At 34.7% G+C, this 120443-nt stretch overlaps 3 protein-coding genes across 7 annotated transcripts in view; all 3 read right to left on the bottom strand.

Moving 5' to 3' along the window:
• Nucleotides 1-16369, bottom strand: part of LOC136029966 (uncharacterized) — a 102475-nt gene extending 86106 nt beyond the window's left edge. For both annotated transcript variants that reach the window (XM_065708527.1, XM_065708528.1), the window contains exons 1-2: nucleotides 16268-16369; nucleotides 1884-2259 (exon numbers count right to left, since the gene is read on the bottom strand). In XM_065708527.1, the coding sequence (XP_065564599.1) occupies nucleotides 1884-2258 (375 nt within the window). In that variant the 5' untranslated portion in view covers nucleotide 2259; nucleotides 16268-16369. The remainder of the gene's footprint in view (nucleotides 1-1883; nucleotides 2260-16267) is intronic.
• A 27298-nt stretch (nucleotides 16370-43667) lies between these two features.
• LOC136029965 (serine/threonine-protein kinase 40-like) lies at nucleotides 43668-119091 on the bottom strand. Of its 4 annotated transcripts, none has more exons than XM_065708523.1 (12): nucleotides 119002-119091; nucleotides 112451-112571; nucleotides 109705-109839; nucleotides 101565-101768; nucleotides 96459-96642; nucleotides 94802-94931; nucleotides 80103-80262; nucleotides 78145-78252; nucleotides 63419-63694; nucleotides 60558-60669; nucleotides 56736-56920; nucleotides 43668-54158 (listed from the first exon to the last, which is right to left on the bottom strand). In XM_065708523.1, the coding sequence occupies exons 1-12, from the start codon at nucleotides 119013-119015 to the stop codon at nucleotides 54036-54038; spliced, it is 1752 nt and encodes a 583-aa protein (XP_065564595.1). In that variant the 5' UTR covers nucleotides 119016-119091; the 3' UTR covers nucleotides 43668-54035. The 4 variants fall into 4 exon arrangements, with proteins under 4 accessions (XP_065564595.1, XP_065564596.1, XP_065564597.1 ...); XM_065708524.1 differs by having other exon boundaries at nucleotides 118921-119030; XM_065708525.1 differs by lacking the exons at nucleotides 109705-109839; nucleotides 112451-112571; nucleotides 119002-119091 and adding an exon at nucleotides 107759-107936.
• On the bottom strand, nucleotides 45013-45447 carry LOC136030608 (uncharacterized). Its single transcript, XM_065709676.1, has one exon. The coding sequence runs from the start codon at nucleotides 45445-45447 to the stop codon at nucleotides 45013-45015; it is 435 nt and encodes a 144-aa protein (XP_065565748.1).
• Nucleotides 119092-120443: the final 1352 nt, after the last annotated feature.

The following is a 120443-nucleotide window of genomic DNA, read 5'->3' as shown; positions in this document are numbered from 1 at the left end:
CCTCTGGATACGGCCTTGGATACAGTTCCCACTATTCTAAGGCATTGGTTATGTAGCTTTATTGTCGCGATACACCTCAAGATTCTTGAACATAGTGTGACGTAAAAAGCAAGAGAAAAACATATTATGGTCGAATAAAGAAAAGAATGAGGTATAAACTAACTAATACCTAGGCAGGAGGCACAAGCCCCCTGCCCCCCCCCCCTCCCCAGTTGCCGTCTTTGGAACTTGTAGGCAACTGCAACATCGCAGAGAGACTAAACAGTAAATTACTCGACAGATAAGTTATCTAATACTTAAATTTACATTTCTGCACACAGAGGGTATTAAGTGGGGGAGGGGGTAAATAAACGTCGTCTTTTGATGAAACAAGAAGAAATACTAGAAATCATAGAGAAATCATACTAGAATTTTAGAATCTTAAAAAAAAATTCAGAACAACAGAAAATGGATTTTCTAATGTTGATTTCAAAACAGAGTGAGTAGATTTGAAGTTCTTCAGTGGCTGCTCTGGCCTCTATTAGGTCTATCTTTATTGACACTACTCAAAAAAATTTTAGGCTAGATTGAAAAAAATTATAAACAAAATTTGAATACAAATATTACAAAAAACATTAAAATTAATTAAATTCGGTCTACTTACTTTTATTTTCAAGGAATAGAGATGAAGATAATTGTATAAATGAAAATTCCATACTGAATTTGCTTATAATTACCGCCAATTACGCCCTCTATTTTAACAAAAACAAAGTTTCAAAAATTACAAAATTATTATAGCCGTTAGATCATCTATTTGAAATTTTACGCCTCTAAAATTTCCACCCCGGGGCAAGTGCCCTTCCGCCCCCTAAAACCACCCGTAAAGTTGCTTTGTTTCTTCTTTTTTATGATATTTGGATTAGTGCTTTAGGCATTGGGTTTTTTTTTTCACAAAACAAACCTTTTGTATTTATTATGCCATTTACGAATAAATTATGTTTATCTTTGTTTTGCTTCTTAGTATAGGACACCTTCTATGTAGTTGTGCTTTTATACGTCGGTACTTGCATGATAAACCCCAATCGCTCAAAATGTTCATTCATTGACGCATTGCAGAACAGATTTTTTTCACTAGTTTCTTTCACTTAGCGTGAGATGAGACAAAGAGAAGTGACAGAATAGATGGAAAATATATATAATTTGGGCTACATATTTGCACATTAGGTGTGGGGGGGGAGGGTAAAGTATTTGGACAGTGTGAAGTTAGAAAACAATTCTTACTACATAAAATGCAGAATAATTGTACCTAAAACATTAGGTATGCAGACCCACTATTTTTTACCCCCACCACTAATGTGCAAGTATATAGCCCAAATTTGTTTCTAAAGTAACATGTTTTTATCGTACTTAGGTATATTCCATTAGGATTGAGCGTCAGAAAAGCATAATAGAAGAACATTAGGTAGGGAGTATGTCATTCAAGTACCTATACGTCTACCACAAGTAACGACAAAAAACTCAAAAAGTCCTCATCGCATATAACATGCTGTTTTTGTTTACTTTTGCCAGTTCCAATTAATCCTTTCTTCTGCTATCATTTCAACGGCAATGTAAAATTGACTATACATATAAGGGCACTATGGGAGGGGGCTTCGAACTTCCTTCTCCGTCTCCCAAAATAAAATTGATACTTTGTCTTTTCTTTTCCTTTTGTTTTCTTACAATGTGCCTATTTTTTGCGCGTTTTTTCAAAGTTGCTTACCCTCTACCCCAAAACGAAGTACTGTACACGAGCTGGCTACTTGCAAAATTTTCAAGGACAAAGAAAACCAATAAAAATACCATAGTAAAGCGACAACGAAATAAATTAAAGCATATGTAAAACAAAAATTTATTGTACTTACAAGCGAAATAATTTCTTCCGGCCTCAATTCTGTGAGCCTTCTGGCTAATCTCCCAGTTGGATTATTTATCAAGGACGAAGTTGGCATCACTTCAGTCGTAAATTCATCAGAGGGTGGACAACGATATCCCCCTGGCATAAGTGGAGGACGAGACTGTCTGGGCAGACGAACATCAGATGACATTAAGGGCTGAATATACTGGAATCGGACTGGTGGGCGTGGCAGAAAAGATGGTCCTTCTAGGAGGGACGGTGGTCCTCCTAGAATGGATGGTGACCCTCCTAGGAAGGATGGTGGCCCTGGTGGAAATAGTGGTCTCCTTTGAAGACCACCATAATAGCCTGGATATCGGGCAGGTCCAAATCCTGGATGCATTCTGAAAGAACAAGTTCTTTTACTTTGATAGGGGTGTGAGTTTCTTCTAGATTTAATTCTTGTGTTGGTATATCCGGGTTCATTTCTAGAAGTGATTGCGTAACACATACATGCAAACACACAAAAAAAACACTACATGCAATGTTCGGTCTTTTTAAGACAAAATTCTATATGAAAATGCATTAGTAAGGTCGGTGCCCAACAAATCTATATTCAAACAACAATACCCCTTTTGGGCATTCTTTACAGAGGGAAGCATTCTAAAGTTTGATATTTTCACACCTTTTCAAATCTAATACACGATGGGTGTGAGAAACGATTCTAAATTGTTTACCCCTCCCCCTGCGTTTAAGCCCTCAGAACTCCCCCTCCCGCGGAAAATACCCCCGGAAAACAACTCCCGGAAACAACTGCCCTTGGAAAATAAGGCTTCCCAAATTTGAGAATTTTATTTGAGTTTTCTTCTTTTTTTTTATTTTCCGTAGGAAGACGGAATTTTGGTATTTGTATATTATGCGCCACCCACTCAAGTTTACGCTGTGTAAAACTCGAGAACAAACCGGTTCCTTCGTTAGTTTCTTTGTTACTTTTGAAACAAATTTGGGCTACATATTTGCACATTAGGAGGGAGGGGTAAAGTATAGCAGGTATCTTTGAAAGTATCCCCCTCCCCGGAAAGCCCCCCCCCCCCCCCCCCGGATAATACCCCCCTGGAAAATAAGGCTTTCCAAATTTGAAAATTTTATTTGAGTTTTTTTCGTAAGGGGAAGGAATTTTGGTACTAGTGTATTATACGCCACTCACTCAAGTTTGCGCTGTGTAAAACTCGAGAACAAACCTGTTTCGTCGTTAGTTTCTTTCATCTTAGCGCGAGACAATACAAAGACAAGTGACAGAATAGATGGTAAATATATAATTTGGGCTATATGTTCGCAGATACGGGGGGGGGTAGAGTATTTGCACAGTTTGAATTCAGAAAACACTTCTTATTTCATAATATGCAGAATAATTGTACCTGACAAATTTTGCATGCAGACTCGCAATACTTTACTCCCCCCCCTCCCAATATGCAATTATACAGCCCAAATTTATTTCTAAAGTAGCGAAGAAACTAACAAAGAGCCGGCATGTTCTCGAGTTTTACAGATCGTAAACTTGAGTGAGTGGCGTATAATACACAACACGGGAATTTTCATTGAGGGAGCCGGAATTCCCGTTTTTATTTAAAAACGATCAGAAATCAACATCAAAGTTGTTAATTTCGTCAAAACTTAAAACGAACAAACATCAAAACTTAAAACACACAGAAATTATTGCGTGTATGAAATGAGTTGTCACTTCCACAGGACCTAGCTCTTTACGCTAAAGTTTTGACTATTTGTCCTAATTCTTTAAGAACGATTCCTGAAACACAATGGCCGTTTAGTTTTGAGAACAATAAGCTTTGTCCTAAAATTCTATAAAAAAAATAGTGCAAAGAGCGAGGTCTTGAGGAGGAGGCAACCCCTTTCATATACTTAATAATTTCTGTTCGTTTTAAGGTTTGAAGTTGCTCATTACTTTCAGTTGAAAAACTTGTTGTTTTTATTTAATTACTTACAGATAGTATTTGTTAATGGGAAACATACGGAACAAGTTTTTTAAAGAAAAGTAGAGAGCCTCATTAAACCAAAAACGAGCAGAAATAAAGTAAAATAATCTTTTAAAGTAAAAAGTATAGAGTCTAACAAAAAAAAAAAAAATATGAAATAATTTTTCTATGAGAAAGACCATGTCAATAAAAAAATGAACAGAAATTGATTTAAAAAGAAATTCCACAAAACAAGTGTGTCAGAGAATAGTAAAGAACCTCATTAAGCCAAAAATGAGTAGAAATAAATTCAAATAATTTTCAAAGCGTAAAACAACCACAAATCACCATCGATAAACGAATTAAACCCAAAACGAACAGAAATTACAATAAATGACCGATTCAACCTTAAAACGAGCAAAAATTAACATGAAAGTTAAGTTTTTTTCCATAAAAAAACTATAGCGTAAAGAGTGAGGTTTCGAGGAGAAGGCAACCCCTTTCACACGCGTAATAATTTCTGTTCGTTTTAAGGTTTTGATGTTGCTTTTTACTTTCAAAATACTTTCATGCTTCTAATTTAAATTTAATTTCTGAACGTTTTTAAACAATGCCGGGAAATCTGGCTCTCTCTCCACGAAACATTCCGGTATTCGTGTATTATACGCCACTCATTCAAGTTTACGACGTGTAAAATTCCCGAACAAACCGGTTTCTTCGTTACTTTAGAAACACATTTAGACTTTATAATTGCAAATCAGGAGGGGGGAGGGTAAAGTATAGCAAGCCTGCATGCAAAATGTGTTATGTACAATTATTCTGCATATTATCACATAAGAACTGTTTTCTGACTTCAAACCGTCCAAATACTTTACCCCCTCCCCCCTTGTGTGCAAATATATGGCCCAAATTACATACTTCCCATCTATTCCGTCACTTAACTTTGTCTTTTCTCACGCTAAGCTGAAAGAAAATAACAAAGAAACCAGTTTACTCTCGAATTTTACACAGCGTAAACTTGATTGAGTGGCGTATAACACACAAGCACCAAAGTTCCTTCCCCCTACGAAAAAAAACTCAAATGAAATTCTCAAACCTGGAAAGCCTTATTTTCCACGGCGGAGAGTATTTTCCTGGGGGGTTAAGACCGGAGGGTAAACTCCGGCCACGGTGGGAAACAATTTCGCCACCTTTCTGAATGCACGTTTCACTAGTCATTTTAATTCAAGTCAGGGAAATACCAGGGGTATCCAAAAGTGATTATCCTCCTTGAAATCCAAGCCCTGAGATGCCTCTGTTTTCCAAGCCTAATAACTAAAAGGAGAACTAAATGCTAACTCTTCAAGATCAGAGAACTGTATAGGATCCATCACGCAGCCAACTTATCAGGCTTGTCAATAAGTCTGCAATTAGCTCCATGTTCATGATTTACGAGCCTATTTCATCGTAAATAGTGACCTTCATCACATATTGTCCATCAGCATACCCAGAATATTCTATAATAGACCTTAATTTAACTTTTTCCTTAACCCATCGACTTTTTGTGCTTGTTTGTTACATAAATCTATTACTTGTGAGCCATTTTTGACACTTGCGAATATTCAAGACAGTGCAGTAATACAACAAAATTCCCCCCTCTTAAGTCACTTAAGAACTTACGTTCAATCAGATTAGACACATTTTTATCTTACAGAAGATTAAAAACTGTGTTATCATAGAGGAGAATTCTTAGGAGTGCTTTTACAATCAGAATGCAGTTGCTTTCCGACATGGTTGCCAACTGTCACATTTCTTTGCTTTTGTTGCACTTTTTCGATCATTGTTGCACTGTAATACGTACGACACAGAAAACCACACTTTTCCATGAAAAGCCAGAGAAGTTCGTCAAAAATGCTAACAGCGACCTTTCTCTGTCGTAGTGTGACTAGAATACAGCGTCACCTCTAATTTGTTGACTGTATGCCAATTTAAGCAATTTGATCAACTGCTAAAGAATAAATAACTCTCGTCGAAAAGAAAAGAACATTAACTTTTGAAATTTGGATCAATTAGTACTCAGTGAATTTGATCCAATTTGATCATGTGCTCAGTCATTGAACTAATCAAGAACCAAAACAAAAATAAAATAAACAAGAAAGGTTGGCGAAGCTTTTTTTAAGCCTCAGCATCAAAATTCTAGTAGGTAATAGGCTAAGTACTAGCGTTAGGCGTTAGCTTGCGGGGAGTGGTGTTCTTTTTGCCAGGCTAAACTATCGACAAAGAGGGGACGCTTGTGGTAAATATGCAGTTTTCAACATAAATTAGTTAGAATGAATTTGAATACATCACTTGATGCCGTTTTTTATGTTTTTTTTTTTTACTTCAATAATTATTCTTTGAGGAAATTACAGTTTGAGTCCTTATATGGACTAAGAGGGTTCAAAATAGCGCATGAAAACCATAAGTTTAAAAACATGTTTCTAAAAAATCTGTCTAAGGAGAAAAAATTGCCATTTCGGTAAATTTGTAGTTTACAATATAATTTAGCAATGCTGAAAATGAATATATCATTTGATACCTTTTTTTATCAAACAATTCGAGGTAACGAACTGTAAGTAGAAAGCGACGCTGTTCAATAGTAGCCGAAACTCAAAACACGGAATGTTGGTATTAATAGATAGACTATATAAAAAGAATCGGCTTATCACGCTAATTCGAAATATATAAGATCAATTAACCTTAGTGTTACCCCTCAAATGCTACGAGCCTGGGAAAATTTGCCTGATTTTCGAAATGGGAGGAAGTACCCCCTAAAAGTCAAAGAACCTTAATGAAAACCACATAACCAGATTCAGTGTATCCGAGAGCCCTACAGTAGAGGTTTCAACTTCCTATCTGCAAAAATGTGGAGTTTAGTAATTTTTCCCAGAAGAAAGATAACAAATGCGTATTGTTTGTTTTTTTCCCAGGGGTGAACGTATCGAACCAATGGTCCTTTAACATCGAAAAAGGGGTCATTTGAACAGAAAGTTCTAGCACCCTTTTTAAGTGACCAAACAGTTGAAGGGCAGCTAGGCCCCCTCCCATACCCCTTTTTCCCCAAAATCGTCCGATCAAAATTTTGAGATAGCCATTTCGTTCAGTATAGTTGAAAGATTCTAAAATTACGCCTTTAGTGATAAAATGGCCCCCACAGTCCCTGGGGGAAGGTCCTTAAGTTATAAAGGGTGCTCATTATTTGCGTATAGTGTTTTTTATTTGGAAGTATGAACACACTGTTCGGGTTGGGAAGGGTGGTGAACTATCTGCTGGGGGGATTTTCTGTGGGCAAGGAAGTTTCCGCGGGCTGAACTTTAAGTGTAAAGGCAGTTGTTCCGGGTGAATTTCATAGGAAATTATATTGTATAGAGGATCTTATTGTGGGGAGAGGGGATTTTACCATGCTAAATTTCCACGGTAAATTTCCCAAGGTGTCAGTACGCGGCTCCGACACATTGGAACTTCCCCCTTCCCCACCTTTCGACAACCACCTCCACCCTCAGCTGCACCACTGACTGAATATCATGGCTTTAAACAGTTGAATTTTTCACCCATGCAAGTGAACATAAAAGAAATGCATAATTTATTGTTTCCTATTTAGTTGTTTTGGAAGAAACTGTCAGTTTTGAACTCACCATATATGTCGAACATTGTTGCCTCAGGTGTGTTTTGACAAGTATTGAAAACAAATATACTTTGATTTCAATTGACCCCCCCCCCCTCTGCTGCTCTGCACCATGATCAGGCTGAGCGATATTCCCCAATAACTAGAGAAAACAACTATCTAAGGAAAGCTGACGCCACCTTCTGGATGAATTGTGCAAAGAAAAAAAAAAAAACAGACAAGAAAATTTAATATGTTCAGAACTCTGAATTTCAAATAAGCCAGTAAATCGTTTTGTTTAACATTTATCTTACTTTGCTGTGATAACTCAACCCCAGAACCCCCCCCCCCAAAAAAAAAAAACTAAAAAAGATTTGAAAATAATTACATACTGAAATCATAAACAGAAATAACCCTACAAATTGACTACACCATATTTTCTACCTATATTGCCTGTCTACCAAGAAATATACTCCTTCACCCTTCTCCCGCGGATGACACGACCCGTACAGCCCCAGACCATAAATCATTTATTAAGACTAATAGATGACCAAAATTTATTGGGAAACAAATTAACACGCATCCGTGATCTGCCTTCTGGCAAAAAATACAAAATTCCATGTTTTTGTAGATATGAGCTTGAAACTTCTACACTAGGGTTCTCTGATATGCTGAATCTGATGGTGTGATTTTCGTTAAGCTTCTATGACTTTTAGGGGTTTTTTTCCCCTGTTTTCTAAAATAAGGCAAATTTTCTCAGGCTCGTTACTTTTGATGGGTAAGATTAGACTTGATGAAACTTATATATTTAAAATCAGCTTTAAAATGCGATTCTTTTGATGTAGCTATTGGTATCAAAATTCCATTTTTTAGAGTTTTGGTTCTATTGAGCCGGGTCGCTCCTTACTACAGTTCGTTACCTCGAACTGTTTGATTTATTGCTGCGATAAAAAATTCAACTACAAAAAAAAATGGTAGAAAAAATATATGTACAAATACAATTGAATTTGATTCAATGTTCAAATTCTTATGCTGATTAGAAGATTTTGGTCAATCTATAATAGCAAGGAGATCATAAAAGAATAAAACTGCGCAGGATAAAGATATTAAAAAGAAAAAAAGCTCTTACATTCATAAGCAATCTTTTTATCATCAGATGTGAGGGAGACATATGGCAAAAAAGAGATAAACAGTGCCTTGCTCAAATGGGATTTAGATTATGGCCCAAATTGTAATTAGCCAGATATTACTCTTGAGGAGATGGATGTGGCAAAAAGGACTTATGCAGCTGAAAAATTGAGCTTGGATAAGGCTGCACAGGATCAAGTTTACTGAGTGACAAATGACAACTGGATCTACGAAAGGGCAACCGGTATTTAGCTACCCCCAAAAAATACCCCGACGGAAAATACCCATCGGAAAATACACCCCCGGAAAATACGACCCCCAAAGCTGATTGGTCTCCAATCCCTTTAGACCTAAAAAAGGAACTAGAACTCTCAATTCCTGTTCTAATGAGAACATTCCAAAGTTTATGCGAATATGAGGTGGAGGTATGGATGAGGAACGGTCAGTCCTTCTCCTATACTGAGTAAATTCAGCTCATTTTGGGGTTTAATGTTACTCTTTAGTCTTTACGTAGAATTACGTAAACAGCGTAGACCAGAAATATTCCCAGAAATCATAAGTGAGTCAATATCAATTTTGCATTTTGATGCATTCAGACGAATAAACGTAAGGTTTCGAATAATGGAATTTAAGTATCACGAAGGGTACACCAGGATTTTATGCCTAGTTGGGTCATGGCCTAAAATTGGTTGTTCTCTAATGATTTGAGCAGGGTTTTAACCTAAAAGGATTTTATTTTCAGATTTTTTAATTGGCTTTATTTGGCATTTCGACCAACCGTTGAACAGAAATAAGAACGAAAATAATGATCACAAGCACACAAAATCATACACTTTTATATAGCCTTGGGATTAACCTAACCCCATTAAGGGAAAGGGTTGAGACACGACTGAGGCAACAGAAGTTATTATTTTCGAAAAAGCACCGAATAGGGAATATATTGGGTAAAATTCTAGTTAAGCTACTTTTGATATCTTGGAAAGGGGTTAGATTAAGAAAATGAAACTTTCAGAAATGAATCCAGGGCCAAAAACATACTATGGGAAGGTATTCCCAACCTTCTAAGTTAGTTCTCTTCTGACAATAAACAACAAAGAGAGATAAAATTCAATGAAATGACATCAAACGAAACTACAGCCAGTGGAGAGAAAAAATGAAAAACGAAGACAAAGCGATGTTTAAACAACGCGTAACGCAATGTTACGTGTTGTTTTAGTTTTTCATCTTTTCTCTCTAATGGCCGCAGTCTCGTTTGGCGTCTTTTCATTGAGTTTTATCTCTCTTTGTTGTTTATTGTCATGGCTGGCCAGTTCGGCTTAAGAACTTTCATTAGACCTCTTCTGATTTCTAAGTCTTAGAAATTTGCATACTTACAGGGCCGAATCGACTAGGTCCGGGGCCTGATTGGAATTTATTTTCGAGCCCCCTCTATATATTAAATTTTGAAGCAAATTCAAATCCAGCAATTAAAAAAATAATTTATATGCTGCTAAAAATAATTATATATATAAATATATATATGTGTGTCTTTTCAAAGATATTTGATTATTAAAGAAAGTCTGAGTTCTAACCATGATATCTACTAGGCTTCAAAGTCTTGGTTTTCTCTTTTGAGGTTTTTAAAGTGGTTAAAATATATACAAATGTTTTTGCAACTTGGCACTTGGCACGCGAAGGGCTTGTATAGATAGATTCTCCTTCTCGCTTGTCTTATAACAGCAGACAATTTGCTGCCTTTTAATACTAAGTCTTTTCAAAGATATGTGATTTTTAAAGCAAGTCCGGTTTCTAACAACAATTTCTACTAAGCTTCAAAATTTGTGCTTTCTTTTTTAAGGTTTTGCAATTATTGTAGCCTAATCCCTTATTACAATATATAAAAATATTTTCGCAATTACTAGTTTCTGGCTCTTTCTGCAATTTAATGTCTTATCATACAACAGTCTGTTCAAAGATATTTGATTATTGAAGCTATTTTTTCCAAAAATAAGGCTCTTAACGAATTTTCTCGGCCTTTTGACCTATCCAGATCGTTTTTTATGCGAGAATATCCCAATATACCAATTTTTCTAGAAAAATACGGAGCTGTTTTCGAAAAAAATTAAACAATTATTGCTCATATATATATATATATATATATATATATATATATATATATATATATATATATATATATATATATATATATATATATATATATATATATATATATATATATATATTATATACATATAATAGTAAAACAAGAACTAATAGCTCATATGGCACTTGTGACGAGGCCGGAAGAGCCACGGGCTCATATTGTACGAGCTCTAGCAAAATTCTAAGAATCAATAGATTGATTTAAAAGGAAAATCAGAGGCTTTATGCCGGTCGGGATTTAAAATAAGAGCTCTGAGTCACGTGGTCCTTCTAAATATCAAAATTCGTTAAGATCCGATAACCCACTCGTAAGTTATAAAAACTTCATTTTTTCAAATTTTTCCTCTCCCTTCAGCCCCCACAGATTGTCGAATCAGGGAAAACGACTTTATTAAGTCTTAAGTCAATTACGTATCTACAACATTTGCTTATTCTAACCAACAAGCTTCATCCCGATTCCTAGTGTTTTCCAAGATTTCTAATTTCCCCCTCCAACTCTCCCAATATCAACAAACCTGGTCGGGATTTGAAATAAGAGCTCTGAGACATGAGTTACTTCTAAATATCAAATTTCATTAGGATCCGGTCACCCGTTCTTAAGTTAAAATACCTCAATTTTTCTAATTTTTCCAAATTAACACCCCCCAGCTCCTCCAAAGAGAACGGATCCGTTCCAATTATGTCAATCACGTATCTAGAACTTGTGCTTATTCTTACCATCAAGTTTCATCCCAATCTCTCCACTCGAAGCGTTTTCCAAGATTTTTGTTTCCCCCTCCAACCCTCTATGTCCTCTGGATCCAATTCGAGTCAAAAATGGAGCATCTGAGACATAAGATCCTTCTGTATATCAAGTTTCATTAAGATCCGATCACCTATTCGTGAGATAAGGATACCCCAATTTTCTCGTTTTCCAAGAATTCCGGTTTCCCCCTCCAAACCCCCCCCCCCCAATGTTAGCGGATCTGGTCGGAATTTAAAATAAGAGCTCCAAAGCACAAGATCCTTCTAAATATCAAATTTCATTAAGATCTGATCACCCGTTCGTACGTTACAAATACCTCATTTTTTCTAATTTTCCCGAATTATCCCCCCCCCCCAACTCCACCAAAGAGAGCGGATCCGATCCGGTTATGTCAGTCACGTATCTTTGACTTGTTTTTATTCTTCCCACCTGGCACGTACGCAGGAGGGGCCTTCGGGCCCGCCCCCCCCCCCAAAAAAAATTGTGAAATGTTTGATTTCCCCATGGTTTCTGGCAAAAATAAGACATTTATTAAGAATCTAGATACATGTGTGAAGCCTTTTTTGGGCATGCAATTATCCGGTCAAGTCACTGCCCAATTATTAATCCATTTTCTGTCAACTTTTTACCCTCTTTGAAGTAATTGGCAATTGTACTGTTATTTTTTTTTTTTTTTTTTTTTGTAAAGAGAGTTTGCTTTCCACAACAAAATAGAATTATCCTTGATATTAGGGCGTTTATCCCCCCTTTTCAGGATAAAGTACAGCTTTTAATGGATCAATTTTGGAAACTATCATTTTTCATTAAAATCTACGTTTTTGCAGTAAAAGAACTACCCCCCACAGCACCCATATTGCACAGTTAACCCTAAAATTTTCCTTTCAGTGGGATATAATGGATTAATCACTGGTTCTAAATCGCTACGAACATAACCTGAGCCCAAAACGTACTTTTGAGGCTTCAGTCTTTTCCCCTCCATCCGCTACAATACTACAGATTAAAGTTAATCTGTATTTTCCGATATACATGCTTTTTGCATTACTAAATAAAAAATTGCTACTTTTTATCTGCTGTTTCGAAGGTTTTTGCCCCCCCCCCCGAAAAAAATTCCTGCGTACGTGCCTACTTCCCACCCAGTTTCATCCTGATCTCTCCGCTTTAAGTATTTTCTAAGATTTCCGGTTCCCCAGCAACTGCCCCCCTCCAATGACACTGTATCCGGTTGGGATTTAAAATAAGAGATCTGAGTTACGAGGTCCTTCTAAATATGAAGGTTTATGAAGATCCGATCACTCCTCCTTACTCCTTCGTAAGTTAAACATACGTAATTTTTTTTTAATTTTTCAGAATTAACCCTCCCCTGAACTCCCCCAAATAGAGCGGATCGTTCCGATTATGTCAATCATCTATCTAGGACTTCTGCTTATTTTTCCCATTAAGCTTCATCCCGATCCCTCCACTCTAAGCGTTTTCCAAGATTATAGGCCCCCCTCCAAACTCCCTGCAATGTCACCAGATCCAGTCGGGATATAAAATAAGAGCTTTGAGACACGATATCCTTCTAAATATCAAATTTAATTGAGATCCGATCACGCGTTCGTAAGTTAAAAATACTTCATTTTTGCTATTTTTTCCGAATTAACCGGCCGCCCACCCCCAACCCTAGACGGTCAAATCGGGAAAACGACTATTTCTAATTTAATTTGGACCGCTCCCTGATAGCCTGCCAAATATCATCGTCCTAGCTTACCTGGAAGTGCCTAAAGTAGCAAAACCGGAACAGACCGACAGACCGACAGAATTTGCGATTGCTGTATGTCACTTGGTTAATACCAAGTGCCATAAAAACACCTGCATAGTTTACGGCGTCTTTTAGGTTTTTACTGGGTTTTATTCCACAATTTGTTGGCATCGAAGATGGTGATGGTGCTGTTCTTCTAGCATAATATTTTTTCGTTGCCACACACCCGAGAAGTGAAGTTAGGTCAGTTCTAATGAAATATACCAAAATATAATGAAAATGTAATATTTTAGAAACAAATTTGGGCTATAGCTGCCGACATTGACATACCGAAGAAAAAGGGGTGATATGATGTTAACAAAAAAATCCTTTCTAAAAACACCTTCCCGGTCTCTTTGCACAGCCCTTGCATTCTGGCACTAGAGGACATTCAATGAAGCTCCCCATGCAGCATTCCACGAGTAGACAGAGAGGTCATTTCTTCAACCAAAAAGTCATCGATCTGTGGAATCAACCGTCTGAGGGAAAAGTTTCTGCAACTTCAACCGACACGTTCAAGTCCCATGTTGATAAGGAATGGCTCTGCCAGGAGTTCCTTTACAATTGGCAAGCTGCAGAGTCCTCCACAAGAGTCTAGATCAACAACCACAACCTACACCAAACGAATTTTTTTCATCACTGGAGCATCACAAGGATGGAAAATCCTTATATCGCTCCAAGCTGCGATTTAAGGTAATTTAAGGTATATATTTGCACATTAGGAGGGGGTAGAGTATAACGGTTTTATACGCAGTGTGTTAGCTAAAATTATTCTGCATATTGTGAATGAAAAATTGTTTTCTAACTTCACGCTGTCCAAATACTTTTTCCCCACCCCACCCCCCAAATCTGCAAATACATAGCCCAAAGTATATAAGTGCAATTTTTTCTGGCATCAGATACTTGTTTTCCGCATAGCGTAAGCTAACTGTCTCTTAATACAGACAGGTGAAACCGGTTTGTTCTCGAGTGTATACCATTTTGTACACAATTACCTTTTCTTCTTCGACACTTTCATTTTTGACTCGTTCTGATTCTCATTGCCCTTTAGCAGCACATCATTTTTGACTCTCTTGATACTTGCTTTATCGTGTCTGGTAACCCTACAATTCTTTGTTCTTCACTTTCATCTTTGACAAGTTCTGATTCCTGCTGTTGCTTGTAATTCTCGCAGCTGATTATCTTCTAACTGCATATTTCTTTGTTTTCGTGGTCGTATATCTTCAAACCGCACATTTCTCTGTTCTTCATTTTCATTTTGATTCGTTCTGTTCCTCATTGTCTTGTAACCGCATATTCTTTTTCGTCACTTTCGTTTTTGAGTCGTTGTAATTCTGGCTGCCACTTATCTTTGAACTGCATATTTCTATGTTCTTCAATTTTCTCTTTGACTACTTTAATTATCGGTTTCACTAATATTTTAACTACATATCTCTTTGATCCTTATTTTCGTTTATCATTGTTTCAGACATTTTTTCAATGCCTTTTACTTTAGTTGCTTGGATTGGTCTTGTCACTTTTGATGGTCTAGGGTGTTCATTATCACCCGTCGTATATTTTACATTTCTCAGGTCAATCTCTTGATCTTGTCTCATTTGATGGTCCAGTTTGTTTGCTTTGAGCTTACGGTTTTGTCCTCTTTTGTTCCTTTTTGTACTCATTTTATGCTAACGTTAATTTACGTTTGGGCCCCCTAGATAAAATGAAACTGCTGAAATTACCTTTGAAATTTACATCACCAAATATGAATTTACATATTTTAAAATTTTTATCCTGCAAGTGTTTCTAAAACAGTTTTAAAATCTATTTTCCTTGGGTTTTCACTTTCAGTCAATATGATTGCTAAACTATTTAGTCTGTGCTGATTTATTGTTGATATCACATAAATTCTTTTATTGGTTTTAGCCTGGAAAATGATCTCTCTCCAGAAGCAACACTTACTGGGATTATTAAGAACATTTCAGTTTCGAAAACATATTGTTCATTTTGATGGCAGCGCGGGGCCCTTTCAAACACGGGGCCCCATTGGGCCCAATCGCTCTTTTTTCGGCCCTGCTTACTTGACAGGTTGACCTATTGAAAATCTGAGAAAACAGCATCTTACCTTAATTTTCAGTTATCACTTTCTTTTTCTCTGGTTTAGTTCTAGAAATGCAATTCCTGTTATTTGAGTATAATTTTAAGCCTAAGGGAGGTAAAATTAGCTAAAGTAGAATTTTACTACCTCCACTCCTTCTCCCTCTTGAGGCCCCTGACCTTTGATGACCTTTAAAAAATATGTGTGTTATAAAAGTGAACCCTCACAAAAGAGATCTTCTGCTTAAATGAAGCATAACAAAATTATTTTCAGCTTCACAACCTTGCTCAATCCTATTTTATAGGGTTTTAAAGATATTCAAATACATTTTCTGAATTTTAAATAGGGTCTAAAAAATAAGTTGATATGGCTTAAAAATCTACTCAAATAACAGGAGTTGCACTTTCAGAATTAAAGCCAGAGAAAAAAAAATATAACTGAAATTAGGCCTGTCAAATGAAAACCTGTCATATTGGCAAATTTCAGGGCCCTCTAGAGGGAGGAGTGGAGGTAGGTACTTCAAATACTTTCCCAGGACATACTTTAGCCTGTAGACCCATCCCTGGGAGCATCATTTCCTTAACCTAACGCCTTTCCAAGATAGCTAAAAGTAGCTAAAGTAGTATTTTACCCATGGGCCTACTTTATTCTGTAGACCCTTCCCTGAAAGTGTTATCTTCATAACCTAACCCCTTTCCAAAAATTGAAAAGTAGCAAAACTAGAATTTTATTCTATATTGGTAGGCCATAAGCTATTTTTCTTAGCATAATTTAGGTCTGAGAATATTTCTAATTTTCATTCACCAATTTTAGCTAGCCTACTTTCCTAGTCAGCAAAAAAACCATCCTCTACAGTTTTAATAGAAAAGATTACACATTATCCCCAAGAAACTCCTTGCCCAGACAGTAGCTTAAATTTTTTTTTACAGAAACTAGCCTACTCACCTCTGAACAGATTCCGTAGAAAATTCAGCAATAGGCCTATGTCTAAAAATAAGTCTAGCAACTGCAACTATGTCCTTTCATTTCTACTTCCAATTCATGACTAACACAACACCTGAAGCTATAAGCTCTCAAGACGCAGGAAAGATTATTTGTTTGAAGGAATACCTTATTGCGTCATCATTGCAGTTTGGTCAACTGAATACGTCTTACCTGGAAAGAAGAAATATATTTCGCTCAATTTATTTAATTTGGTGGAATTTATTTTGGTTGGGATATAGGCCTAGATTAGCAGAGGTGGTTTTAGGGGCGACACAGACACAGGGGGCACTTGCTCCGGGTGCAAAAATTTTAGGGTGCAAAATTTCTAATAAATATTCTAACAGTTAAGGTACTTATATATTATGCCAAACACAGTCGAGAAGTTTTCTAAATGTAAAATCTCAGGAAACCGGTCTCATAGCGACAAACACATATGACGGGTGACAGAATGCATTGGACTTGTATAATTTGGGCTATAAATTTGCACATTGGGGGCTGGAGGTAGGATTAGGTTAAGTTGGGTTAGGTTACTTTACCCCCCCCCCGTGATGTACAAATATATAGCTCAAATTATATTATTATAAACTAAATTATTATATTCTCATCATGTTTTGGTATATTTCGTTATGATTAAACTAACTTCACTTCATGAGTGTGTTTGGTATAGTACATAAGTACCTATAGTGATTTTGAAATTTCATTTTTATTACAATAATGTAGAGGCCATAGCTGGCAATAAATAATCAAATGGAATCCGATTTTTCGTTTTCCATATCTTTTCCAATATAAAGTGAAAAAAAAGTCTTGTTTAAATAAATTAAAAATTTTGCTAGTAAATGAAAACTTTTTTGAAATTTGGCCTGGAAATTTTCGGGTGACAGGGAGGGGGTCGCTAATCAAGATTTTGTTCCAGGCGCAAGAGAGGCTTGAACCGCCACTGAGATTAGGGGCTATTGAAAAGGAAACATGTTAAGAAAACAATTCTTATTTCATAATATGTAGATTAATTGTAGCTAACATGTTTTGCATGCAGACCCACTATAATTTACCCCTACCCCCTCTAATGGGCAAATATATAGCCTAAATTATTTACTTCCAAGGCATTATGCCAACTATCACTTTCGTCTTTCCGGTTCTTATTTCGTCACGGTAGATTCAATTTACAGGGTACATAGGTTGAAACAAGAGGGATACATGAGAAATATCTAATTTCTGCTATATATTTGCACATTAAGGGGGGAGTTTGGCCAAGCTACATACAAGGTGTGCTAGCTCCAACTATTCTGCATAATGTGAGGTAAGAATTGTTTTCAAAACATGTTTTTCTCATTAGCCACCCCCCCCCCAATCTAGACCTATATTTTGAGCGGTGAGATTTTTATTTCACAAATGACAACATTACAAGGTTTACAAATAAGAGTGCTGAATACCCTCCTCTCCAAACCTTTTATACGGCTTGAGGGCAATTTTAGCTTATAGAAAACGATATGGATTTTGAATAGCATAGTTTTTATCTGCAAAAAAAAAATCAACAAAATTACCATAATAATCAACAGTACTGGGAAGAACTAATGATAGTAGGTTGATTGTTTAATCTACAATGATGTTAATTCCTAGACGTTTTGGCAATTTTCATTTCTGAATCAAAAGGAGAAGACAATATTTACAATATATTTTGTTTTCAGAAAAGTGCAAATGACTGTCTTGCCTTTAGAAGACTTCAGGGGTGGTGTACTCCTGGGAGTGGTAATTTATATTTTATTTAAGTTTTACTTGACATCAGGTCGTGTCCAGGGGTAGGGTTTAAGGGGTTTGACCCCACCTCCCCGAAATATTTTTTCTACTTATAAACACTTAACAAAAAATAAATGTAAACATATTTTTGATGCGTTTGTAATTTTCTTTTGGGTAGCCCCCTGAGAATTTTTTTTTATAATTTAGATTTTGGAAAAAAAATGTCAAAATGTCAAAATGTTCTATCAGCAGTAATTTTATGTAATAGATTTTTAATAGCAGCTGTATCATAGAATTTTGGGTGTAAGGGGGAGATGCATGCCCACGGCCCATGGCCCATTTGGGATTTGAAGAATCGATACAACCCACTTTTCTTTATAATTTTTCCTCTTACGTTTTTTTGATCTCGAATGCATGCCCAGTAAGCTGCTAGTCAATCAAAGATGAGAGAAATTGGAGTCAATTTGGGGCGCAACGAATTATTGCAATTTTGACAGCTCTTGTCTTAATTGAGATCCTATTGTCTTTATCTGCATACCACGTGAATTTAAGTCAATCTGAAATAAAAGGACTCAGTAGCTCAGATTCAGATGTCACATACCGATACCACCAATCTTCAAAATACTTTTTTTCAATGTGCCCTGTCTATATTTCCTATGTCACAAATGACCTTGCCTTGTGAACCGTTACAAGCCTACAGTTACAAAATACATGATTTCTTCTGACTTACCTCTACTCCTCCCCCAAATCAAAATCCCATTTGTCCACTTAGCCTTCGTACACCCGCTAAAATGCTTATTCGATCCCCAAAGCTGCTCCCGAGATAAGGTAGATATGCTATTTTGATAACCTGGGTATAAATGATTTCTTTCGGTCTTTACCGCTACTCCTCTGCCTTCTGCCCTGAATAGAAGATTAAACGCCCACTTTTCCGTATGATCCAGATAAACCATTTGAACCAAATGACAACACATAGATTAGATACCAAAATCTTTAGCTCATTCTTCTCTGCCTTCTACCCTAAAATGGAGATTCAACGCCCACTTTCCCGTATGTTGCAGTTAAACTATGTTGACCAAATGACAACACAGAGCGTCCTTGATTTACCTCGCTACTCATCTGTGGACTAAACAGGTCCCATGGAGGCTTATAGCGTAACTACGTTAAAAAAGATTGGGAGAGATCTTTCATTTATGTTCCCTTCCCTCTGTAGCCTCTCCCAAGTCAAAATGTGAGGTCACTTGGCCCCATAACACCCACTAAAAGTTTCGACTTAATATCCCAAGCCATTTTCGAGATACTGAAGATGCGCTCACACCAAATAAGTCCCATTCACCATGCGATTTTACTAATAGCGAGCCTTACCTAGCCCTAATTTGTGCCCATCAGAAATGTTAATAGGATTTTCCTTCCAATCATAGCATTTTATGATAAATCCGATTGGCTCAAATTAGTGCTAGCTAAGTCTCAGTATTAGTATAATGTCATAGTGAATTGGCCAATAGTGTCTTTTGTATACTTCACTACTATACGTGCACCAATTCGAATTTCCATAGGTGATTATAGTGTAAAACGTTTAGAAGCACCAGAGACCCAACATTTGAGGCCTCCCCCCACCCCAAACACAAAGTTGGAGATGCCCTTACCCCTCCTCCGCAGACACACATCACCTAAAAGCTTCAAATGCATTCCCTGAAGTGTCTCCGACATGTTACAGATATGTTATTTTGAAGAAATGGATATGTGTAATGTCTTTAGACTTACCTCTACTCTTACCAAGTCAAAACATAAGGTCTTCTTGACCCTCAAAAATCTTCTGAGGTTTCTCACCCCCAGCCGTTTCTCACCTAAAATCTCAAGCCGTTCTTGAGGTATTGCTAATAACCTGGTTTGCTAACCTGGGTGCATACAGGCTCTATTGATTTGTAATGCTACTTCATCATGCGTAGATTCTAGTCCAATAGGAGTGTGAAGGGCCCTTTTTTTGGCAGACTTGTGACAAAACGTATTTAGCTTTTCTTCTTCCCCCAAGTTCAAATATGAGGTTCAAATGTCGCTCCCCTCCAAAAAAATCTCTGAAAGTTTCTTCTTGATCTCCTAAGCTCTTCCAAAGATATTGTAGCTACAATATTTTGATATCTTAATACAAGTCTTTTTAACACATAATGTATCTTAATTTACCTCGTTACATGACAGTGAATAGATTCTAACTCCCAAAGCGACTTCAAGAGCAAAACGGTCTAGGTTGACCAGAATTTAAAAAAAACCTGCCCAAAATAAAGTCCCCCTGCCTCCCCTTCCCTCTCCAGCAGTATCTGATAGTTTTTAATCCATCCCCCGGTCAGTTACCGAGATATTACAGACATGACAACCTGGATGCACATAGAGATTTTGATTTACCTTTACCTCTCCCCGAGTCAAAATTCGACGTCCACTTACCTCTGTCCCTCAATACTAGCTGAAAGCTTTAATTTGATACACCAGACCATACCCAAGACCTCAGAGATAGGACATATCGATAATCCGGCAACACAGAATGTCTTTTGAGTTACCTCTTTACTTGACGGTACATAGATAACAAGTCTTATAGGAACTTTTAGATGGATCAGAGAGAAAACTTTTTAGTCCCTTCCCCTCCACTGGAGCGAACTTTGGAGTCGTCTTGCCCCCCTCTCTTTCTTTAGGAAATTTCAATTTTTTCCTCCCTAAGCCGTTCCAAAGCAGTTCTCTGAGTTACTTTGTTTAGGTGCATCGAAGACACAACGTTTTTAGAAGCATTTCCTCCCCCCATCAACAAAATTTAGGTCTCCTTGCCTCCCCCAAACTACCTGAAGGTTTCAACTCCATTCCGTACGGTGTTTCTGAGATGTTGCACATATGCTATTTTGATGGCTGGGATAGGTGTTACCTTAGATTTACCTCAATCCCCTCCCCAAGGCAATATATTAGGTCTTCTTGACCCTCCCTAACATCTCTTGGCAGTTTCAACTCTACTTTTCAAACCGTTCTTGAGATATTGCTTATACCCTTCTTTATTAGCCTGGACACACATAGTGTCTTTTGATTTACATTGCTTCTTCGCCGTAAGTAGATTCTAGTGCAGAAGGAGCAAAAAGTCCCATAACTTCTAGGCATATTTGAAAAAAAAATACATTTAATGCTTCTTTGTCCGTTGCAAGCATAAATTCAAGAGCCAAAAGGTCCCCCTCCCTAACAAAAATAACCCCTAAAAGTATCAATTTGATCTCCTAAGCCGTTCCCAAGATATTGCTGGGCTATTTCGATAACTTGGCAGCAGATTGTGACTGTTGATTTATTTCGTTACTGAACAGTGAATAGATCCTAATTTCCAAAGCGGCTTCAAAAGCAGAAACAGATAAAAAAATATTTGGCCTATCACCAGCCAAACACGAAAGTTTAAGTCTCTTCTTCTCCCCCGAGTAAAAATTCGATGTCCACTTACACCCCCCTTATCAACACTTGCTGAAAGATTCAGTTTGTTACATCAAGCCATTCCTGAGACAGCGTAGACTTACAACATTTTTACAACCTGACAATCCACAGTGTGAGTTACCTCTTTACTTAAAGCTAGCTAGAAAATTAGTCTTATGGGAACATATAGTGCAAACACTTTAGACGGATCGAAGAGAAAAACTGTTTAGTCCCTCTACCCCCTTGGCACGAACTTTAAAGTCCTCTTGCCCCATTTTCCGCCTTCCTTTCCCCAACAGTTCCTGAAAGTTTCAATTCCTTTTCTCAAGCCCTTCCTAAGATATTACACAATTTGTTATTTCGATGAGCTGGATACGCATAGCATCTTTCAAATTAAGTCTGTTCCCTCTACTAAGTAACAAGTTAAGGTCCATTTGAACCCCTGCCCTCTCTGAAATTTCCGGTTCGATCCTCCAAGCAATTCCCGAGATACTGCACATAATTTGAAAGGCCAGGTAAGCATAACATATTTTGATTCAGCGAGATCCACGTGTCGTTTCTGGATTATATCCTTTGAAAAAATTATCTTAGCCTAGCGAGCAATCCCTACCAACACCAAGGATGGCTGGCTTTTTAAGGAAACACTCTAGCATTACCTGGCCTATAGTAAAGGACCCTAAGTTTTCAATGCATAATTTCTTTTTGTTTTACCCAGAGCCCCTTCAGATGGATGGGGTGGCTGTAGAAAGTTCGGTTTTAGTGCCCCTTTCAAGAATTAAAAGTGATTAGAAGGCAACCAGATTCCCCCTCCACTTTTTAGCTACAACACACATCCAATAATCCCTAAAACACATCCAATAGAAACTTTGAAATAACCCTTTTGTTTAAAATAGTTTAAGTGTCAAATCACTATGCCTTAGGGCATTACATAACCCCCACATTTCCTGGGGCATTAGTTGGTCAGTCAAGCAAGTTGCTCATTGTTTACATATATTTTTTTTAGGAAAAGAGGAGGGGGCATTTTTGATCCAGGGTCTCCAAAACAATTATGACATTGAGTTGAAACATTCAGGAAATGTTGAGGGGGGTATTGAAAAAAAAATCAAAGTAAAATAAGTAAGTGTTGATTGTCAAAAGGGCGTATCAGCAATATGTCAGGAACGGCTGAGGGTTTTAAGCTGAAATTTTTAGGGCATGTTGAAAGGGATGTTGAAATGTGATTTGAGGGTACCGTAGCCCCGCCCCTTCGCCCTTCTAAGATACTCAAATCAACCACGATTAGAATTTTGAGATATCATTTTGTTCAGAATGGTCAAAAGGCCTCCGGGCATGGCAGAACACATCTCAACACCCAGGGTAAAGGTTACCCTGCAATTTGCAGGGTAATACATGCAATTTGGTCATTGCTAACATATATGGTTTAATATGGGGAAATGAGGAATGTTTGATCCAGGATGGTTCCGAAAAGCTATGGATATTAAGGTGAAACTTAAGTAAATGTTAAAAGGTGTGTTAAGCTAAAACAAAAGACACTATATGAATCCGGGTTATCAAAAGGGGTCTCTGCAACAATGGCGTAATTTCGTCAAAATCCTTGGGGGTGGGTGGGGGTTTGCAAAGTTGAAGCCAATTTTCCTCAATCAAGTGAAAATTACAGTGAAAACTGAAAAATAATCCATGTATTACCATAAAGGCAAAGATATACTGAACAAAGCTGACCTGTTTCTCTGGATACTTGAATTATGCAGGCTTCTCTTAGTTTTGACAATATTTTTTGCAGGAACTAAATTTCAGCTGGAGGGGCAAGCTGAGGTTTTGGGGACAATCCTGGGTCTCTAGGGGGCAGTAGCCCCCCATGCCTTACAACAAATTACGCCCCTGTTCTGTAATATCTTAGGAATGGCAAAAGGTATTAACTTGCTGCGACTACTTGCGACTACAACTACAACTACTGGTGACTATGATTGTGACTGCTTGCGATAGGGATTACTTGTTACTGTGAATGTGACTATTTTCGTCTGAAACCACAGTTGCTTACGAATTTGACTAAAACTACTTGTGACTATTGCTAGACTGCTTGCAACAGTGACTATTTGCGACCACTTGCGGTTGTAACTGTTTGTGACTGAAACTGTGGCTACTTGCGACTGCAGCTACCTACAATTGTTACTACATGAAAGTGTGATGGGGACTACTTGCGAGCGGAACTGCTTATGACTGTTACTAATTCTGACTGCGACTGTGGTTACTTGCGATTGCGGCTACTTAAGGCTGTGACTGCTTGAAATCGCAAATGCTAAGGAGATTATTTGGTATTGTGACTATTTGCAACTGCAACTGTAACTAATTACGACTGTGACTACGACTACTAGTACTACATAGATTGCAATATTGCCGTAAATACTACTGCTACCGCTACTACTATTATGGAACTAAATCATAAGAGTTTAAGTGCATCCAGGTTGTCAAAAGGGCTTCTCTGCAATATCTCGGGAAAGGCTAAATTTATTAAGTTAAAAATTTCAGGGAATGTTGAACTAGAAAAAAAAACTTTATGTGCATAGAGCTGCTCAAAAGGGCGTATCAGTAATATATCAGGAACTTCTGAGGACATTAACTTCGAACTTTCAGAGAATGTTGAAGGAGGTGGTACATTATATCGAAAGACAGTAAGTGAATCCAAGTCTTCGAAAGGTCGTATCTAGATTGTTCTCAGGAACAGCTATGGGTATTAAGTTGCAACTTTGAGGGACTGCTAAAAGGGATGAAGTTAAACCAAAAGACACTATATATATCGAGGTTGTGAAATCAGCATATCTATCGACTATGACTGTTTGCGACTGTAAGCATTCATGACTGTGATTTCTTGTAACTACAGCTACTTGTAACTGCAATTGCGACTATCTGCATCTGCGACCACGACTACGACTACTTGCAACTACTTGTAACCGCGACTATATATGACTGCGATGGGGACTGCTTGCTCCTGCGACTATTTGTGATGGTGACTGCAACTACTTTCAAATGAAACTACGACAACTACTACTACACCGATTGCGACTCTGACTGTGACTGCCACTACTACTACTGCTATTGAACTAAATCCAAAGAGATTACGTATATCGAGGTAATCCAAAGGGCTTATCTGTAATATCTCATAAATGGCTAAGACCATTAAATTGAAAATTGCAGGGAGTGTTCAGTGAGATGCTAAACTAAATCAAAACACTCTATTTGCATCTGGGTTGTAAAAATGGCATATTTTTACTGTCTCAAGAATAGTAAAGGGCATTAAGTTGAAAATCTCATTGAGTTTTGAGGGGGATGTTTGACTTATAAGTTGAAAGTTCCGGAAATATGATAGACTAAATCAAAAGAAACTAAGTGCATCCGGATTGTTAAAATAGCATGTCTGCAATATCTCAGGAGCAGTTAAAGGTATTAAGTTTGGAACTTTAAGAGAATAATAAGGGAGATATTGAGCTTAATCGAAAGACACTACGTGCATCCCAATTGTCAAAAGAACTTATCAGCAATACTTCAGGAGCAATGATGCAAACTTCTAGGTAATGATCAGTGGGATGTTCATGACCGCTGGGAGGGGGACTGGAAGGGGTCCATGGCCCCTCTAGAGCTTCGGCACTATAAAGTAATTATAAGGAAACTAAAGGAAACAGAGAAGATTAGGAAAAAAAAACAAGGAAAAAAATATGCGTTGCCCCATTGTTGGCTGCCTGCAAATAGATTTGACTGAGTGATACCTTTCAAGTTTTCCACAAACATTTTTTCTATATGATATGGTTGGAGTAACAAAAGGAAATCAAATTCTTCATGGTAACGAATTATAAGTAACTAACAATACCTATCAATGAAGAAAGTATAAGAGCCTAATATACATTTGTTTATAAGTAATTAGTGCAGTTATTCGTATAATAATGAAAAACACAAGGAAAACAACTAAATAAGGGGTTATTTCAGTAAAATATACCGTCAGCTTTTGATTGCAATGCAAGAGTACCCATGCGCTGATATATGAAGGTACTGTAATCAAAAATGTTTCCCCTGAACGGAATGCTGGGAATTTCTGTATTTTCCTCCTGAAAAGATAAGTTTTTTCTGTTTTATTGCCATTTACTTTTTTCCAGGAGTAATTGTATTTATCTAGTTGTCGATTTGAAAAAGATTAAATATTTTACAGTTATGAAAAATAAAAGTTTCAAATATTTTTTGTATTCAATATTAAATTAAAAATATTGGATTAAAAACTTTTATTTGGTTTTCTTAATCTTAGTTTTAATTTTTTACTTTGAACCAACTACTTTGACAATGCGTTACTTTTTACATACACTGATTTTACAGGAATGACAAATTTTGGTGTTTGATAGCCAAGTTCAAAACTGTCGATATTGTAAAAAAAAAATATATCAAACAGTTCGCGGTAACGAACTGTAGTAAGGAGCGACCCGGCTAAATAGTAACAAAACTCTAAAAAATGGAATTTTGATACCAATACCTACATCAAAAGAATCGCATTTTAATGCTGATTTTAAATATATAAGTTTCATCAAGTTTAGTCTTACCCATCAAAAGTTACTAGCCTGAGAAAATTTGCGTTATTTTAGAAAATAGGGGGAAACGCCCCCTAGAAGTCATAGAATCTTAACGAAAATCACACCATCAGATTCAGCGTATCAGAGAACCCTACTGTAGAAGTTTCAAGCCCCTATCTACAAAAATGTGGAATTTTGTATTTTTTGCCAGAAGGCAGATCACGGATGCGTGTTTATTTGTTTTTTTGTTTTTTTTCTTTTTCCCAGGGGTGATCGTATCGACCCAGTTGTCCTAGAATGTTGCAAGAGGGCTCATTCTAACGGAAATGAAAAGTTCTAGTGCCCTTTTTAAGTGACCAAAAAAATTGGAGGGCACCTAGGCCCCCTCCCACGCTAATTATTTTACCAAAGTCAACGGATCAAAATTCTGAGATAGCCATTTTATTCAGCGTAGTCGAAAAACCTTATAACTATGTCTTTAGGGACGACTTACTCCCCCACAGTCCCCATGGGAGGGGCAACAAGTTACAAACTTTGACCAATGCTTACATATAGTAATGGTTATTGGGAAGTGTACAGGCGTTTTCAGGAGGATTTTTTTGGTTGGGGGAGGGGTTGAGAAGAAGGGGATATGCTGGGGGAACTTTCCATCGATAATTTGTAATGGGGGATGAAAATCTCCATGAAGGGAGCGCAGGATTTACTAGCATTATTTAAAAACACAATGAAAAAATAAATATGAAAAAGTACTTTCACCTGGAAGTAAGGAACAGCATTAAAACTTAAAACAAACAGAAATTATTACCCATTTGAGGGGCTCACCTCCTCCTAATACCTCGCTCTTTACGTTAAAGTATTTTTAGTAATTTCAACTATTTATTCTACGGCTTTTGTGATTCTGGGGTCATTCTTAATGAATTGGGACAAAATTTAAGCTTTTATTGTAAAGAGCGAGGATCTGACAAGGGGGCGAACCCCCTCATATATGTAATAAAAATATGAGAATACAAAAGTTCTTTACGTAAGCTAATTTATAAGTTACGTAAATCTCTTACTAATAAAAATATTCGTAAAAAATTAAAAGTTCTAGTTGCCTTTTTAATTAACCAAAAAATCGGAGGGCAACTAGGCTTCCTCCCCCGCTCTTTTTTTCTCAAAATCATTCGATCAAAATTATGAGAAAGCCATTTAGCCAAAAAAAAAAAAAAAATGCAAATTTCGTTTTAATTATTCCTCTGCGGAGAGCCAAAATCAAAACATGCATTGATTCAAAAACGTTCAGAAATTAAATAAAAAAAAAACAAGTTTTTTTAACTGAAAGTAAGGAGCGACATTAAAACATAAAACGAACAGAAATTCCTTCGTATATGAAAGAGGCTGCTTCCTCATCAACGCCCCGCTCTTTACGCTAAAGTTTTTTACTGTTTTAAAAAGAAGAATTGATAGACAGAGTCAAACTTTAGCCTAAAGAGCGGGGCGTTGATGAGGAAGCAGCCTCTTTCATATACGAAGGAATTTCAGTTCGTTTTAAGTTTTAATGTCGCTCCTTACTTTCAGTTAAAAAAACTTGTTTTTTTTTATTTAATCCGGTAACGCTTCGGGATTGCTCAACAGAGCTGAATGCTGGGAGTTTAGATCTTAGTTTTTGTAAGTAGGCTATTGTTTTGTATATTTTTTTACAATTACTTACTTTTTTCACTTTTATATACTTTTACTTTAATTGACATACTTTTCCCGTTCCCTTTAGAAAATAATTGTCTCTAAGCTCCATTAAATAAAAAAAAAAAACAAGTTTTTGCAACTGAAGTAAGGATGAATATTAAAACTTAAGATGAAAAGGAATTATTACGCATATGGGGGGGTGCCTCCTCCTCAACACCTCGCTCTACACGTTACAATTTTTGGAACTTTACAAAAAGTTACGAATTGTTCTAATTAAGCGACCCTTGTGTTTTAAGAGTAATTCTTAAAAAAATGAGACAAAATTTAAACTTTAGCGTAAAGAGAGAGGAGTTGAGGAGGGGGCAATCCCGCCCTCAAATATATAATAATTTCTGATCGTTTTAAGTTTCAATGTTGTTCCTTAATTTCAGTTAGAAAAACTTTTCTTACTTAATTTCTGATCGTGCATTAAATAGCGCAAGGGTATCTGGCTACACCTCCACGGAAAAATCCCCTTCCCCAAAGAAATGTCCTCCGAACAATTGAATCCTGGCGAAATTTACCCCGGACAATTACCTTTGACATTTCCACGCGTAAAATTGAATCGGTAAAGAGAAAGCGAGACACAAAGAAATTTTATTACAGGCATGGCAAATTCACTCAGTATAAAATTTCCCCTGAAAAGTTTACCCCCTGGAAACTTCCCTCTCCAAAGAAACCACCCTCTCCCCGTGCCAAATTCTCCCTGCAGAAAATCCATCATCCCCTCCCCACTCGAAAAATGTATGCATACTTCACAATAACAAATACTATATGTAAATAATGGACAAATTTTATAGCTTACAAGCCTTTCTCCAGAGGCTGTAGTGGATATTTTATCTCAAAAGACGCTGTTATTGGGCCTTTCAACTGTGCTAAACAAAATAATTATCTCAAAATTTTGATCGGATGATTTTGAGTTAAAAGTGGCGTGGGAGAGGGTCTAGTACCCTCCAATTTCTTGGTCATTAAAAAGGGCACTAGAACTTTTCATTTCGGTTATAATGAGTCCTCTCTCGACGTTTTAGGCCTACTGAGTCAATGCGATCACCCCTGGCGAAAAAAAACAACAACAATGCAACACGTACCCGTTCTCTTTCTTCTGGCAAAAACAACAGAATTCCACATTTTTCCAGATATGAGCTTGAAAACTCTACACTAGGGTTCTTTGATACGCTGAAATCTGATGGTATGATTTTCTTTAAAATTAAGTGACTTCTAGGGAGTCTTTCCCTTTTTATCGTGAAAATCAGGCAATAGTAATGTATCAATAACCTTAAGAGGAGCTCTATCCCTTCAAATCCCAGTCCCGACACCCTTTTTCAATAACTTCTTTAATACGCAGGTGCATATTAGGTAATAGGCAATGTATTCTAAAAGTTGTAGGTGTTAATTAATTAATAGGGAGGTTTTTCTAAACGATGCAGGTGTTAATTACTTAAAAAGGCCGTGAGCACAAGGAAAACCTTCAGGGTCTGCTAGCGGGGTACCTTCAAGACGCCGGGCCCCTAGAAAACAATTCCAAGGGGTCCCTAGCAACCAATTCAACCGGAGCCCTAGTAACCTTTTCTAAAGAGGGAGGGGATATCTAGAAGTCAATTTCAACGGGGCCCCTAGCATCCAGTTACGTCGGGGCCCTAGCATCCAATTTCACCGGGCCCTTAACCTTACCTAATCTCCGGAGGGCCCTAGCAACATATTCCAACAGGGGGGGGGGGGTAGCAGTCAATTCTAACAGGGCCAAAGCATCCAATTAACCAGGGCCCTAGGATTCAATTTCATTTGGACCCTAGCAACCAAATCCAAAGTGGGGTCCGCTAGTCAAGTGGGGAACCCCCCGGTTGTAACTGAGAACGACGCATTCTCACATAAATTGTTTCTTCAGGGCACGTGAGGAATCCTCGCTTGTAACTGAAGAAGGCGCAGACGTGGAAATTTACGTAATGACGATGCACGCGTGGGATATTGCAGAGTGCTTTAAAAGATTTTTCTTTCAAAGCGTTTTTTCTTTCTTTCAAGATTTTTTCCTAGATTTTATTAACTTTCAAGACGCTTTTTTAAGGGAATCTTAAAATTCCAAAGATCTTTGTTGCCCTTTGGGAATCAAAATAGATTTTACGTCAACGGAATGGAGCGCTGGGCAGCTGGAACAAGAAGTATTTTATTTTGATTCAGGAAATACCTTCCACGTGAAAACCTATTCCACTGATGATGAGTTCCCTGCCCAGTTTCTAGAATGATTAAATGGATAGAATTTTTCCAACCTCTTCCATATGAGGACGCACAAACATCCCAATCCTATTATTTTTTGCTCTATTAGATACACCTGCATGCTACATTTCACTAAGACGTAAGTATTATGCTTTATACAACAGAAGCCTCATAACTTAGAAATTAATAATATTAAAAAAATATTGACTTCACAATATTATTTCTAACTAGTAAATGAAACACGCAAAAAAAGAAAAAAAGACACACTTCTTGCATTCGATTATTTTTGAGAGTCTTAATGAAAATGCCAAGTTTCCTTGAACCAAGACTATGTATATTTATGCCACCGTGGCAATATTTAGCTGGCAGACCCCTTGCAGTCAATTCCAAGGAGGGAGGGAGATGATTATTAGAAGTAAGTCCAAGTCATATTAAGAGATATTTCTGAGAGGTTTTAATGAAAATACCTCGTTTCTTCGAGCAAAGACTATGCATTCCTGGTGGACAAGCGGCACATTTGAATGGTATTTTTCTCCCTATTTCGCGTAATCTCGTTAGAGGCAAATTTAACCCCGATTAGGAGATATTTTTGAGAGCTTTTAATGAGAATGCCTCGCTTCTTTGACTCAGTGTTATATTTCAGTCCCCCTTCGTCTACATTGTTTTGATACCTCCTAGCTTAACTTTAAGCTGTAGAACATGTTAGTCCAATGAAATAACACGTCACTGAGACAAACTTCTGATGAAACACAGCACCCTCTGGCACCTTCGTCATTCTAAATGGATTTTTCAGATATTTTCATCATAAGACTATGCTTTAAATCCAATTTTTCGTGTTTTAGCAATCCACCCTCTAGAGTGATGTCCCTTATGGCAGTTCACGCCACCATGACAAATTACAGAAGGCACACGATACCCTCTGGTGCATATTATCACACATATTGTATTTTTTCGGGTATTTTCCTGCAAAAATAACTTTGTAAACTAAAATTAATATTTGTTTTTATTTGAAAAGCGGAAACTTGTCTTTTCGTTCTTAGATTGTGATGTTCGAAGACAATTCCCAGCGTGTGACACTTAACGGTTGACAGACGGCACCCTCTAGCAAGCATTTACACACACATGACATTTTTCAAACATTTATATGGAAAAATAACCGTTTACTCTAGAATCAATCACTTAAACATACTGAAATATCCCCAATAGCGTTTTTTCTGATTACTTTTGGCAATTGAGGCCAGTATGGTAAAATGTACCAGCCCGTTAACACCTTATATCGCACATTATCGTATCTAAAGGTTTTTCAACCTTTTTCACACAAAACTAATTCTATCAACTAAAAACGACAATTATTATTTCTTTGGAATCCTGGAACTTGCCATTTTAATGTTATATTGCGATGCTCCATGGCAATTGCCAGACTGAGGCAGTCAATGGCTGACAAAAAGGACCTTCTGGCGCCCTAGCCATTCCAAAGTCTGTTTTAGATATTTTCGTGATAAAAATCATGTTTTACATCCCTCAGATCGTGTTTTTGCAAGCCAACCCACAACGTGATACCCCCATAGCAATACACTCCACGGTGGCATTTTACGCTGGCAAATTCACTCTTTTTCCCATAAAAATAACTTTATAAACTAAAAAGATCTTTGTTTTTATTTTATAAGCGGAAACCTGCCATTACATTGTTTGATTGCAATGTTCCATGGCAATTCCCAGCTTGTGAAACTCAACGGCTGACACACAGCATCCTCTAGCAAGCATTATCGCAAATACGGCATTTTCGGACATTTCCCTACAAAAATAATCGTTTTCACTAGAAATCATAACTTAAAGTTAATGGAAAACTCCCAATAGCATGGCTTGTGATGACTCGTGGCAATTGAGACAAGCGTGGCACAATGTACCAGCCCGATGACACCCTCTGTCGCACATTTTTAAATTTAGGGGCTCTTCAACCTTTTTCAAACAAAAATAACTTTAGAAACTAAAAATGACCATTGTTATTTATTAAACAGTATTTAGTCAGCATTTAAATGTTAGATTGCGATATTATATGGCAATTCCCAGGTTGTGGCACTCGATGGCTGACACACAGCACCCTCTGGCACCATCATCATTCCAAAGGCATTAATTCAGATATTTCCATGATATAAATCATTTTTTTAAATCCAACGGTCAGGTTCTCACAATTCAGCCCCAATACGATCCCCCCAATGGCGATTCACGCAAAAATAGCAAACTAAAGCTGACACACGGCCACCCTCTAGCAAGCATTATCACATAGATGGTACTTTCGGGCATTTTTCTGCAAAAAATAACCGCTTACACAAGAATGGGTCGCTTAAATCTAATTAAAATCCCCAGTAGGGTTTCTTCTTATTACTAATGGATATTGAGGCCAGCTTGGCACACTGTGCCAGCCCAATGACACCCTCTAGTGTGCATTATCACACCTGAGGTTGTTTCACCCTTTCCCCCACAAAAGTAACTTTATATTTAAAGTGACTATTTTTATGTGAACAGCGGAAGCTTCCCATTTGATTATTAGATTGCGGTGTTCCATGGCAATTCACTCCACAGTGGCAGTATGTTTCAGGCCCATGCTATCCCTGTGATACATAATAGAATTCCTAAGGTATTTTTTTTAGATATTTTCTTGATACAAATTAAGATTAAAATCCATTGCTTAGTGTACGCAAGCCATCCCTCTTGATACCCCTTGTCAATTCACGCCACCTTTGCAATATGTGCATGCCCCGTGGCATCCCTGTGTTACACATTATCATTCCTATGACATTCTTAACCTTTTGCTGATTTCAGGATTTTGTAAGCGACTTTCCCCAAGGTAATCAATGGTTAGTCATTGACAATAATAATAATAATAATAATTTATGTGCGACCCACTTGAAACAGTGAAGTATAAAAACAAACACACAGAAAAAAACAACTCCAGATAACACATTAAATTACTGTAGAAAACATTTTAGAAGATCATGAAAATGGTTAATAGTAAAATGTATCGAGTCGGATAGTTTCTGGTGAAGCACTTTAAGTTTATTCAATAAATCTAGAGCCCCGAAATTTGTTACCATATCACTGTTCTTGTACCAGGGAGGAAGATACAACAAAAAGCGGAGAAAACGAAAATAAGTTGACTTGACAGCCTTTAAATCTTTTCTTTTTAAAACAGGATACAATCCAGAAAATATATTTTGCCAAAGCAGAAACAAAGTTTCAGGAGGCTTGCTTAATTGTTGAGTTTTTTCTATTGATTTGCGATGCTCAATAAATCTTTCAAGAAATTGTTGATGAGTTTTACCAATGTAAAACCTTCCACAAGAAAAATGAATCTTATACACTCCACTTATTAAATTTCCCCGGGTTAAATCCTTCCCAGAATTAAGGTCTCACCGATTGCAGATATGTATCAATTTTATATTTACCCAAAATTCGGTGAGGCTTCTCTCCCAAACCAGGTACATATGGCAAAGAAATGAAACTTATAGATACATACAATTCTGAAGACTCTGAAACTCCAATAACCCTTCTATTATGTTTAATACTTCTATTTTCTATTATTTTATCAAAGGATTTAATTGGGTTACTACAATTAGAATAAAATATTCTTTAATTATAATAGTTTGGAATCCAGAAATTCCTGAGAACAAATCCTGAAAGCTCTATTCACTAGTGAAATCACAAACCTTCGTTTAACCGAAACAGGGGCCCTTGAGGGGGACACGGGGCCCTGGGAGAGCACATGGGGACCATGTACTCTTTAAGTGTCTTAAATTGACACGTAATGTGAACATGGTTTTCGGATTTTTTATGTGGCCGTCCCCGTGTTACTCTATGCTTGGTTGTCGACAGTAGTTGGTTTATTTCATGTTTTCGATCAATTTTAATTGTGCACTGGAACGATAAGCACATACGTCTTATTTTAAAAAGTTAAGATGAAAACAAAATAGAGTTGTCGTAGTATTGAATGCTGACAAGGACAAATATTTGAACTGCAAAACAAGCACTAATGGTGACATCATTGGAAATGTTTGGGAGTGTTGTCATGGTAGTGAGGGATTAAGTTTCTTTGGAGTACTGAAAGAATTCAAGTGTCGTAGCGGTGGATACACCAGAGTAAAATTTCCAGAGATGATAGTACTTAAAGATAATGCATGCCAAAAACTAATACTTGACGATGAGGGCCAGTTTCTTGCTAGCGCTAGTGGTAACACGTTATCTGTTGATAAATCATATCATCATCTTTCTGGTAATAACGTTCAACAGAACGTAAAAAGAAGAAGAAAATTGCACTCTTCTACCAACGTCATAAACCATCTCCTATCTGTGTTCGAACTGTTACATATTTATTGCTATTATTGCCCCTTTTACTGCTAAAAGGGCATTGACAGTAACATCACCGGGAAATCAAAGATAATTCAATGAAAAGCAAAGCATTGCTGAACGTTAATAGTGTCATTGGTAGTTTACCAATAGATACCATCATTGAACAGAATAATAGTAGTGAAGAAAAAGTGAAGATGGAATACTTTAAGAAAGTATGTGCACATGATAGTTATTGTAGCATTGAATGCCAACAAAGACAAATATTTAAACTACGAAACAAGAACAGATGCTGACATCATTGGGAATATTAGCGCATACGTCTTATTTTAAAATTTTAAAATGAAATATTTCAAGAAAGTGTGTCTACATGATAGAGTTGTCGTAGCATTGAATGCTGACAATGACAAATATTTGAACTGTGAAACAAGCACTAATGATGACATCATTGGAAATGCATGTGAGTTTTGTCATGATAGTGAGAGATTAAATTTCTTTGAACTACCGAAAAAATGGACATTACTGACGGTCGATATACTAGAATAAACTTTCCAGAGATGGTACAGCTTAAAGATAATGCATGTCTAAAAGTGACAGATTACAACGAGAGTCAACTTCTTGCTCACAACTAATTACAGGTAACACGTTACATATTGATAAATCCTGTCGCCATTTTTCGGGTCTCTGGCAAGATAAAATGGGTATTGGCAGATAATATCACCGAGAAAATTAAAGACAATTCAATGAAAAGTGAAACATCGGTGAATTTTAATAATATCATTTGTAGTTTATCATTAGATATCATCACTGAACAGAATAATAGCAATGATGAAATGTTTGATGAGCTTGTAGGTGAAACCATGTTAAAAGTCGTATATGGCCCCGAAATGAAATAGGTGCTATGTTTTTGGAACAGATTCGAAACATTAAATTTTCTATGATGATATTCTACATGCCATTATTTCAACAAAAATATTTCATTGGATTACTTTATTATGTTTTCTGTTATTTTTAGGATGCACTAGCGACTCCAATTATTAGAATGTTTATTCAGAAGTCGGAGACGCAAGAACAACTGAAAGGGGATTTGAATCAGTTTTATCAGTAAAAGTGCCAAGAGCTTCGAAAAAGAAAGCGGTGATTAATCGATTTTTATCTGTAAAAGTACCAAGGACAGCGAAAATAAAACGGGCTTCGCCAATAAACTTGAAAAAGAAAGGGGATTTTAATTAATTTCATCTGTAACAGTACCAAGAACAATGAAACGGAAACAGGGTTACAGGGTTTGAGTTGGTTTTATTGGTAAGACTACCAAACATCCTGAAAATGGAATGGGGATTTTAATCGATTTGATCTGTAACAGTACCAAGAACAGTGAAAATGAAACGGGATTTGAATAACTTTGACCAGCAAAAGTATCAAGAACAGAGACAACGAAACGAGATTTGAATCTATATCACCACTAAAAGTATCAACAACAGAGACACTGAAATGAGTATTTGAATCATTTTGATCAGTTAAAGCACCAAAAACAACGAAAATGAAATGGGGTTGAAACAGATTGATCAAGAAAAGTAGCAAGAAGAATGAAAATGAAAAGGTGGTTTGAATTGACTTGACCAGTAAAAGTACCAAGAAACATGAAAATAAAAAGGGTATTTTAATCAGTTTGATCTGTAAAAGTATCAAGAAAAGAGACAATGAAATGAGATTTGAATTGATTTGACCGCTAAAAGTATCAACAACAGGGACAGTAAAATGATTATTTGAATCAATTTGGCGAGTAATAATATCTAGAACAGTGAAAATGAAACGGGGTTTGAACTCCTTTTACTGGTAAAAATACAAAAACCCTGAATATGAAAAGGGTATTTAATCGATTTGATCTGAAAAATACCAAGAACAATGAAAATAAAACGGGATTTGAACAGGTTTGACCTGTAAGAGTATAATGAACAGAGACAATGAAATAAGATTTGAACCGATTTGACCTGTAAGAGTACCAAAAACAGAGACACTGAAACGAGTATTTGAATCAATTCGATCAGTCAACGTACCAAAAACGATGAAAATAAAATGGGGTTGAAACTTATTGATCATTAAAAGTAGCAAGCAAAATGAAATTGAAAGGAGGATGTGAATCGCCTTGACCAGTAAAGGTACCAAGAACAGAGACACTGAAATGAGATTCTAATTGATTTGACTGCTAAAAGTATCAACAACACAGACAATGAAATTAGTATTTCAATCAATTTGACCAGTAAAAGTACCAAGAGCTTTGAAAATGAAAGGGGGTTTTAATCGGATTGATCTTTAATAGTACTAAGAACAGTGAAAATGAAAAGGGTTTGAATTGTTTTTATTGGTAAAACTACAAAGAACCCTGAAAATGAAAAGGGTTTTTAATCGATTTGGTCTGTAAAAGTACCAAGAAGAATGAAAATGAAGCGGGATTTGAAAAGGTTTTACCTATAAAAGTATGAACAACAGAGACAGTGACATTAGTATTTGAATCAATTTGATGAGTTAACATGCCAAGATCAATGAAAATGGAATGGGGTTGAAACAGACTAATAATTAAAAGTAGCAAGAAGAATGAAACTGAAAAAAAAATATATGAATCGATTTGACCAGTAATAGTATCAAGAACCATAAAAATAAAAAGGGGGTTTTAATCAGTTTGTAAAAGTATCAAGAACAATAACCTTGAAATGAGATTTGAATTGATTTGACCGCTAAAATTATCAACAACAGAGACAGTGAAACGAGTACTTGAATCATTTGACCAGTAAAAGTACCAAGAATTGTGAAAATGAAAAGGGGTATAATCGGTTTTGATCGGTAAAAGTACAAAAACAGTGAAAATGAACGGGATTCAAACCGGATATCCTTGTTTGTGTAGGCTTTGAAAGGAAATTAAAAAACAACCGCTTCCTTGCTTAGGTACGCCTGTGGTCCGGAATGGTGTAGTTAACCTATGGTATAAACGATACATTTTATGGGATCGACAAGTTGGATCTATCTTAATTTCCCGGCTGACCTCTGTTTTTTTTACTTAGAATACCTTGGAATATCGTAAGTGTCTTAGTCTTTTATTTTTTGTAACTGTAATATTGTATTCATTTTCTACCGTGGGACCCCCAAAGCAATACCCCCATAGCAATTCACGCCACAATGGCAAATTATGGCTGACACAAGGCCCCCTCTATCCATAGTTATTACACATACGGAATTTTTCGCACATTTTCCTGGAAAAATAACTTATTACAATATAATCAATTGCCTAAACTGAATGAAAAACCCCCAATAGCGTTTCTCCTGATGACTCATTTCATTTGCGGCCAGATTGGCACAATATACCAGCCCGAAGACACCCTCTGGTGTGCATTATCGCACTTAAGGCTTTTACAACCTTTTTCCCACAGAAATGTTTTATTTGAACAGCAGAAACTTACCATTTCATTATTAGATTGTGATGTTTCATTGCAAATCACACCATCGTGGCATTATCTGGCAGGCCCATGGCATCCTTGTGATGTATATTGTCATTCCTAGGGCATATTTTGGATATTTTCTTGATAAAATTACGATTAAAATCCTTTGCTTCCTGTTTTCGCAAGTTAACTTCTCACGATATACCTTGTCAATTTACGCCATCGTGGCAGTATTTGCCTGTCCCGTGGCATCCCAGTGTTACATATTATCATTTCTATGACATTCTTAACCTTTCGGTGATTCCAGGATTTCTTATGCGGCTGTTCCCGAGGAAATCTATGGTTTTTCATCGACAATAAGTTTTTTATTGTACGTTTTTGAGCAGCATCCTTTGTATATTGAAAGCATGAACACTCACATCTTATTTTAAAAGGTGAAGATGAAGCATTGCAAGAAAGTATGCGCACTTGATAAAGTTATCGTTGCATTTAATGCTCACAAGGTGAGATATTTGAACTGTGAAACTAGAATTAATAGTGATCTTTTGGTAATGTATCCGTGAGATGTCATGACAGTAAGATGTTAAACTGCTTTGGAATACCGAAAAAATTCATCATAGATGATGGTGGATATACGCGAGTAACATTTCCAGAGGTGATAGCACATAAAGAGAATGCAACTCTGGCACTTTTAGTTGATGACGTAGGCCAACTTCTTGCTACTGCTGGTGGTAGATTATACACTACCCACTGATAAATCCTATCGCCATCTTTCTGGCAGTAGCATTTAAAAGAAGACAAAAGTAAGACAAGCCTACAACAAGCCTGCTACAGCACCAACGTTATAACACATATCTTATTCAGGTGCCGAAACTGCAACTTATGAAAAATAATGTCGTAATAGGCGATGAGATCCCAAGTAAAATAAAAGAAGCATTGACAGACAATATCATCAAGGAATGTAAAGATTAATTCATGAAACACATAGCACTGGCAAACGTTACTGCTACCGTAAGGGAAACTATGAAGATGGAAATTCAAGAAAGTGTGTGTTAATGATAAATTTATGGTATTATGGTATTATTGAATGCCCATAAACGGAAATATTTGAACTGAAACAAGCATTAATGGGGATATTATTGGTAATGTTTGCTTGAACTGTCATGACGGTGAGGAGTTCAATTCCTTTGGAGTTCCCAAGGATTTCTACCATCAAAATGGTAAATATGCGAGAGTAACATTTCCAGAGACGATATTGCTCAAAGAGAATACAAGTCTAAAACTTTTAATTGATGATGAAGCTCAACTTCTTGCTACTGTTGCTGGTAACACATTACCTCTTCGACGTCATAATGCATATCTTACCAACAGCCGAAATTGCAATCTATGTAAAAATAACGTCTTAATAGACGGTGAAAGTGCAAGTAAAATATAATGGGTATTGAGAGACAATAGCACTAAGGAGTACAAAGATGAATTGATAAAAACAAAGCACATTCATTTACTAATAGCATGATGCGTTTACCAGCAAATACAACTCATGAGCCCAAAAATATCACTGATGAAATGTATGGTGAGGTTTTCAAAAGTTGTTTTTAATCCAAAATGGAAGAATTGTCATCTCAAGAGAAAACATAATGATGTATATTACGAGATAGATCCAAGAGATAGATATTACGAGATAGCAATCACATTTTATGATGATATTCCACATGCCATTATTTCAATACAAATACTTTATTACATTACTTTTTTATATTCACACTATTTTTAGGGTGCGCTAAAAAATCCAACATTTTTAATGTTAAAGAGTCATTAATTTATACCAAAGAGTCAGAGACTTAAAAAAAGATTTCAGAGACATAGGTACTCCTACCGAGCTCATAGGGAGTCTGGTATAGGTTAGCAGGTTTTTTTTTACCTTAGTCAGCAAGAGAGGAACTAATTTTTTTCCAAAATTCACACAGACACACACGCAGACATATAGGTTAGATTGAGCACCGTCAACATAACCTAGCGTGCGCAGGTTACCTCGGTTAGGTTAGACTAGCTGACTATCATGTAGGAAAAAGACTGATAGAGGCCACGACTATTTCTACTGATAGAGGTTCTTCTCACTGGGCGAGGGAGGCTATAGAAAAAAGAAATGTTTGTTCATCTTTCAATAAACAGCGATTTGGGAAATTTAAAAATCGACCCAATTTATAATATCGTTTTGAAAAATGAACCAATGGTTAATAATGGAGTTAAGATTTTACAAAATCACCAGGGGACGAGATTACCTACCAGACCATTAAGAATTACTTCAATAGCTAACAATAGAATTATTTCGCAACAAAATTATTAACTTCATTTCCACTTTTATACTTTTTTTCTTAGTTGCTTTGGCGTTTTCACCGAAGTAACTCTATTAGCTTCTGTGACCTATGTGAATCAGTTGCGACAATTGTATTTTATTAATATTGGTGGCAGTCTTTATTTGTTTCAGTTTATTTTAGTTTTTTAGTTATCCTTTTTGTAATTTAATGGTCCCGATCACACTGGTTTTCACTTAGCGGGTTTGAGCATGATTTTGGAAGCTTGGGAAACAAACAGGACAAGCGTATTCTAGTACAGGCAGAACATAATTCATGAAGGCCAATTTCATGGACTTTCTACTGAATCTTTTCATTTTAACAAGCGGTTGCAGGGCAGCGTAGCCTTTGCGGACTATCTCATTTACATGGCTATATTTCAGAAAAAGTATAGCATAGATATAGTAAGGTCTTCCATTTCTAAGAAGACTTCAGAAAACACCACTCTCAGCCATACATAACAGACAGATGTCAAATGACAACGTCACTTGGTTGTCTTCTTTAAAAAAAGAATATAGTTGGAAAGAGAAAACGAGAAATTACTTTCATATAGTTATTGGTAAAAAAAAAGTTTTTGGTAATTTTACAAATTTCTACTAAGTTCTTGGTAATTTCATTAGTTTATGTTTTCTTGGTAATTAGTATAGTTCTTGGTAATTTCATTAGTTTACGTCATTGTCATATTTTAGTAAACTGATTCCCGAATTCCTCATGGAGTCGTTCAAATGAGGGGGCTGAGGGTGACCGGGGCAGTGACCCTAGGCACCGTTGCTGAGGGGGGGGGGGTAGTTTTCCTTGATCAAAATTTTCAATTTGATTCGTCTTTTTTGCTTAGATTTCAGTCGGGAGGGGGGCTTTGATTCCTCGTACATAATGGAAAGGAAAGTCAAATAGCCCCACGTTCTTTCAACTTGATTGGTTATCCTGTGTAGAAGTTTAAGCCAGTGAATTGAAAAGAAAATTGAATCCCACCTGATTGATTCTGCTGTTTAAAAAAACAAATCCAAAATTTATATTATTTTAAAAATATAAATCCAAAATTCTTTCTGCCAGTAAAAAGAACGAAAAGGCTTTTTCGTTCTTTCGTTCTTTTTCGTTCGAGAACGAAGAACGAAAACACTTTTTTTACGAGCAAATTCTCTGCAAAGCAAACAAGCAGAATTCAGCTTTACACTAACTTTTCTTTACAACAAATACACTTTACAAGAATTCTTAGTAAATTATAGTTTAATTATAGCAATAAATGATAATAAATTATATTCTTAGTAGATTATAATACACTCCCCTTCTTTCCGTTTTTCAAAACTCATCACAAAAAAGTATTTCGAGATAGCCCTAGCCAATAATAAAGCAAAGAAATTAAATTCTTTAACAAGGATATATTAAAGCATAAAGCACACAAAAAGACAAATACAATATGAATATTATACGTGATAAATAAACTATAATAGCCATAACCAAGACATCACAACCAATAATCGATTTTATATATTATTAAAGGTACAGCGTAGCTGGAGGCAGGGGCGAAGAAAGAGGCATATAATTTTGTGTTTGGAGGTTGAATTTGGGTTTAATTGTGCTTGTTGTTTTGTCTTGTCTTGCGTTTAGGTTTAATCTCCTAAAATTCTTAGTCCGGAAACTCAAGACTATTGTCGAAGGTAACCATAAAGACCTTGAAATACCTTGACAGGTTTTCATTGAAATGTCCCATTTTTGTCACAAGACAATATTTTCCCATGGGTGAAATGTAATAAAAATATATATTCCATAGGTAATAATAATAATAATATATATACATATTATTATTATTATTATATAATAATAATAATTAAATTAATTATTATTAATAATAATTAATAATTAATTAATTATTAATTATTTATTATTAATAATAAATTAATAATTAATAATAATAATAATATATATATATATATTATTATTATTATTTATATATATAAAAATAAGTTGTCTGTCTATCTGTCGAGTGACGTCCGTGTTTGTCTCAATTATTTCATCATATATCAATTCAAAAACGAATGTATTCAAGACGATGTAGCTGAGTTGGTAAGGCGTTATGTTCTAGGTTCAAGAGGTTCCAGGCTCGAACCTTGTCTTTATCATTAATACAAAAGAAGGAAAAAAACTAAAAAAGGTAAAAACTACAAAAAAACTAAAAAGAAAAAAAAAGCAAAAAAAGGTAAAAAACTAAAAACTAAAAAAGAAACAAAAAACTAAAAAAACTAAAAAAATGTAAAAACTACAAAAAAAAACTAAAAACTAATAAAAAAACTAAAAAAGCTAAAAAAACTAAAAAAACTAAAAAAAAATAAAGAAAGGTAAAAAACTAAAAATACTAAAAACTAAAAAAGAAAAAAAAAACTAAAAAAAGAAAAAAAAACTGAAAAATAAAGGAGAAAAAGAAAGCTAAAAAAATATAATAAAAATAAAAAAAAACTAAAAAAAGGTTGCTTCGCGCGTAAGTCTTTACGCGCCGAATTAGTTACGCGCCATTGTAGTTGTGTCCCTGTGTCCCACCTGTGAATATCATATAAATAGATTGTCAAGTTTACCGACTCTTGAACATGCAACATAGAAATTTTCCATGGGAAAAACAATCCGTATTCCGATCTACACCTCATTATTCTAATGATTGCCCTTGAGCTTTGTTGATGGTGATTGCTAATCGAACATTCCCTGTGTCCCCGTCGTCATTTATATATCCCCCTGTGCCCCCGGCGTCCCGTTGTAGTTGTGTCCCTGTGTCCCGGTCGTCATTTATATTCCCAGTATCCCGGTCGTCAATTGTGTCCCAGTGTCCCAGTCTGTAATTTCTCTTTGAGCATCCCGGTCGTCATTTATATTCCCTGTGTCCTGGTCGTCATTTGTGTACCGGTCTGTCATTTATCTTTGAGTGTCCCGGTCGTCATTTATGTGTCCCGGTCGTTATTTGTGTCCCAGTGTCCCAGTCTGTAATTTCTCTTTGAGTGTCCCGGTCGTCACTTATATTCCCTGTGTCCCGGATTTCAGTTTTCTTTTTTTCCTTTATTTTTCAGTTTTTTTCCTTGTTTTAGTTTTTTTTTTCTTTTTCAGTTTATAGTTTTTTTTAGTTTTTTATTAGTTTTTAGTGTTTTTTTTTTCTTTTTAGTTTTTTCTTAGTTTTTTTTCTTTGCGTTTTTAGTTTTTGACCTTTTTTTAGTTTTCTTAGTTTTTTTAGTATTTTCTTTTTAGTTTTTTTTGTAGTTTTACCTTTTTTTAGTTTTCTTTCTTCTTTTGAATTAATGTTAAAGCCAAGGTTCGAACCTGGAACCTCTCGGACCTAGAACCTGGAACATAACGCTTTACCAACTCAGCTACTTCGGCTTGAATACATTCGTTTTTGAATTGGTATATGATGACTAACTTCGTGACGACATACAGCTCAATCCTTATAATGACTTCAGTCGACAGACAGACAAATAACTTATTTATATACATATATATATATATATATATATATATATATATATATATATATATATATATATATATATATATATATATATATATATATATATATATATATATATATATATATATATATATATATAATAGTATTTTGTAAAGTATAAAATTCCACTTGAGAGGGAGAATACAGTGCACGAAGACTTGATCAATGTTCGGTGCATTTGATGCAAATAGATATTCAGTATCTACTTAGTGGGATACTATAGATACTATAATATTAAAAAAGTCTGAACTATGTCTAGAGATAAAAGAAATAAGTCTAGAGAAGACAAACCTATGGCCAGAACTAGGGAAAAGAAGAAAAACAAAAAAAGAATATTTCGCATGTAAAAACAAGGTGTCTTTAGCATAAAAAAAACTAAAAGGAAAAGAATATATATAAGAATAAAAAATTGTTCTTTTTTTGTCAAAGTGGGCCAGTTCGACTTAAAATCTTTTATTAGAATGTCTAATATGATAGATATTCAGCATCAGACTTCGAAGCTTATGGGAACGGTTCTAAGGCGAACAAAATAGGAAATAGCCCTTATCTGTTCAACTCTATTCGTATCATTTACTTCCCTCATTCCCTTTCCCCCCAGGAAATTTCAAAATATTTCGCGACACTTTTGAGTGATCACATGAGAGGGAGGACACATTGTTTGATGTTCGGTATATTTTACCCAAATTGATACTGATATCTTCTTACTAGGATACTACAGTCACTTTAATATTCAGGGAGTCTGATACTATAGATGTTAATTAACGGGCTTTAAAGTTTACGGAAACTGTCCTTAGGCAAACGAACTGACGAAGATTCCTTATCCATCTCACGACAGCCTTTGCTTTCCTTACGCCCTTCCCCCCCAAAAAAAATCCCAAATGTTTCGCGTTACTTAAAGTTTTAAGTTTTCTGTGAAATATATACAGGTGGAACTTTAACCGAAAGGAAGAGATAAAAATTTCATTGCATTCATTAGTTTCAAACCACTGAGCTCATTCAAGTCATTGAGAGGTATTACCTCTACTTTGTCTTTTAGAACGCTATAAACTTCTGTTAAAAAATGAAAATTTAATATTTTTCGCATTTTTGCATGTTTGAGACATAATTTCAACGTTTTATCAATCTAAAAGAAAGAAGAAAATTTAAAAGTATAATTATGCATGGATGAACTGGCAGCATAATTCTTGTCTTGTATTGAAACACAACACCATAGGACTGTGAAAAAAGGGATATTTTGAGAATAGTGTTATATTGCGAAAATTGCCTTTCCCCAAGACTTGGTTTCTTATGGAAGGAATATTATCCCATCAAAATTCCTGTGCCAAAGCATTTCTCATTCTTTTATCTTTGCAAGTAATCCCACCTGCACCGAGGGAAGAGGGAGTGAGTTAGTCAGATTGACTTGCAAGAAAAAAATAGAGGTGACATTTCCATATTTGGCAGAGAGCAAGGAGTTTCATCAGAGGGGGTAAAACGCAAAGCCATCAACAAATTTGGAGAGAGAAATCAGCGTGCGCAGCTGCTTTAGCCCCATGCAGCTTAGTGCTGCAGTGATCTGCTTTAGCCCCATGCAGCTTAGTGCTGCAGTGAGCTGCTTTAGCCCCATGAAGCTTGGTGCTGCAGTGAGCTGCTTTAGCCCCATGAAGCTTGGTGCTGCAGTGAGCTGCTTTAGCCCCATGAAGCTTAGTGCTGCAGTGAGCTGCTTTAGCCCCATGAAGCTTGGTGCTGCAGTGAGCTGCTTTAGCCCCATGAAGCTTAGTGCTGCAGTGAGCTGCTTTAGCCCCATGAAGCTTGGTGCTGCAGTGAGCTGCTTTAGCCCCATGCAGCTTAGTGCTGCAGTGAGCTGCTTTAGCCCCATGAAGCTTGGTGCTGCAGTGAGCTGCTTTAGCCCCATGAAGCTTGGTGCTGCAGTGAGATGCTAGTAGTTGTATTAATAGGGAAAATACAATATAGGAAAATAGGGAAAATAGGGAAATAGGGAAAATAGTCAAACTGTTCGCAAAGGGATGGACAGCAGGGCAAATTTACTTAAATAATTTTAAGTAAATTTTGACCATTCCGACTTAAATTACTCTGTCCTATGCACCGAGGGGTGAGGGAACTCGTCCCCTTTGATATAGCCTGAAAGACGATTCCTTAGTCAAACTGAAAAACTACGGCTTAAAGATATTCTTTTTTCGTTTTTTACCCACTCCCAGGAAACATGCTTTAACCCTTACTCCCCTCCCCATGATTGGCTCTATTAATCAAAGGAGTTAATCAAAAGAGTTTATGTGAATCAAATGAGCTCCTAAAAACCCAATGGCTATCCATTTAAATTTTGCTCCGAGTTTTTTGTATATATAAATTGAATTGATATATAAGTTCACAAGAACACATACCTACGAATAGGAAGGAAAGAAGGACAGATTTACCCCTATGTTTGATACTAAGGTCCCACCATCATCTGATAACAAATAAATAGTGCAGCAAAACAGTAATATTTCCATGTTATCATTTTTTTTCATGTTTTCCCCTCGCGAAAAATTTTAAGCTGAAACATAAATTCAGTTTTTCGTATTTTTGGCCTCTTCGTGATCAACAGTGGAATCAATTTGAATATTTCCAGGTTAAAAATTTGAAAAGGAATTCGGAAAAACTGAGAAGCAAAAAACAATACCTTCAAATGAACTGGAGAACATGACTTCCCGACATTTCTAGTGTCAAAATAAGGATGATACAACACAAGATCTAGATAATCCTCTTTAAAAAAATACATATTACAAATTTTATATTTTTTTATGATTAGAACATTTTAAAAAATGAAACGTTTAGAAGATGGCAAAACTGAGATACCTCCGACGCGATAAAAATTACTTGTTAATGGAGCCAAAAGTTGCCAAAACAAACACTTTATTGTAATATAAAACTGTCGTAAAAATAAATTCTCTCACTGTATTTCTGAATATACTTAAATATTACATTTTTTTTTTAAATTAGGATATTTTCAAAAATGGAACGTTTAGAGGATGACAAGACTGATACACCTCCGACGCCATAAAAATTAGTTGTTAATGGAGCCAAAAATCGCTTTCTGTTAGTTTCTTCAATGAAAAATACTAAAAAAGTGCATGTTTCATTGAAATACCCCCAAAATAGTTGCTTTTCGAAATTCAGCGAGAGGGGGGGGGGCAAAAAATCTAGATGGAACATACATTTGCCCCTAATTGACACCACTGGTTAAAAAGGAAATTCTTCAAAAGAATAGAATGATGATACTGAAGGAATACTTTAGTTAGAATCTTCACTAAAAGAGCTAAAACTTATATAAAAAAGGAAAATTACTTAAAACAAAAAACTTCAATTCATAACAAATGTAAAGTATGAAATTATCACGAACGAAGAGAAAAATGATACAGAAACGACACGCTGATTAAAAATCTTTACGAGGAGGTCATCTTGTCGAAACGTTAATTTTTTTTTTTTTTTGCTCATCCAAAAACATCAGTATTCAGGAGTAAAGCAGGAGATTAATTTCTGCAATAAACGAAAAAAAAACTTTCAAATGAGGTGTTGCTCGGGGAAATTTGAAAATCAAACTTGATTATAAATTTGATTATGAATTCAATAAAATATGATAAATACATTTTTCGAAAATATACAGAAATTTCTTTTTCCACAGTGGGGTTGTTGGTTAATGATAAACTATTTTTTTCACTATTAGGTTTTTATACACTGTTTTTATTCAAAATTTTCACCAGGGCGTACCTAGGATTGGTTTCGGAAAATCAATCCCCTCCTCTCTTCCTCCCCCGCAAAAGTGATCCAGCAAATGACAACCACAATCACATTAAAATAATTATTATTTCCCCCCTCAATAGGGAAATGCAGCAGGTTAGTTTTTATTTCATGAAATTCCGCTTCAAAAGCTGGAAGGTACCCTAATTCCTTTATGAAGATATCATATTCATCGCTTTAACCTGTGCTTTTAAAGATTAACTTTTCTTTTTCAAACAATTCACGTTAACGAACTGTAATGAAAGTAAGAAGGGATTCGGCCCGATAGTAACCGAAACTCTAAAGAAAGGAATTCAAAAGCCCATCAAAAGACATGAGCCTGAGAAAATTTACTTGATTTTCGAAAAATAGGGGAGACACCCCCAAAAATTCAAGCGATTCTAATGAAGATGACACCATCAGATTTTGAATATAGGAGAGCCCTAATGTTGTGGTTTCAAACTCTTCTCTACACAAATGTAGAATTTTGCATTTTTTGCCAGAAGAAAGATTTTGGATGCATGTTCATTTGTTCTTATTTCCCATGTAAGATCGTACCGACCGATGGTCCTAGTATACTGAGAGATGGCTCATTTGGACGTAAACTGGATTTATAATGCCCTTTTTAAATGACTAACAACGTTAGAGGGCGACCATCACCCCTCCTACACCCCTCAAAAATTATCCGAGTAGGCCCGAGTGTTAGGCCATTATATAGCTGAGAATGGAGAATTCTACTCAGATACAAAACGTCCGAAGCCAGGGAAGCATACTCAGCTCAAATCTTACTAGCATAATTTTTCATTTCCACGTTTACAGTTTCTTTCAGGTTCGCTCCAATAGGCATGCCCAGGTATGTAAGCCTACTAGCAGAAGGAACCTCAGAGCCGGATAGACTTTTTGAATTTTATTCCGTTTGCAGTTGAATGTTAGAACAACTATTTCATCAGTATTAAAGCTCAAACTAATGTGGTCGTACTCTTCTTGGAGAAGCTCAGAACTCGAAGAGCATCCTTGGAAAGTGCAGGAAAGGTTCAGTAGGTCATCCGCAAAGGTAACTAACGAAAGATCAACTCCTTTGAAGATAAATGTACAGCTCAAAGTATCCTGAGCACCTGTAATACAATTACATAACAAAACTAGAGAAGTCAGAGCTCCTTGGCGTACACCTTTCGGGATCGGAAATAATTGACTACCGTCTTTAATTCCAGTCTTCAAATTATTATAAATGCATCTCAATATACACGAATCAAAAGTTCTTGCAACATCGAGTGCGCACATGGCCAAGAAATAACCAGATTCTTCAATATCCTTCAGCATATTTTTAAGCAGATAGAGAGGTTGCTCTCTACCTAAGCCTCAGTGGTACCCAAACTGGCGAGAAGGGGCGGAACAATTTTCTTAAATCCATCTTATCAAAAATGACTCAATGAGCTTGAAAGTAGTATACCAGACGGTAACGGGGCGATAAGAACTGCACAGAGAAGCGTCTTTTTGCCCTTTTTAAGGATGGGAGTTATTTGTCCGAGTTAAAATTGCATAGGGATACACCACGGACAAGGATCATCTGGAATAATAGTGCTAAATGTTGCTCAACTAAAGAACCTGCAAGTGTTTTGCTGAAGTAGAATCAACACCAGAGGAAGATTTTTTCTTTAATTTCGGAATCAGAGTGAGCAGCACTTGGCGACACAACCAGGAAAGATTTCGTCTTATTTGAAAGAATAGTGCTGTTCAAAAAGTGAACAGCACTTGGCGACATAAACAGGAAAGAGTTCGTTTTATTTGAAAGAATAAGGTCAAGCTGTTTTTCAAAAACTCATCCTTGCTTTTGTTGGGAGCACTGAACTCCCTCGCGAAATATTCAGACACACTAGTACTCAGGGCTTTCGTAGGCTTGCTATACTTCCAGAGTTTGGAGGGGTCTGCAGCAATACAGATCACATTTTCTGGATCAGTGTTGACATATGGTTTTTTAGTTCCTTGTTGAATTTCCGTTTCGGGCGGAGCCTCAAGTCATTTACTAAGCCATCTCTTGGGCGACCCAAGTCGTTCCAAACCACAAGCCATAGCTAGGCTGAATGTCACGCATTCACTAGAACTCTGTTTTTTTTTTTACCAATCTTCTAGCTGAGACTTTTTACGAACACGTCGAAGAGAAACGGTGCTTATTGCAGCACATTTGAGCGTGTGATTTATTTGTGCCAAGTAGGAAGTAAGCTCAGTTGAGATACTCTTTCACACTTTTTGGCAGCACAGCACGATCTATAAAAGATTGAAAGGCACTTTGATTTTGCTCAGCATCTCGTCACAGACTTTACTGAAAGACTCACTTGATACTTTTTTCTAATCTCAGTAGAAAAACCAATTCGATTCTTTATTTTGGGCCATATAGGTGGAGAGGAGTAAAAGCAAGTAGAGATAGGAAGGTGGTCAGAATAGAGTCCTTTAATGAAACTTTGATATCGTGACTGCCGAACGAAGCAACAACAAGGCCTAAGTTAGAAGTTGAGGAAAGCGACCCAAAGTGTGAAAAGTTGTCACTCTTATGCCATACACAAGAGTCGGGAAGAACGCAGCCCCAAAAGATTTGTGACCAAAGAGACATTGTGTTAGTTATATCTGCATTAAAATCTTCACTGATGATAAGAGGTTGAGAGGCAACTTTTTAAAGAAACCTGTCTAGAAGCTTGCAGGCAGACGAAAACCGTGAATCAGGCCGTTCCTTGTTGGAACTTATAGGCAGATATACATTAACTACTACATGATTTTCAAGCTGTCCCTAGAACAATATGTCTCTAAGAGGACTTATTCCTGCACAGCTCCCAGGGAAAGGGATGTTAAGCTATACAATTTACTCACTGGAATAACTCCCAATGGAAAAGAAAGTTGTCAGGGGGACTTTCAGAAAGAAATTCTACACGTGGAACAAAGGGCCCCCATTATTAGAAGATTCAATAGTCATCTAAAACCCTCAATAAAAGACTAATGGCAAATCAGATTTTCAATTATACCTGGCGTCACGAAATTAGGAATTTAAAAAAAGGATAGAAAAGCCGTAAGTTGTGCAGCTTGCCTGTTGTTTACATAGAGTATTTGTTATTTGGAAATATATGGAAATTTTTCTAGGGAGAACTTTCCATTGAGGGGTATTTTCCGTAAAAAATTCTCCACTGAGGGGAGGCGGATTTCCGGGCATGATCTGAAAACGATCAGAGAAAAAATTAAATGCAAGTAAGGAAAATTTCTTAGGAGGAAATGTCCGGGGGTATTTTCTGCAAGGAGGAAATGGTCCGGGGAGAATTCAAGCGGGAACGAATTTTATATGGGAGAATTCTCCGAGGAGAGATTTTTCGTGGGAGAAGAATTTTCCGGGGGATATTTTTCACGAACAGAGGAGGCGGATTTCCCGGCACGATTTGAAAAACGATCAGAAATAAATAAAAGAACAAATTTTTATAACTAAAAGTAAGGAGTCCAATTAAAATTAGAATGAATAGAAATCATAACCCACGTGGGGGAATGACTGCCCCTTCTTCAACCCTCGCTCATTACGCTAAAGTTAGACTCTTTAGCCCAATCCTTTAAGAAAAACTCCTGAAACACAAGGGACGTTTGATTACAATAAGAAGTTTTGTAAAGCACTAAAAAACTAGCGTAACGAGCAAGGGCTGAAGAAGGGGCAGCCCCCTCACATAGAGAATAATTTCTGTTCAGGTATTTGTCTGAAATATACCTAAATATGATAAAAATAAAGTACTTTAGAAACAAATTTGGGCTAAATATTTGCACATTAAGGGGGGGGGGGGGTTGGTAAAGTATATCGGGTCTGCATACAAAATGTATTAGGTACAATTATTCTACATATTATAAAGTAAGAATTATTCTCTAACTTCACATTATCCAAACATTTTACTCGCCTCCCTTCCCTAATACGCAAATATATTTCCCATCTATTCTGTCACTTCTCTTTTTCTTGTTTCACGCTAAGCTGAAAGAAACTAACGAGCAAAACTGGTTCGACAGTACGTCAATGAATGACCAACTTGAGTGGTCGGCGCTATAACAGACATGTACCTCTGTTCGTTTTGAGTTTGAATGCTGCTCCTCACTTTCAGTTGAAAAAACTCTTTTTGTCAATTTAATATTTAATAAATTTAAAATTAAAACTGCAATGACCTTGAAGCAGTACTTGCTACATAAAACAATAAAAAAATAATTTTTTATAGAACACAAGTAATAGCCGATGAAATATAAATGCACCTTCTGTTCTTTGCCCTTTACTGCTCTGTTCCTGCTGTTTACTGCTTCAGTATTGCCATCTATCTATTGCCGTTTACTGCTTTAAAATGCCATCTATTCTAAAGATGGCATTTTAAAAAGAATTTTGATAGATCATTTAGTGCTTTATAAATTTCTTCTCTATACTTTACAGTGAACAAGAAACCGGTTTCTTCTGAGTATTTAGGGAATCCCCTTTCAAAGTTAGATATTCGGGTATTGCTTTTGCTGGTTTGTCTATCGTCTTATCTGATTTTTTTGGTTGATTATATATATTTTTCTTATGTACATTTTTTTTCTTATTATCACTCCACATTTACGCAAAGGTATATGTGGGTTATAATTTAGTAAATTATTAGAAAAATAACAAAAAAAAAACAGGAAACCAAACCGAAAAACAATTCAACCAACAAGGTTTACAACATGGGAAAGTACGATTAAATAGGTCAAAGTTAATAGCACACACGGACAGCTCCTCAAGTAGCATAACCCACTTTACCATTATAGCCCCGTTCTTTAGGACTAAGATCTTACTTCTAAGATGTTCCAGTGATCTGCACAGATTACCGTACTTTAATTCATCATTATTCTAAGATCTTACAGCGACTGATAATAGCAAAAAGTGCATAGAACGCCATTTTTTCGCCACATAGAGTAATGATAAGAGAACTTTGATGATATACTCATCATTGTTCATAGAATCACTGATCAGAGTAGAATGATAACAGACGTTTGCAAAAGAAAAGTGTAAGAAGTACGATCTCAGTCCTAAGATTTCCCTTAAAAGCGTTCTTTGTGGAAAGATGTAAGATCTTAGCACAATGATGAGCAAAAGAACGGCCTTTATATCTAGAGCATTAAAATTCTATAAGCTTTTTGTTCTTAAGCAATAATGGCGAGTACAGTAAAAATTTTAAGTAGCGAAAAGATAAGGCACGAAGCGTTCGGATATCGTCATCAAGAAAAATTGGAAACTAGTCAAGTGAACATAACACAAAGTTATTCGTTTTTGGTTGTGTTTATGTTTTTTGTTAATGTTTTTTGATTATGTTTATGGTTATTCGTTATGGTTATGTTTATGGTTACATTCACTTCTGTTTACTAATATTTTTGAGTACATTAAATTTTGTTGTAGTGGCTTTATTTTTGTTTTCTTCACTTGTATACAATACGCATACCAGAAAATCCACACACATACTATGCAAATATATGCATGGAATTACACATACACAACAGACATGCTCTATACCACTGAAATCTTAATCAATGACAAGTATAATTATTTAGTTTATTACAATAACATTTTTGCAATCATCATTAAATATATATCAAATACTATTAGATAATTTATTGAATAATTTAATCAATATTTTAATAAATTGCTTAAAAACTAATCATTTATTTATCAGTCATTTTAATTATCCAATTTAAACTAACATCGTTTAATACTGGAGCATATTCAGTAATTTGATATATTATTTTATATATTCTATGCACAAATAATATTCAATTATAAGTAAAAATCCTTGCGAGAAGAGCATGCATGTAAAAAAAAAAATGAAAATTATTGCACAAAAACAAAATTCTTAAATTCATGCAAAAAAGTCAAAATATGAAATCATCTCAAAAGAATAGGGAAATTCAGTACATAAAAAAAACTATAGTAGAGCTAAAATCTTTATCAGACGAGTTTCAAACAGTATAAAAAGGAAAATTATTCAAAAATTATTCAGTAGAAGAAAAATTCTTAAATTCATACAAAAAAAAAACAAAATACGTAATTATCTCAAAAGAATAGGGAAATTTTCCCTCAATTAAAACTTCACCAGAAGAGCTTTGACCGGTATAAAAAGAAAAGTTATTCGAAAATTATTCCACAAAAGGAAATTTTTAAATTCATACAAAAAAGTCTAAGTATGTAGTGACCTCAAAAGAATATAAAATTATATAAAAAAACCTTATCATATTTAAAATCTTAATTAAAAGACCTTCTATTCAAATAAAAAGAGAAGTTATCCAAAAATATTAAATTCATACAAAAAGTCAAAATACGAAATTAAGTGAAAAGAATAGAAAAACCATGTGAAAAACTGAACTATAGTCAACAAGTTTACGAGAAGGGCTTCAGACCCATTAGTTTGAGTTGCAGTACCGGACTGTTTCACATGTTTTCACAGTGGGTCAAGCCGAATTGTAGCAACGATTTACGACTACATTTGCATCTTTTAGCAGGATTTTTTTAATACGTTTTGCGGTAATATTTAATTTTGTTTACTTTTTAATTTATAAGAGCTAAATTTACACTTAAAGAGAAATTATTCAAAAATTCTTAAATCCATGGAAAAAAGAGAAAAAACGCACTTATGTCGAAAGAATGGAGAAATTATATAAAAACTATTCTACAGTTAAAATCTTCCTCAGAAGCACTTCACCTCAGGAAGAACTTTAATTCATATCCAGAAGAGCTTCAGTCCCATTTATTTGAGTTGCAGTATCGTCAATTGTCACTGTCTCAGATGTGTTTTCGTCCAGAGGTTCAACTCGACTAGATAAATCTGTGTTTCCAAGCTACAAAAAAAAATATAAATATATCCAGTTCAGGCGCATAGAAATGAAAATATACAAAACGAAATGAAAGGTTACGCATAGAAATGAAATGTTACATAAAGGACGAAATGAAAATATAGAAAAAAGGGTATAGTATTCCAAATAAGACAGTGAAAAATAGAAAAAAAAACGACCCCTTTTTCACTAATAAAAGTCCACACATTTGGCTTTACGCCCGGAAGCCTTTATTAACAGGAGTAATAATAACAGTGAGAACTAATCTAAATTAAATAAACAAAGGAAAGGAGAAACACAAACAATAAACATTTCAAGGATATTCAATGTGATAATGTTCACCACCGCAATCGCAACAAATCAAAAAAAGTTGGACAGATTAGGTCATCACAATTCATAAGGCAAAGCACACAACCCAATGCAAAGCAAAGCACATACCACAGTGGAAAGCAAAGCACATATCACAGTGCAAAGCAAATCACATATCACAATGGAATAAAAAAAAGTTTGTTTGAATTGTTGCTATTGTCTGGTAATTCGGACCTTTACTAGTGAAAAAAGACTTTTTTTTGTTATTTACCTGTTTTGTTGTTTTTTTGTTATTTTTTTTTATTTTTTTGTTATTTTTTTATTATTTTGGAATACTATGCATGTTTTTCAATACTTTCATTCTGTTTCACTGTAAATGTAAAGGCAGGGTGGTCTAGAACATTACTTATAAAATCCTTTAAGGATTTTATTGACATTTTTAATCTGGTTATTTTTGGAAGATGTGGCATAATCTAGCAGGGTGCCAGCAGCTTTATTATTTAAAAATAAATAAATTATTATTTTTAGGGTGACCCCTTGAGTTCCCAGAGATCTACGAACAACTTAATATTATTTTCATATTAATACTATTTTTTATTGTTATATTTATTCACATTATACTTTTATATTATTTCTATTTTTTATACTTTATATTTTTTTTGTTGAATAAATTGTTATTTTTTATTATTAGTTTTATATTTTTTTTTTAAAGGAAGATTGTTCAGGTTTATAAAATGTCATGAAGTGGTAAAGAAAGGACCGTAATTTAATTTGGTTTTTTACTAGATAAATCTGTGTTTCCAAGTAACAAAAAAATAATATGTTTAACGAGCATTATTTTTAACATAATACTACCAGGATACACAATGTTTAACTGAGAATTCTTTAAACTTGAACAGGAAGTGTAATAAAAGTCTATTTATAGATTCCAATTATACCCATTATTTTTTAGAAGATGGGAGTAGTATTAGCAAACAAAATCAAATCCCGAAAACAATAAATAAATAAATTATTTATCTCTCACAAACTTCTTAAAACTGATTAGAGTTGGGATCGCAAAATTCTAAAAGGATACAATCCATTCCTCACATCCATTTTCCGGTCCAAAACATTCATCATTTAATTTAGACAAGCCCTAGGATTGACATATAAAATGAAATCGACACTTTATACAATAAAACTAAAACTACCACTAACAGCCCATCACAGCCTAGAGCCACTTAGGCCAACACACCCTAGTAAGTAAAATACTAAAACAACTACCCCCCTCATCCCAATTCAGCATCAAGCCGCTTAGGTCAACAACCTAATCTGTTCAACGCTTCATTTTTTATTCCTTTCCATGAAGATTAATCGCCTTATATACTTTTCTATGGCCTCTTCCATTCTGATTCGAGGATTTCCTTCAGGCAACTCCCCTCCACTAATAGGCGTCCCTTTTACAACCATAATCTCCAAAAGAAGGATACCACATTGGACTTTACAGTCCCTACTGGTGGTATTATTCTAATTTTCTTGGCCCTTCAGCCAGGAATTGCAATGAGGTTTGAGGGCCAATCATCCTGTGCTTTCGTACACCCTTCCTGTTTACCTTCCCCAGATTTCTCCAGGAACCCATTTAGAGCTGGGTCAAATCTGGCTGAGCTTACAGAGTCACGCCACTGACCCCCATCCCAAACCAGAAATTGGATACGCTAGAATTCAAACCCACGCCCTCTAGGACAAAGGATCTTAAATTCAGCGGACCAATCCACTTGGCTAGGACACCCACCTTCTCCAAGCTGTTCCATTTACAAAATACTGAGAATTTAGAAATTCTTATAAATTTACAAAAGTTACACGAGAATTCCAAAAAAAAACACAAAATTTTGAGCAACTATTGATTGCAAGAGCTATGAATTGGGGTGATTTTGGTCATTGCATGATTTTTGTACGAGATTACAAGCATTTTTTGTCAGTTTTAATAATCTATTTAATTCTGAATAGCTTTTGTTTATTTTTTTTTCCCGTATAAACATGAATTTCACCAGGAATTTTATGACAAAATCAATAAATTTTATATTTTTAATAGTATTATTATATTGTTCTTCTACATAATATAAATGTTAAGTTTTGCCAAGATTACAGGAATTTTTATCAACCAGCCCGGTCGGCATCAAAGCAGGATTGGAGCAGAACGATTAAGAATACGTGAAAAAAAACACATCCTAAAAAAAAAAAAATCCTAAAAAAACACAGATAATTCAATAAAAAAAAGAAGAAATTGAAACTTACAGTGCTAATGGAGCCTTCAGATGGGTTCTGAATCCTACTCATGACGTCCTCACTAATTTCCGTAATATTTGATGTCGACTCTCCAGCAGCAGAAAATAGCTCCGATAGATAGCTCTGCATTCTCGGGAATGATGGAGTCTCTTGGCTATTACTTGGTTGAAGATGGCAGAGGCGCTGAGTTCTGGCTAATATCAGAAAATAGGATAAATATGCATGCATTAGAAAAGAAAAAAAAATATTCTTAGACCACGCTGCCCCTCTATTTATAATTAAAATGCAAATAAAATATAACAACGACCGATATTTTTAATTAGGATAGGGAACGTTAAGAAGGAAACATTACATCATTTTCACTTCATTTTAATTGACATGAGAAAAATTTCATCGCCATTTTTTCTGTTTTCATTGTCAATTCAAGTGATTTTATTCCGTGTTAGGACCGCTGATTTCTTTATGATGAAATATCTTTCTGAATTAATTATTGAGGTTTTGCCCCCTTTCTTAGTATTACAGTCCTCCGAAAGGCAATTGCACTCCTTATTTGCTGCAAAGCACGTTACAACGTGCTTTAGCACGTTGTAACACGTAACGTGCTTTGAAATCAGTTACGTTACGTAATTTCGTAACGTTACAACAGGCGTAAACTAGCCAGAGTCTGCAATTCATTCGCTCTTTCGCATGTCATTGCTCTTTCGGTGCACATAAAGGAACAACTTTATGTGCACCGACAAAAAAAGTATAAGACCTATGTATTTTAGCTATACGAAATTTCTCTTAGGAATTCCCCTATGGCCTAGAAACAGGCAGCTAATTGCCAATTATGGTTTGGCTGAGACCCTGGAGGCAGCTGGGAGTCGCTGCGAAAGATTTTTTGAAAGGCTAGATCAGTGTCCTATAGTCTCCCAGACAATGATTGAGTGCTAGTTTATTTTTTGTTGGTGTTCTAGTATGTATGTTGTTTTGACTTTTTTTTTTATTTGCTACTGGGCAATAAAAATGTTCAAACAAAAGAATAAGCAAGTGTCACTTATTTCTTTCATCATTCCAACATTATCAGGTTAAATGTGCAAAGGATTCTGGTACTCATTTGAATGAAAATCAACAAATTTTAGATGACACTGGTATAAAAAAAACAACACTTCAGTTATTAGCCTCGTTTTAAGACTGTGCACTGGTAAAGGACTGAGGCTATATAACCAGGGGTAGATTCAGGGGGTGGTTTCAGGGGCATATTCGCCCCCCATCAGAAATTAAAAGGTGCATTGATTATGGGGAGGGGGAGGGCAAAAAATACCATTTTTGGAGCCAAGTTTCGTTGAAACACCTCCCAAACTCTAATTCTGTATCCGCTTCTTTCTAAGGCTTAGTCCAAAAAGAATAGACATTTTAGTGATTTACTAACAGTGTTTACAGATACACTAACAGTTTAGCGTCTGATGACTTCATAAAAAGAAATATGTTAAAAAAAACAATTAATTTGCAAAATTATGGGATTAATTTGCAAATTTATTTCATAGCAAAGGTTAATTACAGTTTTTTGTTTTCAAGAATTATTTTAGGCCATAATCTTGTTTACACAAAGCATGACTAGGTAAGCTTAAAAAAATATTGATAGGTTAAGTAGTCTAGTTGACTTAACCTGATAGGATTACTGATGACAAATTTCTTTCTTTCTTGAATTTCTTACTACCTGAAAAGATAGTGTGCAGCAGTTTTGGGTCAAACAAAGTCGCCGGTGCTAGATGGCGCTGGTCTTTTTTCCCAACAATGACGTCAGTTTCCACTCTTGTAAGCAGGTGGTTTTTATACTTCATAGAGTTTCCCAACCAGGTTCATCTAATTTGAGGATACAAAACACAATGAACAGGCTTACGTAAACAAACCTCAAATAATTCAAGAGCTTAAAGGAATTATAAAAAATGCTTTGCATAGACCAAAGGAATTAAGGATTTTATGAAAACAATTTTGAATAAAAGACTTTCACTCGATCTTGGCGGAATAATCTCCACAAAGCAGAGACGCGACTTCGGTAACTGGGGAGTTTTACAGAAAAGTATAATCGCAGCTGTACTGGAATACAGAAAGGAAACACTCTTAAGAAAGGAAAATTCTTCTTGTACTTTTTCTTGTTTTGTATATCGTTCCATCCTTGAATCATCCGTCATTACTACACAGAACAAAGAACGTAGAGGTCTCTGCAGTTATAAAGCAGCCTCACATCCTAAACAAAAAGCAGTTGTCGTCCTCAAATGATGTGGGAAGAGGTCATACGGAAGAATTGAAACGAAATTGGAATTCATTGGAGGGGGGTAGAAAGAGAAGCTTTGAATAGATTCAAGTAAACCTATGGCGGAGCATACGTAACTGCGTTGGCCCCAGATGTCTTGTTGCTACAGTGGGTTCTTAGTAGTACTAGTCATATCCATTGAGCTATGGTAACTATACGGTCCTAACTAGCTAAAAAGATTAAAATGAAACTTTTAAGACTTTTTAAATTCCTTCATTTAATTATTGGCAACCCTGGAGGGTCTGATATTAAAGTGTTCAAATCCAGAGAAGTAGCTTACAAGACAAAGACTAGGCAACTAAGATGAAATAAGTTATTTACGAATATCACTGTGGCAGGCTACTAAAGAATTCCGCGACCAATTATACACTGACGTCAGTTATGGTAGCTGACGTCAGTTACGTTATGACGTAATAACTAACGCGTCAGTTATTTGAGAGGAATAAACAGTACAGAACTGAGTGAAAAAAAGTTTCATGCTTTGAGTTTAAAAAGAACAAGAAGAAAATGTAGTGGGTAATTATGAAAGGAAATTGCGAAAAACGTAATTTCCAGAAAAAATGAGTATACACAATGTATGCTTATCTTTTATGAGAGACAAAGGTAAAGGATAAAAAAAGGTAAAGGATACGGCATTAGACTTTATAGTCCGTACCGGTGGTGCTGATCTCCGTTTCTTGGCCCTTCAGCCAGGAAGTGCAATGGGGGGTTGGGGGCCAGCCATCCTGTGCCTTCGCACACCCTTCCTGTTTACCTTCCCCAGATTTCTCCAGGTACCCATTTAGAGCTGGGTCGACTCTGGCTAAGCTTACAGAGTCACGCCACTGACCCCCGTCCCAAACTGAAGAATTGGGTACACCGGGATTCGAACCCGCGTCCTCTCAGACAAGAGATCCCGAATCCAGCGCACCAACCCATTCGGCCAGGGTTTAAAGCTTATGTTTAAAGTGCTTGAGTTGAGCAAAAAGCCAGAATGTAAAGCTGACAACCAAAATTAACTATTTTAGCACTATATGGTAATAAACCATTTAAAAGAAACCATCAATAAGATTTATCCAGCGTTGAAATTTTTAACATAGCAATAATTTACTTCCATTTGTTTTAAACTGAATGTTCTTAATTTTTGCTGAAAATAATATTTCGATGGTATTTTAATTGCTTAACTATCATTTACCAAAAATCATTTCTTGACTGAATTTTAAATAAAGAAAAAGCCAAAGAAGTGTTAAAACCGTGTATGAACACAACCCCGTCCTTAATTTGGAAGTCCCAGGAAAATGCAAAGGGGCATATATGGGGCAAATGCACACAAGGGGCAACAACCAAAAGCTCTTTTCCTTTTAGACATTTGCATTACCTAATTTTAGTGCCGTGAACAGACTTGCCACTTTCTCCTATTTTCAAGCAATTTGAAAAAAAGACACTGAATAAATATCGTGTAACTGCTTGATAAAACCAATTTCTTGGCCAAAACAACTTAACTTAAAAACAATTAAGACTCCCAAAGAACTATAAACAGTCTAAAGTGCACAAACCTCTTCTTGCTGAAGCTGAGCCATGGCGTCCTAAGAAAGAATTTGGCCTCTGAATCGTATTTGAAGCCCTCTGTCGGTTAGCAATACGACGAGACCGAGCAGGGCGGACAACCTGAAATCGAGAATATTTTCAAAACTGGCATTCTAAAATAGCCAATAAAATTATTGTAAATAATATAGAACAGGAAATAGAAAATCATAGAAAATATAGTAAATAATAGATAAGAGAAATCAAATAATAGTGAATAAAATAAAATAGCAAACAAAAATAAAAAGACAACGGCAAGAGAACCTTACCTTAGACCTCAGTTCTGCCTGTGCCTCCTGAGGCACCCAAGGCATTAAGAAAGAGCCGCTAATTTTCCCTCATGTTTGCTGCTGCAGTGATGTCCTCTCATTTCGGTAGTACGGAGGTATGCAGGTTTCGTAGATCCCTTTTGTAGGTCCTGTGCAGTGTATTTCTGGGTCTTCCCCGGCTACGACTTCCTGGCGGTTGCCAGTGTAAAGCGGCTTTTGGGACTCTAAGGTCATCCATACGTAGGACGTGGCCTAAATACCTCCACCTTCTGATTCTGACGATGTCGGTTATTAGAGGTTGCTGCGTCATTTCACGTGTGGACTGGTTTGTCATCATCTGTGTTCAGTGTATGTTCAATGTTCCACGAAGACACAAATTTTCAAAAGCCATAGCTCTTCTCTTGTTCTTCATTCAGTAGCCATGTTTCTGCTGCGTAGAGTAGTATTGGCATAACATTGCTGTTGAAAAGGCGTAGCTTCAGGCGCAGAGAAAATCTCTAAGATCTCTATACTTGACGTAGTTTTGTGAGAGTCCTTAGATAACCACCCACAAATAATGAATGTAGCTATTTAGTACTCAGGGATGGGTAGTTAACGTTGATAATCAATTATAGGTAGTTGTTGTGGTCACGAGTTTCATTTCAGGCAGGGTAGAACTCTTTTTGGGACAAGTTTTTAACTACGGAAAAGGTCATTTTAAAGTTTTCAGATAAACGATTATTTTTTACACTTCCGCTGCTCTCCCTCTGCATAAACTACTGGCGTTCTCAAAACAAGAGGGCTGTACTGTGGGGGGTAGTCAATTTAATTTCAAATTATACAGCCTATGGTCATTCTTATGCTTTCAAGATTATTTGAAAAAATAATAGTCCAAATAGGGCTAAATCCTTCTATTAGACAGTGAAATATAATGACAAAAATACCTGTAGATATTCAAAAATAATTATAAGACAATTCGAAAAATTTTCATGGTTCTATAAAAAATTTTATGATTACAATTTCTTGACTATGGTTTTCTATAATTTGGGAGGTTCTTGTCGAGCTTGGTCGGTAAAAGGGTATTCGGCTTCTGCTTTTAATAGAATCTTTCGGCAGGCTTCTCTCACTAAGGTCGCAGCTCGATGAGCCCTGACGTAATCACAACACAATTCCAAGTCAAGTTCTCTGATTTTTTTATTACCTAATATATTTGAGATTTATATAGTATATAGTTCGAAAATTAGCTTGATATATATATATATATATATATATATATATATATATATATATATATATATATATATATATATATATATATATATATATATATATATATATATAGATTTATATAGTATATAGTTCGAAAATTAGCTTGATTAATATATATATATATATATATATATATATATATATATATATATATATATCATGAAAAGAGAAATCCCCAATGCTACAGCACAAACACACACAAAAAAAAAAAAAAAAAAAAAAAAAAAAAAAAAAAAAAAAAAAAAAAGAGACAGAAGGAGAAAAGGAAGACTGTTTTCCTAAATTAGTGATTAATATAGACCAGCACTTGAATGAGGCCTTAACCCTACTCATCCATACAATCACATAGGTCAAACAGCATAGCCATACATAATCAACCATAAAGAATAATCTATGGACAGGCAGTCATGTCGTCAATAAGTATAAGTCGTCATTTACCAAACAATAGAAAAAATAATATAGACAAATAATTCAGAGGCAACACCCAACATAAGGGCTCATCAGGAGAATACACTGGCCTATATAGGGTTTCGCCACTCTAAATTCTTCCACTCTATATATATATATATATATATATATATATATATATATATATATATATATATATATATATATATATATATATATATATATATATATATATATATATATATATATATATATATATATATATATATATATATATATATATATATATATATATATATATATATATATATATATATATATATATATATATACATATATACTACAGCACCAAGCCCCCTGGGACCAAAACAGCTACGCACCCTCGTTCTCCATCCCAACCTATCCAAAGCCTCCCTCTTTACACCCTCATAAGAGGTTCCTTCCTTAAATTCATCCTCACAGCCTCCTCTCACCTCATTCAGGGACGACCTACTTTCTGTACGCCCCTAGAAGGGTGACCGAAAAGGATGATCTTTGGCAGTCTGTCATCCTTTACCGCAGAGGTGTCTCAACTTTTCTCTTATTGTAGCCCTAGAAAGCGGGATCAACCACCTTTTCCATACATCTTGATACACATGTATTAAATATACTTCGTCTCTGTCACACTTAAAGATTACATCTGACATTTTAAGATTCCTGAAATAATCGCCAAAAAATCCTTTTCTAAGCAAGAGTAGATCAGCAATGAAATGTAGATGAAAAAGAACAAGGTATGATTAAATGTGCGTTGTCCAGCTGATATTATCTCTAAGAAAAGATTAGAAAATAGTTTCTGGAAATTATCTCAGTATGAAAATGCCCGATGCAGCCTTTGAACTTGAAAGCAGCAATGTAGAAAAAGAGAATACCCTAGTTGATCTAGGTCTCCTCATTTGCTCCCTATCGTCGATTCCCTGTCTTTCCCTCTCAGCAACATGTGCAGCAAACTGGGCAAAAACACGGCCAGCCGTTTGATTCTCCTCGTCCAGCTGAACCGGAGGAGTCAACAAAGAGCTTTGAAAATTTGGGGGTAGCAAAGCCGCCAGTTCCTGAGCCGTGAGATGACGTAGTGTACCTTCAGCTTGACGAATAGGGGTTCTCGCCGGTTCTGCAGCGGATAGCAGATTTATTCCATCATTTGACTCCTAAAAATAAAATTAAAAAGGGATAAAATAAAGATGGTTGGAAATTAAACTATTTGAGGCAATAAAATCTGTATTTCACACCTATACACAAAGGAAAGGGGGGACACTTTTTTAATTTTAAAAGTAGTGAGGAAAAATGTGTGAGTGTTCGATTTTTTCTAAGAACTATTTGTCAATTCTTTTTTTAATCCCAAAACTATTTTTTTTTATTTCGAAAGCATCTTCAATAAAAGAAACAGTTTGAGGAGAAATATCTATTTATTTCTTCCGAAAATAAAATAAAAAATACATTGAACAGTTTCCATGAGGGAAAGTTCAAAAGAATTTTCTTCAATCACACAATCAAAAAAATCCATAATCTCCAGTTACATTACACAAATTGCATGAACATGAGAAAAACGCAAAAACTAATGCTCATATTAAAAAGTAGAAAAACTTCCCGGTTAGCTGTTTCATATTTCGGTTTATTACAATCCTAATCTAATTTTATCATAATCCCGATATGAACATATTCCATATGTCATAATGCCATTCCAATGTCAATCGTCTCAGAATGTCATTCCAAATGTCATAACCCTGAAATGTCAAGAGTTTCACATTCTATCCATATATTTCGATGATGTTTTTTTCGATAATTATTCGCTTTTGCATTTTTTTTTAATGAATTTTAAAGATGTTTAAGCTTAGTGGCTTGCATAAATTGGTAACCATAGTGGTTATTTATTTTTTGATATTCTAAGTTTCTATTTAAATTGCGCGCACACATAAAATTTGAATGAAATTTTGAATAAAAGTGACTATCCGGGACGTTTTTCCCCCCTAGGATTAGCCTGCTTTTGTGGGTTTCAGCTAATTCCGACAAAATTTAATCTTAGTCTCCTGCACAAACTGGTAGTCATAATAATAATGATAAGTAATAATAAGCAGGGGGATTTTCCCTTCTAGACCCCCTCTCCCCTAGATTTTGAAAATAATGTTTTTTTATTTCAATTGCAAAATTAAAAAAAAGTACAAAAATCCCCATCCCCCTGGATTTTGAAAAATACAACAATTGGTCTAGTAGGTTTAAATAGATTTGATTAACAGATTATAAATAAAAAACATTTAAATGAAAGAGATGGGTCATAGAAATCTAAATGTATTTATGTTTTTCCAAATTTTCCTATGTGTGCGTGGTTTTTTTTATAGCACAATTCGTCCCTTTTTGAGTTTCTAATGAGTTTTACAGGGTTCATGTTTAATGGTGAGCATAAATTGGTGACAAGGGGTATAAACTGCTATGAAAAAGGTGTAGAAAGCTGACCAATCAAGTCAGATATTAATTTTAGTAAAATAAAAATATTAAGACGCAAAATACAAAATGCGAAGTTTTGAAATATCACTTTTTGCTAAGATAAAAGTTTGGAAATTAACTGTAAAACAATCACACATCCTGGTGTGTAGGCTTTGAAAGGAAATTGAGAAATAACCACTTCCTAGCTTATATACGTCTGTGGCTTGGAAAAGAAGTGGTTGATCTACGGTATAAAAGATACATTTTATGGTATCGAGTAACTTCGATCTAATTATTTGCTGGGTTGACCTCTCGTCCTTTTTACTTAGGAATACCTTGGAATATTGCAAGTGCCTTAATCTATATGTATAAAAATATACTGTTTGTTTTTTTGTTTCTTTGTTACAAAAAAGAAAAAAAAGAAGAACTGACAAAGAAAAAAAACCTAAAAAAAGAAAACCTAAAAAAAAGAAAACCTAAAAAGAAGAAAACCTAAAAAACATAAAAAAAGAAAAAAGCACCCCAACGCTGCGCGCTGGGGCGCGCAGCGCTACAGCAACGCCTCGCAGGTGTCAGCTAGTGTCGTATATTTTGTAACTGTAATATTGTATTCGTGTTATGCTGTAGGACGAACAGTCCCCGTGGTATATATATACTACCAGATTCCTGCACCGTTGTGTGATGATTTTAATAAAAGTAATCATACTATACCAGACTGGTAATTGGAAAAATATTTGTGTATATTTTAACAAGGGGTTACAACAATTCAAAAACCTTAAAAAAGAAAACTAAAAGTTAGAAGCTTAATTTCTCCATTGACATATTTCCTCATAAACCAGACACTGAAATTAAAAAGGAAAACATAATCATCTATTCTTATACAGCGTCACACCAAATATGACATCATCTTGTATATGAAGATGTATTTTTTGTCAAGAACTGCATTTTGTTTTAATATCATGATTTTAATACTTGCAATAGACACTAGATGAAGCAATTTCCTTTCTAATGAGCCCTTAAACATCTCTCTACAATGTTTCAGCGTCCCGCTAGCAGTGACACACACAAACACACACAAAAAAAATCGAATAAGAAATTAAAAAAAAGACGCAATGCTTCCCACCCAAAAAAAGTGATGTTCCTTGTTACTCAAGACAGGAGACTGTAATCCTCCTACATGTTTTACCATTTTTTGTAGGATTTAGGGTATTTTTCGAATCTCCAATTACTTTTTCTCGTAACAAACTTTTATAATTAAGATTAATCAAAATAATAGTTACAACTCCCGGATCAGCTAAAAATGATGATTTTTCATCCCTTGACGGTATATTTTAAACACATTTTTAAATGTTCGGTAACTATGGGCTAGGATTCGGTCTTTACTATGTTAATCCTAAAGGGGCAAAAATGATGCATCTGACACTACAACATGAAACAAACAGCAAAGCGCTCATCACAATAGTAAAAAAAAAACAAAAAAAAAAAAAAAAACAACGAATGTAATAGCGTTGCTCAACAACACAATGACGTCACACCGGATGCAATGGCAAAAAAACACCCTTATTACAGAAGGTTGTTAAGCATACAAAATATTAAGAGGTGCAAAATAATTTTCGATAATGATCACAAATTAATGTTTGAAATTCTGGCCATTTAGGATAAATTTACACTAAAAAAAAACTTAACAGAGAATATACTTTGTCATCCACAAAATGCACTTAATGCTAATTAATGTGCTAGAACTTTCTAAAATTTAAGATAGAACAATCTAAAGCCTATGGACAACTATAGTAAGAAAGAAGACAGACAGGTCGATGCATCAGCTGATGGGCCGTTGCCAACAAGAAATAAAGGCAAGGAAGGACGATCAGTAAAAATACCATTCCCTAGGGACGAAAATGGTCTTTTTCCTTTCAAATTTGATGGCAAAGCAGGGAAGAACAAAAAGGATAACCTCTCCTCTACACTGCATACTACGTTGCAGCAAAGTGATATCTCCCATGTTAAAAATAACGATATACCAGCTAACGCACCGTTGTCAATGAGACATTTCGCAGAATCATTGGAGATTTTGCTTCCTTGTAACGAAGAAGGTACTAGGTCATCTAATTTCTCTACAAAAGGAAGAAAGAAATCCGCAATCTTGTCACCAACACATGCTATTACATCGCAGCAAAGTTACCATGAACAGAACCGTGGCGTATTAGATAGAACAACGCTAACAAATAGTTCACTTGGAGCAAAAGGATCGATCAAAATGCTACTTCCTAGCAGCAAAAGGAGCACTGTGTCTTTGAAGGTCGCTGGTAAAGACGGGGAGCAAGGAGGTGAATTACCAACTCTGCATGGTAGAACATTGTTGCAAACTAACAAATACCCTGAGAAAAATCAAGCACCCTGGAAAACTTCAATCACATGGCAGGTTAGGAATGAGAATGACCTTGACCCCCTTAAGTATATTAATCGAAAGGTCATTTCATACGATTCTGATGATGAATATAATCCAACTGATCTAGAAACTTTTTAAGAGCTAACGAAATTATGAGACTAGCGTTTCGCTGTTACCATTGCCACCAAAAAATCAGCAAAACGTTATTTATTAGCAGCAATAACGGTAATGTATTTTCGAAGTTTCGGGATTCCCCACCTACACTAGATAGCACATCGACGGAAACTAATAATTAACCAGAAGAAAATCAGTTGCCCTAAAAATTCCAAGAAACATGTCGAAAAGAGAATCACCTAGATTTGCAGCCCCGAAGTATATTTTGTGGCATAAAAAAGAACGTGGATACAGCAGTTTGCTTTCAAGTGAGCTCTTAAACAGCTCTTTATGATATTCCAGTCCCCGGTAGCGGCGAAGAAGAAGAAAAAAGCGGACACATCAATGCTGCCCATGCAGAAAAAAGGATTTCCCTTGTTGTTCAAGGTGGGGGTTTGTAAGTTTCTATATATGGTTTTCGGCAATGACGATTCTAATGGGGCAGTTTTCATTTCGATTCAAAGCCCTTTTCAAGGGCATATTTAAAAAAAATAAAAAAAAAATCAGCTACAATGAATCAGCTACAGAGGGGATTTTCTCCTCATTTCAGTTTACTTTTAAACGTTTTTTTGTAAAAGGCGAAAGATTAACTCGATATGAGGAGAGCCCAGAGCTATATGAGGAGCGGCCAAAGACCTGAAAGTAGAGAATGTAACGCTTCTTTTTGAGAGGAAAGATATAGAAATGCTCAACAAATAAAAAATAAAAGAGGTATTGTTTTTATTCCTAAAAGATTTGCTGATAAAGAGGAAATATAGAGTGAAATACAAAACAATCCAGAAATAAGCAATATTAGCTTTATGGAAAAGAGTGATGCTATGCAAGAAATTAAAGAAAATGTGTTTAGTGTCATTATTGAATATCAGGGATAATTTATTATTATTTAAGAATTAACGACGCTTCTTGACTACTAAGGTCCCTGCGTCGGCCCTGCAGTGCATTCCTGCAGCGTGATTCGATCTCTGCGTCCCGTATTACCAAACTAAGGTCAAGTCCACTGCGCCACCACAGGACGAATATCAGGGATAAGTTAAATTCCCAAGAAGAGTTTCAATATGGGATGATACCCCCTGCCTTAAGGTGTTACAAATACCAAAATTTGGTCATACTGCTGTAAATTGTTTCAATATGTAAATTGTAAATTGTTTCAATATGGGGTGCATTATATAATGTAAAACAATATATAACCCCTGAAATAAGGTGTTACAAAGGCCAAAATTTGGTCATACTGCTGTAAATTGTTTCAATATGGGGTGCATTATATAATGTAAAACAATATATAACCCCTGAAATAAGGTGTTACAAAGGCCAAAATTTGGTCATACTGCTGTAAATTGTTTCAATATGTAAATTGTAAATTGTTTCAATATGGGGTGCATTATATAATGTAAAACAATATATAACCCCTGAAATAAGGTGTTACAAAGGCCAAAATTTGGTCATACTGCTGTAAATTGTTTCAATATGGGGTGCATTATATAATGTAAAACAATATATAACCCCTGAAATAAGGTGTTATAAAGGCCAAAATTTGGTCATACTGCTGTAAATTGTTTCAATATGGGGTGCATTATATAATGTAAAACAATATATAACCCCTGAAATAAGGTGTTACAAAGGCCAAAATTTGGTCATACTGCTGTAAATTGCTGGGCTGTTGAAAGATGCCTTCTATACTCAGGAAAGCGTAATTTATATGAATGCTCTGAGAAAGATAAGAAACCTGAAGATCAAATTCTTGTGTGTGCAAATTGCAAGGGCCCACACTCTGCTAACAACAAAAAATGTGTAATAATATATAATAAAATAAAAAATGTGTAATATGTAATGTAATAAATATAAAAAATATATGAATGTAATATAAATATAAAATGTAATAAATATAAAAAATATATAAAATATAAAAAAAATATATAAATATAATAAATATATGTGAAATAAATATAAAAAATGTGTAATATATATATATATATATACTAGCTGTTGGGGTGGCGCTTCGCGCCACCCCAACACCTAGTTGGTGGGGGCGCTTCGCACCCCCCCCCCCCAAGCCCCCCCGCGCGCGTAAGTCGTTACGCGCCATAATAGTTACGCGCCATTGTAGTTGTGTCCCTATGTCCCACCTGTGAATATAGATATATATATATATATATATATATATATATATATATATATATATATATATATATATATATATAAAAATAAGTTGTCTGTGTGAGGATCTGTGGATGGATCAGGTGACGTCATGTTTGTTCGCATATGACGTCTGAATTATTTCACACTAATACAAAAGAAGAAAAAAACTAAAAAAGGTAAAAACTACAAAAAAAACTAAAAAGAAAAAAAAACTAAAAAAACTAAAAAAGCTAAAAAACTAAAAAAAACTAAAAAAAGGTAAAAATCTAATAACTAAAAAAAAACGGAAAAAAATAAAAAAGGCAAAAACTACAAAAAAAATAAAAACTAATAAAAAAACTAAAAAAGCTAAAAAACTAAAAAAACTAAAAAAAACTAAAAAAAGGTAAAAAACTAAAAAAAACTAAAAACTAAAAAAGAAAAAAACTAAAAAAAAGGAAAAAACTGAAAAATAAAAGAGAAAAAGAAAACTAAAAAAATATGAATAAATATATATAAAAATAAGTTGTTTGTGGGTTATGTCTGTCTGTCTGTCTGTCGAGTGACGTCGTGTTTGTCCGCATATGACGTCTGAATTATTTCACACTAATACAAAAGAAGAAAAAAAACTAAAAAAGGTAAAAACTACAAAAAAAACTAAAAAGAAAAAAAACTAAAAAAGCTAAAAAACTAAAAAAAACTAAAAAAAGGTAAAAAACTAAAAACTAAAAAAAACTGAAAAAACTAAAAAAAGGCAAAAACTAAAAAAAAACTAAAAACTAATAAAAAAACTAAAAAAACTAAAAAACTAAAAAAACTAAAAAAAGGTAAAAAACAAAAAAAAACTAAAAAAAAGGAAAAAACTGAAAAATAAGAGAAAAAGAAAACTAAAAAAATATTAATAAATATAAAAAATATAAATATAAATATAATATAAATTAGCAATCAACAAAGCACCGAGACACAAATGACGACCGGGACACAGGGAGTATAAATGACGACCAGGACATAAGTAAAAAAAAAACTAAAAAAACTAAAAAAATGGTAAAAACTACAAAAAAACTAAAAACTAATAAAAAAACTAAAAATTCTAAAAATCTAAATAAACTAAAAAAGAAAAAAAAGAAAAAAGGAAAAAAATAAAGGAGAAAAACAAAACTAAAAAACAGACCGGTATATACAGACCGGGACACCGGGATACAAATGACGACCGGGACACAGGGAATATAAATGACGACCGGGACACAGGGACACAACTACAATGGGGACGCCGGGGGACACAGGGGGATATAAATGACAACCGGGACACCGGGACACAAGGAATATAAATGACGCCCGGGACACTCAAAGAGAAATCACAGACTGGAACACCGGGACACAAATGACGACCGGGACACAGGGAATATAAATGACGACCGGGACACAGGGACATAACTACAAAGGGGACGCCGGGGTGCACAGGGGGATATATAAATGACGATGGCGACTCAGGGAATGGTCGATTAGCAATCACCATCAACAAAGCTCAAGGGCAATCATTAGAATCATGAGGTATAGATCTGAATACGGATTGTTTTCCCATGGACCATTTTATGTTGCATGTTCAAGAGTCGGTAAACCTGACAATCTATATATATGCACAGACAATGGGACAGCAAAGAATGTTGTATATTCGCAAGTTTTACGTAGTTAAAACATATATATATATATATATATATATATATATATATATATATATATATATATATCTATCTATCTATATTCACAGGTGGGACATAGGGACACAACTAAAATGGCGCGTAACTAATATGGCGCGTAACGACTTACGCGCACGGGTGGGCTTGGGGGGGGGGCGCGAAGCGCCCCCACCAACTAGGTGTTGGGGTGGCGCGAAGCGCCACCCCAACAGCTAGTATATATATATATGGTTTTAACTACGTAAAACTTGCGAATATACAACATTCTTTGCTGTCCCATTGTCTTTGCATATAAATAGATTGTCAGGTTTACCGACTCTTGAACATGCAACATATAATGGTCCATGGGAAAACAATCTGTATTCAGATCTATACCTCATGATTCTAATGATTGCCCTTGAGCTTTGTTGATGGTGATTGCTAATCGACCATTCCCTGTCCCGGTGTCCCGGTCGTCATTTATATCCCCCTGTTTCCCCCGGTGTCCCCGTTGTAGTTGTGTCCCTGTGTCCCGGTCGTCATTTATATTCCCTGTGTCCCGGTCGTCATTTGTATCCCGGTGTCCCGGTCTGTATATACATTCGTTTTTTAGTTTTGTTTTTCTCCTTTATTTTTTTCCTTTTTTTTTCTTTTTTAGTTTATTTAGATTTTTAGATTTTTTAGTTTTTTTATTAGTTTTTAGTTTTTTTTTTCTTTTTTTTTGTAGTTTTTACCTTCTTTTTAGTTTTGTTAGTTTTTTTTTTTTACTTATGTCCTGGTCGTCATTTATACTCCCTGTGTCCCGGTGCTTTGTTGATTGCTAATCGAACATTCCTTTTGTCCTGGTCGCTTTCTCTTTGAGTGTCGTCATTTATTTTTTTCTTTTTTAGTTCTTTTAGTTTTTACCTTTTTTAGTTTTTTTTAGTTTTTTAGATGAATTTTTTTTTAGTTTTTTCCTATTTTTCTTTTTAGTTTTTTATTGGTTTTTACCTTTATTTTAGCTTATTTTTCAGTTTTTTCCTTTTTTTTAGTTTTTCTTTATTTTTTAGTTTTTTTTAGTTTTTTTTTAGTTTTTTACCTTTTTTTAGTTTTTTTAGTTTTTTTAGTTTTTTAGCTTTTTTACTTTTTTTATTAGTTTTTAGTTTTTTTTTGTAGTTTTTGCCTTTTTTTAGTTTTTTCAGTTTTTTTTTTAGTTTTTTATTGGTTTTTACCTTTATTTTAGCTTATTTTTCAGTTTTTTCCTTTTTTTTAGTTTTTTTTAGTTTTTAGTTTTTTTAGTTTTTTACCTTTTTTTAGTTTTTTTAGTTTTTTAGCTTTTTTATTTTTTTTATTAGTTTTTAGTTTTTTTTGTAGTTTTTGCCTTTTTTTAGTTTTTTTAGTTTTTTAGCTTTTTTATTAGTTTTTAGTTTTTTTGTAGTTTTTGCCTTTTTTTAGTTTTTTTCTTTTTAGTTTTTTTGTAGTTTTTACCTTCTTTTTAGTTTTGTTAGTTTTTTTTTTTACTTATGTCCTGGTCGTCATTTATACTCCCTGTGTCCCGGTGCTTTGTTGATTGCTAATCGAACATTCCTTTTGTCCTGGTCGCTTTCTCTTTGAGTGTCGTCATTTATTTTTTTCTTTTTTAGTTCTTTTAGTTTTTACCTTTTTTAGTTTTTTTTTAGTTTTTTAGATGAAAATTTTTTTAGTTTTTTCCTTTTTTTCTTTTTAGTTTTTTATTGGTTTTTACCTTTATTTTAGCTTATTTTTCAGTTTTTTCCTTTTTTTATTTTTTTTTATTTTTATTTTTTTTTAGTTTTTTACCTTTTTTTAGTTTTTTTAGTTTTTTAGCTTTTTTACTTTTTTTATTAGTTTTTATTTTTTTTGTAGTTTTTGCCTTTTTTTAGTTTTTTCAGTTTTTTTTTTAGTTTTTTATTGGTTTTTACCTTTATTTTAGCTTATTTTTCAGTTTTTTCCTTTTTTTTAGTTTTTTTAGTTTTTTTAGTTTTTTACCTTTTTTTAGTTTTTTTTAGTTTTTTTAGTTTTTTAGCTTTTTTATTTTTTTTATTAGTTTTTAGTTTTTTTTTGTAGTTTTTGCCTTTTTTTAGTTTTTTTAGTTTTTTAGCTTTTTTATTAGTTTTTAGTTTTTTTTGTAGTTTTTGCCTTTTTTTAGTTTTTTTAGTTTTTTAGCTTTTTTATTTTTTTTATTAGTTTTTAGTTTTTTTTGTAGTTTTTGCCTTTTTTTAGTTTTTTTCAGTTTTCAGTTTTGTCACCTGATCCAGTTTTTTCAGGTGACGTCACCTGATCCATCCACAGATCCACACACAGACAACTTATTTTTATATATATATATATATATATTATTAGAGCTCTTAAAGTAGTATATACAAAAAATATGACTTATAAGGATATGCCAAATAAGTAAAACAACAATTCCCTCAACAAGTCAAAATACTGTGATCAATGAAAATAATATTGAAAGCAAGCAAAGCACTAGCCTAAGTGAACAAAGTACTAGACTGGACAAATTAGAAAAGTGTCTTAATTCAGTTGCCTCTACACTCTACTATATGTGAGGCACTGATAGATATGTTGCCAAAAACATTTGAAAAAAAAAATATTGTACAAAATTTTACTGGGTCCTAGGTGAAGTTCTTGTCCTGGTCCCTGGGTCAACTAAAATGGTTCTAAGAAATGATGAAACAGAAAAGGATCAAAGTGAGATAATAATGACCAGAAGAGCTCGTACATCACATGATAAAGAGACCTCACCAGACAAAGGTAAACATTTAAAAAAGGGAAAGCACATCAGTAAATCATGAAGGTCTTGCAACTAAACACACGAGGAATGGGAAAAACTAAACTGCTTTAATAAATACACTAATTGTAAGAGCAAAACCTGATTTGGTCCTCCTTCAAGAGACTCTTCGAACCAAATGAAAAGAAAACACCAAAATTTGTGGGTTTTCATCCTGTAAGGTGGGATAGAGATGGGAGAAAAGGGGGAGGTCTGCTGACATTGGTTAGAGAGAATATATACTACTACTACTACTACTAATAACTCACTGCAGCACCAAGCCGCCTGAGTATTTTAGGGAAATAAATTTGCCCTTTACTGGTAAAAATGAAGTTGGTCTGATAAATATTAAACTTGAGGAAAATAGATGGTTATCTGTTGTCAACTATTATAATAGAGGAACAGTGGATTTTGACCTGAATCAATTTAAAAAGGGAAATGATTACTATGAAAATGATAAATTTATAGAGGGTGACTTCAATCTTCATAATAAAATGTGGAACACTACATCACAAAAAGACCAACAGTCTTTTGCATTTGCTGACTATATTTTGGAACCTGATAGCAATCTTTGTCTTATTACACCATGTGACCTGGGCACTAGTTTAAATGTAACCAATGGTAAGTATTCTACTTTAGTTTTATAACTTGTTTCCTATTCATTAGCCCTAAACCAACATGTTGAACTAGCTGGTGCTGTGGAATCTGACCACCTTCCATTAATCGTGCAACTAGAGGAATCCATAGATTACCTTCAACTACAGAGGACAAAAATGTGGAATTTCTGTAGTAATAAATGGCCGAGTTGGCATCTAAACTAAAAAAAATATCGACTGATGATTCATCTGATTTACTAAATAAACAAGTAATAGATTTGCTAGTGAAAACTAGTGAAGATATTTTTGGATTCTCTAAGCCCAAGGAAAGAAAAAGGAATTCCATTCCTGGTTGAAATGCAAAACGTGAAAAAGCTTGGTTGGACAAGAGAAAAAAGAGAAATCAATTTGCAAGAAATCCAACAATAAATAACAAAATAGAGATGAACAGGGCTGCTGCATTAAAAAAAAAAAACTGTACTCCAAGAAACAAGAGAAGGATGGAAAAAATTAATTGAAGAAAAATTTTCAAATAATATAAATGTAAAAGTGTGGCGAAACTTCGAAATTTATACAGGCCAAAAAAAAATCCCCCAAAAATTCCTATTCTCCTCAAAAAGGATGGCATGGTGTTCACAGCTCCAGATGATAAAATGAAAATCCTCCTAGATAATATTATAAAAAATGACCAAGGGTATCAGTATCAAGCACCAACTAATATAACTACTGATAATAATAACCAACCCCATATGGAACCGTTCACTATTGATGAACTGAAGTAGAAACTGCTATTAAGAAAATAAGGCTAGGAACACCTGGCCCTGATCAAATACATAACTTAATGCTTAAAAATTTACCAGAGGAAGCCAAAAATATTATTCTGATTCTATTTAATAAGTCCGTCAAAGAAGGATACACTCCCAAAGAATGGAGAAAGACATCCATGATCCCTATACCTAAAACAGGAAAGGACACTCTAATCCAGATTCATATAGGCCCATTTCTCTAACATCTTGCCTATATAAACTAATGGAACATCCGATTAAAAATAGAATCCTTGGGCTTTGTAATAAAAGCTGCACAGAAAGAACAGTTTGGTTTCCCCCAAATCGGAGCACAATTGACAGCTTAGTTAGACTTGAGGACCAAATACAACAGGGCTTCAGATGCAAGAAAGATACATTTGCAGTTTTCCTAGATATGAAGTCTGCTTTTGACCGAGTTGACCTGGATAAACTTTTAGAGAAAACAGGGGAAATAGGTATACCTGCCAATTGCATAAATTGGATTTCTAGCTTTTTGAGAAATCGGGAGGTTAGGGTAGCTTCTAGTGGGTATAGTACAAATTTTCAGGTTAAACATAATTTGGGTCTTCCTCAAAGGGGAGTTTTAAGTCCTATTCTGTTTGTAAATTATTGCAGTGACTTGGACAAGTCCACTGTCCTAGGCTGCAAAGCCTATATATATGCTGATGACATTGCCCTGGTAACAACTGGGAAAACACCTCTTCTTTTACAGTCAGTGATACAAAAAGCATTAAATAATGTTCAACAATGGTGCAGTGAGAATAATATGACATTATCACCTGAGAAAAAAGTTGGTATGCTTTTCTCAAAAAAATAATAATACTGCAGTACCACAAGTAAATGCTGTAAATCAGCCTATTAGGCTTGATGATTCTTTCTGCTATCTAGGCCTAATTTTTTATAGTAAAATGACATGGTTGAGAGAAATTGAGTATTTGTTAGGCAATATTAGGAGTAGATTAAACCTTATAAATGTAATGTGCCTAGGGAATGCCTGGCATATTGCAAGATACCAAGCTTAAAATGCTGAAAAAATGACACACTTTTGAAAACATTAAAGATTGGAAAGACGAATTTGAAGGGTAAAAAAAAACCACTTTATACACCACAACACTTCTTCAAGAAATTTGAAATTTCTTTTTGCAATAAACTCACCACATGGATTAAAGAACTTGCAAAGTAAAAATTTTCTTAGATAAGATAAAAAATTTTAAAAGAAAAACTGGGATACAAAACCTACACAAAGCAATTCTCCAATAAACTTTTTAAAATGTTCCTTAACTGCAAACGAAACCTCAAAATTGCTAAAATAGTCCACAAACCCTAGGAATAAGAGTCCACAAACCGCCGTTTAAACTTTTGATAATAACAAAAAAAAATGAAAATGGAATAAAAGAGCGCGGAAAAAAGAAGAATAAAGGGAAACAGAAATGGAAAAGAGGAATAAACGACCATGCCTCGTTTAAGCTTTTTATTATAAAAGAATGAAAATGGAAGAAAAAGAGCGAGGAGGAAAGAGGAATAAAAGAGCGGCCTCAATTAAATTTTTATTTAAAAAAAAAATAGAATAAAAGAGTGCGGAGAAAAGATGAATAAAAGCAAATGGAAATAGAAAAGAGGAATAAAAGAGCGCGCCTCGTTTAAATCTTTTATTATAAAAAAAGAAAAATGGAATAAAAAAGTGCGGAGGAAAGAGGAATAAAAGGAAATGGAAAAGAGGAATAAAAGAGCATGCCTCGTTTAAGTTACTTATTTCCAAAAGAATGAAAATGGAATGAGAATATATACCAAACCATTTCTTAATTGTTTTTCTTCAACAGCTATTTAATGCAAAAACTTCTCAAAAATCCACAAAAAAATATCGATTAAAGAGCTTGCTTGACAGAAATTGTTTTCAGTTGTTTTTTTTCCTCTTATGAAAAATTGAAATATAAACTGAAAGTTACTCAAAATAATTTTCGATAGGTTCTTCTTCAATACAAAATTAGTCCTAAAAAAAATCCTCAAGTCAAAAGTGAGTTCACTAGTTAGAAACCCTTTTTATGTTTGTTGTAATGCAAATGCCGTGATGCTGTAAATGTGTAAATGTAAAATATGTTGTCTTAGTGCTATTATCACAAGGACAAAAAAATACACAAGCCCCAAGGACAGAAGGACTTTAAAAAAAGGTTTTTCAAGAAGACATAAATAATTCCAAAAATTTTACCAAAATTTTTAGGAAATTCTGCTTCAAGGGCTTTTGGCCAAAACTGTATAAAAAATTCCCTATGTCCCATGAAAAAAAGCTTGCTTGAGCGTTGAATTTTTTAGCTAATAGAAAAGTATTAAAAGAAAGGAATTATAGAAAACAAAGTGAAAAAGAAAAAAGAAAGAAACTGAAAGGAACTACAGAAAATAAAGAATGGAATTAAAAGAAACAAAGTGAAAAGAAGAAGGAAAAAAAGAAAATGAAAGGAGTTATAGAAAAGAAAGCAAAAAATTATAGAAGAGAAAGAAATAAGAGAAAAGAAGTATTATAGAAAAATACTAAAAGAAAGAAAAAAAAAACAAAGAATCAAGAGATACACAGAACAATGATAAAAAAAAAAGTCCACAAGCCCTACGGATTAAGAAGCTTGAACAAAGTTGATTTTTCTATCTTATAGAAGTTAAAAAAAATAAGTTAAACATACATCTAATAATTCTCCAGTGAAATTTTCAAAAGGCTCTTCTTCGACCGCCTTTTCTGCATCTTTTACCAGCATCAATTCCTCCTCTGAAGTCTCTAAGTCGGGCACTACCTAAAAAATAAAATATATAAAATTAGACATTTTGATAAAGAAATAAATTCGAATCGAAAAAAAAAACAAATCATCTTCAAATTTTCTAAAAATAAAAAAGAATTTCCTTTAATCCGTGAAAATCAAAATTTTTAAGGACTGAAGTCAAAGGAGTGGGGCCTTGGCATAGACATTCAGCTCCAGATAAGTTATAGAAAATTTCATGATTAAACCGCATTTTCCTTTTTATTTTAAATAAATGCCATGACCCTCCTAAGTTTTATTTTTACTCAGTTTGACAACTGCCGGAGCAGTTGAGAGCAAAGCAATTTAAAAAGGAATCAATTAGAAGTACGTGCATATAGGCTGGATGTCAGAAAAATTCACCCTAGCCTCACTTATACATTGAATAATAGATTATTTCGTAACCAATCTATATCAAATTGTTTTTTGTTAGTTTTTATAACACTGGTTGATACTTGATCGGATTACTAAAAACAGTCACTCTATAATTGTTTAAAAGAGCGTTCTTTTTACAACCCTGCTATATTATTAGCGATTGCTATATAGGGGTGTGGTGCATGACTTTTTTTTAACCCCAAAATAGTTCAGATGATGTCAGGAGTGGGTCTGGACTCTCTCGTACCCCCTCCCCCTGTTTCCCACAAAATTGTCAGGCCAAATTTTTTACAAAATTTTCACTTATTAACAAAATTATTGTCAATCTATTAATTAATTAAAGATTTATTTCCTTTTACATTCTAATTTATTATTTTAATTATTATTATTTACTTATTTTTTATTTTGTAATTTATTTTTGTTTTATTATTTAATTAGTAATTTATCAATTATTTTCATTGTGCCCTCTACTTTATTTTAATAAAAATTAGGTTTCAGAATTACAAAATGATTACAACCGTTAAATTATTAATTTATGTAATAGATTATTAACTTTATTTTTGTTTTATTATTTAATTAATTATTTGTCAATTATTTTTATTCATTAGCTGTTCCCTGTACTTTATTTTAATAATAATTAGGTTTCAAAATTACAAAATAATTACAACCGTTAGATTATTAATCTGAGATTTTGTGCCCCTAAGATTTCTGCCCCAAGCGCAAGTGCCCCCTCTTTGGCCCCCTACAACCACCTCTGGGTGATGTATTTATCTTTAAGTCCTCTAAGGCTTAATACACCAATCTTAGAGAAGTACCACCTGGCACTTCTCAACTTTTATTTATCGTCAAGGAAAGGCAGTGTGGTCTTCGAATTTATTTAAGTGCCCCTTGGGGTGGCTACTGATTACAGCTTTTATTTTAAAACCGTTTCTATTGGTCTGTTTTTCAATTAGCTTGTCATTCTATGGGTTTTCTCATTATTTCTAATATATCCAATATCACGCGCTAATTTTGCAGCCTTTTTTCAAAATTTTTCGAAACGAGACAGTAGAATGAAGGCAGATGAAGAGATAGAAAAATAAATATGAAAATAAAATATAGCTACCGCTGTCCATAAACATACCCAATACGGCGTCTATGACTAAGCTGGATAGATCCAAATGACTTACCCTTAAAAAACAATGGAGGAAAAACGAACCAATTTCGTTTTTTGACCCCTCCCCAAGAAAAGCACTTACTGAATCTCGCCAAAAATTATTGTAAAAATTCTAGGCTACCAATCTTTCAAGCTGTAGACAGACAAATCTAACCATTTAAAATCAGAAAGCATCCCTTCCCCAGAAACGCGTAAAAGCATAAACAGTGTTGACAGCCATGCAAACAGGATTTGCTTCCCGAGGAAGTTTATTTTCGGGAAATCGTGAAAATATCAAGGTTTTAGAAAATGAAATACCTATATACTGAAATAATACCTGATAAAGCATTGCTTCCATTGATGTTGATAATTTTCGCCACGATAGAATGACCGACCATGTCTTTTCCTTGGCTTGAGCTGCGGTTAGGCGGTAGCCCGGATCATAAGTCAAAAGGCCACGAACCAAATCACACGCATTCTCGGATACATTACTTTCACTGAAAAGAGATCAAACAAATTTAACGCGGTAAGTTCAGGGATGATCTTTTATACTGTAAAAACTGCCCGATGCAGTATGGAATATATCTGTCATATGTTGTAACCGTAGATGTAATGCATTACTACTCCTGGAAATTCATCCCAGTACCAAAATGCACCTACGGATAAACTTATTTACATATGGCCTCACATAAATTACTGGTCTTGTTCAGGATTTACGCATTTCGATGAGACTACTTTTTCTTCTAGACTGCGATATGGATGGATAGGTGTAAAACATGCAGCATAAGTATAATACCCCAAGGAAAATTTTATGAATATGTCCCTGGGCTAATATATGATCCTCTCAGGATTTACGAGGATTTCAGGATATCGAGTGGTTAGCACACTAGACTTAGAAATTCTGAGGATAGGGGTTCGAGTCCTGGTGTCATTGGTTTTTTAGTTTGGTTCGGGGGTCAACTGAGTGACTGCTCGGTCGTGCCAGAGTCAACCCAGCTCTAAATAGATACTTGGAGAAATCTGGAGGGAAAACATTGAATGACTTGCCCCAAAACATGCATTGCACTCTGACCGAAGGTAGAGAATCAGGAGATTGGTACCTGCACTACGCAGACCATTGGTCAGCGTGCAAAGAAGTTTTTTTCAGGATTTACGCATACTGATGATGCTTTTTCTTTTTTCATACTAGGCTATGGTTGGATGGATGCAGTATATACGGGTAAGGAATATAGACTACTCATTGAGTGTTTGCATATATTCCAAGTTTACGCAAATACGCCCCTAGGCAAATTTATAGCCCCGTTTAGGATTTACATATTTTGGTGACTGGTTTTCTTTTATTATGGGTAGATGGATTATATGTGGGTGCGAAATATAGAGTTCATGGACCTACAACTATGCAATTTTATGTGGAAGTTCTCCCTACACAAATTCATGGTCTTCCTCACCCTCAGGACCTACATATTTTGATGACTAGTTTTCCTTCTAGACTAAGATGTAGAAGGATGGATGAAATATGCATGGAATATAATATGGAGTATGTGCACATACCCAGCACAAATTTAGGTGAATATGTTCCAAGGCAAATCTATCATCCTCTCAGCATTTAATCATCTTTTTCGACAAGAAGATGGATGGACAGATAGAATATATATGAGTGTGGAATATGTTTACATTCCTCCAGGCGAATTTATCCTATAACAAATCGTAATTAGATGGAGGAATTATTTACGTAAATATGTAAATAATTAGGTAAAAAATCGTAAATAATCATAAATCCTAAATACCAAATCGTAAATACGTGGAGGAAAAATGCGTGAATAACTACGGAAAAAATCGTAAATCGTGAATACTAAATCGTATATACATGGAGGAATCATTTACGCAAATACATGAAAAATCGTAAATTGTAAATACACGGAGGAATTATTTACGTAAATACGTAAATACGTAAATAATTACGTAAGAATCGTAAATACCGAATCGTAAATAATGACTTATGATTCACGTAAACCGTAAATAGTAGTAACTGAAACTTTAAAAAACAGATTTTCTTATATTGACCCATCCTTTGTCCACGGAATATAAACGATGTGGCTTTTAAATTAAAGTGGAAATAAATAAATTAAATAAATAAATTAATAAATTATATTAATTAATAATTATATTAATAATTATTATATTAATTATAATTAATTATAATATTATAATTATAATATTAATTATAATTATAATTATAATAATATTAATTATAATATTAATTATAATATAATAATTATATTAATAAATTATATTAAAAATTATATTAATAAATAAATTAAATAAATTAAACATCCCTTAAAGGAATATTAACGTTTCTCCGCGTCTCACTGTTTCTTCTGTACAGTAGAATGTTTTATTTCATTTCTATTCAGCAGTAACATTTGATAATATGTATTTCTAACATATGGCATCAGTTATGTTGGCTTATTCATGCCAACCACGAAAAGGAATTTGTAAAGGAAATTGAAATAACTCTTTTTGTTTAAGCAATTTAAAATCTGGTGCAGTGGCAAAGTATTTTTTTTTTAGGACTGCGACTAAAACCAAAGGACATGCCTTACACTTTTTTTCAGAAATGACTTGGAAATTGGAAAAGATTTCTTTAGTTGTTATTGGAGATAGGTTGCACAAATACCGCCCGTATTGAAAAGAAGGGGACATAGGTAAGTGAAAAGAACTTGAGGTTAAATCAACTTAAAAACCTCAAATCGTCCCTAAACTGGAAAATAACTGAAGTTGCTAAAGGACTTAAAAATGCAATAGTTTTTTCTTTAAATTAAATAAAAAAAAACTAATTTTTTTAGCTGAAAGTAAGGAGCGACATTAAAACTTAAAACGAACAGAAATTACTCCGTATATGAAATGAGTTGTCCCCTCCGCAATCCCTCGCTCTTTACGCTAAAGCTTTAAATTGTTTTAAAAAGTAGAATTGTGGCAAAGAGTCAAACTTTAGCGTAAAGAGCGAGGGATTGCGGAGGGGACAACTCATTTCATATACGGAGTAATTTCTGTTCGTTTTAAGTTTTAATGTCGCTCCTTACTTTCAGCTAAAAAAATTAGTTTTTTTTTATTTAATTTCTGAACGTTTTTGAATTAATGCATGAATGGTTTTGGCTCTCCGCACATAAATTATTAAAATGAAATTTGTATATTAATTATTTTTTTGGCTAAATGGCTTTCTATTAGTGTTGATCAGACGATTTTGAGAAATAAGGGGCGGAGAAGGAGGCCTAGTTGCCCTCCAATTTTTCGGTTACTTAAAAAGGCAACTAGAACTTTTAATTTTTAACGAACGTTTTTATTAGTAAAAAATATACGTAACTTAAGAATTAACTTACGTAACAAACTTTCATAACCTTATATTTTTATTATGTATACGAGGGGATTTGTACACTCGTTAATACCTCGCTCTTTACACTAAATCGTAAGTTTTGTCCCAATTCTTTAAGAATGACCCCTGAATCAGAAAGGCCGTAGAATAAATAGTTGAAATTACTAAAAAATACTTTAGCATAAAGAGCAAGTTATTTATCTCCTCCTAAATACCTCGCTCTTTATGCTAAAGTATTTTTAGAACCCCTCATATGCGTAATAATCTCTGTTCGTTTTAAGTTTCAATGCTACTTCTTCCTTTCATTTGAAAAAACGTTTTCATGTTTATTTTTCATTGTTTTCTTATAGCAATGCTAGAGAATCCTGCGCCCTTGTCATTGAATTTTTCTTCCCCCATGACAGATTCCTCCAAGGAAAGATCCTCCAACATAGCCCCCTCTCCTGAGCCCCACCCCCAAACAAAATAAAATCCCCCTGAAAACGTCTGTACACTTCCCAATAACCATTACTATATGTAAACAATGGTCAAAGTTTGTAACTTGCAGCCCCTCCCCCAGGGATTGCGGGGGAGTAAATCATCCCCAAAGACATAGTTATTATGGTTTTTGACTATGCTGAACATAATGACTATCTCAAAATTTTGATCCGTTGACTTTGGGAAAAAAATGAGCGTGGGAGGGGGCCTAGATGCCCTCCAATTTTTTTGGTCACTTAAAAAGGGCACTAGAACTTTTCATTTCCGTTAGAATGAGCCATCTTGCGATATTCTAGGACAACTTGGTCGATACGATGGCCCCTGGGGAAAAGAAAAAAAAAAACAAAAAAAAAACAAACAAACAAATAAACACGCACCCGTGATTTGTCTTCTGGCAAAAAATACAAAATTCCACATTTTTGTAGATAGGAGCTTGAAACTTCTACGGTATGGTTCTCTGATACGCTGAATCTGATGGTGTCATTTTCGTTAAGATCCTACGACTTTTAGGGGGTGTTTGCCCCTATTTTCCTAAATAAGGCAAATTTTCTCAGGCTCGTAACTTTTGATGGGTAAGACTAAACTTGATGAAACTTATATATTTAAAATCAGCATTAAAATGCGATTCTTTTGATGTAGCTATTGATATCAAAATTCAATTTTTTAGAGTTTTGGTTACTATTGAGCCGGGTCGCTCCTTACTACAGTTCGTTACCACGAACTGTTTGATTAAAAATTTAGTAAAATTATCGCGAAACTAACATTATCTATAATTTAGAAGCTTTTAGTTTTAAAATAATTCTTTTTGTTTAAGCAATTTAAAATCTGGTGCAGTGGGGAAGATTTTTTTTCAGAACTGTGACTGAAACCAAAGGACATACCTCAAAATGGCTTGGAAATTGGAAGATTTCTTTAGTTGTTATTGGAGGTATAGTCCACAAATACCACCCGTATTAAAAGGAAGGGGACATAGGTAAGTGAAAAGGACTGGAGGCTAAATCAACTTAAAGACCTCAAAATCGCCCTGGAAAACAACTGAAGTTGCTAAAGAACTTAGAGAAGCAATAGAGTTTTTTCTTAAAAGTAAAAATTTAGTGAAATTATTGTGAAACTAAACTATCTATCATTTACAGGCTTATAGTTTTAAATTATTTTGTTTATTATTTTAATTAATTAAATTAATTTTGTTTAAGCAGTGGCGCCGTTTCACAGGAGTTTTTTTTCGAGATTGTGACCGAAACAAAAGGACGTAGCTCGCACTTTTTTCTTCAGAAATGGGTTGGATATTGAGAAAGATTTTTTAGTTGTTGTTCGAAGTGGGCCCACATATACCACTGTATTGAAGAGAAGGAGACACAGGTAGGTGAAAACGAGTGGAGGTTAAATCTTGGGGAAAATGCCCTGCCTTAATTCAAACTTAAAAACCTCAAAATCATTGCTAAACTGGAAAATAATTGAAGTTACTAAAGAACTCAGTAAAATTGTCTTAAAACTAAACTATTTTTATTTATTTATTTATTTTCTTTATTTCCCTAAAAAATGAGGAGTACGCTACAATATAATATAAAGAAAAAACCAATGATAACACTTACAATCAAAACCTATCAAATATTGATCAAATACTAAAAAAAAAAAAAAAAAAAAAAAAAAAAAAAAAAAAAAAAAAAAAAAAAACACACTTGCTAAATAATTTAGCCTATAAATCATGAACAGCCAGAACTGTTACTAAAAACGGAAATAAATTTAGAGGTTTTACGAGTTCAGGGTGCTAAAATAGGCTTGAAAATTAATGTTAAGAAGACTAAGTCACTAAGGCTAGGAATAAGTGAAGATGAACAGGTGACATTAGGTAACGAAAAGATTGATCAGGTTGGGAGCTTTAGTTACCTTGGTAGTATTATTAGTAAAGATGGTGGGAGCAGTGAAGATGTTAAAAGTAGAATAGCTAAGGCTCAGGGTGTTTTTTCACAATTAAAAAAAAATTGGAAGAATAGAAAGATAAGTCTGCAAACCAAGATCAGAATATTGGAAGCTACAGTGATGACAGTGGTCAAATATGGCTCTGAAACATGGGCACTCCGAAAAGCAGATGAAAATTTACTAGATGTATTCCAGAGAAATTGCCTACGGATTGTTCTGGGTACCCGGCTGACTGACCGTATTTCATAACAGTAAGTTGTATGAAAAATGTGGTTCAATCCCGCTTTCTAGGGCTATAATGAAAGAAAGGTTGAGATGGCTAGGCCAAGTTCTACGGATGAAGGATGACAGATTACCGAAGATTGTCCTTTTTGGCCAACCGTCTGGGGCTACACGGAAAGCAGGTCGTCCTTGTCTGTGTTGGGAGGATGTCATAATTAAAGATTTAAAGGAAATGGGAACTTCCTTGGAGGGTGTAAAGAGGGAGGCTTTAAATAGATTAGGTTGGAGGAGGAGCGTGCGTAGCTATGTTGGTCTCAGGCGGCTTGGTGCTGCAATGAGTTATTAGTAGTAGTAGTAGTAAATCTAGCTAAATAAACTAAATAAATTATCGGAAATTAATTTATTTTATTTTTTATTTCGGGGTAGTAATCCTTAGGAAACAACCCTGTAGAGCGTATAAATCAAGAATCAACCAAGTTCTTAATTTCTGAAAGCATAAAAAGTGTACAGAATTAATAGTATCTGAGGGACTGGACTCTTCTTGTGTAGTTACGAGTGACCTGATTGAATTCCGTTCCTAGTTCACTCGTACTAAATAAGCGCCTCCAAAACCTGTACAAGTTATTTCTAGACTTCTTAATCTAAAATGTTCATTACTAAACTTATCCCTCGTGGTTTAAACCTCTGAACATTTTTGAAGGAAACACTTGAATTCTAATTTTTTCCCTTTAATTCTATTATATATTAAAAGATGAACTGTGTACAAACACAGGACTTTTCATTTATTTCACGCATATAAAATATACGAATAAAACGTATTTTTCGCTGTCTGGAGCATAGGGCTCTGGAGTCTGGAATGGACGTCTAGAGACAACGTCTTTCGTTGTCTGGAGCATATAAAATATAAGGCACAGCAAAAAAGTATAAATTCTAACGCTCCGTTATAACTGTTTTCCTACGTAATTTTTCGTTGTTATTTTTATTTCTTGTGAGATCTTAAAAAAGTTAGATCTTCATCGAGAGTTACGAGCAATAAGAGACTCTAATTGGCTTTTCCCATTGGTTGACAAAGTTATATCTATAAGACTCCCATGGTTTGACAATCTTATATTTATAAAACTCCTAATTTTTGACAATCTTGTATTTATAAGACTCCTAATGGTTGACAATCTGATACTTATAAGACTCCCAGTGGTCCTCAATGAACGATATGTTGGCCGACCGATATTATCAAGCCGATATCAGGGTTAGTTTCATTATCGGATATCAGAAAAGAAACAAAATCGTCCGATACATATATATATATATATATATATATATATATATATATATATATATATATATATATATATATATATATATATATATATATATATATATATATATATATATATATATATATATATATATATATATATATATATATATATATATATATATTTATATTGTATATATTTGTATATATTACAATTTGTTCAGAAGATGGACCTGATTTCCTCATGTAATTTTGCTTGCTCAGTCTTTGTGGATGGAGCCACCAGTTAATTCTGATTATGGCGGAGAGAGCAGCACAGGTGAGTCAAATGAAGTCAAAGTATATCTGTCGTCAATACACACCTGGTGCAGCAATTTTCAAAATGTATAGTGAACTCAAGAACGTACATCATCTACCGCAACAACTAAAAAGAATCAATAAACCAGATTTTTGTTTAAGGTGGAAGATCCAAGATTCAATCGGTTAAAACCATGATATACAGTCAGGGGCAGAGCTAAGGAGGAGAAGGGATGTTTTAAGATGGGGAGGAGGAGTTCCAAAAGTGTCCCCATCGCTTGTCAACACCTTGGAAAATTTATCTTGAAAATTTAACTTGGGTGTCCGCATTCGTCGGCATACTGGACAATTCTGTCGATACATTCTTTAAATCCCTCCTCCAAACTTAAAATTTTAGCTGCCCTTGTATCCAGTGTCCCTAGCATGGACTCGTTAGTAAGAGACCATATTATATGAATGTAAAGTAAGTTTTCACATTAGTTTTCAAAGCTTTACTATTGAAATTTGGATTTGAATAGCAATATCAATGAATATCTTACACTTCTTTCGATCAGATTTTCACGTATTTGTGTTTATGTAACTAAACCGGCTTTTTTAATTAAATTTTCTTATTTGTCACATCCGCAAATATCCGCCATTCGTTTGTGTGCTCAGAAGCTGCTGATCAGACAAGGTAAAGAAAATCAAACAATTCTTGTAAATGGTCAAATCTTGGAATCTATAGTGAATTATTGAGGCTGTTCTTTGGTGTGTAATAGATCAAGAAGAAACACGTGAGTATAAATATGGTCAGAAAATGGGGGCTTTAAATTTGAGGTAATTTTTTTTTTTTCGGATGGGAATTTATCGGCAAATTATATCGGTATCGTATCGGTACGCTACCGAAACATCGGTATCGGACCCAAAAATCCATATCGGTCAGGCCCTAAATGACAATATTATATTTATCATTTAAACTAAACCTCTCTCAAAGGGGATTATCACCATAATTTTTGGATTCAAGCTCCAGAGATGGACCCTTTAAAACTACCTCAAAGATTCCAACTAAAGTTATAAAATAGGGATTCTCCTTTCATAAAACCATGACATTATCCAGGATTTTTTTTCGGGAGGGGGTGGCAAAGGAATTTTGTTTGGGGGGGTACCAAAGTAGTTGTTGTTAGGAGGTGAGGTTTTTATAAGCTGTATATTTAAGACTGTATATTTACGAGTCAGGTTTGTTTTTGTTTTAAAGGAAAAATAGTCTAATTACATACATCCTTACAACCAATTTATGACTCAGAAAAATAGTTTGGAGTGGGGGGTTAAAAGTCAGGACATGAAAACAAATTGTCCCTGTACATAAAATACAAGGGAAATTTATTGCAAACAAGGGTCATTATAGTAACAATTTATAGATTCTTGTTAATCATCCAGTCAGAACTCCCCCTCCAAATTTCTTTTTAAAGCTTGTTGACTCTTATTGACGTCACAGGAGGTGCACATAGTTACCGAAACTGGCTAAGAGAATAATTCCATTTATAATTTGATTTCTCTTTTTTTACTTTTCAACAAGGTGACCTGAGTTTTTTACGTGGGATTCCTGTGTCTTTAGAAGGAATGAAAAATTTAATACCACAAATCAAAACAAAATTAACAGAATAACATGATCCCGTCATCAAAGTCAATTTGATCCTGGGTGACCTTACAACTTGATTTATTCTGAACCATGAATGAGTCATCGAATTATCGACGGTGCACAAACCTGCGCAAATATTTAATCTTCCGGGGCTATCTTAAAACATTGAAAAGAGCTGCAACAGGTCTCCATTTCAGAGAGTATTGTTGGGCTGGTATATACAACGGTGAGGTTACAAACGCTGGGAAAAGGAGTTTCGGGGAACGAAGCCTTTCTCTAGGGGACTTGGGGGGTTACAAGAACCTGTTATAAATATTATCTAGCTTTATACAGCCTAGCCTTATATTACCTATCCTTTCAGAGGGTTTGTTGGGCTGGTATATACAACGACAAGGTTGCAAAAGCTGGAAAAAGGAGTTTGGGGGAATGAAGCCTTTCTCTAGGGGACTTGGGGGGGTTACAAGAACCTGTTATAAACATTACCTAGCCTTATAAAGCCTAGCCTAATATTACCTATCCTTTCAGAGGGTATTGTTGGGCTGGTATATACAACGGCAAAAACAAGACCAACAATAGGGAATTCTTTTCACAAGACAGAGGAAATCTAATTTGAATGAATATTTCGGACCTATGTCCAAGGGCCGTCCTCAGCAAAACATAGATAGTCCTGGTTGAACTTGGCTGAAGTAAGGAAGCTAGGGCTATTTTAAAAAATTTCATTTTAGCTCTATTGGTCGTATGTTGTAAGTTTTTCTTCTTATATATATTTATGTTTTGCTGAGAACACCCCTTGGGCATAGGGCCAAAATTAATTCAAATTAGATTTCCACTGTCTTGCGAAAAGAATTCCCTATTGTTCTTCTTGTCTTTGATATACAACGGTGAGGTTACAAACGCTGGGAAAAGGAGTTTCGGGGAATGAAGCTTTTCTCTAGTGGACTTTGGGGGTTACAAGAGCCTGTTATAAATACTATACACTAATTTAATAGTACGATATTTTTAGGTATTTATGCTGTTGTCTTTAGGAAAACTTTTCATTTCTTTAGATAGGAGAAATCTAATACCATAATATAAAGAAAGAAGCGGAAAATCTGACCTCTGAAAAATTTATGATTTTTAACCCCCTTCCTCCAACAAGGTTGTTCATATATCTGTTTATATATTTATATATGTTATATATTTTTGGTCAGATGTTCAGCGAAATAGATATAACCGAAAATTTTCGTATTCATTTTGAATGTTTTATTACGACAAAAGAGAATGATTGTGTCAATAAGTAAGTTGACAGTTATGCCGGAACACCTCCTAACGCGTCGTAGCTTATAAGTTATTGCTTGTTGTATGAAATGGTTGTATAAAATAAGCTATAATGAAATAAGTTATAAAAAATAAGTTATTAATTACATAAGTCAAAATATATGCACAATTATGTGTTAAAGGTAATTATTCGGTGAAAAAACTGTTTTCTTATTTTAGTAATTTGCACAGAGAAGCACTTGAACATTGCAATTTTACTTTACCCACCCATCCAATGAAACACCTCCAAGCACGTCTTAACTTTTAAGTTATTAATGTGTTATATAAAGTAAGTAATAAGAGCTCATATGGCACTTGTGACGAGGCAAGAAGAGCTAAGAGCCAAGATATCATATGGTATGAGCTCTAAAAAAATTCTATGAATCAATATATTGATTTAAAAGGAAAATAAGAGGCTTAATGTCGGTCAGGATTTCAAATAAGAGCTCTGAGTCACGATGTCCTTCTAAATATCAAAATTCATTAAGATCCGATCACCAACTCGTAAGTTATAAATACCTAATTTTTTCTAATTTTTCCTCTCCCTTTAGCCCCACAGATGGTCGAATCTGGGAAAACGACTTTATCAAGTCAATTTGTGCAGGTCCCTGACACGCCTATCGATTTTCATCGTCCTAGAACGTCCAGATCACTGACTCGCCAAATCACCGAACCCTTGCCCCCAACTCCCCCAAAGAGAGCGAATCCAGTACTGTTCCGTCAATCAAGTATCAAGAACATTTTCTTATTCTATCCACCAAGCTTCATCCCGATTCCTCCACTCAAAGTGTTTTCCAAGATTTCCCCCTCCAACTCCCCTCCAATGTCAAAGATCTGGTCGGGATTTGAAATAAGAGCTCTGAGACATGAATTCCTTCTAAATATCAAATTTCATTAAGATCCAATCACCTATTCGTAAGATAAAAATACCCCAATTTTCCCATTTTCCAAGAATTCCGGTTTCCCCCTCCAACTCCCCCAAATGTCACAGGATCTGATCGGAATTTATAATTAGAGCTTTAAAGCACAAGATGCTTCTAAATATCAAATTTCATTAAGATCTGATCACCCTTTCGTAAGTTACAAATACCTAAATTTTCAAAATTACCCCCCCCCCCCCAAACTCCACCAAAGAGAGCAGATCCGGTCCGGTTATGTCAGTCACGTATCTTAGACAGGTTTTTATTCTTCCCACCCAGTTTCATCCTGATCTCACCGCTTTAAGTATTTTCTAAGATTTCCGGTCCCCCCAACTGCCCCCATTACGCTGGATCCGGTTGACATTTAAAATAAGAGATCTAAGTTACAAGGTCCTTTTAAATATGAAGTTTCATGAAGATCCGATCACTCCTTCGTAGGTTAAAAATACGTTATTTATTCTAATTTTTCAGAATTACCCCCCCCCCAATAGAGCAGATCCGTTCTAATTATGTAAATCACGTATCTAAGACTTCTGCTTATTTTTCCCACCAAGTTTCATCCCGATCCCTGCAATCTAAGCGTTTTCCTTGATTTTAGGTTCCCCCACCCCAAACATCCCCAATTGTCACCAGATCCAGTCGGGATTTAAAATAAGAGCTTTGAGACAAGATATCCTTCTAAATATCAAATTTCATTGAGATCCGATCACCCATTCGTAAGTTAAAAATACCTCATTTTTTCTAATTTTTCAGAATTACCCCCCCCCCCTAACTACTCCAAAGAGAGCGGATCCGTTCCAGGTATGTCAATCATGTATCTAGGACTTGTACTTATTTTTCCCACCAAGTTTCATCCTGATCCCACCACTCTAAGTGTTTGCCAAGTTTTAGGTTTCCCCCTCCGAACTCCCCCCCAATGTCACCAGATCCGGTCAGGATTTAAAATAAGAGCTCAGAGACACGATGTCCTTCTCAATATCCAAATTCATTGAGATCCGATCACCCGTTCGTAAGTTAAAAATACCTTATTTTTTCTAATTTTTCAGAATTACGCCCCCCCCCCCCAACTACCCCAAAGAGAGCGGATCCGTTCCGGTTATGTCAATCATCTATCTAAGACTTGTGCTTATTTTCCCCACCAAGTTTCGTCCCGATCCCTCCACTCTAAGTATTTTCCAAGTTTTAGGTTTCCCCCTGCCAAATCCTCCCCCCCCCCCCCCAATGTCACCAGATCCGGTCGGGATTTAAAATAAGAGCTCTGAAAAAAGATATCCTTCAAAATATCAAATTTTATTGATATCCGATCACCCGTTCGTAAGTTAAAAATACTGCATTCTTTCTAATTTTTCAGAATTAATCCCCCCCCCCCCTAACTACCTCAAAAAGAGCGGATCCGTTCCGGTTATGTCAATCATGTATCTAGGACTTGCGCTTATTTTTCCCACTATATTTCATCCCGATCCCTCCACTCTAAGTGTTTTCCAAGATTTTAGGTTAATATCAAGTGCCATAAAAATAAGTTACAAGAAATCAATTATTAGTTACCTAAGTCAAAATATATGTACAATACTGTGTTAAAGATAATTATTCGGTAAAAAAAACGGTAATTATTCGGTAAAAAAAAGGCCATTGTTCGGTATTCCGTATATTGTTTTCCTACACGTATCAAACAGTTCGTGGTAACGAACTGTAGTAAGGAGCGACCCGGCTCAATAGTAAACGAAACTCTAAAAATTGGAATTTTGATGCTAAGAGATACATCAAAAGATTTTCATGCTGATTTTAATTATATAAGTTTCATCAAATTTAATCTCTGTCATCAAAAGTTACGAGCCTGAGAAAATTTACATTATTTTGTAAAATAGGGAGAAACACCCCCTAAAAGTCATAGAATCTTAACGAAAATCACACCATCGCATTCAGCGTACCAGAGGAAGCTCCTATCTACAAAAATGTGGAATTCCGTATTTTTTGCCAGAAGACAGATCACGGGTGCGTGTTTATTTGTTTGTTTGTTTTTTGTTTTTTTTTCGCAGGGGTCATCGTATCGACCAAGTGGTCCTAGAATGTCGCAAGAGGGCTCATTCTAACGGAAATGAAAGTTCTAGTGCCCTTTTTAAGTGACAAAAAAATTGGAGGGCACCTAGGCCCCCTCCCACGCTCATTTTTTCCCAAAGTCAACAGATCAAAATTTTGAGATAGCCATTTTGTTCCTCATAGTCGAAAACCATAGTAACTATGTCTTTGGGGATGACTTACTCCCCCACAGTCCCTGGGGGAGGGGCTGCATGTTATAAACTTTGACCAGTGTTTACACACAGTAATGGTTATTGGGAAGTGTACAGACGTTTTCAGGGGGATTCATTTGGTTTTGGGGGGTTATGTTGAGGGGAGGGGGCTATGTGGGAGCATCTTTCCTTGGAGGAATATGTCATGGGGGAAGAGAAACTCAAGGAAAATGGCGGAGGATTTTCTAGCATTAATATAAAAAAAAGAAACAATGAAAATATAAACATGAAAAAGTTTTTTCAATTGAAAAAAAGGAGTAACATTAAAACTTAAAACGAAAAGAGATTATTAAGCATATGAGGGGTTCTAAAAATACTTTAGCATAAAGAGCGAGGTATTTAGGAGGAGATAAATACATCGCTCTTCATGCTAAAGTATTTTTAGTAATTTCAACTACTTATTCTACGGCCTTTCTGATTCAGGGGTCATTCTTAAAGAATTGGGACAAAACTTAAGATTTATTATAAAGAGCGAGGTATTAACAAGGGGACAACATAATAAAAATATAAGAATATAAAAGTTTTTTACGTAAGTTAATTCTTAAGTTACGTATATTTTTTACTAATAAAAACGTTCGTTAAAAATTAAAAGTTCTAGTTGCCTTTTTAAGTAACCGAAAAATTGGAGGGCAACTACACCTCCTTCCCCACTCCTTATTTCTCAAAATCGTCTGATTAAAATTAAGAGAAAGCCATTTAGCCAAAAAGAGAATTAGTATGCAAACTTCATTTTAATAATTTATGTGCGGAGAGCCAAAATCAAACATGCATTAATTCAAAAACGTTCAGAAATTAAATAAAAAAACCTAGTTTTTTTAACTGAAAGTAAGGAGCGACATTAAAACTTAAAACGAACAGAAATTACTCCGTATATGAAATGGGTTGTCCCCTCCGCAATCCCTCGCTCTTTACGCTAAAGTTTGACTCTTTGCCACAATTCTAATTTTTAAAACAATTAAAAACTTTAGCGTAAAGAGCGAGGGATTGCGGAGGGGAAAACCCATTTCATATACAGGGTAATTTCTGTTCGTTTTATGTTTTAATGTCGCTCCTTACTTTCAGTTAAAAAAACTAGGTTTTTTATTGAATTACTTAAATAAGCCAAAATATATATATTCTGTTATTTTATACGCAATATTCCAAATTGAACAAGTGTGTCAATGAGTAACTTGACAGTTTCAGAAGTCAAGAGTTGAGGACACATGAGCCAGGGAGGTAAAACCGAAGCTATTTTTAGCATTGAAATAAAGATAAAATAATTGAAATATTGAAATGTCAAGACTAATTATATAAGTCAAAACATACATCCTATCATATTATTCACAATATTACTATTATAAAAGTAAATTACTGCGCCAGTAAGTTGATACCTTGGAATGACATAGTCTGCAGCTCTAATTTTTCGGAACAGCTCTTGTGGCGCGGATTCACAAAATGGAAACTGACCAAACAGCATTGTATACAAAACGACACCTAACGCCCACATATCCGACGGCTTTCCTGAAATAAAGAAAAAAAAAAATTGAAAAGAACCTACAAATGAATATATATAATGAAAAAAGAAATCACCAATGTAACAGCACAAACACATAAAAAAAAAGACAGAAGGAGAAAAGGAAGACTGTTTTCCTACATTAGTAATTAATATAGATCAGTACGCGAATGAGGCCTTGACCCTACACACCCATACAATTACATAGGTCAAAAGCATAGCCATACACAATCAACCATAAAGAATAATCCACGGACAGGCAGTCGTGTCGTAAGTAAGTATAAGTCGTCATTTACCAAATATTAAAAAAAAAAAATAATTCAGATACAACAACCCATCACAAAGGCTCAGCAGGAGAATACACACTTGACAATACAAAGGCATTGGAATAATGTATACAAACAAATACTCCAATACAAACGAATATATATGTTATAATACGACCTATATAAACATTTACTTGTCCTTTATATATCACTCCACATTATTCCAATGCCTTCTTTATTATCAGTATTCATTTTGACTTGTTTTTGGGTTTTTGGAGAAGAAATGCGGGTTCTTTCGATGCGTGTTCTAAGAACAAGATCTAGAAAGTCTTAAGCAGGTTCCTGATCTATGATTTATAAAGGATAATATTCTTGTATTGAAGAAATTCTAACGAACGGCCTAAAAACAAAAGAAAAATAACAGAAAAAACTCCAAACCCTAAAAAAAAGTGCTACAAGTATAAAAAAACTGTCCTGGAATCCTTCGAAAACAGATTACCAAAAGGCTACTCGTTCAATTTTATAGAAAAGAAAGCCCTAAAAGCACAAGCAAATTCTTTTTCTATGCTCATTATTTTTTTCTTTTCTTACATGATAGAAAAGAATATATGAGGAAGTACAATTTTTATTGGATTTCATAACCACCAAATTTAAGACCCTTGGCAACTTAAAACCGTTTGTAGTGTTGCATTTGTCATTTGCGTATAATTATTTCAATGCTAAAATTAGCTTCGGTTTTAGCTCCTGGCTCAAGTGTCCTCCACTCTTGACTACCGACCCTCTACCCTTGTGTTTGTCCTTTGGTATTCTAGATAATAATATAGTTTATTGGTTGTTAATTGTATCTTATGAGTACTTTAGTACCTATGCACTAAGTAACTTACATACATATGATACTACTATAGTATTATTTGTATTTCGGATTTACTACTAAATTTATTAATTCAAATGTCTTACATATCAGATTACTGACTTCCTAATCTTTACAGAAGAATTTTCTTTATATACCTATTTTACATTTTTTTTTTTTTACAGTAAGAGTTGTTGAACCGTTAGCTAGATGTTCAAAATCTTCTAAAGCAATGTTGTCTCAGGTGAGATAATGTCTTTTTAAAAAACAAGCAAACTAATTTCCAAGATTATCAGCTACGGTAGCGGTTAGTCCAAATAACCGACAAGGATTCACCAGAGATAGCATTGCTTCACAGGATAATAAACAACCAATTAAATTATAACTGTGCTCATAAAGGGAAATATAAGGAAGCTTACCTTTGTATGGTTTTGCGCTTAAAATATCTGGCGATACGTAGGCTGGTGAGCCCCTTTTGTCCATTAGGAGTTCCCTGTCACTTGCTAAGTGTTTCCCTAAGCAAAAGTTCATAATTGTAACTTCTTTTGAACGACAATCAAAGATCAAATTTCCAAGCTTAATATCCCGGTGAACAATATTTTTCTAAAAAAAAAAAGGTGACAGATTGAAATGTAAAGAAAACTGAGATAAAAATCACACCCACACTTTACAAACAAGAGAAGAAAAAAGCACTGAGCTGAACCACCTCAAGCCGCGACCAAAAACAGAACACCGGTACCTCAACCCAGTCCACTAAAAGCAGGGCGCTCAACATGTTAACTCACCATAGTCTACTCAATACAGAAAGGTCAACAAAGACATATCAACCCAGTCAACTCAAAACAGGAAATTCAGCCCTTGAAACAGATAACTCAACAACTCAAATCAAAACAGGAAATTCAGCTCTCGAAACAGATAACACAACAACTCAACCCAGTCAACTCAAAACAGGAAATTCAGCCCTCGAAACAGATCACTCAACAACTGAACTCAAAACAGGAAATTCAAATCTCGAAACAGATAACTCAACAACTCAACCCAGTCAACTCAAAACAGGAAATTCAGCCCTCGAAACAGATAACTCAACAACTCAACTCAAAACAGGAAATTCAAATCTCGAAACAGATAACTCAACAACTCAACTCAAAACAGGAAATTCAAATCTCGAAACAGATAACTCAACAACTCAACCTAGTCAACTAAAAACAGGAAATTCAGCCCTCGGATCACACAACTCAACAACCAGTCAATATCAAAACAGGAAATTCAACCCTTGAATTCCAACAACTAGACCCAGTCAACTCAAAACAGGGCAATCAATTTTGACGATTCAAACCAGTTAAGGCAAGTCTGGGTTTTAGAGAGGGGAGGGAATGTCTGGAGTTGTCTTCTTGAAGAATGCACCAACGCTAGCGGGTGGAACCCCCCTTTCCTTTACCTCTAGATCCACCATTGAGGTATATATGAGGTATACCAAGTTTGAGGTATACATAGCAAGTTAAAAGGTCAGCAATTCATGTTTTTCTTTTCGGAATATTTAGCATTATCGAGAAGCACAAAACAAGATTTTTTTTAACCCTTCAGAATTTCGAAATTGTTTAAAGAATACTTCTCTAAATTTAAAACTATTTTGTTTCCCCGTGTTACTATGATCGAGTCCGATTAACTTAAATTTAAAATTTTTATAACATAAAATTTAAATTAAATAAAATTAAAGGAAACTCGCAAGAGACGAAACTCAATTATGTGTCTGCAAAAAAGATAACAAAAATAAAGAAAAAAGAAGCACGATCTAGCCTTACCCAGGATAATCATTAGCTAATCATGAAAAACCTTGAAGAAAATATTATTTGTATTTATTTCCTCATATGTTTCGAAGATTAAAAAAATAAATTCTTTATTCATTCGCTTGAAATTGCATTGAAGAGAAAGAACAACTTTTTTCCAAAAAATACAATGAAAATATCTCTGCAATTTTATTTTTTTACTTACCTATGTTATGCATAACAATCTAGCCCAACCTTTTTTATAATCAAGAAATAGCTTAAAAAAGCAATAGCTGTCTATTGTCAATTTTTAAATGAAAATACAAGACAAAAGCATTTTCCAATGGAAACACCCAAAATGATATTATCCGAAGTCAAGGAGGGAGGGGGGCAATTTCCTTCCTCCTCATAAGGTGAAAACTTATAAGGTTACAAAAGATACAATGAGGTTAATATTAACCTTGGTTTTAAAACTTACGGGTGTTGGGGAACTTTAGGCACCTTGCTCTTGAAATATTGATTTTATCTGGGCAAGAGAAAGAGCCTCTTGCTGCGATGTTTCATCTTTGTTAGTTAACGTTTGAAGTGAAAGACTGGAACAATAAGTAGCCCTGCTCCTATTTGTTTTAAGTTTCACGCGATTACTCATTTTAATTTCTGTTTGTTTTAGAATTGACAATACCTCTACATCAATTTGACATCACTATCTGTCAAATTTTGTGTCTGATACGGTTATTTATCTTAACTTCTGTTCATTTTGAGTTCAATTTATTCATTCAAAGAAATTTCTGCTCGCAAAGTTTAATAAATAGAGAATGAAGTTTACAGTTCGTCAACAACTCATTAAAAACTCATTCGCATTCAACAAATTTTGAGCTTCAAAATATCACAAGAAGTAATAATTTATTTGATTTCTAGTTCTAAGGTTGAATCTTCAAACAATATTCGATTCTTGAGATGCTCGAGGGGTATTTGATTTCTCCCTTATTCACTTGCAGCTATGAAGGGGAGTTTTTAATGCCAATTGTTGGTTGTTTTTCATACAACTGTTCACCTACAATTTTGATGGGGTCAACAATGCCCTAAATCACACCACTTTTTAAGAAATGCAATGATCAACCTTAAAAATTGTTAAACATTTTATTTTTGTAGTTAAGCCCAAACATTGTTACAATTGTTAAGCCCATAACCTGTGGTACTTATTCGTTACAGTTTAGTTGCCAATTTGCTATCGTACCGTTCAAGATACTACAAGCATTCTTTCAACATATTGTCGTTGATACACCTAAAGGTCGTATCTGGCATTTCCTCACTTCTGAGATAATTGCCAAAACCGCTTACTAAGCTGTTCTCAAGGTGAGGGCTAAAGTAAAATTGTTTTATGCATTCATTTTTAAGCAGCCCAATTAACTCATAAGCAAATATACTCAGGCACAAGACAGACAGCTCATTTTTAAAATCTAGTCAGGTCAGTTCCTACAGGGCACACAAGCTAGGATCGAATTATAATTGTACACATATTGCCCTAACAATCCTCTCCTTGATCGCAGCTCAGCAAACAGATTTTAGCAACTTTTTTAGTAATTTGGAAACGTCAGATACAACATTTCGACGTAACGGCGTACTAGCCAAACATGTCTACTAGCCAAAGAATTTGTCGGACGAAACGCATAAAAAAAGTAGCAGATACTCATTTGTGAAAATCGCAGAAAAATATTTAACCCCAACACAAACTTCGAAGTCGTCTACTCAAAGCCGTATCCATGGGAATAGGGGATCCCCCCCAAAGGTTTGTCCGACTCATAAAACGTAATGAAAATGCATATAAACAAATTAATAGAAAACCTATGAGATGACAAAAGATGCAATGAGGTTTTTATTTTTATTTTATGTCAGGCCCCCACAGCCCACGGGCAAGGGCTGTAAGTTATACAATTCTCCCCTTTTTTATATATAGTATTTGTTATTGAGAAAAGTGGACATGTTTGAACTTTAGTGTCAAGCATGTTTTTTGGTGTTTGACTCCCCCTCCTCTGAATTTTGTGCTCTATTAGCATTTAAGGATATAGCCAAGGCCTTCTTAAATTAAGAACTGTAAGATGAAGCCTATGAAACGGCAATCCCATAATAAATGCCCCCATTTTTCACAAGAAAGTCGTGTTTAGTTAATGTTATTTGAGCAGTCGACATATAGACGTTTTTAACATTTTCTAGCGTCCCCCGACAAAAAAAAATAAAATAAATAAAGATTACAAAATTATACGAATGAATATTTATTTTGCCTCCGTTCTTAACTGAATATATGTTCACAGTTGCCTCCGCCTTAGCTGTGCAAGTTTACTGATTTTCGTCCAGTATATATTCAGCTATATAATATCCTATGAACCAGGTTAAATTAATTCAGTTATATTTATAGATGATTTAATTAATTAATAATTAAGTTACAAATAGCTACAGACCAACCTGTTCTGCTCATTTTGTTTCGACTACAAATCTAGCTAACAGATTGGTTAAAGAAATTTTGAAGTAATTTTAAAGAGAATCTCAACCTGCTCCACAGAGGGAAAGCCATCTTAATGATCCTAATATAATAGGGGGTATGACACATATGCAGGGCCGTATCTAGGATTTTTTTTTTTCCGTGGGGTGGCAGGCACAAAAAACTAAAGAATAATAGAAATGTGTTTTTACACATTTTTATTACGTTTTATGAGTTGAATAAACAACTCAGGGGGGGGGGGGGGTCAAACAACTCCCCTGAATACTGCCTTGCGCATATGGGCTACGAATTACCGACAATTATGAATTCCGCTTTGTGAGCGCAGATACGAACTTATCCTCAAGTTTGGACACTCACTACCCACGAGTCAAAAGCATCGTTCGCTGCCGTCTCCTCCTTGTTCAAAGCGTCTTCCTACTCGAGGCAGGAATAAAATCGAAACGCTAAGATGCCGTACCCATTGTTGTACAATTTTTTTTGTCAGTACATTTAATAGTTCGTAATTTGTTCACCTTGTAGTTTATTGATTTTGTAAAAAATAGCATAATTTAGTTGCATCCTAAGCCAAAATAATGAAATTTTTTTTTATTAAGTGAATGTTCAATAGTCAATAAGGACAAAGAAATGTCACATTTTAAAGCACCAGGGACATCAAAACAGAAACATTCTCTTTCCCTGGATCCATTGTCCATTCATACTTCAAACGGATATTTTCTAAGAATTCTACTCAGGTTTTATCAAAATTATGAAGTTTTCAGGGCAGCATCACATTTTCGCCAGGGTTGTCACGTGTGAACCATGAAACTAAATAAGCGAAACCAGTTTGTAAAATTTGACAACACTTTTCGTCTGTAAAAATTCATAAAAAAAAAACTCTTGACATCCCAATACAATTATACCTTCGAAGGACAGCCATAACTGCATATGGGATCTTTTTCAATAAGATTGAATTTCCAATTTTTCTGCCAAAGATTGAATTTCCGATTTTTCTAATTTTTTTTAAAGACAAATATAGCTGTTTAGGTTTCCACTTAACTAATTTAAAGATTAAGATTCCATTTTTAGTGTCTTTTGAATATAAATATTTTTTATTTTGTTGATATTATTATTTTATTTTCAAGACTCCACCTAACCATTTCAATGAGATTATGCTTTCACTGTCCTTGGTTAAGAAAACGTTCCTGTTTATTATTTTTAATTTTATTTTTTTCTTAAAATTTTGATTAAGTTTAATCGTATAGCTAAAACAATGAACTTACACTATGTAGGCGTTCTACAACATTGACAATCGCCCAGAATATTGTCAGAGCTTCTTTTTCGGTGAAAGTTTTCTCTTTCATGAAATACTGCTGAAGGTTAATCTTCCAAGCTGATTCAGGATCAAAATCATGAGGAACTGCACAATCTAATACTAAAAACAAACGTCTCAAAGGAAGTTGCCCAGGATCTGATTCTACTGTCTCCTAAAAGAAATGAAAAAATGTATAATTTTGAACCCCCTACCCCGGAATTTCCTTCCGGAGACGAGATTATGTACATGAAAGCTTCTCTATAACCGTCCAAACAAAAAGAAAGACATATTCATGGAATCAATGATTATTAAAATGGCGAAAAAAAATGATGGTCAAAAATGGTGATCTTGAAACATTCTGTTTAGTTCCATGAAGCAATTTTTTAAATTTATGAATCAACAAATGATTTTCTATACATCTGAAAGGAATGTGTTTAAAGAAAAGAAACTAAGCATAAAAATTTACTGCATTTCTCACAAATAAAACTATATTGTTTAAAAATAGTGATAGTTGTTCCTGGAAGATGGAGCATTTTTTGATTTCTCGGCGTTACAATTATAAAAGAAAATAAAAGAGAATATCTCAAAAACAAAAAAAAATTCATTTTTTTTAGGGAAGCAGTAGCCCCATTCTTAATCGTGATAATTGCTGTTCATTTTAGTTTGCATCTATTCATCGACAGCAGCAAAGTTAGTTTTAATTTTGATGTTATAATTCATTTTAATTACAGTTTACTTTTGATTTAATTCATTCATCTGTAATAATATCTGTTCATTTCAAGTTCGACTTTATTACGTGACGTTACTTATATTTAAATTAGGTTTCAATACGCCGCTTTTTTGTCTAAAAAACTGTTTCTTGTGAAACATTTTTTTTATTAATTTCAGTTAGTGTTTTTACAATCATGATTTTATCATAGCTTAATTGTGTAAATTTTTGTGAATTTTTTTCTTTTTTGCTGCGTAAGAACTAAAACGATGGATTCAAATTTAGTTTTTAATATACAGTTAAAATGGTTGATCAGGTGTTGTTTTTTGCAATATTTTGCAACAGTGATTTTTATTAAATTTGTATAATTTTAGTCTTTTATAGGGCCAAAGCCATGCTGACCGCCATTCTGTCCTTCATCTTGTAGATAACCTTGAAAATATAAGAATTCACAATTATTTTTTCATTTTCTGTTCTGTTGAAAACAAAACATAAATCCATTTTATTTACCAGTATTTTCTCATTTTCTGTTCTGTTGAAATGTTAGTTTGTTTAATTTAAACAAATACATGCAAAGAATTCAAAGGAAAAAAAAATCCGTGTTGTTGTTTGAAAAATGAAGAAAATCTGACATTACAAATGAATAAAACCAGATTTATTTCCTGAATTTTTGTCATTTTAGAGCAGATCAGAATCGAAGCACTCTGGTGAGATCCTCGATGATCTCGTGATAATCTCGAAGCATCCTGAGTACCCATTTTCACTCGATAAGACCCCTTTGGATCAAACTACCTACCATGCAAGTTTCAAGTCAATTGGAGGAAAATTTTGTTGGCCTATTTGGAGTGTCACGAATTGACACAACCATTTTTTTTAATATTGCGTTTTCTTGTCTAAAAAAGGAAAACAAAATCTGACGTTACAAATGAATAAAACCAGGTTTGTTTCCTCAGTTTTAGTCAATTTAAAGCGGATCAGAATCGAAGCACTCTAATGAGATCCTCGACGATCTCATGATGATTACGAAGCATTCTGACCCATTTTCTCTGAATAAGATCCCTTTGGTTCAACCTACCTAACATGCAAGTTTCAAGCCAATTGGAGAAAAATTCTGTTTGGCCTATTTGGAGTGCCAAGAATTGATACAAGCCATTTTTTTTGTATTTTCTCCTCTTTGTTTGGTTGCGCCCAATGATCATGTCCAGTAAGATGCTATCTTTAATTTAATTTTCTTTTGGACAATTATATTACAAATATTTTCTTTTCCAGTTATTGCAGCATTGAACATGAAAAACAAAATTATACTGCTTTTTTTTAGATATTTTCTCCTAATTGTCTCATCGCGCCCAATTATCATGTCCAGAAAGGAACAAGCTGATCAATGCAATTAAATCAGGCCTATTTTGGTCGTCATGCATCAATGTAAATAATTTTTTTTCCCTTCATTGAGCTCCTCTTATAGCCTGCAAGTTTCAAATAATTTGGAGAAAAAATTATTTAGTTTCGAATGTTTTTGTACATCCAATGCAACTATTTTTTTTAATAATTCTTTGCCTCCATTCTCTGCACCAAGGAGACCTCTCCTGGTTCATTTTATTTCATTTATTTATTAATCACACATACATGTATATATATGACATAGGCCCATGGGGAGACAAGCTCGAGGTTCAGTCTACATGCCTTGTAAGTTCATGGCAGTTGGAGAAAACAAATTTTTGGCCCAGTTACAGGTATCACAAATAGGTTAATCCAATTTGAAATGTATTTCCATCATTGAGGTCTATGTAGCCCTGTCGACATGGACTATCAAGATATAAAACCACTTTTGCAGGCCTTTTTGAATGTTGCATATAGATACAGCTAAAATTAGTATCATTTTTCTTTTTTTGCACAAGACACCATCTAGCCCAGTAACTTATGAATGCTATTTTCAAACCAAACAGAGACACGACATTTATGGTCCAATTTTTGGGCATCACGAATCTTTTTGTCTTTTGAAATGGGAATAATCAAAAAATAACCTTTTGACCAGACCTTTAAGTTTAGACCGAGCAAAACTTAGGCCTGAACTAAACAAAAGCTCCTGGCCAACCAAAGACAAAATTCACCCCATTTCGAGGCAAAATAAACTGTTTTCCAAATTTTTTCTGCGCAAAGAAGTCTCCTTGGCCCATGAATTGGACCCAAGCTTTTCAAAGATTTTACGTTTTTGGGTATTATTTTTCGACAAACTAATAGTACGAAGACAAAATATTTGGCCCTCTCCTCGATCCCACAAAAACCAAATTTGAAGTCTCCTTATCCTATCCCACTCCTCCCTGAAAGTTTAAACTCAAACCTCTAGGTCATTTTCAAAATATTCCAGATGAGCTATTCTGACAAACTGAGCTGACACAGTATTTTTCATTTTACCTGCGACTTCAACGTCCATGTATTCTAATTTCTATAGGAGGCTTGTGGAGGTACCAAAGTGTGGTAAGAGTCTAGTTCATCTATCAGCAATATATATATATATATATATATATATATATATATATATATATATATATATATATATATATATATATATAGAATACAGATGAAAAGACCATCAATCAAAATGCCAAATAACAGGCGAAAATTTCATACTAAAATACAAAAAATAAAATACAGGAATAAAAGACAATTCCCTAGACCCCTCAGTTGTCTACCACCTCGCTGTCTATACTCAACTGTCACTTGGAGAGCATTGTCCCTAGACCAAGTTTGAGGACAATGGTCATTACAAAAGAAGCTTCAGAGTATTTTTTTTATAATTTATTTTTTATAATTTTTAGAATTTACAGATTTTTTTTATTATAATAATAAAAATTTACAGAATTCTTATTACAATAAGGATACTTCTTAATTGTTATAATAAGAATTAATAAATTTTTACTATAATAAAAATTAGTAGGGTTTTTTTTTTAATTCTATATAGAAGTTTTAGATTTTTCTTTTGAAATTTATTCGTCAATATTGTTTTGTATTTTCAGATAGTGTTTTAAACAGTGTTTGACTCAAAATAGAATTTTGCAGTATCCACCCAGTTTGCCACAAAAGAACTTTATCATTGGTCTCGTGTAATTGTTGTTTAATGATCTTAGTCTATGTGCATTAAAATACATCCTTCTATTATCTCCATCAAACACTGACAATTAGAATTTTTTACCTTCTCCTTTTGTCTTTACGCGGACACCATAAAAATGGACTCTTCTATAAACAAATGTGCATATGTTGGGCAGCTGGTCAATTTCATCTGCTTCTTCTCAAAACTGAGAGTTTTTAAAAGATTTTCACCCCTCTTTATCACAGAGCCCCTTAATAACTGTTCATATCTATCATGAACTAAGTAGTGCCCCTTCGTCTCTTTTTTAGTTGTTGATATCACAATAATTATGTTTTTCTCTTCTTCCTCTACCATTTTCTTCTTTTTCTTTTTTTGCTCCTTTCTGCTGTAGTTTGAGTTCTAGTTGTTTCAAATTTCAAGTTTTTTTTCTTCCCAAGTCCTTTTTCATGTTACCAATTATTTACAATCTTCTCTTATTCTCACTATGTGTCTCCCAATATGCTTATGATTTTATAACTATTTGACTTGAAATACAAATTCGGCTGCTCTTTTTCAGCTAATAATAGTCGTTTATCAATAAAGTATTATCTTTATCTTCTTTTTCTTGCCCATTTCTACCTTTTCTAACTTTGTGGTTAGGTTCTTTTATTACTATATTTACTTTTTGTTCGTGTTGAAGAGTTAATTCCCGTGTTTGTCACCTCAACAAGTACGAGTCCCGCTTCTCTAGGAGGTGTATTATTTCTTTGCAGTATTGTACTGTGTTTACAAGTTCAGTAAACAAATTCGACCATTTATTCATTTTGGCAACTAAGAAATTAGTTTATTCTGGAACTAAAAGTCGTCAAAGAGCAATATGTTAACCAAATCAAAAAATATTGATAACAAGATTATGTAATTTTTGGCAACATACTTGAAAGAGTTCATGACACTGCGTTACTCCTCTTTCCCCTCTGAGTAAGGAAAGCAAAGACTTTTCGGTGTGTATTAACATTTTGATAACAATTTAAAACAATTTGATGACAAGATTACAGAATTTTTTGGCAACATGCTTGAAAGAGTCCATGACACTGAGTAGCTCCTCTTTCCCCTCTGAGCAAGGAAAGCAAAGACTTTTCGGTATAACCTACTTACTCATATATGTGGTATATTTCTTTTGCAAAATTGATTTAGCAAAGACTTTTCGGTGTGGATTATCATTTTGATCACAATATAAAAAATATTGATGACAAGATTACAGAATTTTTTGGCAACATACTTGAAAGAGTCCATGATACTGAGTAGCTCCTCTTTCCCCTCTGAGCAAGGAAAGCAAAGACTTTTCGGTATAACCTACTTACTCATATATGTGGTATATTTCTTTTGCAAAATTGATTTAGCAAAGACTTTTCGGTGTGGATTATCATTTTGATCACAATATAAAAAATATTGATGACAAGATTACAGAATTTTTTGGCAACATACTTGAAAGAGTCCATGACACTGCGTAGCTCCTCTTTCCCCTCTGAGCAAGGAAAGCAAAGACTTTTCGGTGTGGATTATCATTTTGATGACAATATAAAAAATATTGATGACAAGATTACAGAATTTTTTGGCAACATACTTGAAAGAGTCCATGATACTGAGTAGCTCCTCTTTCCCTTCTGAGTAAGGAAAGCAAAGACTTTTCGGTGTGGATTATCATTTTGATGACAATATAAAAAATACTGATGACAAGATTACAGAATTTTTTGGCAACATACTTGAAAGAGTCCATGACACTGAGTAGCTCCTCTTTCCCCTTTGAGCAAGGAAAGCAAAGACTTTTCGGTGTGGATTATCATTTTGATCACAATATAAAAAATATTGATGACAAGATTACAGAATTTTTTGGCAACATGCTTGAAAGAGTCCATGACACTGTGTTACTCCTCTTTCCCCTCTGAGTAAGGAAAGCAAAGACTTTTCGGTGTGTATTAACATTTTGATAACAATTTAAAACAATTTGATGACAAGATTACAGAATTTTTTGGCAACATGCTTGAAAGAGTCCATGACACTGAGTAGCTCCTCTTTCCCCTCTGAGTAAGGAAAGCAAAGACTTTTCGGTATAACCTACTTACTCATATATGTGGTATATTTCTTTTGCAAAATTGATTTAGCAAAGACTTTTCGGTGTGGATTATCATTTTGATCACAATATAAAAAATATTGATGACAAGATTACAGAATTTTTTGGCAACATACTTGAAAGAGTCCATGACACTGAGTAGCTCCTCTTTCCCCTCTGAGCAAGGAAAGCAAAGACTTTTCGGTGTGGATTATCATTTTGATGACAATATAAAAAATATTGATGACAAGATTACAGAAATTTTTGGCAACATACTTGAAAGAGTCCATGACACTGCGTTACTCCTCTTTCCCCTCTGAGTAAGGAAAGCAAAGACTTTTCGTTGTGGATTAACATTTTGATGATAATTTAGAAAATATGGATGGCAAGATTACAGAATGTTTTGGCAACATACTTGAAAGAGTCCATGATACTGAGTAGCTCCTCTTTCCCTTCTGAGTAAGGAAAGCAAAGACTTTTCGGTGTGGATTATCATTTTGATGACAATATAAAAAATATTGATGACAAGATTACAGAATTTTTTGGCAACATACTTGAAAGAGTCCATGACACTGAGTAGCTCCTCTTTCCCCTTTGAGCAAGGAAAGCAAAGACTTTTCGGTGTGGATTATCATTTTGATCACAATATAAAAAATATTGATGACAAGATTACAGAATTTTTTGGCAACATACTTGAAAGAGTCCATGACACTGTGTTACTCCTCTTTCCCCTCTGAGTAAGGAAAGCAAAGACTTTTCGGTGTGTATTAACATTTTGATAACAATTTAAAACAATTTGATGACAAGATTACAGAATTTTTTGGCAACATGCTTGAAAGAGTCCATGACACTGAGTAGCTCCTCTTTCCCCTCTGAGTAAGGAAAGCAAAGACTTTTCGTTGTGGATTAACATTTTGATGATAATTTAGAAAATATGGATGGCAAGATTACAGAATGTTTTGGCAACATACTTGAAAGAGTCCATGACACTGCGTAACTCCTCTTTCCCCTCTGAGTAAGGAAAGCAAAGACTTTTCGGTGTGGATTATCATTTTGATGACAATATAAAAAATATTGATGACAAGATTACAGAATTTTTTGGCAACATACTTGAAAGAGTCCATGACACTGAGTAGCTCCTCTTTCCCCTCTGAGCAAGGAAAGCAAAGACTTTTCGGTGTGGATTATCATTTTGATGACAATATAAAAAATATTGATGACAAGATTACAGAATTTTTTGGCAACATACTTGAAAGAGTCCATGACACTGAGTAGCTCCTCTTTCCCCTCTGAGCAAGGAAAGCAAAGACTTTTCGGTGTGGATTATCATTTTGATGACAATATAAAAAATATTGATGACAAGATTACAGAATTTTTTGGCAACATACTTGAAAGAGTCCATGACACTGAGTAGCTCCTCTTTCCCCTCTGAGCAAGGAAAGCAAAGACTTTTCGGTGTGGATTATCATTTTGATCACAATATAAAAAATATTGATGACAAGATTACAGAATTTTTTGGCAACATACTTGAAAGAGTCCATGATACTGAGTAGCTCCTCTTTCCCTTCTGAGTAAGGAAAGCAAAGACTTTTCGGTGTGGATTATCATTTTGATCACAATATAAAAAATATTGATGACAAGATTACAGAATTTTTTGGCAACATACTTGAAAGAGTCCATGACACTGAGTAGCTCCTCTTTCCCCTCTGAGCAAGGAAAGCAAAGACTTTTCGGTGTGGATTATCATTTTGATGACAATATAAAAAATATTGATGACAAGATTACAGAATTTTTTGGCAACATACTTGAAAGAGTCCATGACACTGCGTTACTCCTCTTTCCCCTCTGAGTAAGGAAAGCAAAGACTTTTCGTTGTGGATTATCATTTTGATGACAATATAGAAAATATTGATGACAAGATTACAGAATGTTTTGGCAACATACTTGAAAGAGTCCATGATACTGAGTAGCTCCTCTTTCCCTTCTGAGTAAGGAAAGCAAAGACTTTTCGGTGTGGATTATCATTTTGATGACAATATAAAAAATATTGATGACAAGATTACAGAATTTTTTGGCAACATACTTGAAAGAGTCCATGACACTGAGTAGCTCCTCTTTCCCCTCTGAGCAAGGAAAGCAAAGACTTTTCGGTGTGGATTATCATTTTGATGACAATATAAAAAATATTGATGACAAGATTACAGAATTTTTTGGCAACATACTTGAAAGAGTCCATGACACTGCGTTACTCCTCTTTCCCCTCTGAGTAAGGAAAGCAAAGACTTTTCGGTGTGGATTAACATTTTTCCTTGTTTGTCATCAGCTACTTCGTCTTCAAGGTTCTTTAAGGCCATCACCTAAAAATTCAAACGTCAGGTGAAAAAAAGACAACAAAAGTATATTTTTGTTAGCACTTACGGCTAGCCCTACTGAAAACAAAGCAAAAGATCAAAAGCAAATGACAGGGAGAGGAGGGAACTAGCTTCAAGATCTTTAAAGGTCTTCACTTAAAAATTATAACATTATCAGAGTCTTCACTGAGGTCTTGACAAAGGTCTTCACTGAGAAAATTGCATATCACTTTAATATTATCTTTTGTCATGGTTGCAGTGACAGCTGGTAGAGCTAGGTAAGCCTAGTAAAGACCAAACCTCAGTCAATAGTAATGAAAAATTCAAAAACGTGTTGGAAAAAAACAAACTATTTAGTGAGAAAAATTTGCCATTTGTAGCTGCTTTGGGAAGGGTAACTGTTAGTGCGATTATATAGAAAAAGCAGTAGGTATAGCAATTTTCTTTCAAACGAGCTTTTAAACATTTTTGTTGTGACACCCCAGCACCCCACTAGTAGGAAAAAAACTGAGATGAGGAGGAGACATGAGAAAAAAGGAGACACTGCACTGCTTCCCATGAGAAAAAGTGATTTTCCTTGCTACTCAAGATGAGGGACAGTAATTCTTCTATATGGGGTTTTTGGCTATGAAGATTCTAATCGTGCAATATTCATTTCAATCTGACACCAATTTCGTGTGATTTACAGCGTTTTTGAAATACTCATAAACTTTTTTTGCAATATACTTTTACCATTAGGATCAATTTAAATATTAGTTAGCATTCTTGAATCAGCCTCAAGTGATGATTCTCCCTCTGTTGACAGTCCGTTTCAAAACGCATTTTGAAATTTCAGAGTTACTAACGGTTTACTTTCTTTCTTTACTAGGCTGTCCCTAATGGGGCAATCATGATATATATATATATATATATATATATATATATATATAATTTTTGTAAATAGGGATTTGAAACCTCTGCAATATGGTTCTCTTACATGCTGAATTTAATGGCGTTGAGTCTGGTGATTTAATTTTCACTAAGAAAACTCCCATTTTTGGAGGTTTTTCCCCTTGTTTAAAAATCAGGAGAAGTTTCTCAAGCTTGTAACCTTTGGTGGAAAAAAAGAATTTTACATATTTGGAAACACAAAAAAAAGAAAGCTGATTAAAACATTTTCCTCATAGTGATAACTACAGTACATGATCACAGGTTCATAATGTTTGGTCACAGAAAAACTAAAACACATAGGCATAACAAATGAATAAAGATATTGAGGCAAAAAGAAGAAAAGCATTCAAAGCAGCAAAGACTGGAAGAAAGGAAGGAAAAGAATAGAAAAGAGGGTAAAAGTGGATTGGGGAGCAAAATGATGCTACAAATAATTATAACAACCTCTTCATTCAGCAAATACATGGGCTAAAAGCTTATTACTTTAATTATCTTAAAATATAGCTTGGAGCAAGCTAAAAGATCTCTCCTTGTACAGCTCCAAAGTTGATGATGTGAGTTGTATTCAGGATTCTTTAGTGATCAGGTGCACTGTGTAGATCCATAGCTTCCCAGTTGAGTTTATACTCCCTAGGGGACCACTCAATATCCAGTATTTGTTTGAAATAGTGATATTGAGGCAAAATATCACTATTTCATAATTAACAAATTAATTATATTGTAGCATACAGTCAACTCTAATTTCTGCAGGTTGTATAGGCCAATTGCAGTAGTGTGCACCCTTAGCAAGCTTTTTGAATATGTTTTACTTCCCCATAGGATCCAATTTGCAAATTATGATTTAAATCAGTTTGGTTTCAGGTCTGGAATTTGTGTTCAGCATGCTCATCATGCCTCAGCTTCTCTTGTCAAAGAGGCAACCTATTATCAAAACGCCCAACATTTCTGCACTCTGGACTGGTCCAAACCTTTTTATTCTGTTTGTAAGGCTAAAGCTTGGTTTCCTCTTAGTCAATTTGGTGTTAATCCTTTGGTTATTTCAGTTTTGAAAATTTGTTATTCCCATTTTTATGCATGTTCACAGTTTTCTAATGGTGATTATTTTGGCAACATACCAATTTACAACCAGAAAGCCTAGGCAAAGCTTTTATCGACTTTCTGTGACCATTTCATTTTCTTTTTACACTGATCTTCATCCAATCCTCAATAGTGATGATTTTAGATGCATACAAATTGATTATTTCCAATATTGCAAATTTCTCCTTTTTATTCCTAGGTCTTATTGGAACCAAAAGCTTGTCAGAAAGTACCATACCACAGATTATTCCTGTCTTCTATTGTTTGATTCATAAATTAAGTAAGAATGGTTCACCATCACCTTATCTGCCTATGTAGTTAGTGTGTTATTGTTAATTTTGTGCATTGTTCTTTTTAATAATTATGCTTTTTTTTCTTGTCTTTTCAAGAGTTTGGCTGTATTAGCATACAGCAATGAGCTGATTAAGATCATTTTCCTCCTTTACACCTTGAACTTTGAGATATTTTTCTGACTAGTTGCAAACATGACCTAATTACAGTAATTAGTTAGTTTATTTTTTTTTAGTAGGAAAATACTTTTTTTTGAAAGGTTTTTTTGTGTCTGTACTGACATCTCCCTCCCAAAAAGAAAACCAATCAGAAAGCCTACCTTGATAGTTCTGAATTTGGATGACTCTCCATGCTTGGCAATATATTGTGAAATACATTTAACAGGGCTGGGGCCCAAACTTGGTCCCAAGATATATGGACCAACTTTATTCATTGCACACCTAAAAAATTAAAACATAAGGATTTGAGGGCAATATATGCTATAAAAATTGCACTTGAAACTTACAGCAAAATTAAAATTTTTTGAATATAAAACAGAGTACATTTGTCAACTCCAGCATGTTGAAGCAAGCATGAGTATGTCAACATATAAAAACAAAAACACAGAGACAGATATTTGCTTTCTTATTTTCTTTCCAGGGGTGGGGGGAAATTGTCATGGTAGCAATTACACTTAGAACATTATATTTGGAAAGAATACTGAATGAGAAATTTAATGTATGTATTTATGTATATATTTATTTCCCATCAAAAGAAGCAGATGGAGTATAAGATAAAAAAAAAGCAAAAAACACACTACAAAAGAATACACAAACACAAGCAAAATAAAGAACAAATGGATATCTAACTGCAAAAAACAAAACCTATTGCCTCAAAATAATTGCCCGAGGATGAGTAACAATATTAGAGTTATATCTGGCGATCTGGGCTATGATCACTTTGTTAGGGTTAATAATCCCATACTGCTGATAATAATAATTTATTTTTGACCCGCTACAAAAAATCAAAGCGGAGTACCAATAAAAGAAACAAAACAAACACTACACAAAACAGAAAAAACAAGAAACTAAAGCAAATGAGTAAGGACCCCGTGGGCGGGCAGATACTTATAAGTACACTGGGGTATTTTGCCAGCAAGATCTGTGAGCTTCGACCCAATATCTGGGAAACTATAAATAGATATGAGGCTCCTATTCCTATACCATGGAGGCAGATACAATAGAAAACGGGAAAAACGGAAATAATAAGAACGAATTGAACTGATATCTTTTTTATGAAAAATAGGGTAAATACCAGAAAGAAACAAAACCGAATGATCTGTAAAAACCGAGTATAATTTAGCAAGAGACTTTCTATTGTATCTACCTCGGTTAGCAACAATTTTAGAGTAACTTAATTGGATTTTCTTCTTGCAATCAGCAACAGTGAGAGTCCGTAAGGATTTTAGAGTTTTACTAATGTTAATTCCCAGCCACCAAAATGAAGAAACCAACAGGATAGAAAAAGATCCATAGATTAGAGGAGTAGTGATATTGCTATTAAATGAAAGATATTCACACTTTGAAAGATTAAGAGAAAGTCCAATCGCATGAAGTTTAGATGCTACTATTGAAACAGACAAAGAGAGCCCTTTTTAGTCCTACTGATCAAAAGAATATCATCCGCATAGGCAAGATAAGAAATATTTACAGAATTGAGGATGCAAGTAGGTGGGATAGAGGAAAGGACAGATGATATACAAAGTTTGAAAATAGAGGGGGAGAGGACAGCACCTTGCTGGACCCCACATCGTATTGGAATTTTACTATCTGAAACCCTCATATCCTGTCACAATACAATTATATACTGAATGAATTATATAACCTCATATACTGACTTGTCACAATACAATTACTTATCCATGATGGAAGCCATAAGAGGTACTTTGCATATTTATAATATATAGACTGCAATTCTTTCTTATCTTCCTTTTGGAATATCCTCCAAAAGCAACTTAAACACAGATAATGGGGTAGTGCCATTGCATTGTACAGATGGGCCAAAATCCGCCAACCAAACTGACACTTATAAACTACAACATGGATATACACTAAAGAGATCCGTTTCTGCAGATGACTTTGCAAAAGATGATGCATTTCAAGCAAAGACCAACCAATAGGGATCCCCGAATAAACTATGTGTTTGGAAAGCCAAATAGTAGCACCACCCAGCCTAACATCAACAGCAGACCCTTCCTTAGCATTAAACAACATCACATCTGATTTCGCTGCCCTGGCCGAGTGGGTTGGTGCGCTGGATTCGGGATCTCTTGTCTGAGAGGACGCGGGTTCGAATCCCAGTGTACCCAATTCTTCAGTTTGGGATGGGGGTCAGTGGCGTGACTCTGTAAGCTTAGCCAGAGTTGACCCAGCTCTAAATGGGTACCTGGAGAAATCTGGGGAAGGTAAACAGGAAGGGTGTGCAAAAGCACAGGTTGGCTGGCCCCCAACCCCCCATTGCACTTCCTGGCTGAAGGGCCAAGAAACAGAGATCAGCACCACCGGTATGGACTGTAAAGTCTAATGCTGTATCCTTTACCTTTTTTTTTACATCTGATTTCTCTTCATTAAACTGAAGGCCCATTTTTCCATATTCTACTTGAAAGTGAATAAAATTCTCCTCTAAACTTCAAAGGAGGTGGCTCAGATTCAGTACATTGTCTGCATAGCTTATTAACGATAGATCAATCCCTCTCAGAATGTATGTCAGATTTGACTTAGATTGTGGTTTGACAATGCTGTTATTAAATGTGGTAGGTGATGTCAATGCACCCTGCCTTGCACCTTTTTTTAGGGGATGTACCAGGTTATTCGTCAGGTTTAGTGTTGTTGGTAGCTTGAGCTCAGCTTTTAAATTTTGATACATATCATATAAAGAGTTTAACATACATGGGTTAACACCTGCTAGGCCCATATCTAAAATAATCTGCATATGAATTAGTGAATCAAAGGCCCTTATGACATCATGCACAGCAACAGCTATGCTCTCACTGCTTTTCTCAGCATCTGTCAATGCCAAAACAAGAGCAGAAAGAGTATGGCCACAACCTAGACTAGGCTGAAAACTGAATTGATGGTCTGGAACTGTGCATTTTGACCACAGTTCATCAATAATAAGCGCCTCAGATAACTTACAAAAAATTGTAGCCACAGTTATAGGTCAGAATGACAAGCACTGGCAAAGTGCTTTCCCTTTTTAGGCACAGGTGTTAGTATTCCTATTGAAAAAGAATCAGGCACAATACCTAGGTTAAAAATCATTTGAAAAAGAAGGGCAAGTTGCTCAAGGAACATCTTGCTGCAAATAGCAGGTGCTGAATTGATATATTATAGCAACCACACAATTTCTTTTTTTTAGTTTTCTAATAACAGTACAGATAGAACAACTTGTAATTATAACACCCAGACTGTTTTCTTCTTGCTCATGTGAGAAGAAATCATCCAATTTTAAACCAAAACTTTTTTGTAGCCAGATATCAGGAGCTGAAAATTCATTTCTATAATGCTGAATCCAATTATCTTAATGGTTCTCAATGCAGGGTAACTCTGAATCAATTCCTGAAAGTTTTGTCCACTTAATAAACTGCTTTGTAAGCTAGCAAAAAGCCTAATGTATACATAACTCCATGACTAACATAAGGACAAGGTGAGCAAAAAGTACTTGATTCATTTTTGTGTCCTCTTCCCAAATATAATAATCAATTCACATGCAAATGCATCATTTCCTGATGCTCCCATATTTACCACTAATGGTAAAATCCTAGTTTAGGAGCTTTATACTATCTTTGAAAGCACTTGAAAAGACTAAAGATGCTCTTTATGCCCTTTTTAATATCTAGCTGAGGTGGAAGGATCTGGTGATTTCCTTGTTCTTTGCACACATGAACATACATTTTCATGTATATTTGCCCAGATTTTGTCAGAAGCTATAAAAAGAGGGGTTGATCCTTCTGTTATTAATTGTCTCTGTTATATGTATAGTCATCTTAAAGATAAAATAAAAGGAAGTTCAGATCCTTTCAATATATCTAAGGGTGTCAGACAGGGTGGTTTAACTTCCCCTTCTCTTTTTAATAACTCAGTTTCTGCTGCTCAATGCTCTGTTGAGTGCACATGTATTTATGGTGAAACTGATGTTTCTTTATTTACCTATACTGATGATATTTTGAATCTAAGTTGCACCTTTTTGGGAAGTAAGAGAAATTTTTCTAGACTCCAGCATCAATATCAGCAAATCAGTCTGAATTTTAATGTTGATAAAACTGCAGCAATTGCTTTTAATCTTAAGGGTAACTCTGGCCTGCAACTTGAACTTTTAAATTGATTCTGCCTGCAAACATTATTGATAAAAGAGTGGAAGATTTCATATGCTCCTCTAGAAAACTTAACCACCAGTGGTCTTCCCTCTTTGTATAGTATGTAGTTATGTTTGTGTTTGTTTATTGTAATCTATCTTTTCATTGATTGTTTATTTTCTCTTTTTATTTTTTTTTGTCTTTTGTTTTGTTGATGGGTCAGAAATAAATAGAATTGAACTAAAGAAATAGAAAATAAAAGAAAATCCTATAAACTAAACAAACCCAAGAGTAAAAGCTAAAACACTAGAGTGAGAGAAAACACTAAAACAGAGAAATTCTTACTTAATAACATGCAGGATGTTTCTAATAGTCAGATTATAATGTTCCCTTCTATTATTATCTACTTTTTAAAATTATTTCAAATAACATGTAAATTATGTATTTAATCACACACAGAGATGAATTCCAGATTGAGAAGATAACCAGCTCATTGTAGGAGCTATAATATATAGTTAGAATGAAGTACCCTAATCAAGAAATATATATTGTCTATATCTATAATCTTTTAGACCTAACTATTATTATTAATAAACCTTTATACCATTTTCAAAGCAATTTTCATTATTCATGATCACCAATTCTTTGTAATAGTCTTGTATCTGGACAGCCAATGTGTGTTTGTGTCCTTTTTTTGTTATCTTTTGTGAATACTCTGTCTAATGTATTCTTTTTTTTATAGGCAATAAATAAATAATATTAACAATTTAGGGGGGGGGTTGAAATTCTAGCTTAGGGGCTTTTTGCTATCTGTGAAAGAAGTTGAGTTTGGTGAACAGAATCTTTCAGGGGTATATCTAGAACCTTAATGATCATCTAGAAAGATCATTGATCATTAATGATCATAATGATCATTATGATGATTAAGTACATTATGATAAATAATAATGATAATTAAGATCATAATGATCATTTTAAAGCATCTATCTCTATTCCTCCCTATCAGGGGAGGAATATTCCTCTATTCAGGAAGGAATATTCTTCTATTCCTCCCTATCAGGGGAGGAATATTCCTCTATTCAGGAAGGAATATTCTTCTATTCCTCTATTCAGGGAGGAACTGACCTTTAACCATCTTTGTGTTATAAAAGTGAAACCTTGCCAAATACATCTGTAAAATTAGCTGCAAGAAAAGTTTTGTGAGTCTTATTCCTGCTTTTGATCAATCCCAATTTAAAAAGTTTTAAAAATCAGTAAAATCCTTTGTCAAATCTAGGAAAATAACCTTAATGTGACTTCAAATTCTATAGAAACAACAGGAATTACATTTTCAAAACTAATAACATATAACAATCTGTTAACCTCTCAACACTCGTTTTTCAGTGTAGGTGTAACAACATGCTGCTCACCTACAGGTACCTCCAGCAAGCAGATCAGAAGCTGTTGACTTTCTGTCCCAACCAAAAGCAAACACAAGGACTTTCCAAAAAGCTGTTCAAATCCAGCATTAACACCAAAGTTGGACTAGATTTTTTCAGCCAGTGAGTGGTGAATGATTAGAACCAACTAAGCCAAGAGACAGTCTCAGCAACCTCGCCCAAGGAATTCAAAAAGAGGCTTGACAAGGAATGAGAGGCCAAACCATGGAGATTCCAGTGAGAAAACCCCTCCCAGCCCTCACTACCATAACAGTTGTGGAACACAATAGAGAGTTAGCTTGGAGGATGATGCAGCTTGTCATACCCAACCATCTCACACACTCTATCTGAAGTTGCTGTTGTGTGGTGGTGCCAACTCTAAATCACTGGAGAATGGTCCTTGAACCATACCTACCATGTGATCACCATTACCAAGTGGGCTTAAATTGCATCTCTCCAGCACTCTCTAGTCCCTATGGTTTGTCACTTGACCTTAGCACAGCAACCAGATCTATCACCATCATCAACTATGGAGCATCACAATTCTTGCAACTAATTCGCTCTGAAGTGCGAATTAAGGTAATTAAGGTAATAACAGTTTAAAACATATAAGATTAAACTGTCATGTATACAACCTTCTAAGCCATAGAAATATAAAAGAATAGACATAATAGCAAAGCAATACCATCCCAGGGTATATTTCTGCCCTAGGTTTGACCCTGAAAGTTTCATTCATATAACTGAGCTACTTTCCAGGGTAGCAAGAAGCTAATAAACTAGAATTTTACAGATTCTCATTTAGGCTACATTTCATCTCTAGAACCTTAGCCTATCATAGAGCTGACAGATTTAATGATGAAAGTTTATCCTGACAATAATTTTAGGATTGCCCTGTGTGTTTTTTCGAGGGCTCTTTCCTGAATAAAACAAACAGTTCAAGTAGCACAAAAGTTCTTGCTATTTCACATCACACTTGAAAGACTATAGCTACAAAGGACCAAAGTATAAAAATCTCAATAAAATTTAATTCAGTTATACCTAGGACCAAAAACGAAACAGATTTTATAGCTCCCAAATCGAATTCCTGGAACTGGAATTAGGCAACTTTTAATTGACTACCTCGAGTTTATCATTTAAAACTTTTGCAATAAGTGTGGTATAGTCGCCATCTACATAAGCCATTTCCTGGGAAATTAGGGTGTGTTTCTGCTGTTGCACGTTTTCGTTTCTATATACAGCACAAAAAGGTGCTGAAAATGGGCCGGCATGCCAAAATCAGGGAGTGAAGACGGTTTTTTCTTTTTATGGGAACCTAATCAAGCAATAAATTTGAATATAAAGCCACAGGGCTTAAAAGAAAGATAAAGAAGCTCAGAAATGGTCGAATGAATAAACTTTCTTACTAATTGAAGTTTGGAATGACAAATTTGATGACCTACAGGAAAATAGGACTTAAAGTTCAAACTCATATGGCCATGTCAGAAAAGTTATCAAGGGGAATTTAATCAGTTCTCACAAAAAAAGCTAATGAGATTAAGGTCAGGGTGCAGTGTTTGAGGAACTACTATAATAGATTAATCCCCAAAAATCTGACCCCTCCCAAAATTTTGAAGATAATAATGTTCGTGTGTCAAAACTAGTGGATTTTTTACGATCATAATTCGAACATATCCGTTGTATCAGCTGAACCACCTCACTGAGGAAATTATGTGTTCTGATAGTTGTGTACAAATTAAGAGCTCATTACCTATTAGGGATTTGTGCCAGTCCGAATATTGAAGAATATTTTATAGCTATGTTGTGTAGGTATAATATTAAATCTGTGATTTCTTGTTTAGGTATTTTTTTGCTGCTTGGGGAAAGAAGGAGATACTTAGGAAAGGCTTAGAACCAAAAAATTAATTGTTCTTACAGCTGTCTTATTTATGGGGAATAGAAGGAAAATGTGCTATATTTTCTGAGGAGAGATGGGGGGTTAAGTGATTTGAGAAAGGAATTTTTTTTAGAAGGGTGAGGGGAAAAAGTTGTCAGTGCACAAGTTGCCAAAGAATGGGTGTTTTGTGAGTATTAGGAATCTAGGTCGGTTTATTTAATTGGGTACGACGCAATCGAAGGGTGTTCTCTGATGGTTATGTTCATGTTATTTTTTTTTCTTTGAATTGGTATTGTAGGTTGTTTTAAATTTTTTTAATTGCTTAATTGATTCTTTTAAATACTTTAGTAGGTTATTTTTTTCTTTTGTTTCTTGTGACCATGAATGTGCGGAGCTGTTTGTGTCAAATTGACATACATACATATGAGAATCTCAGATTTTGTTCAGAAATAGGAAATGTGGATCCATGTTTGTTCAATTGTGATTTTAGGCTGATTTATGATTTTGTTACGATTTTTTACAATTTTTACCAGTATAGACTCTTATATACATCCCAAATTTACACCCCAGCTTTTCAGAAAGCGCCGAACGTAGACGCTGCTATACAGTCTTGATTTACGAACTCACAATCCCGATTGCTAATGGGACATTACTTTCATAACCGAGATTGTCAGTGCTTTACAATTTA

The sequence above is a fragment of the Artemia franciscana genome, chromosome 8 (assembly GCF_032884065.1).
Source record: "Artemia franciscana chromosome 8, ASM3288406v1, whole genome shotgun sequence".
Classification (NCBI taxonomy): Eukaryota; Metazoa; Arthropoda; class Branchiopoda; order Anostraca; family Artemiidae; genus Artemia; species Artemia franciscana.
Note: the sequence above shows the minus strand (reverse complement) of the source record. Positions and strands in the feature narration are given on the sequence as shown.

What these genes read in the sequence shown, in the direction of transcription:
- LOC136030608 (XM_065709676.1), bottom strand. Translation starts at nt 45,447, where the DNA reads ATGGGGCTAAAGCAGCTCACTGCAGCACCAAGCTTCATGGGGCTAAAG.
- LOC136029965 (XM_065708523.1), bottom strand. An exon ending in TCACTGGAGAATTATTAGAT is followed by an intron (nt 63,695 to 78,144) that starts GTATGTTTAACT and finishes TTTTATTTTTAG; the next exon opens with GAGTCAAATGATGGAATAAA. An exon ending in CTGAAGGCTCCATTAGCACT is followed by an intron (nt 54,159 to 56,735) that starts GTAAGTTTCAAT and finishes TTTTTTTTGTAG; the next exon opens with CTTGGAAACACAGATTTATC.